This window comes from Prionailurus viverrinus, chromosome D1 (genome assembly GCF_022837055.1).
Source record: "Prionailurus viverrinus isolate Anna chromosome D1, UM_Priviv_1.0, whole genome shotgun sequence".
Taxonomy (NCBI): domain Eukaryota; kingdom Metazoa; phylum Chordata; class Mammalia; order Carnivora; family Felidae; genus Prionailurus; species Prionailurus viverrinus.
Window position 1 is genome coordinate 96957603 of NC_062570.1, and position 141521 is coordinate 97099123.

The 141521-nt window shown below is 53.6% G+C and overlaps 1 protein-coding gene across 1 annotated transcript; it reads right to left on the minus strand.

The window, feature by feature from the left end:
- Nucleotides 1-2886: 2886 nt before the first annotated feature.
- ALX4 (ALX homeobox 4) lies at nt 2887-45149 on the minus strand. Its single transcript, XM_047823549.1, has 4 exons — nt 44693-45149; nt 11460-11770; nt 5568-5696; nt 2887-3230 (listed from the first exon to the last, which is right to left on the minus strand). Exons 1-4 carry the CDS (start codon nt 45147-45149, stop codon nt 2901-2903), a joined length of 1227 nt encoding a protein of 408 aa, XP_047679505.1. The 3' UTR covers nt 2887-2900.
- Nucleotides 45150-141521: the final 96372 nt, after the last annotated feature.

A 141521-nucleotide genomic window follows, 5' to 3' on the forward strand; every position in this document is an offset into this window, starting at 1 on the left:
AAGAGGCTGCCCAGTGGTCTGCATTTGCCACGTCTGCTGAGATCTTAGGCAAGTAACCAAAGGGAATCCTCACCCCTTGCAGCTTATTCGCTTAGCGGTGACCCTCAGAGCAGGCTGGCTCTCCTCTCTGCCCGCCTTCCTGAGACCTTGCTCCCGAGGAAGCCAGCCAGCCCCGGCGCGTCACCCAAGCTTGCTGAGCCCTCGCAGGAGCTGCTGCGGGGACGCTTCCAGCCCTCGGAGGCCTGGGCCCAGCCACCCACTGGGAAGGAGCCAGAGGGTAGGCTCAGGAGAGAGGGAGGACCTCCAGCAGAGAGCGGAGATGCCGTGTGAGGCACCCCCCCACACACACAACATGTGGGCTAAGGCCACTGCTTAGGGCAGTCACTTCACCGTCCCTGCCCCGACCCCCGGGGCTGGGACCTTCTCGTTCTCCATTGTGAAGGGACTGTACTAAGTAGAGGGCCTTTCAGTCCTTCCAGCTCAAGTGTTCTATGATTCTCAGGGTGTTGGGCCGGCCCTGGGGAGCAGGGTGAAGATAGGCCTGGGGCAGGTGGGGCGACCTCCCTGTGGGGAGATGCACAGGCACATTTCACACGGACGTTTGACACATAAATACTTGGCCCTGTTGGTGGGAAGGACAACCAGAGCCACAGAGCCTCTTCCTCTACCAGAGGTTTTTTCTTCTCAAGCTTTTTGGTTGACATTTGTCCGACTGAGGTGTCACCCAGCCGGAAAGCAGTCAGATAGAGGAACTGAGCACCAGGGATCCCTTCCAGAAGGATCCACCTAGAGCCCCCTCTCTCCCTCCCCTCCTCCTCTGGCACTCTCCCGGTTTTCCTCCTCTCTCTGTTGATTCCCTCCTGGGTGAGAACATACCTACGGCAAGGGGTCCTCCCATGTCCTTCCCAGCCACCAGAGCCGTTAAGGAAGACAGAGAACTATTCCCAGCCTTGCGTGCTTCCCTCTTTTCCTTCCTAGATTTGGGGAGCCTGAGTTATTTCAGTGAGCCTCAGAACTGGAAGAGGCATTCCCAGATCCTCAGATATAAGAAACCTTTAAAGCTGAGCCATTGAGAACATCACCTGTACCTTCACTTGTAGAAGAGCAAATGTTAGAGCCACGGTTTGCAAAGAGGTCTGACTCTTAACGAAGGGAGCCGAAGCCAGATCCTTCCCCAGTCCTGTTTCTGGGGCAGATGGGAACACAAGGCAGAGGTGGGGACTGTGATTCCTTCTAAACCTCCAGAGGCTGTCACCCTCCACCGAAGCCAAGAGGCTGTCCTGTGGGCAGGTCCCCGAGCCTGCTGGACTTGGTCCTCCTCCCTGACGGAGAAGGTGGGGGCCTTCTCCCCAGGGGCCGCCCCGCTGGAGGGGCCTCAGAGGACAGGTGCTGTGCACCACGGGCTTAGGTGATGGCTGGGACCTGGTGCCGAAACTCGAGCTGCAAGTCTCCAGTCAGGCAGACGTGGATAGAGATCCCCCACAGAAGGAGGCCCCTTCCGCAGGCAGGGAAACCCACTTCCGGGGGACATCCTGTCTCCCACATCTGGGGCAGAGCAAGTGACCCAGAGAGGCTTGGCCCATGAGCCAAGAGGGGCTCTAGAGGCTGGAGAGAGGGGCTGAGATTTCTGACGCTCTGGGGAAGAAGCACAAGAGAGGCCTCTGTCTTCCCTTTGTCTGGAAGAACTGGGACCCCCCGCCCCCTGCCCCTGCGGAAGGCTCTGGGCAGGTCTGGTGCTGCTCCAGGGACAGGCACCTGAGGCAGCCTGAGGCAGCGTAAGGGCCGAGAGGCCGAGCGCACACATCCATTAGCAAACTCCGCACGCTGCTCTTGACCCCCTGCCAACACGGCTCCAGGCCCTAGCTTGTGTGTTCCGAGGTATAAGTCCTTCCACGCCGGGGCACTCCTCAGCAGCCCTGGCGAGAGACCAGAATGGGTGGGGGAGGGGACAAGCGTCCCCAGGTCCTCCTGGAGGGGCCTGGCTAGCTGGAGAACAGAGCTGCCCAGACCTGCCCACCATAACAGGCACCCTGCTGGCTGCAGGGTGTTGGACCGTCAAGGAGAGCGCAAGTGTGTGCCCGAGCCCCTGTCCCCTCCCGGACCCCTGCCCGCAGCTCTTCCTCTCTCTAGAAGCTTTTCTTCTTCTAGCACTGTGGGTGTCGTGGGTGGTCTGTGTCCGCTCCCCTGCGGTGTTCACCCAGATCCGGGGTCTCCGGGAGCGAGGGAGCCGGGTGAGGCCCCCTCAGGGACTGTCCTAGATGCCAGCATCGCTGGATGACAGCAGGATTCTTCAGCTCCAGCTCCTTTCCTGTTCTGTCCATCCCCCCAGGTGGGTCCGGCACAGGGGACGGCCAGGGTGGGTGAAGGCGAGGTGGTGCCTTGGGCCCAGGAGGTCGGATGCTGTGGGCTTTGGGAGGAGAGGAGATGGGAGGGCAGGAAGCCAACTCTGTAGGGCGGCCTGTTCTTCACTGGCCTGGTGACCAGGGGACCACACAGCAGAGGGAAGGACGGACATGACTGCTCGGTCTGGATGGGAATCTATCCTTGACTCAACCCTCAAACCGGGCAGGGCAGAAGAGCAGGCGTGGGGAGAAAGGGTCTTCAGCTTATAATGGATGCAAAGCTGCAGAACTCGGCCACCTGGCTTCCTCCGATGCTTCTGGCCAGGAGCAAGGGTCTCGGCCTCAGTGCCAGAGAGGGCGGGGCCTGCTGCCCCCTCCCTCCCAGTGGTCCGTGGGGCCTCACACTTGGGGCGGCTGAAAGTGCTGAGGGCCAGGCCCCTGGCCCAGGCCAGGTTCCTAAGAGGAAAGTCGAATGGGAGGCTGGGGGCCTGGAAAGCATGGGCGTGGCCAGTGCCCCGAGGTGGGGGAGGGCATGGGGATGGGCTGCGAGGGGCCCTGTCATGTGGCCCAGGAGATGGCCGCGCTGTGCTCCTTGGCCTTCATGCGGAGGGCCGCGATGCTCGAGGTCTTGCGGTCCGGCTCCCCGTTGAGCTCATAGCCATTGAGGCCCGGGCTGAGCCCTGCTGCTCCAAACAGGCCACCCATGTGTGTCTGGCCCACATGACCGCCGGCCCCAGAGACACTCAGGAAGTCGGTGACGCCACTGGCCCCCGAGCCAGGCGGGTGGGTGTGAGGGGACATGCAGGCAGGCACCGGGTCGCAGGGGACCACGCAGGCTGGCACCGGTGAGGCGGCCCCATTGTTGCCGATCCAGGATGGGTTCTGAATCTGGGGAGAGGGAAGGGAGAGGTGTCACAGGCTTGGCTGGGGCAGGGGTGGGGGTGGCGGGTATGCAAGGGGCTTGCTCCTATCCCCAGATGACCTGTCCCCGCCTAGGGGCCCATCCTTACGAGGAGATCATTCTTGAGTGTTCACCTGAGAGTCTCTCAAAACCTTTATGGCCATCCAGACCTAGGAGGGTTTGGGTTTTATGCTTTGGCTCCTCTGTTCCCAGCAGAGACAAATTCTGTTTTAGGGACTGAACTTCAAACTTCATCAAAGATCCAGTAACAGGGACCTTCCTGGCACAGCTAACCAGCTGAGGGCAGCCCCCGCCTCAGCCAGCTGACGTGCAAATTTTAGATGTAGTTGCAGACTTTGTCTCTCCCTCCATGAGCCCCTTAAGGTCAGTAACAGCGTCTTACTTGCCTGTGGTTCCTCGTCAGGCCTGGGGCATCCCAGGTACCTGAGAAATGGGAGCTGACCCAAACCCAGAGAGCTCTGGCGTTGGGAACATGGGCTCTGGGCGTGCGGGCTGTGGTGTGCAGGGGGCAGGGCCAGGCAGGGGGTGCAAATCTCCCCCATGACCCGTGGTTAAGGGTCCAAGGGCTGTGTCCTTGAGGCTTCAGAATTTAGGATGGACGGGGCCACCTCAGAAGGCTGGGAGTGCACATGAGGGGATGGACGGAGCCAGGCTGGTTGCCCACGTGCCAGGGTGTGTGTGTGTGTGTGTGTGTGTGAGACAGGCGGGGGTGCTCAGGCAGCAGGTGGGGGTAGACTGGAGGCAGACCTGTGGTGTGGAGGGGCAGGGTGAGCAGGACCAGAGGAGATGGTGACCTCCCAGCCATGTGCAGGGGATTCCTGCTGGCCCTCAGGCAGCTTCTGCTGGCCGGCTCCCCTCCCCACCCAGTGTTTGCAGTCCACACGGGGCAGGGATTCCAAAGCCAAGTGAGGGAAGATGGCTGCCCCCGAATCTCCATGGGGCATTGCCATGGCAACAAGAACTGTTGGCAGATGGGCCTGACCGCCTTCCTCCTGGTTGGGGTGACGAGGAATCAGGGGCCTCGCCCCTCCCCTCGGTCAAAAGGCTGATGTGTGATATGCGGTGCTGCAGGTGGGAGGGATGAGGCCGCCCTGGGCTGTCCGCCCCCCATCCCCCCCTCCAGGAGAGAGCTCAGGCAGCAGAGATGCTGGCCCAGGAGCCAGGCTGGAGGCCCAGCCTCCCGGGACAGAGGGAGGGGAAAGATCAAAGTAAGCAGCAGGAACCGAGGACGAGGTGTGTGTGTGAGAAGGAGAGAGAGAGAGAGAGACCCCACATTCCTCAGCCTCACCTAGCCCTGCCCCCTGCCCCCTCACTTAATCCTGGGAGGCCGACGGGCAGAGCTGGTCCAGGAGGGGTGCCCAGGGGCTGTGGGACAGCAGGGCCCTGACGGAGAGTCTTAAAGGAGACAGGAAGGCCTGGCTTACTGCCGGGTGGGGCCAGGCCCGGAGCTGAAGGCAGAGGCCATGCTGCCACCAGCATCAAGAGGCCCGAGGGGAGGGAACGGTCACCTCCACCAGACAGACTGAGGGGTGTGAGGAGTGGACTCAGCCAGAGGGACATCTCAGCTCCGGGTGCCGGCCACTACTCACACTCTTCTCGTCCCTTTGCCTCCCACGGAAGACTCCAGTGTCACTAGAATGGGGGCTGGCTGACGGGACGGGACGGAGGGGAGGATGGGACACAGTCGCCTGGGAGAGCTGAGGGCTGTAGCGTGACCTTTATCGGGCCGTTCATTCCCCCAAGTACTTCTGCGTTGTCTAACCTCTGCCTTTCAACAACCTCACGAAAGACTTGGGGAGGGTCCTTTTATCATGTCGGTTTTTGGGTGAAGGAACCAAGGCTCAGAGAGCTCGTGGCTTGTCTGAACTGAGAAAGGTCTGGGGCCGGAAAACAGCCCATCTCGGGACTCAGACTCCCATGCGCGCTACAGCCTTGTGTCACGCCCGCCAGGTTTCAGGAGCTTGCTTCCCTAGAAAACACTCTGAGTGGCTCCTGATGGCCCGGAGGCCCTGGTCAGCAGCCTGCCCTGGCTCTGACATCCACAGCAAAAACGGCAAAAGTGGCAGAGGGGAAAGCCGTCCTCTCTGTCCCACCCTGCCCCTCCCTCATGTCCAGCCAAGCCTGGGCCAGCACTTAACGTTGGGCAGAAAAGGCCTTGGGCCTCCCACATTCAGGTATGAACACACCTGGACCGGGCCTCATGTGTCCCATCTCAGGGGACCCAAGCCCTCCTCTGAGGTGCCCATTCCCAGAGCCCCAGGAGCCTGGGGGGCTGGAGCCGGCGGCTCGGGGCCGGGGCTTACCTGGGCGTAATTCTCAGCTCGGGTGAGGAGGGGCAGCTCGTAGGCGGTGGAGAAGTGGGTGCGGACCTGCTGCATCTGTCCAAAACGCTCTCTCTTCCTCCACTTGGCCCTTCGGTTCTGGAACCAGACCTACAAGGCAAAGCAATTGCCACAAGGGGTCACACAGTGCAAGCTGGTCCCTCGAGCCCCCACCCATCACAGTGCATGGTCAGGGCCACGGGGCTGCGGGGAAGTGTCTGCCTCAGTCTTTGGCCTTAAGGCTTATAATCTAGAATGATCAGTGCTGAGAGTCAGGAAGGCAGCGTACCCCCAACTAACCACAGTGTGATCTTGGGCCAGACTTCATTTTTCCAAGCTTCAGAATCCAGAGCAGGCAAGTGTCACACACCGGCCACCTTACCAGGTCATCTAACCAACCCCAGCGCCGTGTGGCCGAACCTGCTGCAGGCCACAGACTCCTGTGGGCAACCCGACAAAAGCTGTGACCGCTCCTCTAGAAACTCGTCCCCTGGCCACTCACGCACACAGTCTTGCCATGATTTTCCAAAACGTCCATGGTCCCCTGGGGCCTATTGGCCCAGCATCAGAATTCCTACCTGTCTGAATACCCTCTGAAGCCTTCTTGTTGGAAAACCTCCCCACTCAGGACCTCTGTGCTAAAGCTTCTATGGAGAACAGGGGTTCTGCTGGGTAGCAGAGGCAGTCAGGGGCGGCTTCATGGAGGGAAGGGCTGAGGGGAGGGCCTGAGTGTAGAAACAGCAGGGCATCCTCAACCCCAGGAGGCCATGCTGCCCAGCTGGGGGGCGGTGGGAGAGAAAGAATCGTGGACGCAGAGGTCACATTGTGGAGGACCTCGTTGCTTAATAGAGGGGTTTGCTCTTGGTGTGGTCAGTAAAAGTGGCCACTGCAAGGTCTCGTGCAGAGGGTGGCCCGACTCTGGGGAGGAGCGAGGGCCCACCCGTCACTGGGCAGGGGCGGGTGGGACGTTGGCTTGAGCGGGGACCTGGTGGGGAGGGTGGTCTCTGAGCCAGGCGTGTGAGCTGTGGTCTTTGATGGGCGGGTGGGGGCTGTCGGGTCCTTTTCCTTTGCGGGAACGTCCCTGGCAGGCTGAGACCCTTCCCAAGGTTCACGGACGAGAGCTGGACTTGAGGCCTGCTGCTGCTGCCTGTGACTTGGGATCTGGGGCAGAGACCGGTGGGAAGAGGATGTGAGGAGGCTTCGGGCCAAGTCGTCAAAGGCAGACCTCGGAGATCCCCAGGGAGAGGTTCCTGTCAGCTGGAAGTTCACCTGCCGGTCGATACAGGTGCAGGTGGGCACACATCAACAGCAGGTCACTGGCAGCCGGCACCCTCGAAGAGGGAGGAGCTGGGCCCGAGGGCTCCCAGGGTAGCACGGGGTCTGCTCAGCCTGCTCTGGCTCCTGGTGTAGCTGGGCAACACGGTGCCCATTTGGGCGTTGCCACCGGCCGCAGTTTCTGTATCTGGAAAATGGGGCCAATATCTGAACTGACGTCCTCACAGGGGTTGGGCCTCACAGAGCAACAGGTGAGACAGATGAGAAATGTCCTAGTTTTTAAGATACTTCACACTTGTTTATTGATAGCTCCTGACCTTTCTTGCTGTCTTTTGCTAAAGGAAAGAGGACAAAAAAGCTGGTGTGTGTGTGTGTCTCACGTTAGTGTGAGGAGGGTGGGGGCAGGGAGGGAGTGCGGGGCTACACCTCAGTGTCCCTCCCTAGTCCCAAGGATATGTGTGCGTGCACAAGTGTCTCTCTCTCTCACACACACACACACTGGCTGGCATTGCTTTCAGAGTCCTTCTTCCCTGTCTCGACTCTGGTATAAGAGAAGCACTCAGCCCCTGCCCCACAGCCTCCCGGGGCCCCTTTTCCTCCAGGGGCTCCTGGGGTCCGGGCCCAGGCCGCCCGCCGAGAGCCAAGGGCGGATCGGGTCTCCACTCTGTGCCGCTGAAACGGGATCCCCCTTTATCAGCGGCCTGGAATGGGGGACTGGGGGGCAGGATGAGAGAATGAATCAGAGAAGTTGTTTTCATTTCATGTTTAATTTCCTGCAGGCTTAGCTCAGTCTTTCCGCTCCTTCCTTAGCCTCCCAGGGTTTTCTGTGGGGGAAGCCAGGGGGAGGGGAGAAGCCCACTGCAGGCATCAAGATATATGGCTCCATTCTTTCTTGGGGGGGGGGCAGGGGAGAAGGGGAGGGAAACTGTCTGTGGCTGATGCTGCGGGGTGGGTGAGGGGGGTTTCCCTGGAGCCCCGGGGTTGGAGCGGCAGGTGAAGGTGTCATGCAGGCTCTGGATGGGCTGGGGGGGGGGGGTGCTGCACTGGGAAAGGGGTGGCTGGGTCCAAGAAGTGGGAGGAGGAGCAGAGTTGGGGGCGATGGAATGTGGAGGCTGGAGCTGGGCGTGGAGAGCACGGTGGGGGTGCCGGGGTTATCTGGAAGGACAGCTGAACGGTGGGGGAGAGCGGGGAGCACCACGGAGTCAGCAGAGAGGGCCAGGCCCAGGGATTTACCGGAGGGTTAAAGACTGAGAGGGGAGGCCAGGCTGTGGGGCAGCGGCACTGCCCCACCCCTCCTCCCCGGCCCGCAGCCCTGGGCCCTGCTCCTGAGCAAGGCTGGAGCTCTTCTGCCCAGGCCCGGCTTGAGTCAGCCTCTCGGGTCTGCCGGCTCCTCCGCGCATCAGCTGGGTGGTGGCAGGGCGTCCTCGCGCCCCTTCGGAGCTCGCGTTGGAGGGCCTGGAGATTAGGTTCGTCTGTCCTTCCATTTCTGAGCCCTGGAGCCTGGCGCTCTGAGAACTCCCCACAGATGCTCTGTGCCTCAGGGCTCGGTGGCCCCAGCCTGTCTCCACAGGACAACCCTAAGGGGGAGAGGGGACCACGAGGTCCAGCCTTCCAGTCTGCGTGTCGCACCCCAGGACCACCCCGCTCCCGGCCCACCCCGGCCTGAGCCTGCTCAGCACAGGCCTCTCCCCAAGGAACCAACCGTCTTGGCGGGGGCCTCACTAACCGCAGCCCATCTGGGGCCAGGGTGGGGTGGCCCAGGGCGGGGAGGCCTCTGTCTTATTGTCTTCAGACACCAGCTGCGGAGATCGGAATCCCAGACAGCAGAGAGAGGCCCCTGCAGCCCCCTGGAGCAAGGCCAAACCCTGAGCTTCTTCCCGGGAAAGGTCCATCTCGGAGCCCCCCACCTCCTCCCTGTCCCCACCGCCACTCCACGCCAGGCACCTGGCTTCCCACCAGCTGAGGATGGGCCCCAGAACAAACTGAGCAGAGGCAGGCAGGGGGCTCCCTCACCACTCCCCCCAAACCTCAGGGCACTGCCAGGCTCGATCCAGAGGTCTGACGCACATAACGATCCCACCCACCCTGCTGCCTTTATACAAAGAAAAGTCTCAGAACAATATGGCCCATGTCCTGGCACGGCAAGCTAAACTAAAAGAAACAGTGGGCCGGAGCTCAGGAGTCCTGGATTCTGCCACTGAGTCACTGTTCCTGAGTCATCTGATCACCGGTGGTCCTCCTCTTCCTTATTATCAAATGAGAGGACCAGATGATCCTTCCCGGCACTAACATTCTATATTCCTATGATCATCCTCTTAGATGGTAAGATATGCAACACATCAGGGTTTCCCTTTCTGCCTTGGCTGCCGGGAAGCTCAGGGTTGAAATTTGTGCTCGGTGGCAACTAGGATTCTTAGCCTAGGTGTTTGACATAATTATCTTCCTATTTCATGGACGTTGTTCTTGTTCTAAGATGAAAATGATAAATCATGAATTGTAAGCTGCCTCAACTCCTTTTTAGAAGTAGGCATAAATTGTGTGTGTGTGTGTGTGTGTGTGTGTGTGCACTCGCACACACGTGTACAGAGGGGACGCTCTGTTTTAGCTGTATCGTGGTACCTGAAAAATGTCCTATGTGCCCCAGTGTCATTTCCATGTTTCGTACTATAGGAACCATCCTTCCTCCGATACTGAGTGGATTCTACGCCTGGGCACTCCCAGCCATTTGTCAGGAACACACACATACTACACGGAAGACGAACTGGTCTATCCCTCACTGACACGGTGCCTACAGGAATGCCCCACCACTGGCCTCTCCCTTCTCCACTGGCTCCTTCAGTTCCTTGCAATCCACTGGCAGAGCTGAGGCCAGATTCTGGGGTTCCCGTCCAGACTCTGAGGCATGTGAGGTCACATGGTGGCTTCTCTTGATTCAAATAAGATAGTTGGGGTGTGAAGGTTTCTAGAATCACAGTAAAGCCTCCACTGCCCCGTCTTCCTTCCCCAACCATTCACCAGGCACTGGGCAGGACTAAAAGACCCGGGGAACTTGTGACTCAAAACCTGACTTTTCAGTCCCTTTGGGTACATGCAGTTTCTGGATGGCTACATTATTTATGGTGACTGCCGGTCCTTTTTCATAATATCCATTTCCAATGAAAACGTTTCTGGACTGTGTTAAGGATGCCTCTGCCTGATTAAACAGAACATGATTGAGACCGATGAACCTTTAACTGATGCCTTGGAAATACTCTGGGGAAGGTTCTTTGGGGAACTGATGCAGCAGGGGGCGCCCTTGGGGCCTGCTGATGAGGGAAGGCTCTTTGTCCTGGCACTGAACCCACTTCTGAGCTGAGCCCAGCCCAGCTGAGCCGTCCCGCCTTAAAAAAAAAAAAAAAAAAAAAAGCCAGACTGCTCTTCGCTGTCAGGCCGTTGACTTCCCCAGCCCACTGGAGGGAGAAAAACTGTCTGACAATACCTTATTTGCCATTTCTAACAGGCTCTGGGGTGGAAAAGCTGACCGAGCATGACATTTATTTGTGTGAAGCTGAAGCCTGAGCTTCAGTGCAGGGATTTTGTCGGCCATGTTTTGGGTACTCAGAGGTTTTTGCTTCCTCTCCGGTTCTTTTCTTGCTATAACTTCATGCAAGGAGGGAGGACACACCTCTCTGGACAAAGGAGGTCCACCGATCCACAAATATTTCTTTTTTGCCCTTGCTGCTGTGAGTTCAGCCTTCTCTAATTGGTAGGGGTGCAGGGATGAGCAACCAGACAGTACCTGCCCCCAGGAACCCTCAGTGTAGTGGGAGGAGACAAACAGATAGTTTAAGCCGCTCGTAAATTCTCACAAAACAGGATGATGTGGTAGAAGGTGACCCGGCTTGTGTGGGTTTGGGATGAGTTGGGTTGTGTTGCATCGAGTGTTGGTTTGGGTTATGTGGTGTTAGGTTGCGTTCTGTTGGGTAGTGTTGAGTCGTGTCGGGTTCTGCTGGGCTGGGCTGGGTTGGCTGGGCTGTTTGGGTTCTGCTGGGTGGGGCTGGGTTGGCTTGGGTTGGGGGTTTTGGCGGCTGGATGGTGGTAGAGGGCTACGGCTTTAGCCACGGCCATCAGGAAGACTTCACAGAGAAGGTTACTGAGTTGGGAGCTGAAAGATGGATGAGGAGGCAGCCATCCCCGGCAGAAGGAAGAGCCAGGCTGTTGTCTGCGTCTGCCCATTGGAATGCCGTAGCTGTCTTCAGGTCTACCCTGTTCCCATCCTAAGAGACAGGCCTTCGAGAGCAGACACGGGTCACCTCCTTTGTGAAAAGGCCAGGATGCTCACACCACACGGGGCCCAGAAACACAGCTAACAGGCTTCCTGGCCTCCACTGGGGACTCTCCTTCTGCCCCTGCTCCCGCCAGGGCAAGAGGCCCGGTATTCAGGTGGACAAAAGCAGCCTTGCTCCGGTCGAAGCAGGGGTGTGAGGGGCAGGTTCTCCTTGGACTGAGATAAAGAAAACCCTGGTGTGGTTGAGGGACAGTCAGGTGGCCCCAGCTTGGGCCACCAGCCCAAGGGCGGGCCCTGCTCTCCCACCCTCTCCCCGGGGGGCCCTCACTGACCTGCACGCGGGCCTCGGTGAGGTCTGTCCTCATGGCCAGCTGCTCCCGTGCGTACACGTCGGGGTAGTGGGTCTTCTGGAAGACCTTTTCCAGCTCCTCCAGCTGGTAGCTGGTGAAGGTGGTTCGGTTCCGCCTCTTCTTACCCTTGTTGCTCTCTGAGTCGGCCTTATCCAGCGGGCTGGGGAGGTCGGCACTGGCCCGGTCCTGGGTCCCCTTCACCCCAGCCTCCTTCACACTGAGGTAGCTGCTGTCCATCCCCACGGTGTCAGAGTCAGGCGGTAACTCTGGCTCACCCAGCGAGCTCTCTTTGGCTGGGGGGTGGGGAGGGGAACAAAGTCAGAAACCAATGGCTGAGCCGAGCAAGAGGAGAGGGAGGGACGGGAAGAGCCATCCCCTGCCACCTGCCCCGTCTCAGAGTCACACTGGAGGTGAGGTCAGGAGGCCTGGGTTCTAATCCTGGCTTGCCATCAAAGTGCTGTGTGACCTTGGGCAAGTCCTTTTCCCTCTCTGAGTGAGCCTCTGTGCCGTCATCTCAGAATGGACCCCTTTCGGCACCGATGTAACATGACTCTGGTCAGCCAATCTGATCTCTCAGATCTTTAATCCCCGTCCCCCACTGGCCCTGGGCTCTCCCTTCTAGAAGGATCCCCTTTGCCACAACTCTGCTTTGGGCATCGAGGATGCTGACCCAGTGCCTCAGACTCCCAGGGCAGGGAAATCTCATGCAGCAGCCGTGTCTGGCCCAACGGGGCAGGGGCAGAGAGGAGGGCAGTGTCGAGGCAGACAGGAATGGCCCTCCTCTCCTGGCCTGGTCCTGTTTGGGCTCAACAGGAGCTGTGGAGACCCCTCCCCTCCCACCAAGAATCCAGCCTGGGGGGGGGGGGGGGGTCATACTCTTGCCCTCTGCAGGTTTCACCTATTGTCCTCACAGGGTCCTGCCTGCTCCAGGCAAGTACTGCATGTACTGGGGACACTGGGAGGACACCTGTATCCCCAGGATGCTGCCGTGTGCGCCCCAGTAGATTTAGACGAAGCTCTCCGCCTGGGCCCACAGCCATCGCCATCTGACGGAATGGGGCTCTGCTGGTGGATTCCTAGACGCCCAGAGCTGAAAAGGACCAGTCGACCTATGTAAGTCAAGGATAAGGAGGCGGAGGCCAGAGGGGACAGTGGGGCGGGGAGTAACTTGTCCACGTCCAGATGGCCCAGTTAGCACCCTGGGCGGACACACTCAGAGTCAAGTTTAGAGCAGGGGCTCCGGAGCCAGTGGAAGGAGTGACTCCCACATGTACCTCTCTCCAGCTGTGTGCTTTCGACAGTTCACTTAACGTCTTTGTGCCTCAGTTTCCCCCTCTGTGAAACGGGAATGAACCTATCTGTGGGATCCTCCTCACGGGGTAGTGTGGGGTTAAGGAGGCCGACATGCAGAGCCCTCGGCACAGTCCCAGCTTCTGGAGGTTTCTGCCCGGGTTGTTATTCCCAGTTCCGCTATGGTCTTCTGGGCGGCAGAGGACTCTTAGCCCGGAGAAGCCCTCGCGGCAGGCAGGCCCCCCGCCCCGTGTGTCTGAGTGCAGGAGTGTGTGCAGGCGCTGGCCTGGTGTCTGGAGACCTGTGTGAGCCCACCTCTGAGCCACACTCCCCTGCCTGGGACTCTGGCGGGTGAGATGAGGCACCGGACGCAAGTACAGATTAATAAGGGGGAGCACGTGAGAGGGCCTCCCACGTACCAGCTGACTGGCACACGCACGCCTGGTGGGTGTGGGCACCTCTTTCGGGAACAGGTCCAAGCCGTGGGCGTGACGTCTCGGGACACTGCCTCTAGCTCAGGTCTCCTGACTCCATCCATATCCTGGGGGCTGAGGCGTCAGGGTGGCTCTCCTCCCTGGCTTTCTGTGTGCCCTGAGGACTCTCACCGCTGGGAAGGCGAGAGGGACATTTGCCTGTCGTCCCCACCTCTCTCCCCACAGCTCCGATGAAGGGGGTGGAGGTGAGTGCCCAGAATGGACCTGAAGCAGTGTCGGGAGGCCATTCCTGAGGCCACTGACAGCGCCGAGGCCGCCGTGGGGGGACGGCCCACGGGCATCACGCATGACACCCATGTGAGCCTGGGCACACGCAGACTGCCACGGCTTCGGTGACAATGTTATGCAAACTGCAACGGGCAGCTGGGCCAAGAGCTTTCAGCAAAGATATTTATCTTCCTGGCAGACAAACAAGTTTTATGTTTTGGGTTTTTTTTTTTTTTTTTTTTTAGAGAAGAAATCCCACCCAGCCTCACCAAAAATAAACATCTCCGTTATGCAATTTCCTGGAGCCCAGACTGGGGGCGGGGGGGGGGGCAGACCCTGCCCCTCCCGCCCCAGCACTGATCTCCAGGCTCCATCCCATGACCCCACGGACCCTAAGAGTGCCCTCTGGCATCCAGCCTGGGACTGGGACCACCCCGCACAGCAAGAGGGGCCGGGCTGCACATGTCACAGAAACCGAGGGCTGTAGGGACCAGCCCAAACTCCTAGTTTTAACTGGGGGAGGAGGCTAGTGCAGGGAGAGAGAAAGGGAGGGAGAGAGAGGGCAGGGAATGTGTGTTAATCAGTGAGCCCCTAGCTCATGGGTCAGTCCTCTATTCCTACCCTCCTACCCTGTGGGCTCAGGGCCTCTTCCCAGGGAGAGAGGGGGAGGGCCAGAGGGATCAGGGAGCTGTCATCATCAAGGAGTCCTGCTGGCTCATCCTGGGGGGCAGAAGGACCGGCCTCTGAGGATGAGGAGGGAAAGACGTGGCCTCTGAGAGAAGGCCCTCCGTGTCGACCTAGTTCTAGGCTTAGCCAGTGGGGAGGCAGCAGAGAACAGCCAGTCTTCTATGGCGAGAAGTAAGGATCTAGTTTCTGGTACCTCCAGCCACCCACTGAGCCCGAGCGAGTCGGGGTGAAATGAGACAGCACGGTGTGCACAAAGACCACCGGGCCAAGAGTTGGGAGATCGGGTCTCATTTCCAGCTCTACCACCATCTGCCCCGGACCACAGATGACATCTCTCAGGTCTCAGAGTCTCATCTGCAAAAGGGAGCAGCCGTGCCCCGTCTGGAGTGGGGGGAGGAGGCAGGGGTGTGTCACTGCCTCAGCCCGGTGGAGTATCCCCCCTGCCTCAGTCACCATCGGTGCCCTCTCAGGATCTGAGAAGAGGGGAGAAGGAAGAGGAACCTGTCTGTGTCCAGGAAAACTGTGGCCAACTGGAAAGGCCTAGAGATGGACGGGATTCTGGCAAACGGATGTTCTGGCTTCTCAGAGAAGAGGGAAGCAAGCTGTCTAACCTCAGTCTTCACCGTTGATCATTTTGCTTTACGTTGGAGGCTGGGTCTCTAATTCAGATAACAAAGAATAATTCGCCAAGGTCTGGTGGCCCATCCAGCTGGTCAGAATGACAAGCCAAGGCTCTTTCAGGCACTCAGTCCACAGATCCCAGGCGGGCTATGGTGGCAGGGAGCTCACTACCATCAGGACAGCTGGGCTGTTCATCCCGAGGTCCAGCCAATGTCGGTCTCTTAGACATAGGGCTTATTGGTCCTGGCTCCAACTACCCAGGGCCCTTCCCAGAGACAGCGGCCACACCTCCCAGAGTCTTCTGCCCTCCTGGCTAAACAACTGTGGTTTCCACCACTATTCCTCAGGTGGCCCAAGTTTAACAAGGCTGTTTGAGACAGGTGGGCCCCAGGGAGGGGCTGGGTGATGGTGCTGGACCCTGGGGCAAAGCCAGCAGATTGCTCTCCAACTAGATGATCCTGAGGAGCTAGGTGGCGAGTCAGCTGGGTGGCCCAAGACAAGCTTGCCCTGCAGTGCCCTCGACAAGACAGTCCCTGAAACCAGAGGACCCCGCTGCTCATGCTGAATGAGTCTTGACTAAAGGTTAGCTCCTTGTTCCTCTCCATCGTACCTCCAGCCACCTGCCTGGAATGCCCTTCCTTCCAGCTGACTTCCAAGATCCAGTTAAGCACCAGCTCCTCCAGGAAGTCCTCCCAGACTGCAACAACCATACAGACCCCTTTGTCCTCTGCTCAGCCTCTCCAGTTACTGCTTGTGTTTCTGACTAGTATACAATCAGGCCCCGAGTATCCATTTCCTCTGGTGGAACATCAGTTCCCCAAGGGTTGGAACCTCATGTCATTGACCTTGGGCTTAACCCAGGGTGGGGCAGATGGCAGACATGCAGTGAGAAGTTGCTGAAGGATAAAGAACAAATTCCAATAACCAAATACTACGGAGCTCTCACTCTGTCCAGCTACCTCCATGTGCCTCCTGTGTGCAGCTACGTGCCCTATAGGTACATGCAGAAAGCATTTGTTGAACAAATAAATGGATCGATTCCTCCTGCTAGACAAGGAGGAGAAAGGTGGATAGGATACGTGAAGAAGAGGCTTGCAATCACTAATGTCTCCATGAACAGCTGACAGCTGCAACAATGGGGGGAGACGAGTCGAGGAAGGGGAGAGGGGAGAAGACCAACGCAGACTTTGAAGGGTGTCTCTGTGTGGGGGCAAGAGGGAAACAGGGGGTGCCAGAGAAGCAGAAGGAGAAGCAAAGAGTTGGGATTCATGGAAGGGGCTCTAGGATTTAAACGTCCAGGAAACCCAGTCCAAGATCTTCTGGGAGCCGGCTTCATACCCACCACGTTGCCACACTGGGGAAAGGCCACTGGGAGACTCTCGGCTTGCCCTGCTTCTGGGCCAGCCTTCTTCAGGCCTCAGCACTGGCACTGCATGGGGCTGAGAAGCAACAGAACCCCCGCCCCTTGGTCTAAGCCACCCTCCTGCAGGTCTGGCTTCGCCCCTGCCCTTCCTTCCACACGGACTCGGGACAGGCGCCATGTAGACGCCCCTCCCATAGTGCGGAGGGGCCCTCAAGACGGTTTTGTCCCAGTCTCTGGGGCCCAAGACAGTACAATCCCAAACTGCAGCTTCCCAGTGGAATGTCTTGATCTGGATATAAGCCCCCGGCCACCCAACGGAATCAAGTAATGTGCACACATAAAACATCAACAGCAGTCAGTGCCTGCCCCACCGGGGGGTATGCATGCAATGGCGATGGCGGCCATGATGGCAAGGCATCCCTTCAAACAATCCCAGGTAAATATTTCCAGCAACCACTTCTCATGAAGTAGAAGCATATGGTTCAAGGATATACTCTTTTTTTAAGTTTATTTATTTATTTTGAGAGAGAGAGAGAGAGAGAGAGAGAGGGAGAAAGTGTGCACAAGTGGGAGAGGGGCAGAGAGAAAGAGAGGGAGAGAGCGAGAGAGAACCCCAAGCAAGCTCCGCCCCACCAGAGCCTGATGCAGGGCTTGAACCCACAAACCGCAAGATCATGACCTGAGCTGAAGTCAATGGCTCAACCAACCGAGCCACCCGGGCGCCCCCAAAGGGGGTCTTAATCAGGAGCCACAGAAGGCCCTCCAACCTCTGCCTGAACTCCAAGAAATGCAAGAAATAGAAATTCTCTCTTCACTCCCTCACCCTCTGCTCATTGTCCCCGTTCAACCCAGTGGCGTCACTCTAGCCTAGTCTAACCTTTTTTTGATATGAAAGTCCTTGGGAGATTTCCAAAGGTGACTGTGCTTTTTGCTTTCATGGCTAGGATCACAAGAGAATGCACTTCTGAAGCCACTTGCGGGAGGGTGCGGAGGCCTCTCTGCGTGCATTCTTTCTGCGTGCAGGGACGTGCCCCCTCGGGCCTGTGGCACAAGCCTGCCGCTGGGAATGGGTGTGGGGAACATATGTGTCATTGCCTGCGGACGGGTCTATGGATGGGCAGGCTTGTGGGGTCGCGTGCAGGCCCCCAAGTAGGATGCGTGCTGTGGTGCACGGGGATTTGGGTGAGTGACCGTCACTCGGCAGATACACGTGGGTGGGTATGGACACGGGAGGGGTTTGTGTAGCTGTGCACAGGCCCGTGCATATGGAGCGTATGTCTAAGGGGCCTGAGTAATTTTATCCTCCATGGTTTTGATTACATCTATTTTTCCTCCAAACATCTGCTTCGTGGGGGACACGCCGCTCTCTCTGTTCTCGGGTGAGCTGGCCTCGCACACCCTGTGGCAGAGTGCACAGCGCCGATGTAATCTCCTTAAACAAAACAGGCCAGCGTGAGGCCCTTTCATGCTATTTAAAGGGCACTGACTAAACCTACCGCTGTCCAAACAGTCGTGTGGGGGTAGGGGTGAAGGTTAAAGGTTAGCCATTGATCACATCCCCGGTCCACCTCATCTGCCACTGGGCTCTGTCTTGAGCTCAGCCTGGATGTCCCTTGTCTAGTTCCAGGCTCAATAAATAACGCCGAAGGGGCCGCAGTAACTGGGGTGGCGTTTCAGGGAACGCACAGAGAGCCGATACCTGTGCTCACCCGGGACAGGCAGACGTGTCCAGGAGCTGCCCATCTGCAGAGGACGGGGGGTGGGGATGGAAGTTCAGGTGCCTGGGCCAGCCACCCGCAGGGGACGTGGGCACCCCTGTCCGCCAACACAAGCCCTCCAAATGCTTCTTGAAACAAAGAAAGTTCAAGAAACTAACACAGACCCCAGGAGGCTAAGGAGACCTGAGGACTAAATGTGGTGTCCCGGATAGGGTCCTGGAACCGTAAAAGGACGTTGGGAAAAAAACTTGTGAAATCTGAATAAAGCGCGGGGTTTAGTTGACAGAGATGCAAAAAGAAAAAAAAAAAGTGGACAAAACACCTAAGTACACGCTTCACCCAAGAAGACAGACAGGCAGCAAAAAAGCAGGAGAAAACGCTCTTGACGTGTTACCCACCACGGAAATGAAAATGCAGCCACAATGGGATATCACTACACACCTATTGCAATACGAGTGAAAAACCTGGCGACACCGGGTGATGACGAGGACGTGGAGCAACGGCAAGTGTCCCACGTGACCCGCTGGCGGGAAAACAGGGCAGCAGCTACGTAATCAAACACACACTCCCCACGTGACCCAGCAACTCCACTGCGAGGCACTGACCCGCAAGACATGAGGACTTATTTTCTGGGGGAAAAACACCAAACCTGCAGGCAAATGTTTATAGCAGCTTGGGTCCTAATCACCCCAAACTGGAAACAACCCACATGTCCTTCAACAGGTGACTGGATAAGCAAACTGGAACAGTCACGCAACAGGATGCTACTCAGAGATAAAGGGAATGAACTATTACACAGGCAATTGCAGGCAAAACTCTCAAAAGCAGCACAAGGGTCGGTAAAAGAAGCCAGACTCAAAATTGACATATGTATGACTCCACTTATTTATCATATGACACTCTGGGAAAGACAACGGGGATCAGGATGGAGAACAGATCACCGGTTGCTAGGGGCTGGGGAGGGGGAGGGCTTGACCATAAAGGGCTGGTGTGTGGACTTATCCGGCACCCCAGTCGTCGTGGTGAGTACGTGGATCACGCACAGGAATGTGTTAAAATTCATAAAACTATACATCCCCAAATTTAAATTTTGCAGCATATTTTTTTTTAATTTTCTTTTTTTGAACGTTTATTTATTTTTGAGACAGAGAGAGACAGAGCATGAACGGGGGAGGGGCAGAGAGAGAGGGAGACACAGAATCGGAAACAGGCTCCAGGCTCTGAGCCATCAGCCCAGAGCCTGACGCGGGGCTCGAACTCACAGACCGCGAGATCATGACCTGGCTGAAGTCGGACGCTTAACCGACTGTGCCACCCAGGTGCCCCAGCATATTATTTTTTAAATGAAAGATATGTAAACTATAGGGAAAATACAAAACTGTATTTACATATACTAAAGAAAAACTAATAAAAAGTCTGTATGTCTTTCCCCAGAAATCTCACTCCCCAGGAATTTATCCTAAAGAAATGATTATGGATGGGCACAAAGAATTAGCTAGGGAGAAAGTTCATCATGGCATCATTACACAGAAAAACCAAAATGACCAATTACTGGACAGTAATAGGAGACTGATTGGTTAAATAAAGGATGATATTTCCATAAATAGAAGATCCTCCCTGATAGTCTTTATTCGGCAAACTGTTTCTTTTTTGGCATTTAGCACACATTGTTATGTATCTATTTGGGATTTTTCTCTTTGTTTATTGTCTCTCTCTGCCTTCCGGTAAAACAGGGAGTATATCTGAATAGGTTTCCTTTGTTTACCCTTGTCTAATGCCTACTACTGTGGCTTGAATATAGTAGGTATTCAATAAACATTTGAGGAGCAAATGAATGAAACAGATATTATAAAAGAATAGCATTTTAGTATCCAGAAAGATGTTTGAGTTGTGGTAAGTAAATCTCATCTTTAAAAAAAAGTGGAGGGGGGGGTAGTATCTGTCTTTAGAAAATTCTGGAAGTTTCCAGAGCTGGGAATGCAGGTATATGGGTTGATTTTGTTCATTATTTATTTATTTATTTATTTTTGCTTTGAATAAAAAATTTTAAGCTTATTTATTTATTTTGAGAGAGCACGCGTGCAAGCACGTGCGTGAGAGCGGGGGAGGGGCAGAGAGAGAGGGAGACAGAGTCCCAAGCAGCCTCCACGCTGTCAGCGCAGAGCCCAACTCGGGGCTCAGTCCCACAAACTGAGGACATGACCTGAGCCGAAATCAAGAGTTGGAGGCTTAACCGACAGCCACCCAGGTGCCCCTGAATTGATTTTCTGTTTGTTCTACCATAGACAAGAATTGCTCTTATCATTTTAAAATGCTATTTGAAAGTGGCGATTAGATCTCGAATGATGCCTGCTTTGCTAGGGTGCTGGACTCTACAGTGAGATTTGGGGAGATAAGAGCATTGGGTGTAGGGGTGGGGCGGGGTGGAGGAAGGGTAGGGATGCTTCAGAGAACAGCCCCCTTTGTGGTGGGGATTGGCTCCTATCCTCACAAACGGGGGCCCCTATGACTCTGACATACTGGAGGCTTTCAGGCCACAGGCTTAAGTTCACCTCTTAATGGCTTTCTCTGCCTTCAGGCCCACAACCCTCAAATACAACCAGACAGGCTGTGTAAAACACACACACATCTGATTGTACGTTGACCCTCTCGAAAGGCTTTCACCGGTCCCCAGAGCTCACGCTGGGACTGCCAAGGAAAATAATACAGGGTGCTCAGTTAAATTGAATTTCACAGAAACAACAAACAATTTTTAGTATAAGTATGTCCGAAATATTGCATGGGAAATACTTGTAGTAAAATTGATTCATTGTTTATTCGAAATTCAAATTTAACTGAGCGTCCTGGTTTTATGGTTAGCTTTTTTTGCTAAATTTGCCAGCCCTACAAATCAGGCTTACCGTGGCCTTCAGGATTCCCAGGCGGAACTGACCCCTGCCTGCTTCACAAACTTACATCTTCCCGCCCACCCCCTCCACCTCACCTCCAGCCCCACAGACCCGCTTTCACCCCCACAGGGCGCGTGCACACACACACACACACACACACACACACACGAGCGGCTTCGCGTCTCCGCATTTCTGTCTGCTCCCTTCCTGCTCCCTGGTACGTCCTGCCCCCCCCTACATCAGCCCTCATGCTAGCACCTGCATATCTTTCTCCATAACTTCTGTGGCCTTTTTTCTCATCACACAGAATAATCTGTGTCCCAGATGGAAAAATGTTAAGAATCAATAAGCTAAGTGAAGATAAGCCAAGAGAAGAAAACCACACACACACACACACACACACACACGGACACAATTTTTCATAAACTGTTTTTAACCTAACACCATATTCTGTACATCTTTCCATGCTATCCCATATTCTTTTACCACATCATTTTTTTGAAGTTTATTTATTTTGAGAGAGACAGAGGGAGCATGAGCAGGGGAGGGGCAGAGAGAGAGAGAGAGGGAGAATCCCAAGCAGGCTCTGCGCGCTCAGCACAGAGCCCGATGTGGGGCTCAAACTCATGAAACTGTGAGATCATGAACTGAGCCGAGATCAAGAGTCAGATGCTTAACTGACTGAGCCACCCAGGCCCCGCCTACCACATCATTTTAAAAAAAACAATTTTTTTTTTTTTGAGAGAGACAGAGTGCGAGTGGGAGAGGGGCAGAGAGAGAGGGAGACACAGAATCCAAAGCAGGCTCCAAGTTCTAAGCTGTCAGCACAGAGCCTGCCGTGGGGCTCGAACTCACAAACTGTGGGATCATGATCTGAGCTGAAGTCGGATGGTTAACTGAGCCACTCAGGCGCCCTACCATCATTTTTAATGACTACATATTATCCCATCACAGGGACAAATTCTACTTAGTCAATCTCCTACTGCTGGGCCCCCGGGCTTCTGATGGTTTGAAACTACAACAGGCCTGTGATGAACATCCTTGCTGTTCAATCCTCCCTACATTATGGTGATTATGTTAGAAGCTCTAAGAACTAGAAAAACTGAATTAGATCACATTCACATTTGAAGGTCTCTGATAAACATGGCCAAACATCTTTCCAAAGACACGCCAGGTTCCTCAGCAGCTAGAATGCCTCTTGCTTCAGGGCCAGTGCCAGTCATAGTGTTTTAAAAATCTTTGCCAGTTTTGGGGGCTCCTGGGTAGCTCAGTGAGTTCGAGTCTGGCATCAGGCTCTGAGCACGGAGCCTGCTTGGGATTCTGTCTCTCCTTCTCTCTGCCCCTCCCCTGCTTGTGCGGGCATGCACGCTCGCTCTCTCTCTCTCTCTCTCTCAAAAAAATAAACTCAAAAAAAAATCTTTGCCAGTGTGATAAATGAAAGTGAGATCTGTTTTGAACTGACATTTTCTATTACTAGTGAAGTTAAATCTTTTATTAGTTAGATTCCTTCTTTTGTGAATTGCGTCTACTGGACTTCCAAGATTTGGTGCAAGGGGGACCCCTTCTTCCCCCCCCAACCCCGGGCTGGGCTTACCCCTTGAACACTGAATTCTCTGCTTTCACGTGCTTGTGTGTGGGAGTGTCCCCCCCAGTTGAGTGTGAGTAGTTCAGAGCGGGGCCTCCCTGATGCCCTGCTGGGGTCTGAGCCGGGCATGGGCTCCTTCTGCCTTGGGTGGCTCTGTCTGTCCTCCTAAGGGTGGCCAAGGGCACCTGCAGCAAACACTGCTGTATGGATGGGGTGGCTGTGGCACAGGAGTGGGAGAGGGGGCCCAAAAGTCCACGTAGCCGCAAGGCAGGGCGTGAAGGACCAAAGGTGGCCCTGTTGCTGCTATGACCCTGCACAAACATTCTGGCTTCTGTTTCCTCGGTTCGACAAGTACAGCCCGGATCCCTGCCAGGGACAGGGGAAGGGGTTACCATGGGAAACCACAACTGAGGACTCAACAGAGCCCCGGACACGATGCTCAACCACAGGGTGGGTTCCCTGGCCCCTGCCTGCCCAAAGGTTCTAGAGCCCCACTCCCAGCTGACCAGGATCAAGGCTGCAGTTGCCCATCTTGCCACCAGGAGGCACTGCAGTCACAATTAAGTTCCTCAGGGCGGATGGTGGTCCCCAGGGCCCCAGGCCCTGACGAGGTTTCTAGAAGTTTGTTTGAAGGCCGAGGTCCAACCTGGGAGGGTTTGCAAACAAGCAGTTATTCAGTCCCACTATGTGTCTGCCACTGTCCTAGAACTGCAAGGGACACCGAGATGAGGGAGGTGGGTCTCTGCCCTTCCCCACAGAGCTCGTTCCTCCCCCAGTTCTAGGGGTTTCCACATTCTTGATTGATTTCAACCCCCTCAAAACTCCCACAAGGGTGGCTCTCCTGAACATCCTCACTCTACAGATGTGCAAACTGAGGCTCAGAGAGAAAGAACGCACTGAATGTCACCAGCAACTGAGTGGCAGGCCCGACTTGAGATATTTTTATTCCCCAAAGTTGTGGGGATTCCCTGGGGAATCCCTGGTCCTCCAGCTGCTTGCAAATGAGCCGGACCAACGCCCCCCACGACCTCCGGTATTTTCTCCCAGTTGGCTATGTTGCCAACCCCTCTGTGGGTTCTTCGTGGGGGGAGGGGGCATCAGCAGAGGCAGGGGCTGCGGCCCCTCCACTATCGCCCCCCCCCCTTAGACAGAAGCTCTCTCTGTCCTTCCCACATGGGGTGGGGGTGGTCCTTTTCGGGGCCAGAGGACGGAGGGCGTTTCCCAGAGCCAAGGAAGGAAAAGAAACTAGCAGCACGCTCACTGAAATCCAGCAACTGTGGGCTCTGTGCTTTGCTCAGGACCAGGACGTCCGTCACGCCTCCACGGCTGTGCAATAACTGTGTGAAATACCCCCAGAAAGCGAGGCGGCGGGAGCCAATGACTTGTCTGAGAACGTACAAGAGGTGGGAGGCCTAAGGTTCGAACCCCAGCCTAGGGCATTTTCCATGCACCGTCCTAAGGCAGAGGTCCCGTGAGGGGCTGGGATGGGGCAGCCGGGAGACAGGGTCAAGAGCAAGGAACAAGGCTGGGAGTCTCAGGAAGTGGCCCCTCTCAGACGCCTCTGCAGCGGGCCCCTGGGTGTCCTGCCTTCGGTGCCGGCCCTGACAGAACTCCATCGAACATCCGCAGCGCAGAAGGAAACAACACGTACAGGTGCACCTGCATATAAACCAGTACGTGCATGTACACACGAGAGCCTGCAAGAGACCTTGAGAAGAGCGCAAATACGGCAAAAGGTGAACCGGGGACTCGGGTAATGGAATCTGGGCATTCTTCGTACTCTGCTCGTAACTTGCCTCTAAGTCAGAAACTGTGTCCAAATAAAAAGGTTTTAAAAAGAAGTATGTGAATAGTGCTGTACTGTATATTTGCAAGTCACCCGAGAGTAGATCTCAAAAGTTCTCACCCCAAGAAAAAGACTTTTTGTAACTATGGAAGGTGATGGATGTTAACTAGATTTATTGCAGTGGTCATTTTGCAACATATCCGAACATCAAATCATTACATTGTACGCCTGAAACTAATACGTTATATGTTAATTAGACCTCAACTAAAAAAATCTTTTTAATTTTTGTAATGTTTATTTATTTTTGAGAGAGAGAGACAGAGACAGAGTGCACGCGGGGGAGGGGCAGAGAGAGAGGGAGACACAGGATCCGAAGCAGGCTCCAGGCTCCGAGCTGTCAGCACGGGGCCCGACGTGGGGCTCGAACTCACGAACTGCAAGATCATGACCTGAGCTGAAGTCAGGCATTTAACCGGCTGAGCCACCCAGGCACCCCTCAATTACAATTTTTTTAAATAAATAAAAAAAAAAAAGATTAGGATTTCAAAAAAAGAAGCATGTGGGTGTGAATGGGAAGAAGCCGCTTTATGCAGGAATCCCTGCTCTGAAGCCGGTGTTAGTAGTAATTTGAACAGGGGCCTGTACTGGAGTGTAGTTAGCAGCCACTGCCCTCCACAGCCTTCACAAATGCACCTGCGTGCCGATATCAAAATCACAAGGCGGGGGCGCCTGGGTGGCTCAGTCAGTTGAGTCTCCAACTCTTCATTTTGGCTCAGGTCATGATCCCGCAGTTCGTGAGTTCGAGCCTAGTTCCCCAGGGTCAGGGGATCTAGCCCTGTATGGGGCTCCGGGCTGAGTGTGGCTCCTGCTTAAGATTCTCTCTCTCTTCTGCTTGTGTGTGCTCTCTCTCTCAAATAATAATTTAAAACATCACAAGGCGGATGCCAGCCCTGGGAACGAACCTTGCTTTCCCAGCCTTTTGAAAACCCTCATCAGAAGTGACTGATGACCCAATCGGAGCACATGATGCTTCCAGCAGCATTTCTAAGAGGTACTTTATTTTTTGAGGCCATTATAATGTCAGCTTTCTTACAATTAGTTTGAGTGAGTGAAGTTTCCTATATCAAAAAAAAAAAAAAAAAAAAAGGAATTATAAGAAAGCCACTGACAATAGCCCAGACATGGGAGCAAGTCATTGTCCACGGCAGATGAATGGATGAGCAAACCGTGATCTATCCGTACAACGGAGTATTACTCAGCCTTAAAAAGGAAGGAAATTCTGACCTATGCTACAATATGGGCACGGCTTGAGGACATGCTGACAAAGCCAGTCACAAAAAGGCCCCACTCAGATGAGGTACCTAGAGCGGTCAAGTTCACAGAGACAGAAAGTCGTTGGTGGTTGCCGGGGGCTGGCAGGGGGATGGGAAGTTAGCAGTTAACGGGTATAGAATTTCGGTTTTCCAAGATGAGAAGAGCTCTAGAGATGGATGTGGTGATGGTTGTACAAGCTTTTACTGTATTTAATACCACTGGACTATGCACTGAAAAATAGATGTTCACTGTACTTCAATTAAAAAAAGTGAAGATGGTAAATGTCATGTGATGCGTGCTTTATCGCAATGAAACGAATTGGGAAAAGGAAAGAAAGTGCACAAGCCAGTGTCCCTTGGGGCCCTTGTCCTGGCTTCAGCCCGCTCTCTCCAGGGCTAGGTCCCTTCCACCTCCCAGCCTACACCCCCAAATTCTTTCCCGTGTCCTCTCCTGATGCTGTGTCTGGGTTTGCATCTGCTCACATCCTTGCTCCTTGGTTCACTCGGGTGTCCGTTCATCAAGCACTTCCCTTTGGTCACAGCCTCATGGAGGGGACAGGCAAGTAATAGCGGTCAAATGACCCAGGGCCTGAAGGGCAAGAGCACTGTGTCCCGGGCACAGCGGGGTCCACAATGAGGAGTGGTCAGTTCTGCTTGAAAAAGTCAGGGGAGTCTTCGGTGATGGCATGGGCTTGAACAGAGTTACTGAAAACCAAAGAAGTCTTGGCAAGACTTTATGGCAAAACAGGACGCCTCCAACTCTCCCAACCATGCAGGTCCTCATTACCAAGGAGGAGCCTTAGACAGGGGCCTCCCACCAGGGCTGGTGACAGTAGGGAAAACAGGCACAGAATCCCTTTGAGCAGTGCTGACCCATCCACTATCTCATTTGATTCTCCCAATTCCCAGGAGCTTGGTGTTGTCACTCCCATTTTACAGATAAAGAAACTGAGGTCCTGAGATGTGTAACAACTTGCTCAAGATCACACAGCTGGGGGTGGGGGGGGGGGTAGAGCTGGGACTGGAACCCAGATGGCCCAGCTCCAAGCCCAGTGTCCTGCCTGGTGCCTCTGAAGGCAGTGATGGGTCATCTTTCTTACACACACAGGCTTTTGGAGGGAGTGAAGGCAGGCTTCATCTTGTCACCAAAAGACACAACTAAGCCATAGGAGTAATTCCCACCTCAGAGGACTAATCTAAACCGAGTTTTAGGATCACCCTAAAAAGCCCCACTTATAATGGAACACTTGGACATCACCTCCTGATATTTACTAGGGTGGGCGGGGGTCTTGACTTCTATCAGAACTCACACCCCCCTGTTAGCTGCTTCTCAAGGAGACAGACTGGAAGCTCCCCAGCTCCTACCTTCCAGGCCCAGCCCAGGTCTCATCTCCAAGCTCTGCCTCCCATGGCTGGAGGAGATTCTGACACCTTACAGGGGAAGGGGTGCCGGCTGGGGCCGGGTCTGCTGCCGGAGAAGCAGAAGGAGCCTCCCAAACCCACCCCTCACCCTGGCAAGAAGCCTCAGAACTCAGAGACCGCACTAGACCACCCTCTCCCCTACAGGAAGGATACGGAGGTCCCGAGCGATCACACAGCCTGTCAGTGGGAGACCTCTGTCTCCTGATTTCAAGTGGTTTTTCTGTCCATTGCCCCATTCTGCCTCCACCAAAGCATACAGCCTTGGGCTTGTCCCTAAACACCTCCCACAGAGTCCTCTGAGCCTCTACTCCTCCTCTGTAACAGGGAGAAAGCCCAAATCCCCAGTCTCCCCCACGGAGGCACTATAATAGCACTTTCAGACCCAAGGCAGACAAGACAGAGAAGCTTAAATCCTGCACTAGGTGAAATGGAATGAATGAGAAATCGTTGGAGTAGGACAGACTTGATTTCCAATTCCGCCACTTATTTGATTCGTTCATTCATTCATTCATTCAGCAACATTTCTGGAGCACCAGCTATGCGCAGGCAAAGTTTCAGGTGGTGGAAATACAAAGCCCAACAAAGGCCCCTTTCTTCAAAAGGCCCACCTTCATGAGGGAGGCAGTGGTTGTGGTGCAGATTGCCGGACAGAGCAGGGCCATCTAGGCCAGGCGAAGTGGAGGGTGGTATTTTTAGGGAGCAAATCCAGATGTCTCTGTAGGAGGGGCTCTGAGGCAATAGTCTGATTGGCGGGGTGTGTTGAAGCTGTGCTTAGCTAGCACTTTACCTAAGATGAGGAAATGTCAGTTTTCCCTATCAAAGAAATGGAGAGTCTAAGGAAGATTACTGAGGAGGTTCCCAAGCCACCAGTGGCTCTGTCACTGAAGGGTATGACTTAGCTTCTATGTGCTGTGGTTTCCTCATCTGTAAAGTGGGGCTGAGAACGTCCACATCCCAGAATGTCTGTGAGTTTTGAAGGACACAGTGTGCAAGGATGCATATATCCCACGATCCCAAGCTGAGTGTTCTTTGTGCCTCCATCAGTGGGAGTCCCCCTGGATAAACTAATACGGTTATTATTTGGGGTCAGGCTAGGCCAAGGCAGCTGCAAGAGCAAAGCAAAGTCACTCAACCTGCAAACGCCCCCTTCCAATCCAGTCCCCCCGTTTCCCACATACGTAACACTTGAAACCACTGTAAGAATGAGACGTTACACTTATTTTGTTATATGGTTGCTTAAAACTTTAGTGTGTTTTAAAGAAAAGACCCTTCCATTAAATAGTTTAACTGCTCAAGAATTTCGCAGTGGGAACCTCCAGTGCCTTCCACCCATCATACCGTCTGAAAGGCATCTGGGGTGGGCAGTGGCGAGAGAGGCCATTCCAGAAATGCGCCGCTGCTGCTGTCATAGAGAAACTAACCCCGCTGATTCAGGGCCAGGTGGGGCCCTTTCCACCTCGTGAACCCCAGGTCACCTTCTCAGGCTGGTCTCAGCTCCTGCCTGTGGATTCCCTGCCACACCCTCCTCGGAGCTCCCTTAAGGGCCCCTAGTGATTAAATCGCTCATCACAAAGCCTTGCGAGAGTAGATCAGTAGCCCCGGGCCATTGGACAATCCCCTTACCACAGGCGGGAGGGCGGGGGGGGGGGGGGGGGGGGGGGGGGGGGGGTCCTGCCAAGCTCTGTTACCCAAGCTGCAGCCCAACTGAGTACCTGATGCACTGAATTAATCTTGTTAAATAACTGAATGTCTGAGCCTGCAGAAGGACCACGTGGGCCTGGAGAAAATTTGCTTTCTTTCACCCAAATCAAGCGTTTTCTTTCTCCAAATGTGTTTATTCAAACCTAACGAATCTTTTCTAAGCTGAAAAAGCAAGATTTTTCTCCCCTGGGATGAGAAGAGAAAACTAGTAGCTGAATTTTTTTTAAAAAATTGTTTAAGGTTTATTTATTTTTAAGAGAGAGAGAGAGAGGAGTTCTGTTAGTACCGATCATTCTCTAGTCGTTCAACAAGAGGCTGTGGGAGCAAGCCTCAAGTGTGGCCCCACATTGCAATCAACCTGGCTTTTTAATTCCATCGTCCAGGCTGCCCTCTGACCCAATCCACTATGACCCGGTGGGACACAGGCATCAGTATTAAAAAGAGAGAGAGGGAGAGAGAGAGAGAAAACACAGAATCTGAAGCAGGCTCCAGGCTGTCAGCACAGAGCCTGACGCAGGGCTCGAACTCACAGCAAGATCATGACCGGAGCCAAAGTCAGATGCTTAACCGACTGAACCACCCAGGCGCCCCTAATGGCTGGATTAATTGGAAGGCTACCAGTTACAATTTTTCGAGATTGATAAAGATGAAGAAGACTATTCAATTTTAGCCTTAAAAACATTCCACCTTTATAACTATCAAATGGCTAAATTTCCAAAATTTCTAGACCATACTGGTATCTAAGCTCTTCGTTAGAGTTTCCATCTAAATGGCTGAGATTTAGAGCAGATGGGTTCCAAGTGTTTTGCCCACCCCATGGGTATGTAAGTATAAATAATCCTCAACATTCCAGTATTTACGTGTTGGGGGAAAATGGTGCTTTTGTTGACGTTTGCTCATCTGGAGTAAAAAAAAAAAAAGAAAAAATTCAAATCAGTCTCTGCTTTAAAATGTATAGTGTGTGCCTTCTACCTAGCTGACTTCTGCGGATCTTCTCCAAGAGGCTGAGTCCTGTAAGGCTCATTAGGTAAAGCAAGGGTCAGGAAAACGCCTTTGGGAAGGAAGCCCGGCCCTCACTGACCATTCACCTGCCTTGGCTCAGGAGACTTTCCCCCCTAAAGTTTACTTATTTATTTTTGAGAGAGAGAGAGAGAGAGAGAGAGGCAACATGCACGAGTGCAAGCAGGGATGGCAGGGAGGGAGCAGAGGGGAGGAGGAGAGAGAGAGAGAATCCCAAGTGGAGAATCTCTGTGCTATCAGTGTGGAGCCCGATGCGGGGCTTGAACCCACGAACCCTGAGATCATGACCTGAGCCGAAACCAAGAGTCAGATGCTTAACTGACTAAACCACCCAGGCGCCCCAGGAAACTTTTCTCCTCAACCCTGGTCCAGATGCTGATGCTAAGCAAACGAGGAGGCCGGCCCACGTGTGGTCAGTTATCATGAGTTTGCAGGGGGCGCGGGATTGGTTGGCTCCTCCCTCCTCACCCATGGAGCTGCACCCAACACACGGGGGACCCCGGGCTGGGCTGGCCTGGTTGTCAGGAGGGAAATGAGGCCCGGGCAGTCAGGGAGTGTGGTCATCATCGCAGGGGTGAGGGGAAGATGGTGTGCTGTATCCTGAACCCCCCAGGTGCACCCCACTCCACAATGTACTGAGCTCTCCCACATGCTTGATGGTGTCTCACAGATACACAGCCAAGAGGTCACCAAGCGACAAATATTAGCTTTAAGGGCAGAGGAATGGAGAAGAACAAGGCCCTTTGGCTTCATTCAAGCGGGGCCGCTTAGGCACCTGCCCTCTCTGGGTCTCACCTGCTTCATCCATAAATTAGGAGGATTAATACTTCCTGAGAGGCTTCAGTGAATGATCCCAGCGTGGGTCTGGCCCGTGAGTGACACCCACCATTAATTACTCCCTTGATCGCAGACAAGTGTGCTGGGGCCCAGAGTGGGTGCAGAGCCTCGCTGACATGCCCCGAGCCCGACACTCTCCCTGCCCAGCCCTGTGCTCATGCGGAAGTGAGCACAACGCCCTTGGGGACCTCAGGACCCATGAACTCAGAGAACAGACTTTTGGAAGGGGAAAAGAGAAAGTTATGTCCCAGTTCATGACGCCTGGGTACACGATGCAGCAGCCTGGGGAGACACGGGCTGGAGGTTCTGAGCGACCTGGGGGTGCCCTCCTTGTCCTTCCTTGACCCTCCCTGTCCCACTGCTAAGGCAGATGGGCAGCCTCCACCCCTTTATCACTCATCCATATTGTAAAAGACTGTGTCAACCACCCAGTGTAGATTCAGTAGGAATTTATTCACTTTCCAATTTGATGTATCCAAGTCAACTACAATCGCCCATCAAAGCTTCTGACCAGCCTGACCTAGTCAGGGTTCCAGAAAAATCCTGCCAATAATAACAGCTCATATTGATTGAGTACTTATTCTGCTTCAAGAACTTGTTCTTTACCCATATTATCTTATTTAATTCTCACAGAATTCCCAAAAGGTTGATAGTATTCTTATCCTCACTTTACAGAGAAGGAACGTTGGGGCAAAGAGGCCGATCAATTTGTCCCAGGTCCCTCGGCTGTACAGGGTGACATCTGTTTCCAGGTCTTGATATACCAAGCCTCCCCAAACCAAAGGCATTTAAGCTTCAGGCTGCCTGTGAACCCAGTTGTGGGCTGAACACAGTTTGCACAAGATCCCAGAATACTAGACAGTGTGCCTGTCCCTCGTCTTCAGGCACCCGGTGAGGAGACCAGGCTCAAGCAGGTCTCTGTTTAATCACTGGGGCTGGGGGACTTCAAGGTCGGAGGCACTGGGCTCACCAGGGAGCCCCTCCACCAGCAGTGACCGCCATTGCTTTGCATCTCCCTCCTCTCTGGTCACCTGTAGGGGGCGCAGAATCGCTTCTAGCCCTGGAGCCTCAACCCCGGGCTGTGGTGTTCACCAGACAGGGGGCGGCAAGTCCCTCTCATGGGAATCAAGCAGAAAATATTCAAGACACAGGGCCAACAGCGTGAAGCTGGTTTAGGGTGGATGGGGGCTTCCCCCCTGGAGCTCCCACCTGGTCCACGGGGAGGGGGCTCTGGGATCATCTTCCTGAATGAAGAGGTCCCAGATTTGGGCCTCTCAGGAGTGGCCCCAATGGTGTGTGGACCCTAAGCACACATGGGAATTTTCTCAAAGGCCGTGTCCCCACAGGAGGGTCAGATCACATACTTGGAGCTCCTAAATAGCCAGAGGCCTAGCCAGAGACCAAGGGCACAGTTCTGGCACCCTTGCCAATGGCTCTGCCCCCCGCCCCTTCTTACCAGCTCTGGTTCCTGGAAAACAAATGTGTCCCTGAGCTGGATCTCTTTGGCTGGTTAGTCATCAGCTTGGAGGAAAGGGGATGGAAGGATGATTTTTGAAGTTCCCTGTATTCTGGGATTCTGAACTTCACCTCAGAAAGCCACGCCGGGGACAGACAGACAAACCAATAGGACAGAATAGAGAATCAAGAAATTAACTCTTAAATATACGGCCAATTGATTTTCAACAAAGGCGACAAGACCATTCAACAGAGAAAGGGCGGTCTTTTCAACAAATGGCGCTGGGAAAACTGGATATCTAAGTGCGAGAGAATAGAGCTGGATCCTTCCTCCAAATGCACCTCAACTTAAGAGCAAAAGCAATAAAGCTCTTAGAAGAAAACACAGGGGGAAATTCTTCATGACACGTGAGTTAGCGATGACTTCTTTGGATGTGACATCGGAAGCACAGGCAACAAAAGAAAAAAATGGATAAATTGGATTTCATCCAAATTAAAATCTTCTGTGCGCCAAAAGGACACTATCCAGAGAGTGAGAGACAATCCACAGAATGAGAAAAAATATCTACAAATCATATATCGGATGAGGGATTATTAGCCAGAATATATAAAGAGCTCCTGCAAATCAACAACATACAAACAAGCAACCCAATCCAAAAGATGGGCAACAGACGTGAATACACGATTCTCCAAAGAAGGTGTTCAACTGGCCAGACACAGAAGGACAGATACTGTATGACCTCACTTCCACGAGGTACCCAGAGTAAGAAAATGTACAGAGACAGAAAGTACAACGGAGGTTTCCGGCAATGCGGTGGAGAGGGAGAAGAGGAGTGTTTAATGGAGCAGTTTGGGATGAAGAGTTCTGGAAATAAACGGTGGTGATGGTGACACGCCATGAAGAAGGTACTAATTGTCACTGAATGGTTCACTTAGTTAAAATGGTAAATTTTATGTTCTATTTTTTACCACAATAAGAAATCACCCCTATTTAAAAAAGAGTTTGAATTTTTATTTTTTTAAAATTTTTTAACCTTTATTGATTTTTGAGACACAGAGAGAGAGCATGAATGGGGGAGGTTCAGAGAGAGAGGGAGACACAGAATCTGAATCAGGGTCCAGGCTCTGAGCTGTCAGCACAGAGCCCGACGTGGGGCTCGAACTCACGGACCGTGAGATCATGACCTGAGCCGAAGTCGGACGCTCAACCGACTGAGCCACCCAGGCGCCCCAGAGAGTTTGAATTTTTAAAAAGGCCACCTGAGTAGGCACAAAGAACACTCAGCTTGGGATCATGGCCTCTCACCGCGTTGCTCAGGGTCCAGACCCTTCAGCGGAGCTTGGACATCGTTTTTGGCTTTGCCTCTGCCCTTCCTCAGGCCCCATCTCGCCTGTATCCAGTGTGCCCCTGCACGCCGCACGCTTGCTCTTTTCAAACACTGCCGGTATCTTCCTGACCCAAACCTTTGTGCAACGCTGTTTCCTGAGTCAAGGGGGCCGTTTCTGGCTCCTTCCGCATGAGCTCCTCTTCAGCCTCCAAAGTCCAACCTCGAAAGTCCATACCCACAAAGCCCCAGTCCATTTGCACTTTCCCTGGGGACTCTCACTTCTGCACATCCAGCTCCCTGAGGTTGCGGATCAACTCGCTCACTGCCAAATGCCCTACACCTCCCTGCCACAGGGCACAAACCTGCAGGATTTGTGGGGCCGAGAAGCCTCTGGCAGGGCACTCTTCACAGCGGTGGTTCCGCAGTATTCCCTCTCTCAAGAGGGAGGAGGGAGCCTTTCCGTCAGAGTCCCCTCTGCCTCTCTGTCCACGTCGTCCCCCACAGGGCCCGGCACATGCTGCTGTCCCAGTGCTAACTACATCCCAGGCTCAGGTCTAAATGGTTCATCCTGTCTGAGCTGTGATCTCAGGATGGCATCCTTGCCAGAACAGAGGGCTGCATCCCGTGTGTGTGTGTGTGTGTGTGTGTGTGTGTGTGTGTGTGTGTGGTGTCAGAACCCCAAGAGGCTAAGGCAGAGTAGATGCGGTACCCAGGCAGGAACATTAGTAGCTCTCAGGTGGCCCTGCCAGGCAGGCAGCAGGAAGGAACAAGGGGTCCAGAGTGGAGCGGGCAGGGGTGGGGCTGCAGATAGGAAGGACCTAGCACTCACTGCAGGAAATGGGGAGACCTGGGGAGAAGAGCAGGGTAGGGAGGGAGGTTACCCATTTCGCTAGAGCCAGCCTGGGTGTAGCAGCTGGACCCCGGCTTGTGGCCCTGAGATGAGAGCCGGCGGGGGGGGACAGTGGGGGCAAAAGGGTGTTCTTCCAACTATGGAGTCCGAGAGGGCACGAGGCTCCTACAAAATAGGGCTACCCAAGACCTCTCTGCTCCCACACCCCATACTCCACAGGGATCTCTGTGGGGAATAAACTGTTTTCCACCAGGGTGCAAGAGAACTAGACGTGGGGTTCTCATCCCAGGCCTGGATTCAAAGGAAGGAGGAAAGAAAAGAGAATAGAAAGATTTTTAGAGATCCTAGCATGTTCACATCCTGTTTCATTCAATGATTCATTCATTCATTCATTCATTCATTCATTCACTCATTCATTCATTCACTTGTCTGTCAACATTTATGGAGCACCTACGACATACACCAAGCCCTGATTCAGGCTCTCGGGAAAACAGCGTGCAACAATGTGGACAAACGACGAAAGTATTTCCCCATCGCTGGTCCTACACATGGTCCTCAGCTCCACCCTGTCCTGACCAGACGTTCTGGGGCATGTTCCCCGGGCCTCTGGAAACTCAAGGAGAAATCCCGCATACCATTTTGAGGCACCTGTGTCATGCACGCCGCCCCCCCCCCTTCTCCCCGCAGCTCAGCAGGATGCTTGAATAGGTGAAGGAGCCATGCCCAAGGTCACAGAGTAACCTGTGTTACAACCCCCCTCCCCCACCCCAGTATCCAGGGATCTCCCTGGCCAGGTCTGTAGCCCAACCATCCGTCTGCATGGCTTTGCATCTGCCCCAGGTCTAGAACTCTGTAAGTTCTATAGTAAGGTCTAGAGTAAGGTCTAGAACTCTGACCTGCCAGACACCAAGGCCACCCTGGACCCCCCCCCCCCCACTGGATCCCCAGATGTGGAGAAGGGAAGAGCTCTTTGGAAGCCATGTTTGTAAAGCCCAGTCTTCCAATCTCACAGCATTAGTGTGGCCTCAAGTCTAATTAGGATCATCCTACAAAAGAACACCTTTCAGGTTCTCAGGGCCTTTGCTCATCAAGAACTTACCCTCTGTCTTCCTAGCAATCCCACCTTTGGCCAGCTAGTCAACCTCTGTGAGTCTGTCTTTATCGGTGAAGTAGGGACGGCAGTAGAATCTGGCTCATAGGGCTGCAACCGGGATTCAATGAAATCGCACACAAGATTCGGCACATTGCCCGCTGCATGGGCAGGAGTGCTCAGGAAAAGCGGGCTGTCCCCTGGTATCAGCAGCACAGAGGCTCTGCCCTGCCAACTCAAACCCCCTGTTGCCTCACCCCCCATCAGACTCACCTCATTACTGTCCCTGTCCTGCAGATGGGAAAACTAAGGCAGAGAGTGAGGCCAGGCATGCCGGACCTTCCCCTTCGGTGGGTTGGACTAGCTTTCTGCTCCCAGAGGGGCCTGTCTCAGTACAATGGATCTGGCGGCGTGGCGGGGCCCGGGGGCCTCCTGAGGATCCCGGAGGAGCCATCGCCTCTCTCCCAGCACCTCGATCCCGGGTCTGGAATAGCACAGAACCCCAGGGCTGCAGAAATCACCTGGTGCCATGCAGGGGGGTTACAGACAGGAGACCAAGGCCCAGAATGGGGGACCTGTGCAGGGGACCTGTGTGCATGCTTGTCTTCTCTGCTCCTTCTTGGCAGTGGGGGCGTGGAGTTGTCCCAGCACTGAGCTGGGGCAGATGCAAAGCCACGCAGACGGATGGTTGGGCTACAGACCTGGCCAGGGAGATCCCTGGATACTGGGGTGGGGGAGGGGGGTTGTACATCTGGAGGAACCCCAAAGTCTCCATCCCCGCTTTGAAACCTGATCAGAGCCCCCCCCCCCACCTCCTCACCACCATCTGCAACACCCTAGTGCTCTCAAGGGTGGATAACATGAGGGGGTGGGGCTCTTGGGTAACATGAGGGGGCGGGGCTCTTCGTCCTAGGCAGAGAACTTGGCCATACGGGATGTACCTGCAGCCACTCTATTGCTCTGCACCCTCACAGCCCCCACACTCTCCTCCCTCACAGGCAGAATAGACCCAAAGAGCCCCAATTTACAAGTGAGAAGGTTGAGTAGCACCCTGGAGATAAGGGTACTGTTCCAAAGGCACATTTCCATGGCAAAGCCAAGACTAGAACCCAGGTTCTCTGGAGAAGAGCTGGAGGGAGAGAAGAAGGGAGGGAAGAAGGAGCCTCGGGCTTTTCAGCTTCCAGAGAAGATCCAGGGAGTCTGTGGCAACTTCCGACTTCGCCGTGCTTCTCTGAGCCCTCCCCTTACCAGGTGAGGTTAGGCCCACCTGGGAGTGGGGTTGGGGACTTCTAATGAGCTGCAAACCCCGTGAACAGCCCTTCCTGCCATACACACACCATAGCCTGAGTCGGGGCACCCCCACCCCAGCCCCAGCCCCAGTGAATGAGAATTGCCAAGTTATAGATCTTTCTCCCACTCCAGACCTGAAGGTGGGGCTGTATCCAGCACTTCTCAGAATCCCGCCAAGGCCCGGCACAGTGACAGGCAAAGTTTGGTGAGCAACCAGTAACTGGAATCAGCATCTCCGTCCCCTTGTCTGTGAAAGAGGACATTTGGGCCAGCAGACAGTGGGTGTCTCTTCCAACACCGAGTGGGATGCCCACCCCAGCACCACGAGCCACTGTGCCCAGCAGGGGAGTACCAAAGCTCCTGGACATGACCAATGCCCCGGGCCAGGCAGGTGACTATCCGAGAGAGGAGGAAGTTGGCCATGTGGCCTCAGCTAACCCTCTAATCCACACGGTTTCCCCCGCTTAGGGAAGAAAGCTTGGCTTTGCGAAACTTGCAGAGATCAGGAGTTTCAGCCAGGACACAGGCGGTATGAGATGAGTCCCTGCAGTCCCAAAGGGACCTCCACCAGTGCTCTCCTGTTGCCTTGACTCCCCAGGCTCTCAGGGTGGAGGCCACCTCATTTCTCAGGAGAGTGGGGCTGTAGCATCTGCCCTATTTGCTGCACACAGAGAGTGTGTGTGACTTCTGGAGGAGTCACAGCAGAGGAAGAGAGTGGGTGAGCCCAGCAGGCATTCCCTCAACCCCTGCCTCCCCGGCCCCTAGCAGCACAGCCGCAGGGGAAGGGAGAAAACCCAGCGGTGCATCCTGCCTTCCCACCAACCTGGTTACAGGGCTTCGTTTCTCCCCGGGTCTCTGTTTGCTCATCTGCTAAATGGGATGGGAACGTGCATAAAAATGGCACCCGTGATGGTTTCTCCTCCACGGCGAGCCACCCGGAACACAGAGCATACTCAAGGGTTGGAGGAGGTCTCTTCCTGGTGGACCCTGCCAGGGCCCCAGGAAGACTCTAGGGCTCTGTGTCTCCTGGCCACATGGGGACTCTCCTGCCACCCAGTGAGTCAGCCTTCCTGGGAAGCTGAGAACAGTGGCTGATGCACAGGCGCTTAGAAACTGTCTCCCAGCAAGTGACCCTGGCGGCAGAGGCTATGCCTGACACAAGAGGCCCTAAGGGGTGTCCCTGACTGGCACACGGGCTCCCCCTACCACGCATGCAGCTCCCCTACACGGGGTACAACAGGTGCGAGTGTGGGAGGAAGTATATGCACGTCCCTCACACAGGAGTGCACACAATTAGTCCACAAGGCCACTTCCTGAAACGCATTTGGACAGCAGGACTCAGACCCAGTCGATACAGGGGAACACGCCAGCCTGAGTTCACACTGTGCACGTGCTCATAAACCCCCCAGGCCTCCACTCACACAGGCAAAGATACTGGGATATGCTCACAGGTGGCTTATCCTTGCTTGAGAAACACTCATAATGAGACCTCAGTTCTCTGTTCATCCTCCCAGCCGGTAAACATTTATTATGCCCATAGGTCTACATCTGGAAGGATCTAAGCTATAAGACAGCAGGCAAGCGCTCTGTTCTCTCTTAGGAGAAAGGCTGGCACCTAGTTGGTACTCAGTAAATGTGGAGAGAAGGAGGGTAAGTGGAGACAGAGGACATGAGCAGACTGGAGGAGCTAGGAACCCCTGAGCCTCAGTTTCAGCCTGGCCACTTGTGGATACAAAGACCCTCTGCAGTTAGTTCTTCTCCATATTTAAACACAACCTGGAGTCTAGAACCTGCGTCTGACCGGGCCCTCCAGGACCACCAGCCCACTTATCCTGGGAACTGCTGCTCACTTTGTCCCCTACCTCTTAGCTCACTTCAGGGAACCCTCAAGACCCGTTTGTGCTTCCAGTGAAGTCTTTTGTGTCCACTGTAACCAATTTCTCCTGCACAAAAACATAAGTAAGGGAGGGGAGGGCAGGGAAACGGGGCGAAGGCGGGTCCAGACTGGGACCATCACAGAAACCTCTAGAGGGCTTTTGGAAATTTTCCAAACTCCTGCATTTCAAAAATTCAGACCCAGGAGGGGATGGGTAAGGGTTTTCCCAAAGTCATGCAGGTTGTAGAGCACACAGCAGTGGAGACCTGCCCCGGTATACCCTATCACCCTGCCCAGCATGTGTACCCTTCTGGGCCTTAGTGTCCCCACCCAAACCTCCACAAACCCTCAATCTTCACCGGGGCCCTTGGGGGGCGCAGAGAACCAGCTGTTTTGCCCTGACCCCGGTTGCCAGCAGTCCATCTGCAAGGGCCTTGGGGCTGATGCCCATGCTCTGCAGCCCCCAGTTTGGAAGGAGAATCCGCTTTAAGGCAATCTGCTTTAAGAGTCCAATGAACTGCGTACCGTCTCTCCCTCTTTCTGGAACATGCAGCCACGCCCGCGCCCAGCATCTTTGAGCTGAGCCTGTGTTCTCAAGCAGAGGCACCCGGCAGTGGCAGGGAAAGACAGGTACTTGGCAGGTGGTGGTGCCTCTCTCGTGCACACTCTCTGTTTCAGACAGACAGACAGACAGACAGACACACACACACACACACACACACACATACACACTAGTATTTCCCAGAAACCCTCCTCTCCAAAAAGACACTCTGGGTGCAACGGAGCTCCACGGTGACCCTCTTATCTGCCTCTGGAGCCAAAACCTGAAACTATCCGCTGCCCTGAATGGCCACCCAGATCCCCAGCCTTTTGCTCCTCCAGACCTCCCCTCAATCAAGCCTCAACTCCCTTTCCACCCCTCCCTCTCCTCCTTGGTGCTGGTGGTGGCTTCCGAGTGGGATGGGGGTAGAGAAGAGAGTCTCTGCTAAGGTGACATAATGTGCTGGGCATGGGAGGTGGGTGGGCAGGTCTAGTGTCTGGGGCCCCCAGAACACCTCTCTGGACACACTGGAAGCTCCTAAGAAACCCTTGAGTCAGCCTTTATAGGGAAACCGGCTCTCAGGTAACGGAGGACTTGCTGACCCAGGTTACCTTGACCCCCTGTACCCTAAGGAGAATCTTTTGCAAGGAGGTGGGGGTGTGGCCCATTTGCACATTTGTAGACCACAGAAGAAGGAGGGGGGGGGCTGCACCTCAGGAGGGGAGGTGCCTGGTGGCCACAAATAGCTCTGATCCCGGAGAAGCAGCAGCCGGGGTCTGGGAGGGATTGCTGGCTGCAGAGGGGTGCCTCTTTCTTCCGCAAAAGGGAACTGTTTGGAAGAAGGGTCCCTTCTGTCTAATCCAGCCCGGCGGAAGGCGCATGGTGCCCCGAGTCCCCGAGCAAGGGGAACCCGGTGTCTTAAACTATGAATTCACGGAGCAGTAAGCACATAGCTGTCTTCCTAATCTGGTGACCCGCTTTGTCACTTTAGCGAAGCCTGGGGAACCCCGTAGCTTCAGGAGCACGTGGCCAGATGGCGCCTGGCAGGCGCGTCCCAGACGCAGAACCGAGCTCTCACTGCCCCACCCAAAACAGTGCCTGGGTCTAGAAGGGGGTGGGGGAGGGAAGGGTCATGGCAGCGGGCTTCGGGTACTGGGAGCTCTCTCTAGCCAAGCACTCGGTCACAGCCCGTCTTCCCTTCTCCCGTTTCTGTGCAGCAAAACACTCACCACCAAGCACGGCTTCCCCATTCTGCCACCCAAGCCCCCGGACCCTCCCTCGGCGCTTGGCCAGGTTTCCCCGCATGCTGCTTCAGGCACCCTGGTCCAAGGGCCAGCGGAGAAGCCCGAACCCAGAGGAGCAGCGCCCTCACCCCCATAACTGCAAAGGTCTCCCTATTTCCATTTTCCATTTCATATTTCCATTTGCCATCAAAACGAAGCCACACACAGAGCCGCAGGAAAAAAGCGGCCGAGGCCGAGCTAAAGGTAGGTCCCAGGAAAAGTGTGCCCAGCTGCTCTCCAAAACGAAAGTCCTTAGAGACTTGGGCGAAATTTTATCAATGGTATTTTAACTTGTTTCCCTACCTCGGCTCTGTTTCGCAGCCCGCCGGGGGCCGGGGCTTAGGCGACCCCGGGATAGCCCCGCTGCTGCATTAAGGTTTCTGGTGCAGCCAGTAAGTTTTCCAGTCCGGGTGGTGCAAATGCCCGGGTGTACAAGGTCACCCTACTCAAGAAACACAACCGTCGTGAACGGGGGGGGGGGGGGGGGGGGGGGGGGGATGGGGAGGGGAGCTGCCCAGCTCTCCGAAGTCTCTTCTGAAATTTTCTTAAAACAACTCACACACAAAAGTTTCCCCCCCAAATTTTCGTGTCCATATGCATGTCTCTATCTTGATTCAGATGGTAGTTACACCAGCGTAGACAGACAGAACAATTCTTCGAACTTTCCTCTGCACTGCACATAAATTACCACAAAGAAAACTGTGCACATCAATTGATTTAAACTACTAACCCTTTAATCTAGGTCTTCTGTTTTTCTCTTTAAATTCATGTGTGTTTAGGCCGACTGTTGAGGCACGCTGGTGGCTATAGAAATTAACAATGTAAAACATTAAAAGCATTTTCCTTCTCAACCTCCTCCTCCAAAATTGACGAGGGCGCGGGGGGTCGGCAACGACACAGCTCCCAGGTTGCTGTTTTTTCTCGATCACTCTACAATCACCCAGGGCTCTTAACTGCTTCTTCCATTTCTCGCTGTCTGATTTTGGGCTTCTCTTATACAAAACCGCACGCCGGTCCTTTGACTAACTTCGAATACGATCCGGGCGGAGTTTACACATTTGGTGGTGTGTGGACTGTGTCGGCGCGGGGAAAGAAATGCCCTTAGTATTCAAACGCTGCGTCTAATTCGACAATCCGGAGCAGCGGTTCGGCCGCGCCCCAGGGGTCTCGGGCCTGGCCCGCGTCTCCCGACCTCTGAGCTCCGTGCGCTTCTCTCGGGGGCCGGGGCCAGGGCCGAGGGGATGGCAAGGTAGCGGCTAGCAACGAAAACCTTCGTGCACCGAATCGAAAGCGAAAGAGAAGGAGGGAGCAGGGCTGCTCTCCCGAAGCGTCCCGGGGCGCGTGGCCGAGGCCTGGCGCGCCGGCCGCGGCTCGCGGCTCGGGCTCGCGGCTCGGGGAGGCGGCCCGGGGTTTGGGGGCGAGGCGCCGGGGACCTCACTCTCGCGACGAGGAAGTTCTTTGCGCCGCTGAGAAACGTAGGGTCTCCAACCTGGCGTGTCTGCTGGGGCCCACGGGCCCAAGGACGGGCCAGGGACCAGCAAGGACTTCGAAGGCCGAAGTGCGCACCCGGCGAGGTCGTAATTGCAGCAGGCGCGTTCGTAAAATCGAAATTGTGCCCTGCACCCGGGGGAACTGCGGAGTCATCTTGTTCATCTCAGGCCTGCAGCTTGAGAGGATTCTCACCTCCACTTTCTGCAACTCCGAGAAGACCGGGCGGGCGGAGACTGGAGGCGGCTTCCCCGCCGCCGCGCGCTCTCTCCGCATGGCCCTAGCGCAGTCCCCAAGGCCCGCACCTCACTCGCCCAGGGGCGCTCGGACGCGAGGAGTGGTTCCCGGGGCTGAGGTCCCGGAGGAGGCCTCCCGAGCCTCGCCTCCGGCTAGTTGCAGTTATGCAGATCGAGAACCCGGCTTCCAGCCGCGGGACCAACAGAGCGGGGAGGGAGGTTTCCAAGTCCAAGCTACCCGCGGTCAGCCCGACAGCAACCGCGGTAGAGCCTAGTGCAGGAGGCCTTGACTACTTCCGCCTTTCCCGAGCTCCTGGGAATATCCCCAGGCTTTTTTCTTTGAACCTCATTTACCCCCTTTTGAGTCCACACCCTCCAAGCGTGGGAGAGAACTGTCCCCAAGGTGTGCCTCAGTCTCCCACAGAGCCATCTCCAGAGGCCCTCCTCCTAGCAGCCTCTGTAAAGGGCAGAGCCTCACCTCTGGGTGTCTAGGTTTCCCATCTCGGACTTAATGTGCCTAATCTCCTTTTTATAGGGGCCAGAAACCTCCTGGCCAGGGAAGAATACACAGAGCTGTGTGTTGTTTGTGGCTCTGCCCTCCATCTCAGGCAGCAGGGGCATGGGGGTCCTGTAGCTGATGCTGGCCTGCCTTTCGTCCCAACCTGCAGCCTATGGCTTTGCCCACAGCAGGGGCAAAGACTTGGGTGTTCACAGGTTCCCAACAGCACAGAGGCTGAGGATGGAAACCTGGAGGAGGGTACACTACACTCTTGCTCTCTCCCTTGCTCCGGGGTTGGGGGGCACTTACCACCCAGTGATGTAAGTTATCAACATTCTCTCCCTGTGATGCAGATGAGGAAAAGGGCTTCAGAGGAATTACTTGCTCTACTGGCTAAGGCGAGTAGAGGAAGGGCCAGGCTGGTGTGTGGGGGCCCAGCAGGGCTCGAAGAGGGTGTCCAGAGGGGGCCAGCCCTCCCCCCACCTCCCCCCTGGACCTGAAGGCATCTTCCAAAGAAGAGGCTGGAGACAGCTTGGGACCTCTTCTTATGTAACGCTTCTTCCTCCTCAGAAGCCCCACTGGTGAATTTTTGAAAACATGCAAATCCAGTGCAGTGGGAGAGAAAACACATCAGGCTCCTGGCTTTGCACAGTGAACCTCCACGGGTCTCCCAGGCCGTGATTTGCTCTCGCCTAATAGTCCTCTGCGACAGGGACAGGGACGAGGAGGGGCCTGGGCAAGGCCAGGAGGAGGGAGCCTGAGCCGAGGCGCTGGCAGGCGGGTGCCTGCTGACAAGGGCTGACAGCCCCCGCCTGCCTGAGTACCTGTGTGGAGCTGTGAGTGTCTGTGATCTGAGTGCCTGATCTCATTCCAACAGGAAGGTGGAGAGGAAAGGTGGAGGAAGTGGGGAAAGGCCACCGGAACTTTCTAAATCTGCTCTCAGTCCTGTCCTTGGGGTTTGGGAGTGTGTGACTATGTGTGAGGCCACACGAGTGAGTGTATTTGTGTGTGACCATGTTGGCTCACGAGGAAGAGGTTGTGTGTGTGCGCAGACTCAAGTGTATGATTGTGTAAAAATGTTTGTGTCAATAACCACCTAAAGAACTGGTTCAGAGCCTCTGGGAAAGCTAGTTTGAACGTAGGAAAGTGCGTGCCACGGGCTGTTTTCCTGAGGCTGTTCTAGTCACCGAGGCCTCCACCATGTCCTATGTCTCTCCATCCAACCTTGGTCCCTCCATCCAGCCTGGGCCCGTGCAACCAAAGTCATTGCTCTGTCAGGACCAGCTGATCTCCAGGGCACTGCCTGAAGGCCAAGGTCTCAGGGAGAGTGTGTACCCAGGGTTCCTAGCCCAGGGAAAATTTTTCCCTCCCTTCTGGGTTGTTTTCTCTGCTGGCTTGGGGCTCATCAATCCGGATTCAGTGGGAGGGAAGGCCTATAGGCTCCTGAGCTGCTCTGGTCTCAGGCAGCCCTATCTTCCACCCTCTGGGGGCCCAGGCCTAGGACGTCCTGCCTGTGAGCTCAAGGGGGCTTGGAGGTCATTTAGGCCTCGGGTTCCCTGGGGGCCCAAATCAGGACCCAGAACCTTCCCTCTTCCCCCAGCACCGCCCGGCCTCGGGCTCTGCAGTTCCCTGACTTCTTGCGGGTCGGTCCTAAACCGTTGTTCCCAGGCCAGTCGCCCCCCAGGTTGGCCACAGGAGAAACGCTTGGAGCGTGAGCCGGCCTGTCTCTCCGCGGCGAGCCGCGCTTGCGGGGCGTGTGGGTTTGTGGGGTGGCGAACTGGGGTCTTCGATGACTCCGGGCGCCGGGAGCCCAGCACCCGTGTGGCCCCCTGTGCCAGGGCATCCCGGGCTTCGCCGACTGCGCCCCGGGCTCCCAGAGGGCTCGGCACCTGCGACGCTCCCACCTGCAGCGCCGCCCGAGGAGCCTCCCTCCAGGCCTGCGGGGAGCGAGGCCTCCGCAGCCCCGGAGCCCCGCGCGCGAGCGCTGCACCGGGACTGTTGGCCTCGGCGCGCCCGGAGCCCCTGCGAAGCGTCCGCTTCAGAGGCGGCCCCGAAAGCAGCGCAAAGCGAGTGGTTCGGCGAAGACGGGGAGAAACGAACTCCAGGTCGTCTTTAACAGCCCAAACGCTCCGAGCCCTCGGCTGGAGGATACGAAGGTGGCAGGACGGATCCCATGGTCCCCTCGGAGCAGTCGGTTCCTATTTGCCGACCCAGAGCCACCCCACTGCTCGGCCCCGCGCCTCCCCAGCCCGCCGAGTCCGGCCTCGCGAAAGCCAAGTGGGCTTCAAGGGCTCCGAAGCCTCGGTCCCGGGGTCCCCAGCCCTGAGCGCCCCGCACGTGCACTCACCGTAGCAGGGGACCTGCAAGGCCGCGTTGTGGCCGCCGCTGCCTTCCTGGATTTTGAGGCTGCCGTCCGGGGGCGTCTTGCAAGCGCCGCGCTGCAAGTAGAGATGCGGTTGCTGCGCGGGCGGCTGTGGCTGCGGCTGCGGCTGCGGCTGCGGCTGCTGCGGGGCCGGCGGCTGAGGCTGGGGCTGGAACTTGTTAAAGGAGCCCCGCGCCCCGGCGCCGCTCTCCAGGGGTGCCGCCAGGTCCTGCTGCCCCGCGCCGTAGCGGGCCCGGCTCTTGGCGTCTCCGAATCCCTGTCCTTTGGCGGCGGCCGATAGGAAAGTTGTGCCGAACTTCTCGCCGCCGGGGTATGCCCTAAAAGGCGAGGAGCCCTCCCGGCTCTGCGACACCGGGCTGTAGTAGGCGTCCATGGCAGCAGCCGGCGACTCGCAGTAAGACACACAAGTCTCAGCATTCATGCCTGGCCTGCGCGGGCGACGGGCGGGGGCGCGAGCGAGAGCGCGAGGACGCCACCGCGCGCCTTGGCCGGGAGTTTGGAGAGGCGAGGAGGCGGTGGCCTTGCGCTCCGCGCCGGCCTGCTCGCTCTCCCTCCTCCCCTGCGCTTCTCTCTCTCTCTCTCTCTCTCTCTCTCTCTCTCTCTTTCTCTCTCTCTCTCTTTCTTCCTCTCTCTATGTCTCCCTCTCTCTCCCTCTCTCTCTCCCCCCTCCTCCTCCTCTCTCTTCCTTCTCCCTCCCCACAGCTGGCCCAGGGAAAGAACGGAGGGCTGTAAAAAGATTCAGATGTTTGGGAAAGTTGACCAGATCTCCCAAACTCTCTTAAGGTTTTGAAGGGGGGGGGGGAGAGTGAATTCCACCCCCCAAGACTCTCTCCTTCCTTCTCTCCATCTCCCTCCACCCCTACTCTCCTTCCACTCCCTGCTCCTCCCTTCCTCTTTCTTAAGGAGATGCTACTAACTCGTTCGCTAGGGATTAAACCTGGAGGCACCCGAGGACCTTTCGGATTCTAGGGATTCTAGGCCCGGAGAGGTGACGGGACCCCCAGGACTCCTGAGGCTAGGCAGAGAATTGGTGGGTCCACGGTTTGGCCTAGGGGAGGGGGGCAGGCAAAACTTTAGTGACAGATTAAAAGAAAGAAAGAAAAGAAACAAAAACACCCAACAGGTTTTCACGTGGAGTCTGAAGGGTCTCTAGCCTCCCGATATGGGTGAGTCCTTTGGACACTTGCCTCCAAATTTGTGGGTGCAGCTCTGGGCCTTCCCACTGGTGCCCTTTCCTCTGTTTCCAACCCCTCTTCCCCATTTGCAGTCCCTCCGTGAAATTAACATGCACACCAAGCACTAGTCCCCTGTGGGGCCACTTTCCCGTCTTATTAACTATTTCCCTCCCCTGGAAGGGTGTTGGGTCTGGGTGCAGAGGGGCCTGTGTTCACTCAAGCACCGGAGAGACCCTCGATGGGCCAAGTTGGGGAAGCCTTACGGCTCGGTCCCCTCCCTCCCCTCCTGGGACAGAGCCCTTCTCTCCCCAGCACTGCACCCAACCCAGGGGATTTTCCGGTCTTGGTCTGGGGTTGAGAGCAAGGGGCTGGGAGACCTGCTGGCTGCACCTGGTCTTCACAGTCACCTGCTCGGGGCTTGGGGTAAGGGTGAGGCAGCTTCTTCTCTCTCTACACTCACTGTCTCCGACCTGAGACCGAAGGCTTGGATTTGATGGGTTGTGGTTTCCCTAGGCGATGACGCGGGGCACACTGGGACCAGTCACAGCAAGGGAAAAGAACTTTTAAGGTGCGTCCAGCCCTTTCCCCAGGGTTAGTCATCGATTGTATCTCACAACAACTGTGAGTGGTGGGAAGTTGGGGCCCCCAATTTTCGATGAACAAACCGAGGCTCAGACAGGTGTGGTCACTTGGCTGAGGCCCGCCTTGGACACCATGCCGTGGCTAGTCCCTCCACGGTCCAGGGATGGCATCGGGGACAGCGAAAACGCCAAGCGCAGAGGAGACGGGTCTCCCACTGGGGAATGAGTCAGTTTGAAGGAGACCGCTCAGAGCAGCCTATGACAAACTGCAGGGAAAATCCGCGGATTGAGGACTTCCCTCAAGGGAGGCTGGGGATGGGGTGAGCAGTAAAGGGGCAAAGTAAAACGAGAGAGGGCCTGAGCATCGTGAACCCAGGCACGTGGGTCGGAAATCCATTTTCTGAACCTACCATATCCCAAAGAAAAAAGACCTGGGGGGGGGGGTTGTGCCTCTACTCCCAACCTCATCCGGGCTAATCCTCACCCCCACCCCACTCCCTTGGTATCTCTGCTCCTTGCTCTGCCTCCGGCCGCCGACTGCTCAATCCCACATCTGGTTTCCATCGCGGCTTACCTTGAAGTGCTCGTTAATAAAGATATTCCGAAAACCTAGGCCAGGGGTGCGCGGGTCCGAACCCCTCCCCCCGCCCATGGGGACCTGAGCGGCTCTGGCCCGCAGACGTAAGCCATGCAGATATAAGTCATCTTATATTTATTAAGCACCTATTGTGCCAGAAGCCATCCACAGGTCGTGCCCCAACCCCCACCCCCACCCCCAAACAGTGTGTGGCAATGCTCACCTTGTCCTACCCATTTTGCAGATGAGGAGACTGAAATTCAGAGAAACCATCTGATTTTCCAGCCTCAGATAGTAAAAAGTGGATGAGCTTCCCATTGTCCCAAATGTTCCTGTCCAATTTCTTTCAGTTCTTAGAAACTGCCAAGTTCTGCCTGCGCACAGCAGTTTAGGGGTTTCCTCTGCCTAGAACTCCCCAATCTGGAGCCTGTGCTTTTGTCTCATTAATGATCTGGGGTCCAGCTAGAGTCCCTTCCTCCAGAAAGCCTTCCCACGCCACCCAATGGGATTTGGTTCTCCCACGTGCTGAGTCTCTTTCTTGGACCTTGTTGTCTAGTTTGATCAGGTCAGTGTGAATCTTTTTTAAAAAAATTTTAAACATGTTTATTTATTTTTGACACACACACACACACACACACACGCACGGAATGTGAGTGGGGGAGGGACAGAGAAAGAGGGAGACACAGAATCCAAAGCAGGCTCCAGGCTCTGTCAGCACGAGTCCGATGTGGGGCTCGAACCCACGAACCCAAAGCCGTGAGATCATGACCTGAGCCGAAGTCGGATGCTCCACAGACTGAACCACACAGGCCCCCTGGGTCAGTGTGAATCTTGACCTCACCGGTCAGAGGCTCCTAGAGGACAGCCTCGGCCACGCCTGGTGCCGCACAGATATTTGTGAAATAAAATACTGAAGCCCGAGCTGTGGACCCAGGGTTCCATCCACTGCCCGTTTTTGCCATACTAGCTCCTGCTAGTTCAAGGGTCTTTGGTTTCCTTTAGCCAAAAGCAATCAGTTGCTCTCCCTCCCCCTCCTCAGGAATGAAGCGACAGAATTAAGAGCCTGCCTCTCTGAGGCTGCACGAAAATAGTGAGCTCACTTAGAACAGGGGCCCGTCCTGTTTTGTTTGCTACGGGTCTTGACACATCGTGGGTCCTCATAAAATGCGTGTTGAATGGACCATCGAAAACGGCATGCGGTCCAGCAGCGTCCTGGCGAATCTTTGCCAAGGAGTGCCCGAGGAGCAGGCTGCCCTCGTCCAGGAGCCGCCTGGACACCTACAGGGTGGTGGCAACCTCTTCCACTTCTCCCCCAAGATTCCAGGCCCAGGCAAGAAGAGAAGAGCACGAGCATCGAAATGCATGGGTGCAAGGCAGGCACAGGTGTAACCGCGACATTCTCCGGTAACCTCTGCCCCACGGCATGCTCTCAGTGCCAGAAAACCCGAGTCCCGGGAAGCTTTCTGTGGGCGCTCAGCCCTTTCCTCGGCTACCTGGGAAATTGCAAACCCTGAGCACTCGGGACACAGCATTTGGTGCCCTCAGCTGGAGCCCCTTCTAGGCACGGAGCTCCTTCTTGGAACCAGCACGACTGCCTTCTACCTTTCTACATTGTATCGTATGCATGGACTCAGAAAGAGTGAGCACTTGGCTGGGAGCGAGGAAGCCAGTGCCTGTGTGTGGGTTTGCCTGGGATCTGGTGACAATAGGCGGGGCATGGTTTCCCTCATGAAAACCATCACCGACCCCCTCTCCCAAGTCCCTACAAACACACCTTTCAGGAGAGAACACTAATAAGAGTAGCTGGTTGTTTCTGTCTGTGCGCATTCAATCATTTGTGCGTCCACCAGCCCGCCCATCTGCCCATCGTCCGTCCATCCATCCATCCACCCATCCTTCCTTTGCTAAAAGCCAAGCCACTCAGTTCCCCCACTAGGCTTGCCAGCCATCTGAAGCCAGGTTTTGGCCCAGCCTCTGCTCTCCCGGTGAGTTTTTTCTCCTGCAGCCAACACTCCCCCTGGCTTGCTGTTTGTCTTGAAGTTGCCCCAGCTGCCCTTGACACCCTGGCTTGGCCATATCTCTGTACTTCCCGTTACCTCACCGCATACCGGGAATGATGGGGGTCAGCAGGGCCCTCTGCTTTAAGTCCTGCACCCCCACCCCTGGCAGGCACATCCCCCGCCGCCCGTCCCCTTTCCCTCCCTTTTGCAACTCCCGCTCAGCCCTCCTGGAAGCAGTTCCCCTCTTTTGAGGGCTCTGCACACAACTGGGGGAAGGGAAATGCTGAAGAAAAGCCTTTCTTTGTCAAGGCTGAGTGTCCAGTGCCCCCTCCTCTGGGAGACCTTCCTTCACCACCCCAGCTACTGCTCGGTCACATTTGCCTGTTTACTTCTTCCATAGTATCTATCCCGGGCTGATATTATCCCCACATTCGTTGATCTACTTGGTTTATTGTTTGTCTTCCTACTGGAACGTGAGTTCATGGCTACTGTCTCCCACAGTTGGGAGTACCGTGCCTCGCACATAGCACCGCTCAGTCATATCTTTTGAATGAATGGCTGAAGGAGTGAATAAACCAATGGATGGATGCATGAAGGAATGAATAGCAGGAGAGTGTGCTTCGGGACTGGAGGGTAGCTGCCCAGTCCCGCTGGTTCAAGGTTGGAACTCTTGAGATCAGGCATGTAGGAATGAGTTGGTTAGAAGGTCCCGGACTGGGGGGGGAAGAAGGCACAGCAGACACGCCTTTCTTTCGGAGGGAAGGGTGGATTTGGAGCCATTCCTTTGGTCAGAGCTCTCCCCCACACACAAACCGTGGAGCTCAGGGCCTGGGCACTTTAGCCCTGGCTGGCAGACTGGCTTATCTTCTACGTGACTTCTGACTGCCCCAAGCCTCAACGTCCAGTGTGAGCAAAATGGGGACCATACCCACCTCAGCGAGTGCGTACTCTACTTGGCTGGAAGTTGCCCCTCCTCCGTAAGTGGCAGGAGGCAACAAACACTGGAAGTTTGGGGCGGACGAGAGGACGTTTTGGGCACCTGCGGAATGGGCAGGAAGAGTCAAGCTATAAACTGGGGAGGACAGGACTCTTATAAATCTTGCACAGGAGCCCTCCCTGCCCTGCAGACCCCTGTGCACAAACCTCACGCTCTGGAAATACCAATATTAGCAACAATGTGGTGCACAACTGTTACAAGTAAGTTCTTGCACACTGAGATCTTTGCAGTCCTCCCAATAGCCCCATGGTGGTACTATTATTCTTATTTTACAGTCATTACACCACCGAAGCACAGAGAAGTGAAGCAATTGGTTCCTGTCATCAGCAAGGCAGAGGACTTGGGATTCTAACTCAGGGATCTCACCTCAGCACCCGTGCTTCAGATCGCTTTGCATTGTCAGAGATCTCTGTAACCCAGTCTGGTTCTCAGAGATCTCTGGGGACGGGCGGGTCCACTGGTTCCCGAGCCCCTGGCCTGCAGGGTGCACCGAGCGGCTCTCACTTCTCCGCTGCCGAAGGTGCCGGGCGTGACAGAAGTGAGCCGGGCCGGGTCTCGGCGCGATCGCCAGCCCCAGCCACACGCGCGGACCCACCGACATCCAGCCTCCCAGACCCCGCCCCAGTCTCCCCGAATGCGGACACCGAGGCACCTGCGCGTTCCGCTCCCGAGGCGGCTCTGCCCTCGGGCCAGCCGCGCCCCCTATCGGGCGGAGGCAGGGAGGGTGGCACTGTCCCTCCGAGGTTCTCCAGAACCTCCGAGGCCGCGGCGAAGGGGGGCGCAGGACTCGGCAGGCGGGGGCCAAAGTGCGCCCAGCTGCCCTGCGGAAGGCGCGGGGTCTCTTAGGAGCGTTGAACCCGCGGGAGGATCCAGCCAGAGGGCGCGAGACCAGGTCCCCGCCTGCCCTTCCTGCTTGGCAGGACTTGTTACCCCGTTTCAGTGCTTAGCCTTTCCCGATGTCCCGGACCCCCATCGCTCCCAGGCTGCGAACGCTCGGGAATTCGGAATTCGGCGCGGGGAGGTGCCTTCGAGGGCAACCACCTCCCTGTCACCTCCTGCACTATTTTTAATAAGGCCCGGGAGCCAGGGGGTCGAAAGGAAGCCTGCGTCCAGGGGCATAGCTTTCTGCATTAATCCGAGAGTGGCGCGGACGGAGAAGCCAGTCGTTCTAGAGTGCTTGTCACACACAATTCGGCCTGGGGCGTCGAAGAAGTACAAAGCGGGAGGGACGGAGGTTTTTACAAAGGACCAACCCCGCCGCCTGCGCCCCGCCGGGCCGCACACCTTTGCCCATCCAGACGCGCTTCCAGGGTCTGTCCCCCGCGCGTTCGGGCCGCCGGGCGTCTCCACTTCCCCGCGCGGGGCTGCGGGTCCGTCCGAAGGCGCAGGCCCCGCCACGCAGCCGGGTTCCCTGCCCTCCCCTCGCGAGCGCCAGGCGGGGAGAGAGCTCTGAGGGCCAGCGCAGGTGGCATCTGGGGAGCCCCGTGGGAAAAAGCTCACGAGAGGGGGTCTGCACTCTGCCGGGGGCGATTGCCTTCGCTCCCCGAGCCGGAGAGGACCTTGTTAGAACCGGAAGTCTTCAGCCGAATTCTGATCCAGGGCACCCCCTGAATATTGGTTACAGCCCAGGAGGACACGGATAATTTAAATCTACAGATAATCTCAAACGCTGAAGCCCCAGCCAGGTGTTTGGACTGAAGCTCCCTGTGCATTTTTTCTCCCCGTCCTTTCTCTCCTGAAAGGCAGTCCTTAAGGTTTCAAAAAGTGGCTGGGAAAGACCGGCCATGGGAAGACGGAGGCCCAAGCACACCGCCTCATATACACAGGGGTCCCCAGGCATCTCAAGGGCAGAAATGAGGTCTCAGTTTCTTGAGATGCTTGCTGGGAGGAGAGGATCTGCCCTTGCTCGGCCAACCCAGGGAAGCTCTAGGAACTTTGTGCCCATTACTCTGATCAGAAGACAGAGGAATCGGCAAGAGATGGAGAAGTGTTGACAGCTAGGGGGATTGGAGACCTCCCTCACATCGCGGTCTGCCTGTCCTTGGCAATGGGGAGGGGGCTGGAAAAGGCGGGGTGGGTGGGGAGGGAGGAGGGGGCAAGGTGCCCTGACAGCAATTCCGTTAGTGGTCCGGAGACCAGCTTTAGATGCAAGTTTGAATCCCAGCTCTGCCACTTTGGGGCTGTGTAGTGTGGGCTAAGTGACAGCTTTCATGAGCTTCAGTTTGCTCTTCTGCAAAATGGGGATAAACAATAGCACCTGCTTCATGGAATAGCTGTAAGGATGAAGTGAGATCATACTCACACAGGCTTAAGCATTTTCCGGTAACAACAGTGATCACCTCCTTTCCATTTTGGAGACCCTGTGATTTTAAACATCATAGCCCAGCCTTAGAGAACCGGAAATGACCATGTGGGGTTTCTGTCCTTCCACCTTTGGGGAAATGGGTCATATTCATCCTCCTCTCTGACCATAGCTCTTCCGTGGATCAGTCAGGTTCCTGTCAAAGCACCAGGAGTGAAAAGGCGGAAGGAATTCGTAGCTCCCAGGGTCCTGCCCTTCCTGCAGCGGGTGCCAGTGGTTGGTGAAGGGTGTGTGCTGTGTGTGTGTGTGGGGGGGGGGGGAGGAGTGTGGGGGGAGTCTTGAGGGGAGGAGGGGAGCGCTGCCCTCCGCGTCCCAGCTCCACCCCACCTGGCACTTCACCTCCCTCCATTCTCTCTGTGAGCTCACTGTGCTGTGAGGTGGGGTGTGAATCCCCGTCTATAGCCTGGGAAATGGAAGCCCAGAGAGGTGACCCCCCCCTTGCCCGGAGTCACATTGCCCACAGAGGTCAAGTTGACTCTCATACTGGGAGCTTTGGGCTCCCTCCCAAGCCTGGTATTTTTGGCTCGGCAGCCATAGCAGGCTGGGGCCTCACCGTGGGGGTGGGGGAGGGGGTCTGGCATTTACATCCCTGGCCTGCACCCCACCCCCCACCCTGACAGTCTCAGGCCAGCCTCCGGAGGGAGGGATCCTGGCCCTAGCACCTGTCATAGGCGGCAGCCAGAGCGCACATTCTGATCCCATAATCCGGAGGCTTGTGATTGGCAGGGAGGAGGCGGAGGAGGGGAAGGAAGGTGGGAGGGAGAATGCCGGAGAGAAAAATTTGAGCAACCCTAGAAACCGGAGGCAGAAGCAGAGATAGCTACAGAGCTTGGCACAGTGCCTGGCACATAGTAGGTGCTTAGTAAGTGGTGGTGGTGGTTCTATTTCTCTTGCCTCCTGCTCTCACCAGCTGCCTCCCAACCTCCTTACCCTCTCCATCCCGCAGGGTTGTATCTGAGGACCGGGGTCTGACCTGGACCCTCTCTCTCTCTCCTATGCTGCCTGCTGTTCTTCCTTCCCTGGGACCTGTGGGCGCACAGCACAGCTGGCCTCCCCGCACTCCCCTGGCAGGGGCCGGAGCCGGCCCAGAGCGCACATCTGTGGGCAAACTGGGATTACACCTCCTCCAGTCAACCTCTCCTCCCAGAGCTGAAGGGGTGGGGGGGGGGGGAAGGGAAGAAGGGGCCTTGACTGCCGAGGTAAGGGCGGAATTGCTCCAGCTAGGTGGTTCCCGAACACCCAGCCCTAGGGGGAGCCTATGGCAGCGAGGGCTCCCGGTTGCCCCGGGCCTGGAGTGTGTCGACTTGGAAAACTCCAAGGCAGTTGAGATAAAAGACACAACACATCTAGAGTCTCCCGCCGGGTTTGGGCCACCACCAGGGGACACAGGCGAGGCCCCGAGGTGGCGGCACTTTCTCTCAGTTTCTTGGGTACCTGTTCAGGTCCCGCACTCCTCTGTGCATCCGAGCAACACACTCTCGGAGGGCTGGAGGCTGAACAGCCCCAAGGGCTGGAGACTGAACAAGGCAGAGCAAGGCCAGGGTGAGGAGCCACCCGCCCGAAATACACGGGAAATAAAACCCCGCAGAGTGGGCCCTGGGACAGGCTTTGGCCCCTCGGTCCTCGAAGCGGCTGCGCAGTGAGTGACGCGCTGTGGGGCCTCGGACGCAAGCTTCCTCTCAGCCTGTTTCCCCAGCTGCTCTGCCGTCCTCAGGAGCGCTCCCGCTTCTAGCTACTTTGTCTAAATTGCATTCGTTTCCAGGTCGGAGTCGAGTTTGTCCGAGGGGGTAGTTGAAAATGCGCGCGCTCTCTGGAGCCGGGCGGAACTGGTTGCTAATCCCCGATCTGGGTGCGGATGTGCAGTCGTGGGCAAGTCAGTTCTCTCTGTGCCTCAGTGTCCTCATCTGTGAAATGGCGGTGGTTACTGCCGGTTCCTAGGGAAGAGATCACGTGGGCAGGCGATTCCTTGACCCCAGTTCTCATTTGCATCCGGACGGTGGCAGGATTTGCGGGGCTTGGAGGAACACACAGCTCTCGCACTCGTCAGGACCTAGTGTGCCACATTCAGGTTACCTGGTCGCTGGGTTCCTGGAGTTCTTCATTCTGCCCTGCTCTTGGGGCCACAGGACTCGCCCTTCAATGGCTCTTCTGGTCCCTAAGTGTGGCCAGTCAAATCCTTCCAACATTTGTCTCCTTTAAAATAATTCACCGGGCTCACCCTTTCCCTTTCTGAGCTAACTGACATGGTTTCAGTTTCTGGGGGATAAAATAAAATAAAATAAAAATAAAAATAAAATAAAATAAAATAAAATAAATAAATAAATTTAAATAAATAAATAAATAAATTTAAATAAATAAATAAATAATATAAATAAATAAATAAAATAAAATAAAAATTTGCTAATTATTGCACCCACAGTAGAATTGATGCCTATTTTCCTTTTTTTTTAAGGTGAAATTCACATAACATAAAATTAGCCTTTATAAAGGGAACCATTCAGCAGCATTTAGTACATTCGAAATGTCTTACAACCACCACCTCTGTCTTGTTCCAAAACATTTTCATCACCTCAAGAGGACCGATTTTCCTTTTTCAGCTCTGTCCCCAGGATGGAGTTGTGTGTAGGCAGACAAGCCAGATGCCAGGACTCCGTGCGTTTACAACTGCCCTTTTCAAAGCCTTTAAAAGGAGCTCAGTTTCTCAAATGATTTGCATGGTTGATCTCAGAGGACTCCGGGGCCACGACTAGGTGCTTTTTCAGAACCTGGGGAACCAATGTGTGTGTGTGTGTGTGTGTGTGTGTGTGTGTGTGTGTAGGGGAGGGATTATGGGACAGGGCACTGGAGCCAGGGCACTCAGTAGAAGGTGTTTGATGGTCCCGCTCATCCAAAGTATAAGTACAATTCTCATCCTGCAGGAGGAGGATGCTGCATATATAGTTTCACACAGACATTTCACATCAGTGACTTTTCACCATCTTGGGGGAGCCGTGTCTTTGGTAATCAGATGAAAGCAAAGGACCCTCTTTCTAGAAAGATGCAGGTAGATGTTACATTAGTTTTTCCAGGGCTGCCGTAACAAGTGACCACATACTCGGTGCCTTATAAGAAGAGAAATGTATTCTCTCACAGCTCTGGACACCAGAAGTCTGAAGTCAGCGAGTCATGAGGGCCGTGTTCCGGGAGAGGCTCCTTCCTTGCCTTTTCCAGCTCCTGGTGACTCCAAGCTCCCTGTGGCTTCCTTACTCCCACCTCTGCCTCTGTCTTCACATGACCTTCTTCTCTGCGTCTTCTCCTCTTCTGTGTCTTCTAAGGACATTTGTCGTTGGATTAGGGTCCACCTGGAGAATCCAGGATTGTCTCAAATGTCCTCCCCCCCCATATGGTCACACTTCCAGGTGCCAGGGGTTAGGACTTGGAGAGATCTTCTGTGGGGCTGTCATTTAGCCCAGCACAGGTGCCTACATCCAATTTTACACCCAACTTCAGGGATGTTCAGCATAAATGGTTCAGGCTAGGAGTCTCTGATTCAATGTGACAAAGGAATCCTTTGATGTCACTGTTAGAAAGGTAAAGAGCAAAGACACCACGCCGTGTCCACAGTTTTCCTTAAGGAAAGGAGCACCCACATATGGTTAAAAGGAAGAAACAGACCCACCATTCTGTCCCCGTGATATCATCTACCCTTTTGAGGGACGACATTCCAGAACAGAAGGCTAGAGACAGAAATCGGTTGCCTTTTTACAAAGAAGCCCTTGAAAAATGCAGCATCAGCCAGAATCTAAATTTGTGAAAATGGACCAACAGGAAATTTTGCCCTGTCAGACAAACTTCATAAAGACCCTGTAGGGGCTCTCCTGCTCAGAGAGGCCCTTTAAGAAAATTGCAGTTTTTAGTCAGACCCTGAGGGAAGTCTCACAAAGATCCTCACACTCCATCTCCTGGGGTGGTGACGGAAGAAACAAGCTTTTTCTCCACCCCCCCCTCCCCCCCAGGGAAGGGGAGCAGTGTGGAGAGGAATCAAGGCTGGGGAGAGGCTGTTCCCAGAGCTAGGGAACAGGACGGCCTCAAAGATAGAAGTGACAGCTCCCTCAGCTGAGTCCCCGGGTCGCCACCTGTGTCCTTCCTGCAGATCGGATTTATAGAGTGTAACATTTTAATAAAAAACACACACACCTTCCCATTTTAGTGCATTAAGAGATTTCTAACAAAACACTGTAATGTTGCTATAAATTTTTCTCCCGGCACCCTCAAAAGCTATAACTCAGCTCTAGCATTTCGTATTTAATGTTTATTTTGATGGCAACATTCCAGCCAGAGTAGGGGCTCAGGGTGGGGAGAGAGAAGGCAGGAAGGCCTCCTCTTTTCTAGCCACTAACTGTGTGATTTTAATGAAACCCCCACAAATTGGGGAGCTGACACTTGGAAAGGAAGGAGGGAAATCATGACATCTTATCTGGAAGTACCAGTGGCCTCAGCTCTAGGAAGAGCAGGGGTGGGGGGTGGGGGGGGGCAGGGGAGGCCCTGGCTGGGTCTTGCCCATTTGGGTCCCCAGAGGGTTTTCTGGAATGTCTCCTTCGCCCATGCCATGTGTTCTGTCTGAAATGCTCGTCTCTCCTCTCCCTAGCACAGAAGCCTCTTCTTCTGGAATTTTCTCCCACACCCTTTCTCTCCTGGAGTTATGGGCCTCTCCCCTGAAGAGTATTCATTCAATCCACTTATCACCTGTAACATAATCTCCGGCTGGAATGGACTCAGGCAAAAATGCTGAATGAACGGATGAGCAAGTGAAGTAAGACTGGTTGGAGAATTCCGTTTCACTACATCTGAGCTACCTCCCTGAAAGCAGCTGTTTTGGGGGCGGTTAATGCGTTTCCGCTTTAAAAGGGGATCTGAATAGTTTGACCTCATATGGAAGCCAGTTCATGGCCCCCTTTTCATTCCGAGTTGCTGTATTCCAAACATCTTACACTCAGGACACAGGTCAGAAGAGAGGTCAGTTAGGCCTCCTGGTTCCTTCCTTCGCCTCCAGGTAGAAACGAAAGGTGAGGTGCTATTCCAGACTCTCAAGGACGTGGCGGCCGCTTCCTGGAGGTTAAGGCTAAAGGGTCCGATTAAGGCTTAGCCTCCTCGCGCCTTGGCTGTGGGGCCTCCCCGGGACTCTCCTGCCACCAGCCTCTCCTTCTCGGAACCTCCCAGCCCCACCTGCCTGTCTTCCTTGGGGCCACTGGTCAGAGTCTGGGTTTGGGGGGAGGGGTGCCGCATCCCTGAAGCTTGTTCAAATGGCCAGTGGAGGTAATGAACGGAAAACATGCTTGTGAGCTGCAGAGGACTGCAGGCCCAGAGGATGGCACTTAACACAGTGAGTGTTCCAGCGGTGGAGAGGCACGTGGGTAGTGAGTGGGTCAGACACTGGAGTCAGAGTGGTTGGGGCTGTGTCACTCACTGACATGAGACCTCAGTTTTCTCATCTGTAAAATGGCAATAATTTTAGTAAGTGGGTCCTGGGGAGGGGGAGAGAAGATTATCCGAGAAAGTTCCTGGGCAGCGATTGGCATAGGTAAGCTCTCTACCCTCATTGTTTGGGATGGGAAGGGACCCGGCTGTATACCTGCCGCTCCCGGATCTCTGAGCATGGTCAGCTGGTCCGGCAGGGGTCCTGTTCCTCCTCCCCTACCTCTACCTCACACCCCTCCCCAGAAGGGAGAGTCGGCTTCTTGCAAGCTGCCTTACTTCTCCTTCTCTGTGGAGGAAAAGAACCAGTTTTTCACCAAGGGTTTGAATCCTGCCTCTGCCACTTATTCACTGGTCAACCTCAGGTGAGTTACTTAACCTCTCTGGGCCTCTGTTTTCCTATCTGATAACATGAGGATGGTAATGCTGGCCTTGATGCCTTGCTGTGAGGACCGAAGGTGATGACAGAAGGTGTGATATATAATGGGCACTTGATAAACGTTTTTTCTTTCCTCCCTTTCCCCAAGTAGATGGCAAGCAGACAGCGTGCCCGCTGCTCTGGACTGGACCTCCTGCTCTCCCAGGGCCCGCACACAGATGGTGCCTATTAGCTGCCGGGGATGGATGGACTAGTGAGAGCTGCATCGCCCATCCTGGGGAGCTCTCAGGGGGACACCTCGCTCATCCTGGCTTCGTTTTTCCTTTTGACGAACCCTCAGCCTGGCCCACGGCATTTAAAAGCTGAGATAAACAGTTCCAGGGCAAAGCCAGGGATCAGGGCTTTTTCCAAAGTGCTGGAAACCTTTGGCTCTTTCCAAAGTGTTTCTGAGCCTTTTAGGCCCCCAGCCTGCAAGCCCTCTAGCTTTAATGGGTGCTGAGCACTTTACACCCTGTGAAACCAGCGGCAAATGGTCCTGGCCTCTGATGTGCCATCCAGGCTGGCAGCAAGGCCCTGGCGCTCAGCCTCTGCCTGAGGAAATGAAAGCCTGATGGTGGCTGGGGGAGGAGATGGCACAGAAGCTTCCAGAAACAGCATAGCAGCTGGAACAAGTCAGGCCTTTGCCCAGTTGGGCCGCTCCTCGGACATCTCTCCCTTGCCAAATGGGGCAGCAAGACCTGCTTTTTTGGGTGAATTTCTGTCAACTCCCAGAAGCCCTTCCTGATCAGGCCGGTGAATCTGACCGATAGTGCTAATAATCAATTTCTTGAGCACCTATTATGAGTCAGACCCTAATCTCAGCTTGTTCCAGATTTGTGTCTGCTGGGGCACCTGGTGCGGGTTAACTCTCCCCAGGGACTCACTGTCCCTCACCTTCTTTAATTCTTCACAGCACTCATCACTGGCTGTCATTATCTGGCCTATTTCTCTGTTTACCTGTCTACGGTCTGTCTCCCCCATTATGACGGCAGGAACCTTATATATTTGTCCATACCCCGGGTCCTGGAGAAGTGCTTGGCACAGAGCAGGTGCTCAGTAAATATTTTATTATTTTATTTTTCATCTCAATGACTGGATGATCCTCAGAGCAATCAGAGGAAGGTATGATGATTGTCTCCATTTTACAGATAAGACAAATGAGGCAGGGAATTGGTCTGGAGCCTGGACAAAGGACATACAGTCAGGAAGGGCAGAGCTGAGATCGCAAACCTGGAATATGTGATGGAAATCTGTACTGTCCTTCCACCCTCCCTAGACCACCTTAACTTGCCCACCCGGCTTCCCTTCAGGTGAACATTCTGTTGGGAACAGAAGGCCTTGTCAAAAATGGAAACTTGATTCCCTTGCGTTCGAAGAAACATTTCCCAAATATTTGTATTCACGATCCTACGATATCTTGTTTTCTTCAGTTTTCACAGAAACCATTCAGGTTGTTACCATTACGCACCGTTTTATAATGAAGAAATCAAAGCTCAGAGAGGTTGGCCGCTTGCTAAAAGACACACAGTGAGGAAGTGGCGGAACTGGCATTCAAGTCTGGATCTGGCCGGAAAGGCTGTGCACATCTTGCCTTTTAGGCACATGCGCCCCCCCCCCCCCGCCCCCCCCCCCCCCGGGGAATCTGAGTGATTCCAGGCTCACACAGCCAGCAAAGGGCAAAGCAGAAATCACGCCAGGGGTTGGGATGGCACATTTGGTCCTCCTGCCACAAATCGGTATTGCAGCCTAGAAGCCAGGTGGGCAGAAGGAAGGCACCAGGGCCCTGAGTGCATGGTGTGGATGCCTGGAGGGTCAGGAATTGGCAAAGGGTGATGGGCTCTCCATCAAGGAGACTCACAAGACTGCGTGTGTGTGTGTGTGTGTGTGTGTGTGTGTGTGTGTGTAAAATACTAATGCCTGAATATTCATAGTCTCTTGATCCCCACCGTGGATCAGAGGAATTGTGGAGCAAGGAAGAGGGACAGAGAAGCCAGAAAAAATGGCTGCATTTACACGGGAAAGGCTGCAGGGACGTGGGAAGTAGGAACAGTACAGACGGGCGAGGGTTGAAAGAGTGGGGTTGAGGATCTGCAGTCAGGAGAGAGGGGAGACGAGGAGGGAAGCCGCCAGGTCCAGGAGCCCTGGGAGCTGAGGGGGGAGCAAGAGACGTTCAGATGGTTTTGGTGTTATGTATTATGAATATAATTTCCCCGTTCTTGTGAGTCTGCAGTAAACATTTTAACGGAATTTCAAGTTGGTTTTGGATGCTGGCCGATGCTTCTCTGATTGAGGTTCTGTGTCTAGACGAGCCATGAGCCTGGCTTTCGAGAGCTAAGGTGTCTGTGCGGCTGTGTTCTCTACATGTGTGCACATGTTTGCACATGCGTGTATTCACATGCATGTAGGACGTAACTGGAGGTGTATGCGTGCGCGTGTGTGTGCTGGGGGTGCACTGCTCAGCCCCAAACTGCGAACACATCCTGTACTCAGGAGTGGAGTCAGAAGCTGGGAGCATCTGGAAGGTTTGAATCAGGAGAAGCCCCCCACCTCCCCTTTTGGAGAATCGGCATTTGCTATGGGATATGGAGCAGGACGTGGGGGAGACCAGCTCAGAAAACACAAAATGACCTCTAAGGGGACTTAGCTGAGAGAGGAACAGAGAGCAGAGAAGGAAGGAACCAGGTGACAGGACGGGGAGAGTGGGAGGTTCTAGAGGTTGGTGAGGTGCACCCAGTGAGGCTGTCCTTGCCTTTCCCCTGTCTCCCCACGCTCAGTCCCTCCACCCCCCGCCTCCCGGTCCCAGCCCGAGAGAGTAGTCTTGGGGTCCTCCTCAAACAACAGCAACCGTGGGGGTCTCTGCAACTAAAGTGCTGGGCACAAGGAGAAAGTCTTGAACTTGGAGCCAAGAAATGCGGTTCTCATCATGCCTCTGTGCATACTGACAGGCTGTGCAACCTTAGGCAAGTCACTTGGCCTCTCTGAGCCCAGGTTTTGCACAGTGAAAAGCAGGGGAGCTGGGAAGACTGCACTGGCTGGTGTGTGGAAAGTGCTCTGTGAGCGCCGGGGGGCAGGGCATGTGGGGGGGGTCTGGGTTTCTTACTATAACCACCAGCTGTCACCCTGCCTTGGCTCCCAGGGAATTCTGGCTCTGCTGCTCACGGCGGTGGGGTTGCAAAAACCCTCCCAGTCTTCAATCATCGTATTTCATCTTCTTGAATTTGACAATGTCAGTCTGACTCCTTTAGAAGGCCAGTCTGGGCGCCGGCTCAAGGGTCCAGGCTGGGAGCTTGTGCAGCTCCCCTGTGATGGCCCTTCAGCGCCAGGGACTGATGAATGGCTAAGCCAGCTCCTCGTCACTCTTTCTGCCATTATGGCTAAAAAACTGCCCTTGGTGTCCCCTGAGACCCAACACTTGCGTCCCACTTGTCCAGGTCAGGTGCCAGGTTATCCGCTGAACGCACAGAAGCGCCCTTGGCAGTGGGCGTCACGGCGGCCACTTCCGGGGGGGGGGGGCGGGGAACCGAGAGTCCTAAGTCTCAGTGAGCGACAGAGCGAGCAGGTCCCGTCTTGGCCCCAGACTCTAATACTACGTCGATGAAGTTAGTTGTCAACTGCCTTATTCTCTGCAAACATAAGTCACTCCCCAGTTTATGTCACCGAATGCACTTGTTAAACTTTGTTTCTCCGGCCGTGCTGATGGATGCACATTGCTCTGAATCCCGCCACGTGAAGGTCACTTACAAAACAAGCCTCCGGAGCCTCTGAGCCGGCAGCTTCCATCACCACTGCCTTGCAGGGGTGTGTGTGATGGTACCTTGCTCTTGACCCCTTCCTGCCTTTTTTTCTGTACCTTTTCCTGCCCCCCTCTTTTATTACAGGGCGCCTCGGACCCTCCTTCTCCTCCAGCGCCCTCCCCACCTTACCCTTTCAAACCAGCCTGCCCCCTTCCCCCTGCAGGCTGGGCCCCTGGAGCCGAAGCCTTGGTCTGGATGAAAGCCATTGGCCAGGCCCATAAATCAGCCGGCCTGTGCCCCTTAACCTTCCCCATTAACCTCTCACACTGGCGGGCATTAGGTGTTACACTTGGCTGCCATAAATTACTCGCCAATGAATTTATGAGCGCTCACCCCTTACAGGCCTGCTTCCTCGTCCTCCCCCCACTTTCCCTCAGGGCCTTGCAGGGATCAAGCCCCAGGCTTGCCGGTGATGTCTGGTCCGGGCCCGAAACTCCCCATTTGGTGCTCTGCCCCTGACCCCCTACTATAGGCAGAGCAGACTGGAGGGCACAAGGGGCTGAGGGCAAGGTGGGTGTGTGTGGCAATGACCCCTTAACGCTCATAGCCAGAACTCCCCTCCCCGGAGGCCATGACCTGGAGCTTCCCCACCGTTACCTCGGAAGGTGAACTGATCCTAAATAATAATACCCGCCCTCAGTCATGGTTTCTCCTGTGTGCCAGGCACTCACGTGCTCACTGTCTCTGATTCCTCCGACCAGCCCGTGGGGGATGAATTATTACCCCGTTTCACACACGAGGAAATGGACACGCAGGCAAGTGACATGAAGCGAGGAGGCTCCCCGGCCGACGGTGACAGACAGCAGCAGCGGCCGCATTCGCCTTCCTTCCACACCGCAGTCTGCGAAGGGAGGAGGCCACTATACAGATGAGAAAACCGAGGCCCGCAGAGGTCAGCTGACTTGCCCAAGTCCCGCAGCTCATAGGGGCAGGGCGGGGAGCAGAGGTGTTGAGAGTAAGTGAATCACATAAAAAACCCGATTCTGCAAAAGCAATTCCGCTTGGGCAGACCATGGTGACCGTGAACCAGAATATCTGTCTCGTTTGCCTGTCACGGCCCCAGCCGGTTTACGGTAATAACGGCCATTGTGTGACAGTAATGGCCATCATGATGATGGTGGCTGCCATAAGGGGTGTTACATATCAGGAAGGAGCTTCATTTTCACCACCGTATGGGGTAGATACTATTGTTCGGCCCGTTCTTCTCAGAAGAAGAAACCCAGGCAAAGCGAGGTCAACTAACTTGTGGAAAGTCACCCAGCTGGTAAGTGCCAGGCCCAGGAGTCGGCCCCCAGAGCACCCACTCCCCATGGCTGGTGTCCACACTAGCCACAAATGTGATGACACCACAGATCATCAGAGCAGTGGCTGAGTGGGCACCTCCAGTGGCCCCTGGCTGTCAGCCTGCTGGTCCCTACGGTAGAGGCAGGGAAATCCTCCGCGCTACCCAGGAAATGAGGCCTGCCTGGTTTTCGCCCTGCTGCCTGTCCTAGGTGGCCGCGGCGGCCAGAGCTACGAGCTTTCCCTAGATGAGCCCAGGTCCACGGGTGCCCGTCCTTGGCTGTTGCTCCTGGTCTGACCCCCTGATCCCTGCAACCAAGGGGCCCTCGCTGCAGCTCGCTGAATGTGGTGCTCAGGAGACAGGAGTGGGCGTCTGGGATGGCGGGGAGCAGCTGGAAGGGGACAGGAGGGGTGGGTGGAGAGGAAGCCATTTTCATGGGACCCACAGGGATGGCCGACTGAGGCCACACAGGGAGGCAGAAGTCTCGGAGGCCGCTGCCACCAAGGGCCATACGCTCACTCCTCCCCGGCCTCCCCTCTCCCCCCCCGCGGAGCTTGGACACGTGCAAATGCCCCCCCTGTGCAACTGGACCGCACTTTCCAGGAAAGCTAATTCCTTGTGCTCCTTTTGCTTGTGTAGAGCCCCGACTTAGAGGGAAAAGGGAGGGTCGGCCAGAGGGTGCCGCTGCTACCCTCCCCCTGGCAAATGGAAGACTTCGGCCCAGTTATACTAGAAAGGGCACGGGTGCCAGTCCTACAGACTTGGTTCGAATCCCAGGCAAGCCGGGTTAAACGGTGTCTCCTTCAAATTCATGTCCGCTCAGAACTTGCGAATGCAAACTTATTTGGAAAGAGGGTCTTTGCAGATGCAATTAGTGAAGATGAGGTCGGGCGGGATTAGGGTGGGCTCTCACCCCACCAACTGGCATCCTTATAAGAGGAGGGAAGTTTGGACACAGACACGCGGGGGAGAAGGCTCCGTGAAGTGGGAGGCAGAGACTGGAGTGATGTGTGCACAAACCAAGGAATAGCAGGGATCACTGGCAACCGCCAGAAGCTGGGGCAAGCAAAGGAGGCTTCTTTCCTTAGAGTCTTTGGAGAGAGAATGGCTCTCCTGACACCTTGGTGCTGGACTCCTGGCCTCGAGAGCCGCAGGAGAAGAAATTTCTGTTGTTTCCAGCCACCCAGGTTGTGGTACCTTCGGGGACTAATGAACCAGCTGCATCACCCACGAGTGGGGTGACCTCGCGTAGGTCACTAGCCTCTCCGAGCCTTGGTGAGCGCCCTTCCAGGGAGGATAATGCCCAGTTCATAGGGTGTTACGAGGATTAAATGGAGTAATGTATACAAGCCTGAAGCGGTTCAGTAAACAGCGGTGGAATTCGACTCCAATGTGTTTAAATACAGTAATCCTTCAGACCCCGGCTCCCCAGTCGCTTCGGGAGGGCCTGACAGCCCCATGTTATGTTTTCATGGTTAATTTTGGAAATTCCAAGTTAACAATTAGGTTAAAACTTGATATTTCTGTAAGCTCTGTTGAAAATATCACAAGTTGTATATTCAACATTTGGAAGAAAAAATAAAAAAGAAAAACAAAAAACACCCCGTCGTATTTTTCACTCTCTGCACACACAGATTACACACTTGCCCCAAATGAACGAACAGCTAGTTTATACCAGATGCCAGCCAAGTGCCCGATGCCAACGGGAAATAAAGTTATGGATGTGTATACACTCATATAAACTGATCTCTAACCTTGTATATAAAACCATATGTGCCTATCTCTTCATACATAGTGGATGCGTATATATACTCATAACAGATGGTTACATATATATGTCCTTAACAGTTCCATACAGCAAATATTTATTCAGTGTTCGCTCAATGCAGGGTGTGTGCGTGTTTATGTGTGTGTGCAGATACAGAGGAATATGTGTTTGCACATAAATAATGCATACACATAGCTGATTATACCAGAAGCCAAGCAAATTCTCAATGCAGGAAGTGGGAGCCTGGCCGCTGGAAAACAGTATATTCCAAACTCTCTGGCCGAGGGACGTGCTGAACTTGGAGGTGAACCTCAGCACCCTAGTGAGAGGGGAGGTGGCCCTGGGCAGATGGCTGGCTGGTGAGGGAGGAAGGTCTCTGGTCCCCTCTCAGGGGAGCGGAATCAAGCTTGGGGCCATCGGCCCCTTCAGGTCGGTCATCGCCAGGCTGTCACTCTCTCTGTCTAGTTGGGGACATGGAAAGAAACACTCTTTGAGAAGCATCGGGGGGTGAATGGCCACCTGTTTCTGCCTCTCACACTGAGGGTCTGCTCCTGGATACAGGCACTCCCCAGCACCAGCCTCCCCTTCGGAGGCCTCTCACGTGTCCACAAGCCTCCTTTTCCAGGACATCTTTCTCTGGGACAGGGCCAGGCCAGGTAAGGCTGAGTCAGCTCACTGGGGATGGGGAGTAGGGGGAGGCAGCAGGAAGGGCTGTGCTCTCTCCTTCCTCTCATAAATGAAGTGATTCATCCACCCCCTGCCTTCCCTGATGGACTCCAAAGGGGGCTCTTGGGTCCCGTGGGTGCTCTGCCCCCAGAGCCCAGCACAGGGCCCCTCCCAGGGGAGGCCCGTCCCAGGGGAGGAGGCCCTTAATGAAATGCTGGGAGCACAAAGGCTTAGAGAGGTAAAGGGGCTTGTCCGGGCCGCACAGTGGGGTCTGCAGGCACACACCGGGCTCAGAGACCCCCTGCTCTAGAAATGCAGCTGCACGGGGGGCACCTGGGTGGCTCAGTCCCTTCTGGTGTCTGTCTTCGGCAAGGTCATGATCTCACGGTTTGTGAGTTCGAGCACAGCGGCGGGCTTTACGCTGGCAGCACAGAGCCTGCTTGGGATCCTCCGACTCCCTCTGTCTACTCCTCCCCCTGCTTGCACTCTCCCCCTTCCTCCCCCTCTCTCAAAAAGAATAAAGAGAAAAAAGAGAGGCAGCGCTCACTGCCTGCCTGGATCCTTCCCACCCCACTCGGCTGCTGCTGGCCTCGTCTGGCCCCGCCCACCACAGCGTGGGCAGACCCCCCTCTGGCTGGATCCCACCCGAATCCCAGTAACCAGCGCACCAACCGGAGCGTGGTAGGTGCTCAGCAGGTGTTTGCTGAACAAGTGAACGGCTCAGGGGCCTGGGCACAGAGGGCACAGGAGGAACGGTGTTTTCGCCCCGGTGAACAGAGGACTCTCTAGCCAGGGCAGCAAAGCCACTGCAGTATCTTGGGAGAGAGGGAGGGGGGTGAATGTTGGGCAAAGGGCAGAAGTCGGCAGTGGGGTTCACTGAAAATGAGTGGGATTTGCTTGCGCCAAAGGGGCTCCAAGTCAAGGACCCTTCCTATAATAACTAACATTTCTAAAGGGCCTAGAGCTGAAACAGTCATTGATTTTAGATACAGGAGGGCGGTTCCGGATGGAGATTATTTCCCGGCGAGGTTGGGGAAAGGAGACGAAATTCTTTCTTTAAGGCCCGGTGAAGACTGACCACTAGGGACAGAACACACTTTATATCAGTAGCTGGAATGATTTCTATTTAACAGATGAGGTTCAGAGAGGTAAAGCAACTTACTCAAGGTCACCCAGCCAGGATGTGGCAATGGTGGTCTGACTCAACTCCCATGCTGGGCCTTAGGGAAAATCGCTGCTGTTCTTGCTACTGATTCCAGGCTGTGGTTACTGCCTGCTTGACCTCCTCTTTTTTTTCCTTCTTCTGTGAGGATTTAGTATTTTTCAGAGGAAAAAAGGATACGTTTGGGGCATTCAAACTTTTGGGATTTTTTTTGCCCCTCTGGGATGCCATCGGGAAGAATGCTGGTTCTGGTCTCTTCCAAGGGCTGCATCAGACTTCTGGCAATGTGCCCCCTCCCCAGTAAGCCCACCTTTCCTTGTCCTCTCAAGAGAGCTCCCTGGATGTGAATGAGAGGGATGGTTTGTAGGGTGGACTCCAGTCCCTGCCAGCTGGCACAAAAGGACATTGTTTGCAAATTTAGGTGCTGGATAAATGAATAAAGGAACTTAAAGTGGCTCCCTCATCACTAGTGACCCAATCAGCATATACTTAGGGACTGAGTCAGGCGCCATTGGTTGGGGTGCGAATGTGCCCGGGTTGGGGGGGCGCGGGGGGGGGGGGAGTGGTCCCTGGAATTCACTCTGGTGTGCCTCCCGCTTCTTCCAATTCCAGCTCAGTGGCCAAGAGTCTAGGCAAACAGCCTGGTCAAGGACACTTCCTGTAATGACCGAACCAAGCTCTTTGCCTAGATTCTGGCCACTAAGCTGGGGTTGTGGGGTGGGGGGACCTTTGTCACAACCAGATCTGGCTAAGCTTTGTAGCTTAGTGACCTCGTGTGTAGGTTGCTGGGTGCCCCTGGGCAAGTGACTTCAGCTCTCTCTTCCTCAGTTTCCTCACCTGTTAAATGGGGATAATATTACCCACCTCCTATATCTGCTGTAAACTTCCCAGTAGAGCACCTGGGAAGCTCTGAAGACATGTTAGCCGTTAGGACAACAATTAGCCTCACCAACAAAGCAACAGGGGCTGGTGAACCGAGGTGTGTGTGTGTGTGTGTGTGTGTGTGAGGGTGTGAGGGGTGCCTGTCGTCTAAGCCTGGCCTCTGGGAATTCTGAGGCAGAGGGCAGACAATGGAGGTGCGGACACAGCCTTCTGCCTCGCTCAGCCCTCCAGCAAGGAGCCCTTTCTTCCCGCACAGGCTGCCTCCTGCAGGCTGCCTCTGTCCTTTGGGCTGGCCGCCTGTCCCTACCCTGGCAAGGGCAAAGAGGAAGCCCAGCCAGGGGGCCCTGGCCCTGGGCGGCTCACCCAAAGCCGGCCAAGGACTCTTTGTCCCGGGAGGGGACCTGTCCCCGGTTGCAGCTGCTCCTCTTGGGAGGGGCGGGAGGGGCTCCTCTCGTCTCTCAGCCCAGGGGTCAGCACGCAGAGGGGGCACAGCCCTCAAGACCCTCCCGGTCCCCTCAGAGCTGCTCCCTGCTCTTGTCTGTCCCCGAAACCTGGGGAAATGAGCCGGGTCCTGGGGAAAGGGGGCTCCGGCTGGGGGCCCGGTCCCCTCGCCCCCGGGTGACTTCTGCTTGGGGATGGGGCGAGTGGTTGTCTGTGCTCTTGAAGATCCTCTCCTCAGGCCACCCTCCCACTCAGGCCGTGGCCGGTTTTCCAGATTTCTTCTTTTCCCACACCCTTTCCTCATGCTCCCTCACACACCCAGTTCTTAAAGGGGCTCTAAGAAGAACCAATTTTCTATGAACAGAACAATGCCCTATTAATCGTCCGGGGGATTTGAACTTGGCAACATTTCAGCCTTTGATTGAAATATCATTTTGGTAATGGGGGAATAAAAAGAAGGCTAACTCTTGGACGGCACTGAGTTTCCAATACCTTCTGAGCATGAGACGATCTCAAATATAAAATTAAATCCAACTCCCTCCTCTCTCCCTCCCTCCCTCCCTCCCTCTTGCTTTCACTCACACAAAAGCTCACTTCCCACATACTTCATGGGGATATTTCAAGTTAAAGTTTTGTTTACCTTATAGAAAAGTTAATTAGTTCCTTTTGATCTCACAGGGAAAACCACACAGGAAATTTTTCTTCAGAAAGCGTACACACGAAGGCATGCTTTTCCCTCATAACCAGAGATATTCATTAAAACAATTCGTTTCGATTTTTAATTTAAAGAAAACATTTTACATTTTCCCTATTTATTATTAAGAAAGTCATTGTCCCTAGGGCAGAACATAAAGGGGGTCGGCTATGGTGTTTTTGCTGTGTAAGCAGCCAGCGTTGGGCAGTTTATAATTTGCCCCTAGTTTGTTTTTCTACTTTGGATAACAAGAGACTTCTGCAGAGAGGCAAACCTTCGAGCATGCCAGATTTCAGTCGCCAAAATATTAAAAAATCTGGGGTTTTGGAGATTGAGACTGTACGGCTTAAATAAAGATATTTAAGTTCTGAAATATAAATATTCGAGATCCTGAAAAAACAGATCGCTGCATTAAAATCTGAAACAGTCAGTGGGTGAATCGAGGGGAGAAAATGTTTACTTTTTTGAGGTTTATCTAATGAAATATAATAAATAGTACATCATGCTCCTTTTTTTTTTTTTTAACCCCTAGAGATATTTAAGCAATACCCTGGATTTGTACAATAAGCTGCTTAGCAAAAGTCGAGAAAGAGAAACGCTCAGATTTTCAAAATGCGATTTTCAATCTTAAGCGCATTTTCCACATCTTGTATTGTTACGGGATAAGGGATACCGAGGACTCTACAAATTATGGAATTCATTTCCAGCACAGACCAAGCGAAAAAGAAATGGCATGGCTTCCCCGAGGTTGAAAGAACAAATTAAAAGATATTGTTGCTGGAAAGCCAGAGGCTGTGGGCCCCATTACTGCAAGGAAAAAAAAAAAAAATCTCCTATATAGATATGGTATGGACCAAAAGCCCGCGGAAGAGATATTTTTGCGAAAGAAAAACCACAAAAACATAACAGCTCTGAAGAGTGGTGTTGACATCAGTATATAATTTTGAGGATATTTCTGGGTGCGTATCCCTTTCCTGCCCCTGACACAAATATTTGGAGATTGGGACTGTCATTGTTGATAAAAATTGAATTGCTGCTGCATACAAAAGATATATAAAAACCATGTTAACATATGGGGCGACTTTGATGATGTTCTGTACAGCGAAAGTATAAGAATCCGATGACATTTTATTGTCACCAATTTGCATTTTAATCTAATCTGCAACCAACCACTGCCTTTAAAACCAGAGCTCCTAATACAGATTTCTCTATCAAAGGTTTTCACCTGAAGGTAAATTTTCTGGTTTAAATATACCCCATTCTTCTACTTTTTTTTTTTTTTTTTTTGTAAATGGTGAAGGTGTGTGGCAATCTATTTGGAAAGTTAGAAAATTGTGCATATATTTCGAAGAGGGGTTTCAAAAACGCTGCTGGAGGAGCAGATTCCTGCAAACGAACAGCCCCAGGGAAGCCAGTTATTAAAGCAAGTTTCCAAAGTCTCTCTGCTCAAATGCAGAGTCCGAAAACCTTTTAAAACTCGCCCTTCTAGAACACAATTATTTTCATTTCCTCCCTGAGATACCTTTGATATTTTCTTCCAAGGAAATATTTATGCTTTTTTAGAGTTGGAAGTTTTCTCTTCTTTTTTTCTTTTGCTTTCTTCCTTGAGGAAAACGGTTTAATGTAAAGTTCAAGGGGAAGGGAGACTCATTTAACAAATGGGATGGAAAACAGAAGCTTCAAATGAATACCCAATTCCCTCTTTGGATTTGCCAAATAACAACTAAAAATCAAATACTTCCCAGAAGACCATTGATGGGATTCCTCCCAAATAAATATGCATCGATTCCTATTTTCGTCAAAACAAATACTTTTCTCTACGGCTAGGAGTTTTGGAGACTGGGGCCCCCCACTTCTCCACTCCTCTCCATTGGGAACCTTGAGATTTCATTTCATATATATATATATAAATTTTACTTCCCTTGAATTTCCAGAAAATTGGCGTACTTTCTCTAGGGGAACATGGGCTGGGAGATACAGTCGGGGCCCTGGGTCTACACTTCATTGGCCTGAATGCAAGAGGGAAAAGGGTGAAGAGAGCCGAGAGAAAAAACACGATCCTTACAGGAGAAAACGTTAGCAGAGTGATAAAAAGAACAAGACAAGTAAATATTTTTCTAGCGCCCTTCCAAGTTAAAACCAGCGAAGCTCCCCAGCTTAAAGAAAGGGAAAACAAAATTCGTCCCTACCTTTGTCAGATGCAAGGTAATGGGGGGCTTGTTTCCAGAGTGGTTATGACCTACACAGAACTTCTTACCTTAAATCTATACATTTTGAGCAAAAACAGCTTGGAGCAATTCTCTCCAAACAGCCCCAAATGTTAACCATTCCATTCAAGATCAGGTTTCTCCTTCAGCCTAGACGGTGATATCAGTTGGATTTTCTTTTCTTTTCTTTCTTTCTTTCTTTCTTTTTTTTTTTTTTTTAAATATGTATTCTTATGTTTCCAATCCTCAAACATACTTTTTTCATCTTTGTTAACGCTCCTCTGGCCGCTGGATGGGCTGGGAGTCCTCAGGAGTCCTTCTCTTTGGGACAATTAGCCTCCTACTTGATCATTTTAAGGCTGAATGATTTGTTGTGGTCACTGAGTGGGGGCTTTCTGTCTCTCTCCTGTAATATTGTCGTAGATACGTAAAGTTTACTGCGTGCTGTAAATATGTCAGCTTTTGCCGGGGAGTTTGCTAATAAAGAACTTCGAGGTATTATTGATGGAAAAGATAATGTTTTCAATAAGACTTGCCGGGGCTGAAGTTCGAGACATTCCACACCCGGCGAAGCACGGGCGTTTGAAATGCCGACCGCGGGCGCTGCGCTGGGCCTGCCGGCCACAGGCCAGCCAGCCGCCCCCTTCCTGGCGGCCACCGGGACTCCGGTTCTCAGCACGGTTTTGAACACCCGGCTGGCTTTAAGAGCTCTGTCCTATTTTAAATGGCCCTCCTGACCGTCAGTAATAACTGAGCTTATCCCAGAGAATCACAAGAGACCACTTTCCCACTCTGATCCCTTTTGGCTTCTCACCCCTGTTGATAGCAGAGAAAAAGAAATCCAAACTTTGACATTTGAATCCCACCCTTTCATTTTGAACGGCAACTTCTGAGCGCAAATTGGATCCGTTTTTTTCCCTTTTTCCTTCGTTCATTTGTAGATGATTCCTCTGCCTCCCCCCCCCCGCCCGCCCCCCCCCCCCAAAGAAAAGCAAAGAAATTGCAGAAAATTTCGTCTCTGTCCACCACGCGGTCTCTCGATCGAAGTGGCTCCCCTCTTGTTTTTTTGTCACATCACCCCACATGACAGTTTCATCTGGTGCTAATGTGGCCGTCACATGGGTTGGCCCTCAGAATTCCATGCTCATTTACCATTAATCAAATGCATCATTATGAATTGTGTATGCATTTTAGAGCAGACCCAAACCCCGGCTCGATACGAAAGTGCGTTTTTTTCTTCATTCGTGTTCAGCAACAAAACTCACATCTGCTGTGAAGATTAATGGCGAGGCCAAAGCGACATTCTTTGTGTTTGCCTAGCCCAGAAATCAACAGCCCTAAATTACAGGTCGGTAAGCTCTGTCCAGGTAGCGTTAGTTTTTTCCAGATAATCATGGTTATTGCTTATGGGCCACCATAATCACCCCCAGCAAACTGAAGCTGGTAAGAGAGAGGCCAGACAAAGCTGTCAGAGAGCACAGTTTCGGCTTCCAAGGGGCCTGGGGTGGGGGTGGGTGCCGCCTTGAGACTGGGGGTGGGGGGATTTAGTCTTAAATTGCACTTTAGTCAAAATGGGGACTGGCCATTCTAATTTGGAGGAATTCGAAGTATTTGCAGGCTGAACTCCGATGGGTGGGGGTGGGGGCTCGGGACCGCTGGACGCCTTCAGGAAGCATGGACTGTGCTTCCCTGGGCTCATTCACCAGTTAGGGCTCTGTGGGAGCATTCTGACTTTTCTGGAACTTTCCTTGGAAGCCCTGTTACCTATGCGTTGATGGGGACGAGGAGACTCCTGGGTGAATAAAGGGTTTTCACTGGGAGTTCCCAGTGATCAAAGTCTCTCCTGAGGGTGGGGACCATGTTTTAGGTAAAAATCCCTTCCTGAGCTGTCATAATACTTCCAGGAGATGGGGACTTGGTGCCTGAAAGCAGACCCCAGCCCTGACCCCTCTCTCCCTGCTAGGCTGGGGAGCCTGATCTGACTCGAGGTCAGCTCACATTTTGATGTCTAATTGCCAGGAATCCCCAGCACAGATCAGGAACATACAGACAGGTTGGTCTCCGGGAGCGGGCGAGGTGGGGTGCAGGGGGTGCGGTGCTGGTTTAGTTTATGGCACTGTTTTTTTTTTTCTTCCAAGCAGACAGCTGGGTCTGGACTTTGACTCAGTTGCCCCTCCCAGGGACGTAGGGACACTCTTGCCTTCCAGGGAAAGGTCTCTGTTGTGAGGCCTTCCCGGGCTGTGCTGGTGCTCACGGTATTAGTGAAGCCTATTAAAAACAAACACCTTTTCAGAACATGCCGCTCGTGGTCTGCCTTAGCCCCTGGCTGGGGAGGCTCCAGGAGAGGCTGAGAGTAGTCATGAACTGATCAGTGGGCTCCACGCCAGGGTACTGGGCTCTCTCATGGGGCCTCCTGGGTGTGTTTCTGGAACCGTCCGACCTCAGAAGTCCCTGTTCCTACCTGGAAGGTTGGGGCCACTTCCCCGTGGGGGACTTCAGAGGCACGAGAGCACAGACTGTCAACCCCTCTTCCTTCCTTCTTCTGGTCGGGGATGGGAGCGGTGGTGCAGATCGCTGGGGCAGAAGCAGCGATCGATGAGCACAAGCTGAGCTGGATGGCGGCTGACAGTGGAGGGTCCAGTGGTAGGAGCTGGTCCTTCTGAACATGCACGGGGGAGTGTGTGTATGGGGGTAGCGGGCAACCCATGGTCCCCAGGCCAAGCCCCAGGCTCCACTTTTGTCACGCTGGGCCTTCTTTCCCAGTGGGGAAGCGCCCCCAGTGCTGACGTCAGCTAGGCCAAGCCGGCAATCGGGAATGGGCAGCTGGAGGCTGGCAGGTGTGACCTCGGAGGGAAGGACAGCTGGAGGTGGCAGGTGCTGTTCTCTCTCCCATTCCCATGACCTTTAGGGCCTAGAAGAGACAGCGGCGTCCGGGCTCTGGGCCCAGGCTTCCAAAGGGCTTAGAAGAGGCCTGTGGGACAGGGCTTTGGGGGTGCCTTCAGCTCTTCTAGCCGGGTCTATGGCTTAGTCTCAGCCATAGGGGCAGGGTCCACTCCGTGGCCACCACTTCTTGGGGACCCTCCTCTTAGGACTGTTCAATCCCACGACAGCCCTAGGAAGTAGGACTCTGGTGCTGAGAATGGTTTATAACCCGTTTAAGGTCACTCAGAACCCTTCCCAAGTCTCAACCTGAAGCCTGACCTGTGCGAATGACGTTCCGCAATGTCATTAAGAGTCGCAAATGCAAATGCAAGGTCTTGAGGTTCTGACATAGATCTTCTCCAAGATGTAAGGAACAGTCTAATTGAACTATTCACGAAAATGCAGAGGTCTGGCCCCATTTTGAGCAGTTCTCTCCTGTGCTTTCAGGGAAATAGCTCTGGTTCTACTGACATCTGGTTTAAAAAAAAAATTAGCATTTCGGTCACTTTGGTTTGAGGCTCAGTAAGTCACCGTGGCTTGTCTGGCTTTTTGTCTAATACCTGGTTTGGTTCAAGGACAGAGAAGGGTTTCTGTTCACAAAACATGTGCAGCCGTGCCTGCCTGCTGGTGGTGGTATCATTTCTCTCTGCTTCTGTTCCTTTTCAAGGAAGCTGGTAAGTCCGGTCTTCTCCATTCCAGGCTGGTCATTAAAATAGCACTGGCCCAGGAGACTGCCCAGAAAAATGCAGCCAGCAAGTAGAGGTGACACAGAAATGGATATTATCTGATGGATATTCTTTGATGTGGAGAGACCGCTTGTTAATTCACTAAGTGCAAGAATTTAAACTCGGTTTTAATTATAAAGTAACACATACACCTGATAAGAAACTGAAACTCTATAGAAGTTTTTAAAAATTTTTTTTTAATGTTTATTTTATTTTTGAGAGAGACAGAGCGTGCGCAGGGGAGGGGCAGAGAGAGAGGGAGACACAGAATCCGAGGCGGGCTCCAGGCTCCGAGCTGTCGGCACAGAGCCCGACGCGGGGCTCGAACCCACAAACTGTTGGAGATCATGACCTGAGCCAAAGTCAGACGCTCAGCCGACTGAGACACCCAGGTGCCCCTATAGGAGTATTTTTAAAGTACGTGAAGTGGATTAATTAATATTTGCACAGTACTTAGAAGAACAGTGCCTGCCACAAAATAAATACTTTGGAAGTGCTTATTAAATAAAAATATGTGGAATTCAGAGGAGCCTTTTCTTCCATTCTCCATCTGCGGTCTCCCTCTCTGGAAGCAACCAAGCAAATGGCTTCTTGCGTATTCTCTCACAAACGTTGTGTGCCTGGGTAAGTGTGTGGGCACACACGATCATGTTACACTGCGAAGTGAAAAGAATAGGTTACAAGGCAGCTTCAAACAGTACGATCCGATTTTTGAAACAAACAAACAAGCAAACAAACAAACAAACGTGCAAAGACAATAATCTGGAATCATGTATGTCAAAGTGGTGACAGTGGTTGTCTGTAAAAGGCAGGACCATGGGTGGGTTTTATTTTTTTCTTTTGGTCTCTGTTGGCTCATGCTGCGTATAATTCTAAAAACAAATGAAAGAGGAGCGTGCATGAGTTAAGTGAGTGAATGTGTACGTGGACCCTGGTCCTCTCGTATGAATGTGTTCTAAGGGGGCTGATGTACCGGCTGGGGGCCCGGGACTCCCATCACGGGGTTTACATAGACCACCTCCCGTTGGCTCCCCGGGACCTGCCACTCTGTTGCTGATCTGCATTTGGCTATGCCAGACGGCTCCAGGAATCCCTGCGGGCCCCCTGGACGGGAGATCCAACCAGGATAAAGTTTCCAGGGCTGTCCTACACACACTTATCAGCTTTCGCTATTGTCTCTTTTGCTCCCTCCATAGCCGGCCTGGGCCTGGGGCGGCGGTGGGGCGGGGGGGGGGGGGCTGACCTCCCCAGCAGGGAATGAGGGTAAGCCCCATTTGAAGTGAACCTGCTTCCGTGCCCATTCTGAGAGCCCAGGTCCCGTGGCCTGGGCTTAGGACCTGTCTTTGGCACCCTCTGAGGGTGCCTGTGAGACGTAGGGCGTCAGTCAAGCCCGGCTCTCCAGCTTTCTGGTCTGACCCTACCCAAAGCCCCCTCCGATTCCCTTAGTGGCCAGGGAAGCAGGTGTCCTGGGGGAGGGTCCTGAGTGGGCACAGCTGACTGTTTCTGACTCTGAATACAGTTCTGGAGTCAACTAGACCTAGGCCGTGAACCAGGTTCTGTTGCTTACCTGCCGTGGGACCTGGGGCAGGCCGGGGTGTCTTCCTGAACCCCAGTTTCCTCATCTCTAACTTGGGGGCAATGATGGTGCCTTCCTTACAGTGGTAGCATATCTTCACTCTGAACTCACGCCTTTCATACAGATCTTTCCGAGGTCCCCCTGGGTGCCAAGTTCTTTACTGGACCCAGTGAGGGTCCTCTACCTAGGACATCAGGTAGAACAAAAGACACGCCTGCCAGAGGTAAGAGCATGGGGAAATCAGGGGAGGCTTCTCAAAGGGTGGATGGGAGCCGTGACACGATGGGGCTGGCAGTTGGGAAGGAAAGCTTAGCTTAGGAGTGTTCACAGCCCTTCCACAGACAGGGCTTCACATGTTTCTCTAGGACATAAGTCTCAGCATCGGAGCTTTGCCGAGGAGACGTTAGACGAAACTTTTTTCAGCCAGGTTGAGTTGGATCGGAAGTAGAGGGGAATGTGCTGGACAAGAGGGAACAACTCTCAGAGTCCGATCTTTCCTGCCCGCCCGGCTCTCGTCCTGGGGGAGCGGGTTGCCCGTTTAGCTGCGAGGCAGGGAGAGCTTGAAAGCCACCCAGAAACAGCTTTCCCCAGGAGACGTCCCTTCCCTTCTTCCACTGCTGCTGTCCACGGGGCCGGAAAGGACAAGATCTTTGCACAGACCAGTCTCCCGCCCTGACTCTGCCACGTGCGTGCTGGAGATCTTGGGCAAGCCTCAGTTTCCTCATCGGAAAAATGGGCATGATGGCAATCATTCCAGATGGTGCAACGCACCCACATAATGCCTAGCACATGCCAGGATGTCTGAGGCAGGGCTGGGTCTTCTGCCAGTGGGGCCCAGTGTCTGGACTCAAGACATTCTTCTCCTTATTACAAAGCCACACACCAGGACCTAGCTCATCTGGGGCCCACGTGAACCCTGGGGCTCTGAGATATTTCATCCCTCTATTTGGCTTTCGTCTTCCTGACCCTGGCTGAATGTCCCCACCCACCTGCCACCCTGCCAGACCCCCAACGAGCAGAGGAACCCAGGGACCTGACAGAGCAGCGGGAGAAGGAAGCTGCAAGGTAGAGGCCAGCAGAAGGCACGGACCCCAGATGCTGCGACGGGAACTTCCGGGTGACAGGGCCAACCGCAAACCCTGCCCCGATGCTCTCCTTCCCCCAACACTTCCCAAATCAAGAAGGCAAAGACGGGTTTGGCTTTATTTTCCTCCCTCCTCTCATCTGTAAAATTGAGACATTACAGTTCCAAAATGGGCTTTGAGCCTGTAGAAATTAATCCGGTCTGGCAGGAGGTCGGCAAATAAACATATTGTTTCGATTGGTGTTGACATTTGGATTGTGAGAAGGTTTGAAAATGTAACTGGAGTTGGGATTTTCCAGCCCATCCAAGTTTTTCCGTGGAGGGGCTCCACAAGCATAAACCGGTGACTGGGCGAATGCCCTCTTTAAACCCACCGCCGGGCGCGGAGGCAGGAAGCGTCGGAGCTCTGAGCCCGTGCCCCAGGAGACGACCTGTGCTCTTTCGAGGGAGGGGCAGGCATTTCAGGATGCAAAGGCCCTGTGGCAGCGGGGACAAGCAGCCACTCCAGGAGTGACCTAAAAGAGTTAGAGCACCCACCGCGCGCTGGCACCTCATACACGCCACCTCACTGAGTCCTCCCTCCACTGCAGACTGGGGTTCTGAGGAAGTGAGGGCCTCAGGAACTTGCCCAAACCACACAGGAGCCAAGGGAAGGTTTGAGCCCAGCCTCTTGGGACCCCCCTGCGGCTTGCCTTAGGTTATCTCACCGGTAGAGTGGCTCTTTATCTTGGGGAAAGGGCTGAGCCTGGACCGAGGTGACCTAAGTTGGCAGAGTGGTTGTCAGGACTGCTAGTCCCATCCCATTCGTGGACCCCTGTGGGTTTAAGCCCCTCCTTACCCTCCGGTCATCGTGGACGTGGGTTCCCCCTGCCCTCGCTGCACTGGAGCTCATCCTTCGGTGGCCTCTGAGCCCCCGTGACTCCCCTCCCGCCCAGCTCCAGCCTCCCCACTCAGGCCCAGCGGGGAAGCAGCCTGGTTCCCCATGCAAGGGGACAGCCCTGGGAAAGCCCCCTACTCAGGCCACAGGGGCGCCCTGCTTTCAGCCATGAACTCAGGCTGCTGGCCAGATGTAGGCGAGCATTCGGTGGAAAGGCTGGGTGATTTCTGCGCCTCGGAACTCCCGCCTCCCAGCTTCTGCAGCTCCGAGACCCGTCTGCCGCGGCTTTGGTCACAGGGCTCACTGCTTCTGTCTCCTGCCACTCTCTGTGCCTGTCCCTGCCCAGCTGGACACGGCCGGGAAGGCTCACCATCGGGAGCCTCCCGTGGGCCCATAGTGCTGACTGGCCAGCCACCGCCATTTCTTAAGTCTATGCCCTCGCCTGCCTCCCTGAGGGTTATTCCCCCGGGGTATCAACGTTAGCCCAGATATGGCGAGAGTCCTCACGGGTGGGGCCTCGAAGGCTCCGTGTACCCACAACTCCACCTCCCCCTCCTTTGCTGCCTGGGATGGCAGAGGGTGCTGACCCCTCAGCACCCTCCTTCTCACATTCAAAGGCTCGAAACCGTGACCAGAAGTTTGGGGGCGTTGGGCCTGGCCTGACACCGTTCTGGGAGATCATGTTTGGGCTTGGCTCTGTCTGGATGCTTTCTGTTTGTCGGCTGGCTTTGCCTTCGGGAGGTGTGAACCTCCGACCGGGTTTGAGTTTCTGGAAACCAGGAAGGTTTGTGTTCATTTCAAGGTTCAGAAAATCGCTGTGGTTTTGGGTCACGGTTGGGCTTGATTTGCGTGCTTGATGGTGGCGGTGGCCGGGGGGGCTCTGAACTAGGCCCGTGCGGGTCCCCGTGGGGTCTGAGTGAGAGACACTCTGTGTGTCCTCTGGGAGGGGCTGGTCCTGGGCCAAGCCGACAGGGCCGGTGGCCGGGGCTGAAGGGAGGGTTCTGGAGAAGTGGAGACAGAGAATTTGCTTTCCCTTCAAACTTATCACAGAGCACAGGCCTGGATGTGATTTTCGTGGACACATGAGAGGTGATTTGGGGGGAAAGCATGAAGGGAGAGCCAGACGGCCCCAGATGCTGTGGTGTGAGTGAGCAGCCGGGTGGCTGCTCGGAGGCCTGTGTCTACACACACCCGCTGGGTGACTTGGGGCAGGTATCCCGCTTCTCTGAACTCGAGTTTCCTTGTGCCTCTTCTGAAGGTGGTTCTGAGATTGAAGAGGATAGTGTTTTGTGGAAACTCACAGAGGAGGTCAGAGCGTGTCAGTCCTCGTGAGCTCTACCCAGACAGGGCTATGCCTCATTAATCCAGCTCTTCCCAAGTTAGCAGAGTGCTTGGCCCTCATGCTCGTTCAGTGAGCCCTTCTCGAAGCCACATGAGAATTGGCCTCTTGGTTGTTACCGTCAGTTTCAACGGCAAGTCTGTTTCCCTGACTGGAGGTCTGAGCTGGAGTCCCGAACTGCCCTGACTTGCTCTGGAAGGACCCCTTCTCTCTGGGCACAGTGGTCTTCCTGCAGTGGACCCTAGGCTTTGGTCACCTCCCAGGGGGTTTCCCCATTCACGCCAAGGCCTGTCACCTCCTGCCTCTGAACTGACTCAGTCCGTTTCCATCTTCCAACGGCTGGAAGAGTCTTTCTTTACTAGTCACAAGGGGGTCCCACAGTGTTTGGGTTTTCCATTTTGGGATCAGTGTGCTGAAGGTTGAGGGCCCCTTGGTAGAGCGCCCATATGTCCTGGGTTTCCTGCTATGGTTTAAAACCTTCAGGGTCATTGTCCCTCCGAGTGTCAGCCTAATAGCCTTGACGTTTGGTCTTTAAACGATACTACTGGCTTCACTCCTCACCGTTGCCCCGGGAGGTGGCATTATGGCACTGTCCCCAGCTGATAGATGATGAAACGGAGGCTCAGAGAGGCCAAGTAACATGCCCAAGTTCACACAGCTCGTTGTGGCAGAGCTGGGACACAAAGCCAGGTCTCTGGCCCCAGGGTAAACCAGCTTTTCTGCCCCAAACATAGTGCACAGATTGGAATGAAGGAAAGCTGGGGTCCAGAGACCCCTCAGCCTCTGACTTGGCCTGTGAACCCAAACCTCTGGGGAACCCTGCCCATCTGGAAGGGGGGTGGGGTGAGGACCGCAGCCTCCAAGCCAGCACCCCGTCTCCAGCCTTGGAAGACATAAATGGCTGGCTCCTTCACCAGGCCGGATCGTCACAGCCTGTTTAGAAGGTGCGACCCGTCATGAAAGGTGAACTGTTCCGGGCGGAACCGCCCGGGGCTGTGTTCGAGGCTGCCTTCCCGACCCCCTTCACTGATTAACTCACCGTGGCCCCCGCTCGATCCGCCACTCTGTTCTGCCACCGAAAACCACAAGCCTCAGGACGACAGCCACACGCCCTCCTCCCAGCCACCCCTCACCTTCCTCCTCCTTCCCTGGCAGGGGAGAAACCCAGGCCGCGGTCAATGCGCCAGTGTTCCACCGGGGTCACCCACGTCAAGGTTACTTGGACTTCAAATAGGATCTGCTGCTACCCCCATGGGGGCTTTACGGGCCTCGGGGTTCGCTGGGGTACAGGCACAGAAGGCCTTTTGTGGCTGATTTGCAAAGGCCCTGCCATCGTCGAAGATGATAAACAACGTTTGACGAGAGAGTCACGTTGGCCTACGGAAGGACACGATTTAACTTGTCAAAAAACATTTTGGTTTCCTTTCACCGAGTTGGGTGGGAGTAAGTGTTGCAGGGAGATCTCTGTCCGCCTTCTCCAGGCTCTCCTAGGGTTTCTTCTCCAGCTTCCTTTCTCCCGGCCAGCCACCCACTTAGCAGCGGTGAGATGTGTCCCTGAGTCTGCCGTCAGGCAGCTCTTGAAATGGGCCTGTGTCTCTCTGTTCCCGGCTCCCCGTTGGCATTTCTCATGAAATGAGCCTGGCGCCCGGTCTCTGGGTTTCTGCTCCTGCCCACCTTGGATCCTCACAGGATGACCTTGAACAACACCAATCCGATCCCACTGGCCTGGGTTACCTCACAGACTGTCTCCCCCTCCGCCCTTCGATTTTCTGCCCCAGCCATGCTGGCCTCCTCCGGGCAGGTTTCCGGCTCAGCGCCTTTGCAAGCACTGTTCCTTCTGCCTGGAATGTTCTTCCCTCAAATACCCATGAGGATCCTTCATCTCCTCTGGGTTTCCAGAGATCACCTTCTCAACGAGACCTGGTCTGTCTACCTCATTTCAAATAGCAACGCCCCGCCCGCCCCCGGCCGCCGCCATTCCCCCAACTTTCCCAGTTCCCTCTGCCTCCAGGCCTTGATTATTCTCCACCATATCGATCTGACCAGAGGTGGATTTTCCATGAAGCTGATGATGCTTATACTTTAGGGTCCCGCACTAGCAGTTTCTAAAGCCCCGCACCCAAATTGGTGTTTATGATTCTTAAAATATTTTTTAATGTTTATTTACTTTTGAGAGACCAAGAGAGACAGAGCATGAGCGAGGGAGGGGCAGAAAGAGAGGGAGACACAGAATCCCAAGCAGGCTCCAGGCTCTGAGCTGTCAGCACAGAGCCCGACACGGGGCTCGAACTCACGGACCGCGAAATCATAACCTGAGCCGAAGTCGGACGCTCAACCGACTGAGCCACCCAGGCGCTCTGGTATTTATAATTCTTCATTCTTTTTTCTTAAGTTGTCCACCCTTCTCTCCAAATTCTACAAGATTTGGGCCCCACAAAAGCCTGGATCTGCCAGCTTCTTACCTCTTTTAATATTTTTTTTTATTATGTCTCTCCCTCTGCTATTAAAACATAAACTTCATGAGGGCAGAAGTTTCGGTTTTTAAAAAATTTTTAACTGTTTTATCTCCAGGATCCAGAACAGTGGCTGCACACAGGAGGAGTGTGTGTGTCACATACACGGTTTATAGGAGCTCCATAAACCGTGGTGTGTGTGTGTGTGTGTGTGAGCCCCGGGTGCGTACTTCTTTCAGGGCTGCACGTTTCTTTTAGGATAAAGACCAGCCTCTTAACAGACTGTCAAAGCTTTGCCCTCTGACTGCTCCTGGATGCACTAAGATTCAGACTCAGGGCCTTTGCACACACCGCTTCCTCTCCTTGATGTTCTCCTTCTCCTCTTGGCCTCCTGTTCATCCTTCCGGTCTCTCCTAGACTGCCTTTTCTGTGCCCCACCCCCACCTGCCCAGCTCGGCTCAAGAGTCACGTGCTCTCTAGCACCCTAGAGTTTCTCTTGATAGTACTGTTGCCGTGGTTACGCACCATCGGTGCCATTGCTGGCTTAGGGTTTATTTCCCTTTGAGGACCGTAAGCTCCATGAGGGCAGGCCCACGCTTGTCTTGGGGGCTGCGGTCTCCCCAGTGTCATGTCTAGCATATGGTCCTTTTCACCGACTCAGTAAAGAGCCGCTGAGAGATTGAGCAAAACCAAAAACAGGTGGGGAAAGACAGGAATCAGGATATTTGTTAAGATCAAAATACACAAAATCCCAGAAACCATGGCATATCAGAGGTGAAAGAGAGGATCCAGTCCATAGCTTGTAGACTATGTGCCCCAGCGCCCTGGGGGGTTCTGTAGAGCTGTGCGTACATGTGTGAGCGTGTGCGTATGTGCACGTGTATTTGCAGGTGTGCATGTGCACCTGTGTGCAAGTGTATGCACAGGTATGTGTGTGTGTGTGTGTGTGTGCGTGTAAGTGGGAGGGGTGGGGGGACAGGACGGTTGAAAGACTGACAACTAGACCGATGTCAGACCCCCATTCCCACATCACAGACTAGTTCCGCTTTTAGCTGTTTATATATTGAACTTGGGCTTCTGATTTTGTTTGAAAAATGATCAGCTTTCTGGGGTGCCTGGCTGGCTCAGCCAGTAGAGCATGCAGCTCTTGATCTCGGAGTGGTGAGTTCAAGCCCCACGTAGAGCTTACTAAAAAAAAAAAAAAAAATTGATTACACAACTAAAAAATAAATAATTTTTAAAAAATGAAAGAAAGAAGGTTTCCAGCCAAAATCAAATTTGGAAAGTGCTAGTCTGATTAAACCCCTCCTTCCCATTTTACAGATAGGTAAACTGAGGCCCAGAGAAGTAGAAGCACTTGCCCAAGATCACAGAATGAAGGAACAACAAGACGGGGACTATTCCCTGACGCTCAGCCCAGTCTTCTTGGTTTGGGCAGACCGTGGCGTCATTTCCTCTGTGACCAGGTGGCCGAGCACCTGGGTGGCCTGGAGCTCACGGAAAATCCCCAGGGAACATCAAACTTTAATCCCATCATGCAAAGCAGGAATCATTTTATTTGCAGAAGACATGACTCCCCAGATGCACGTAGTAAAAATCACAATGCTGAGTATAAGTAAAAATCCTGACACAGAAAACGAACTTTCCTTTGAATTTTTCAGTTAACATTCATTAGCTATTTGCTCATTTATATTATGGTCTGGAGGGGCTTCTAGCAAACATATCGCAATAGGCATCGAAGGTTTAGAAAAATTTGTGGGAGCAAAACTTAAAAGGGAAATAATTCTGTCCATTAGTTTCATGGTGTCTGTTTATGTGTGGGAACATGAGAAAAGTTAAAAAGATTATTTCTCATATGCTTTGATGCTGGAATAAATACCTCTGGCCACGAGATCTCTGTTGGGGAAGAAGAACCATTAATTTTCATTTTATTCGTTTCGTTATTTTCATTCATTTATTTAGAAATAAATCTTAAACTTTTTTAATGTTTTTATTTATTTTTGAGAGAGAGAGAGAGAGAGAGAGAGAGTGCAAGTGGGGGAGGGGCAGAGGGTGAGGGAGACACAGAATCCGAAGCAGGCTCCAAGCTCTGAGCTGTCAGCACAGAGCCTGATGCAGGGTTCGAACTCGTGAACCATGAGATCAGGACCTGAGTGGAAGTTGGACACTTAACCGACTGAGCCACCCAGGCGCCCCTAAAACTCAATCTTCAATTTGTTCTCCGATTACAAAAATCATAGGTCCATCTGGAGAAGTAGAACATTACAGAAATATGCAACTTGTATAGTGAAAGTGTTTCAATATTGTTCTTCCTCCAACCAGAACCACAGTTAATACTGATTTGTTTTCAGAGGCATCTGGGTGGCTCAGTCCGTTAAGTGTTAGGCTCAGCTCACGACCTCATAGTTCGTGGGTTTGAGCCCTGTGTTGGGCTCTGTTCTGATAGTGCGGGGTCTACTTGGCATTCTCTCTTGGTCCCTCTCTCTCTGCCCCCGCCGCCCCTCTCACGTGCTCTCTGTCTCAAAATAAATAAATAAACTTAAAAAAAAATACTGATTTGTTTTCAGACCTACTAAGTGTCAGGCACCAGGGGGACAACTGTGAACAAACACAGATGTCATTTGTGACCTCACAAAACTCATAGTTGAGTGGGGCAGAGATATGAAATCATCACACGATTGTAAAAATCCAGTTGTGTTTTGCATTAGAAAGGAGAGATATGAAGGCACAAGCCTGAGGAAAGGGACACTGATGAGAAGGCCTGGGAAAGCTTTGTTGAGGGAGTCAAGGTGGAGTTGGGATCTGTTAAGTATGTGAAGATGAGAGGAAAGAGTGGTCAAGGAAGAAGAAACGTCTATGCAAAGGCCCTGTGGTGGGAGGGAGAAAAATCAGTGCTGGTAGGAGTGACTGGTTCATGGTGACACAGCAGAGGCATCCTGGGGGAGGAGGGGTGTCTGTGAAGATCATGGTAAGACTTTGTCCTAAACCAAAGGGAGCCATAAACTTTTAAATACAATTGAACGTGATTAAATTTGCCCTTGATATCTATTCTTTCTGATTTTTCTTGGTGCACATGTGCATCAATTAATGCTTTAGCAGGATGGACTTCGCAAAAAAATGGCTTCCGTGGCTACAGTTTGATCTAGGGTCTCAAACAATGTCCCCAGTTTCTCTCCATCTCTCAGTCTGTCTTCTGTCCTGCTGACCATTGCCTGACTCCTACAGCAACAGGTCCCCACACACTCTCTGTCTACCTGCACCACAGTGAAAAAGAGTGCCAGCCAGCGGCTGGCTAGTCAGTTTCAGCCCAGCTTGAGCCAGTACCAACCCCTGAACCAATCACTGTGCTTAGAGGAATGCGGTGCTTTGATTGGTCAGGTCCGAACCGCGTGCCCTATAGCGGGGCGTGAAATCAACTCGGCTGTGGAGCACATAGCCTGGAAAGAGCCAAGTGCACGTGATGAAAGTCGGAAGAGTGGTCACCTCTGCAACTGGGGGGGGGGGGGGTGGGATTGACCAAGAGGGCACAGGGCGTCTTCGGTGAGAGTTGGAAATGTTCGATATCCCGATTTGGGGGTAGCCACACGAGTATATAGGCACACAAAAACGTGTTGAGTTGACACAAGACGTACACGCTTCACTGTATGCGTGCTATACCAAGATTTTAAAAGTACCTGGCTGGGGGTGCCTGGGTGGCTCAGTTGGTTGTGCGGTGGGACTTTGGCTCAGGTCATGATCTCCCCGTTTGTGAGTTCGAGCCCTCCATCGGGCTGTCTGCTGTCAGCTCAGAGCCTGCTTGGGATTCTCTCTCCCTCTCTCTCTGAACCTCCCTTGTTCGTGCTCTCTTGCTCAAAAATAAACATTAAAAATAAAGTACTTGACTAGAGTATGCCGAAGAGGGTGTTCCCAGAGAAAACTCAGGATCCTGTCACCAAAAGAAGGGTGAATGAGTGCCCCCCATAATATATCAATATGTATGTATGTACATATAACACATAGATGATTTTTAGCATAGTGCATCGTGTGGACATCACAGTGTACCCTCCTGTGGCGTATTTTTTTGTTTTTGCTTGATAAATCTTGGACCTTTTCCCACGATGACCACTGCTTTATGCCATAGATTTAATTTCAGAAGAACCTAATTAGGCAACTGAGGTTGTCTCCCCCAGCACTGCTTGGAAGAAGAGGCACTCTAGAATCATGCTGGGGGACTAGCCCCCCTGAAACGAACCATTGCCTGCAGAGGGTTGGCACTTGTGTGGTCAAGGACCTCCGGCCTAGCTATGCAGTTGCCACCCCCCCCCCCCCCCACAACTGGGTCCCTTTCCTCTGCCAGTGCTTGTCTCTCCCTTTGGACTGTCAGCGCTCTCTTATTTTCCCTCTCTCAAATGTGTCCTCCCAAAGGGACTACATTCCCCCTGGGGGCGGGGGGGTAATGACTGGTAGCTTCTAGAGTGCCTCTTCCTCCAGCAAGACACTTTATTTTTTCTTTACAGCTCCAAACAATGGTACTTGTAAGAGTCTCTCCCCAGATGCGAGGGAATGGTTGAGAATGGGGCTCTGGCTCCAGATACGAGACTGAAGTCTCATCTCACTGTTGGCCACCTGTGGTCCTTGCGCATTTTAGGACCTCTCTGTGCCTTACTTCCTCCACATAGGGGAGGAGTCATAGCAGGAAAGAGGATTAGAATGCCCAGCACACAGTAGGAGCTTTAAATGTGTTGATTGCTACCGAGTGGCTCTGCTGGCAGGCTTTGGGAGTGCAGGAGAAGAGGAAAGGGGTGTTCCCGTCTGGGGACAGAGGGTTCCTCTCTCTCCTGGTTCTGGCCCGCCTCTGTCCTCTTTATTTTATTTTATTTTATTTTATTTTATTTTATTTTATTAAAAAAAAATTTTTTTTTCAACGTTTATTTATTTTTGGGACAGAGAGAGACAGAGCATGAACGGGGGAGGGGCAGAGAGAGAGGGAGACACAGAATCGGAAACAGGCTCCAGGCTCCGAGCCATCAGCCCAGAGCCTGACGCAGGGCTCGAACTCACGGACCGCGAGATCGTGACCTGGTTGAAGTCGGACGCTTAACCGACTGCGCCACCCAGGCGCCCCTTTATTTTATTTTTTTTTAATGTTTATTTATTTTTGAGAGACAGAGAGAGAGACAGAGTGCAAGCCAGGGATGGGCAGAAAGGGAGACAGAATCTAAAGCAGGCTCCAGGCTCCGAGCTGTCAGTGCAGAGCCCGATGTGGGGCTCGAACTCACGAGCAGCGAGATCATGACCTGAGCCGAAGTCAGACGCTCAACCAACTGAGCCACCCAGGCGCCCCGCTGTCCTCTTCTTTAATCCCCTTTGTCTGGTTTCCTCTCCTTTTATTTTTCCCAGGGCAGCTTTTCTTTGCAAGGAAGGGACCCGCTCTGGGCTGTTCTCTGGGAGGCTGCGGCGGGCTGCCCTACCATAATGCCCTGAGCTCACGGATACCTGAGGATAGATGTCCCAAGAGTCCCCTCTTCCACCCTGTCGTCCGCCAGCTCCCCAACCTCCGTTTGTGTTCCTCTGACTCAGGACGCCCTTCACCTCTTAGCATAATTGGTGGAAAGGACTCAGGCTTTGAAATCAGAGAGATGTGAGTTCAAACATGGCTGGAAGGTGCTTCCCTCCCGAGGGGCTCGGTTTCCTTAGCCGCACGGCGTGGCCCATGCTGCGCCTGGCCGGGCTGGGGACATGAAACGAGGTCGTATATCTGTGGCTGGCACACAGTAGGCCTTCACCTTCCACGTGCTTGAGCTCTTCCTTTTCTGCCTGAGTGAGGGGATTTACGTGGCAGCCTTGTTTGGGGTGTGTGGTCCAACTTAGTGGGAGACCGAACGGGGGCTGTATCAGTTTGCTTGGACGGTCAAACAAGGTGCCACTTCAACACCAGAAATCATGGGGCGCCTGGGTGGCTCAGTCGGTTGAGTGTCTGACTTCGGCTCAGGTCATGATCTCACGGTCCGTGAGTTCGAGCCCCGTGTCGGGCTCTGTGCTGACAGCTCGGAGCCTGGAGCCTGCTTCGGATTCTGTGTCTCCCTCTCTCTCTCTGCCCCTCCCCCGTTCATGCTCTGTCTCTCTTTGTCTCAAAAATAAATAAACATTAAAAAAAAAATTAAAAAATAAATAAATAAACACCAGAAGTCAGTTTTCTCACAATTCTGGAAGCTAGAGGGCGTTGGCAGGATTGGTTTCTTCCTCCCTCTCCCTGGTTTGCTGACGGCCGTGTCTTCACGTGGTCTTCCTCTGCGTCCTGCCTGCCTCTTTTAAGGCCTATCCAACATGGCCTCCTGTTACCTTGACTGCCTCTTTAAAGGCAGGCCCTGTCTCCAAATACAGTTGCATTTGGAGGCACAGGGGCTGGGACGTCAGCAGCTGAATGTTGCAGAGACACGGTTCTGCCCATTACAGAGGCCTTGAACCGCAGCAACTCCCCTGCCCATCGCTCATCATTGCAATTTCCTTGCTTTAGGCCTTGAGGGTGTGTGTGAGCTTCAAGAGTTCCCTCTCTCGGGCTCGCTTCGGCAGCACGCACGCTAAACTTGGAAGGACCCGGGGAAGACTAGGGGGGCTCCGCACGAGGATGACACACAACTCATGCAGCTTTCCACGTTGAGAGAACAATTTCCCTCTCCAAACCGGCTTGTCCCTAGGGCGGAGCATCCTCGCACTGGCTAACCTCATAAGAGCAGAGGTCAGCCAAGCCCCTGGGATGGGCACCAGGGAGGACAGAGACCCAGGAAGGAAGCTCCCCGGCTGGGGCAGATGGCTGGCCACGGCAGAGTGCCGCACGTGTTCCCGGGGTGGTAATAGCACCCGGGCAGGTCCCGGGATGATCCCGGGCCCAGTCGTTTCCTGCAGGGTCTCCGAAAGCCCGCCTTTGCCACGTTGCAGCCTCGTAGATGCCGCTCCATTCTCCACTCGCGAGGCTGCCAGGCCTGGGTGTGGGGCATCGGGAAGAAGACGGGCAGACTGTTTTAGTGAGATGGGCAGACTGGCAGACGTCCCCATGGAGCAGGGGGGATGGCAGGAGTTTGAAGCTAATCTCATTAGCAGCCACATCCTGAATCTCCTGAGGCTCTTCTCCGCCCCCGTGGCCCACAGCGCAGTGCCCACTCCCGGGCAGAAGGCGGACTAAGCATGGGCAAGGCCCCGGGTTGGCACAGATCTCTGGCCCTCAGAGACGCCGCTGCAGGCATTCTTGCTGTCTAAGACGGGTCCTGCAGCTGACTCACTCCGTGCGGAGGGCAAGAAATCTGAGTCTCTGCGAAACCATTTCCTCTGGATGTGAAGCGGGCGATGCTACAGGATCCCATGACCGAAACGGTCTGCCGGGTTCTACGGTGATTTCTGTGCTAGGAACACATGCGTGCCAGGTTATGATTCGGCCTGTTTCATGAGACGGGGGCCTGGGGGCGAGGGTCGGGGCCAGGTGGAAACGCTTCAGAGATTATTGGAATACTCTGGAACACGAGGACTGCCAAATACTCTTGGCCGCAGAAGATAGGGGAGACAAAGCCACCTACCTGTGCGATTTGCACCTCTCGGTTGGGTGTAGGAGCTGAGAAACTAAGGCCTTTACCCAGACAGAGGTTTCATCATGGACTTTGAATCTACACGGATGCACAGCCACATCAAGGTTTCCTTTCTGACGAGGTCTTGTATATGAGAAAGCCCACGTGCTCATCCGATCATCCAACAGTAAGAACAGGGCCGTCTGTCATGTTTCCCTTTGTACCTTGGCCACCGGGAAGCTGCGGGTGAGATCTAGGGTTCAGTTGCTGCGCCTTTTGGATCTCTGGTTTCTGACACACTCCCCTCTCCCTTTCTCTTAGTTAATATTTGTCACTTGGATTGTGTACGGGCATCGAGATCAAGGGAGATATTATGCACGTATGACTCACTTGGTGTGGAATCCGGCTTATAGTAAGTACTGAGGTGCGTTCGTGTCTGAAGGCAGCGATACTTCTGACATTTCCGCGCAGGGACACAGAATGCCAGCTTCCATGACTCGTCATCCGATGTTATTCAACAGCCCTTACTATGTACCGAGTGCGGTTGAGGTGCTTTACAAATACTGATTCATTTAATCTTCGTAACGACTCCGGGAGGTACGTGCTAGGGTCGTGCCCGTTTCGCAGACGGGGAAGCTGAAGCGGATGGAAATGAAGGAACCGGCCCAGAGGCACCTGGCTGTCACAGGGCGAGCCAAGACCTGAATCCAGAGCCCAGGCTGTAGATCGGTGCTTTGGGCCTTTTCTGTGCTGAGGGTGGAGCCACCAGCCACCGGAAGCTCCTGAGCACTTGGCGTGTGCCTCGAATGGCTGAGGAAGTGGATTTTAAATGTGATTTAATTTTAAGACTAAAACTGGCTGTTGACTATTGCATCAGACGGTGCCGCTCTCGAGTACCGCACTTCGCTGCCCCTCTCTCATTCCTGATGTTGGTGGGAAAGCAATCTGGGGCAACACGGTGTAGCTGATTATAATTTGCCGTAAGAATCAAGAGCCTTAAAAAGTTCCTCCCCTTCCTCTTCCTTCTGCCTCGTCACCGTAGCTAACATTTTCCGGACACTTGTTCTCACTTAATTCTCCCTCAAATCCTTGGATGTACTTTTTCTAGTATACTTATTTAGCAGGAAAGATAACCAGCACTCAAAGAAGGTAAATGCCTTGTGCAGAATCGTGCAGCCAGTAAGCGGCCGAGCCAGAATTTGAACCAAAGTCTAAAATAACTCTAAAGCCAAGTTATGTTTCTCTGGTTCTTTTCCTTCCTTCTTTCTTTCTTTCCTCCTTCCTTCCTTCTTTCCTTCCCTTTCCTTCTTTCTTCCCACCTCCCTCCCTCCCTCCTTTCTTCTTGTCTTTCTTTCTTTCTCCCTTTCTCTCTCCCTTTCTTTCTTCCCTTCTCTTTCTCTCTTTCCCTCCCTCCCCCTTCCTGCCTTTCTTCTCACTGTCTTTTTCTTTCTTTCCCTCTCTCTTTACCCCCTTTTTTTAAAAAGTAAAATGTGCTCCCCTTCTGACTCCATAGGCCACAGGCCTATCAGTATCCTCCAAAGTAGAGTTTTTGTTATCGACTTAATGTCAGCATTTCTGAAGGAAGGAGAGAGGAAGACAGAGGTGGTGAGCAGAGGCGGGCCAAGTGCTGGGTCAGCACAGGCTCAGGACAGCTGGCGAGGAGAACATGCCTCAGGGGGGAGGGCTTTGCAGGGCTCAAGAGACGGCCAGACAACCAGGGTGGTGCCCAGGGAACCTGGGGCCAGCGCCACCACCGAGAGAGGTCTGCACGCCGAAAGTAGAGTCGGAACAGGACGCCTTAGTTTCCTCATCTGTCAAATGGGGACAATGGTGATTAGACAGGATAGTATCTGAGAACACGCCTGGCAGAGAGAACAGTGCTTTGCACCTCCTGCCTCAGAGCGGGTCTCTGGAGAAGAAGCTCCTGGGAGAGCTCGCAGGGGAGAAGCACAGAGCCGGCCCCGCTGTGGGCGAAGGGAAGGAAAACAGCTTGTTAGCTGAGGGGTCGGGGTGGGCGGCGGGGGGCTGTGGCGCATGGCTGTCAGCTGAGATCACTGCCTCCTCTCTTCCAGCTGCCTGGGGATATTATGAAGTCGCAGAGGCAGGCAGAGGAAGCTCAAGCTTGGGGGCCTCTTTGGGGGGCTAGGGAGGGGAGCAGAGAAGGAGGACGTTAATGAAAAAAACATTCCTCGTTCAAGGTGACTGAAAGGTTTGGAGGCTGGTTGGGTCAGGGTCTGGCTATGGCTAAAAAACAAGCCCCCCAGATGTGAAGGAGGCAGGCGTGGGACAGCTGCCGAGGGAGGCCGAGCGCGGGCCCAGCTGACTGACCCTCTTAGGGGCCGCCGACCCCCAAAGACCCCTGACTCTGGAGAGACACCTGAGACGGGGCAGCTGTGAGGTCCTGGGACCAGAACATCCGGATGGACTGGGGTCGTCTCTCCTGCTCTTCCCACCCTTCCTTACCGCCTGTCTCTAGACTACATGTGGGCGCAGGGAGGTGGGGGCCTGCTGGAAGATTCCAGCCTGGCCCAGAAGACGACACATGCTGGGCCCAGCCTGAGACAGGGAAGAACCTACCAAGCCAGGAAGGCCGACGCGGGTCGCTTGGGGGCAACTCCTGACTCAACTCCTCCCTTTGCCACTAGATCAATTCATACTTGGCACATAGTGTACAATATCTGACAAGGGTCCGAGTAAGGGCCCCCTCCCCTTGGAGAAAGCCAGCTTTCAAAGACAGAGCTCGACCTTGAAAATGACCCACCGGTAGGCATTGTCGTTGCACAGCTGGAAGTTCAGGAAGGTGACGGCCTTAAACTACCCAGCTGGGCCAGGAGCAGAGCCGAGACCAGATTTCTGATCCCAGGGTAAGGAGCCCTTCGCAAGTTGTGCCATCCCTCCCCTCTTTCTTCCAGATGCCAGGAAAACTTCTGAAGGCCCAGAGACCTCGAGAGACAGAGAGCCCCAGCCTGCCTGGAGGGACAAAGCAAAGGGGTGAGAGACGCGTGTGATTTGTCCTCAGGCCATTTTGACAAAAGGCAAAGGTCCTATTTCTTAGAACTAAGTCCCAGGGGAGAGCAAAGAAACAGATCAAAGCCACATGGAACCAAGAATAGGCCCCGAATCATGCTGGGACTTCCCTTGTCTCTTCCAAGCCCGATTTCATCATGACTGGCCTTCATCCCTCCCGAGGGCAAAGGGGCCCCTGCAAGTGTGTTTTAGGATCACACAGGGCACACTTCGTTCCCTTGAAAAATGGTCTTCTTTGGGAGCGAAGCTGTGTAGACCAATGTATCTTTCACCCCTGTAAGCCCCACTAGGGTGGGGACCCAGCCACCGCTTTCCGGACTATGTCCGGGTTTCTTGGAGCCCAGCTGCTTCAGAAAGTTGTAGAAGATGCTGAGGGCTGTGATCTGGCTCCAGTGGAGATGCCCGGCCTCTGGAAGTCACCCTCTTGGGCACCTGAAAGTCTTTACAGGCCAGACTGGTGAGCCATCGTCTCTGCAAGAGACCCCTGGGATCACCTCATTCAACTCCTTTATGTCACAGGTGGGTGACTGAGGCCCAGGGTGGGAAAGGCACTGCCCAAGGGAGGACTGGAGTGGGCTTGCTCCCTGACCCTGGCTGGAGGACCTCCCAGTAGCCCACTGATTTTCTGGAGAAGGGCCAGTGTGGAGGGAGCAGGAAGCAGATAGGCAGGGGCCTGCTGGCAGGTTCTGAAAGGAACCAGCCTCCCCTGGAATATTCAGATTATGGATGGTGACATGACTTGCCCAGGTCACAGGGCCGGGAAATGGAAAGGGACAGGCCAGGCTGTAAACTCAAGTCTGTCCTTGTCCCTACACCTCCTGCTTCTCTTGAAACTACTTATCCAAGTGGCCCTTAAAAAAAAAAGTCCTAACTGCCTGTTTGCATTCATTTTTGCCCGCTTCAGACACTCTGTATCATCCCTTCCTTTTTTCTGTTTTAAATTGAAGTTGTAAATCCCTAGCACCCTAAAAAAATAGAAACAAAACCCAAAACAAGCCTCCCAGTCCAGAGAGATATGATGGGCTGGGACACCAGCCTCTCGGCATTTTCCAAAGTACAGGACTCCCGTATTTCTGTTCAGAAGCAGAACGGCTTTTTTTTTTTTTTTTTTTTGTCTTAGACAATATGGTTCTAATATATATCAACAGAGCCAAAGAAAAGGCTTTTTTTTTTTTTTTTTAAAGAAGTTAACTTCATTTCAAGAACTTGTGTGTTTCTCATTAGTAACGCTGTCTTTTGAAATCCAGCCCAGGGAGGCGATGCTAGTCGAAATCAAAACTGATACGCGAGGGTTTGACTCAAATGCAGCTCTGTCCCTTGCTCGCTGCCTTGCTGGGACTGATTGCTTCAGGGACGGGACAGGCAGGGCCAGCGGCCAGCTGTCTGCTCCCCAGCCCATGGTCCCGGGGCCACAGGGGCTGGCTGTCGGGGGGTCTGTGGAGCCCGCTAAGCAGGGGGTCTTTCAACCTGGTGTGCTCCTCACCTGAGGAGGGGTGAGACCTCGAGGCCTCGAGGGAGGGACAGCAAGCCCCCGGGCCTGGTGGCCTGGACGCCGGGCGCTTACAGAGGGCAGAGGGTTCTGGCCACGAGCTGAGTAACGGTTACGGGATTGGGCATGATCCACTAGTCCCCAGAGGAGCCACACTGCTCTCCAAGTTCTAGGTTTTTCAAGTTGTTCTAAGTGGAAAACTCCCACTTCTTACTTTCTGGGGCCAGTTTTGACATTTCTTCTCTCTGAGACTGGGCCTTCTGGAGGACATTAGGAAAACAATCTTTCCATGGCCCGCCAAGGCGCTGCTCACCCTTCCTGTTGGTGGAGGCCACTTTCTCCAGACATGTCCTTTTCTGGGCGGATGAGGAAGGCAAAGGGCATTCTCTTCCTGCCCTTCTCTGCTCTTCTGTCCACTGACCCCAAGTTGGGCTTTTTTCTTTAATAAAAATCCATTTTATTCTGAGGAGAACAAATGTGGCTTGCTATCCACAGCCAAGGGATTTCTTTCTTTCTTTCTTTCTTTCTTTCTTTCTTTTTTAAATTTATTTTATTTATTTATTTATTTATTTATTTATTTATTTTTGGGACAGAGAGAGACAGAGCATGAACCGGGGAGGGGCAGAGAGAGAGGGAGACACAGAATCGGAAACAGGCTCCAGGCTCTGAGCCATCAGCGCAGAGCCTGACGCGGGGCTTGAACTCACGGACCGGGAGATCGTGACCTGGCTGAAGTCGGACGCTTAACCGACTGCGCCACCCAGGCGGCCCGTGGGATTTGTTTCAAGGATGATAGAAACCAACAGGATGGTTCCCTGCACACAGCCCCTCATCAAATTTCCCCCCTCCTTCAAAACCTAGCAATGTCCTTCCTTCCATGGGAAACCTTTCTCTCCCCGCTGCTCCTGGGTGAGAACCCCAGCCTCAGGGCTCAGCCTGAATCACTCCCTCGATAATCAATGGGGTGACTTTTTCTTGTGTTGTCAAACTGTCCCTTCTTGCTTATATTATTTAACTTTCCAGACATTTAGACATTTCTGTCTTGCCCCCCTAGTTAGGGGGTGTGACTTTCTTGAGGACCGTGCCTTTTCCACGATGTAGCCCCAGCTCTTTAGCACAGAGTTTGCAAATAATAGCAGTGATCGTTAAAATGACTATGAAACCTTTTTTTTTTTTTCACATTAGCCTATGTTCTTATCTGTCCCCTTAATGGCAACTCCCTTAGAAAAATAAAAATGTTTCCAAGAGACGAAAAGAATAAGTATTAAGTCACTTTCTCTTTAAGGCCCCTTCTGGTCCTAAGTGTGGTGATGCTCTGATCCATCTGCCGGGCGGCCACCGTGCACTTGGCCTGTGCTGGAAACTTTGTCACGCGTTGCCTTGTTTGGAGACTTTGTGGCTTTGTTGACCAACCTCTTCAGGTCTCCCCGAACGAGACTGAGGCACCGTGGTTTCCCCACACCCCTGTTCCTAAATTAGGTTTGGGGAAACAGGATGCAATGTGTTGAGGAAGAGAGCTGGGCAGACCTGCCTGGGCTCGCCTCCCACACCCGCAAGGGACCCTCTGATCCTCAGTTTCCTCATCTGTATAATGGGGATCATTATGGTGCCTTCCCTGCATGGTTTGGGTCTAGATGAAGCGAAGCCAAGGTAACATTGCCCTAGCTACCATTTGTTGAACTTGGCTGGGCCAGGCGCCGTGCAGAGCGCTTGGCCCGGAAGTAAATATGAGACGCTCAAACATCACCTAGTCCGCCTGTTCTATGGTTGTTCCATCGGCCCTACCTCCCCCTTGGGGCTCCCTCTGCGATGCACTCGGTGTTTCCCCTTTGCAGCCACTGCCCCAATTGTATCTCCCACGTGTCGTGTGCACGGTCGACATCACTTTTCCCTACTAGAAGCTTCCGGAGAGCCAAGGCCTTGTCTGTTTTCGCTCCCACTACTGACCAGGGGGTACCTAAGTACTTAATAAACATTAGTTTCCATCTCCCTTGGGTCCCTTTTCTGAGTGAGACCGGAGCTTCCCTTGTTTTTCTGAAAGCCCCGTATCACAGACTATCAACAGAGGCCACTGGCTGGGGGCTTATGTCCATTTTATGGTTTGAGCCATGCAGGGATGTTCTCTCCTGGTGCAAACCTGCAAGATCCCTGCTCCTGCTGAGGAGATGGCATTTGATGGCCACCCCATATCTCCATCTGATCGGTCCTAGTCCCTCCCTTAGGGATGCGTTCCAAAGCCACCTCATCTAAGAAGCCTTTTTTAACTCTATTCCAGACCTGAAGACCTGCAAATGGCACAGGCAACGTCTTATTCTCTGGGCCGTGGCCCCTCAGGGGGCTCACTGCCATTGTGACTGCCCAGTGCCCAGTACAGAGACCGTGACCCATAAGTGCTGATTGACCGAATCCTGTCAAAGCAAAACCAGACCCAGTCACTCCCACACCGTCCAGAAAAGGTTAGGACACACGCTTGTGATTTAAACAGCTGATTTCTTTCTTAACTCGCTCAGAAAAACATTTGTGGAGCACCCAGTGGGGTGCTAGGTCCCACGCTGGGTGCCAGGGAGGCAGCGGTAAATCGGGCAGGTGGTTCCTGGCCACCTCGGAGCTTCCTGTCTGGGCCAGTGGATTCATGGGCAAGGCCAAAATAAGACCAGGGAGTTGGAGGGAAAATCACCCGCCCCAAAGTGACCTCACATCTGCGAAGCGAGGGATGAATGGGCCTCCGTCCACCGAGGCGCATGGCTCCAGCTTCCTCCTTTGGTTGCAACACCTGAGGGCTCAGGGGAGCAGACGGGCAGGGCCGGGACCGTCCTGCTCCTCAGGCAGGGCTGACCCTCTGAACTCAGGGCAGAGGGGACTGTGTCCACCCAGAACCAGCTGGGGCCGCCCACCGCTGAAAGGTCCTAATTAGCTCATTTCCCCAGCCCCGTGGGCTGCGAGCAAGCTCCCTTCACCTTTTGCCCTGCCCCATCTCACTCAATTTAGCAGTTCAAGGTTCACTGTGGTGTCAGGGTGGGGACAGGGAAAATGTCCCCCACTCCCATGCCACTAAATAAAACCATCCCTTTGTGGCCGGCTCCACCCTGAAGACTTTGGAATCCTTCCCTCCCCAGCCTGGTTCTGATGAGGGGAGAGGCTATGGGTCCAGAGCCCTAGCTTCAAACTCTGTCTCTGCCGTTCGACGAGCAGCTGTGTGATCCTGAGCCAGTGGCTCACCCTCTCTGACCCTCCGTTTCTTCACCGATGAGGACACTAACCCTCACTTCACCTGGTGGTTGTGAGGACAGTGGGATGAGGCCCCGTTGAGGCCAGAGGCACAGGGCTCAAGCCTGACCTTCGGTTCTGGCCCCTGCACTCTGCCCAGGTTTCCCAGACGGTAAGCCCCATTAGGGCAGGCACCGTGTCTGCCCCACCCACCACTGTGTTTCCAGCATGTTACAGAGGTTGTGGCCAGAACGGGAGAGTCCTTGGGCCTTTCTTTAGTCAGCAAGTATTTCTTGAAGGCCTCCCATGTGCCAGGCCCCGAGCCCAGGAAGCAGCTGTTGAATGAATGAATGAATGAATGTTACACTGGATGGAGAATGGGACGTGGGGTCAGGACCCCAGGAAAGAGACGGAGCACTGCGTCCTGGCAGCCCGCCTCTCCTAGGAAATGGGGCTTCCTTCTTCCTTCCCTGGCCCCACCCCACCCATGCCCGTTACTCCCAACTCCAGGGGCTCCCAACCCAGCCCTGTGGCTGGATGAAGTCTGGATGTTCAGCTCCCTCAGGAGAGGGAGTGGGAATAAATGTCCTTCTGCCCCGGTCGGGATGAAAACTCCCTGGCTGCCACCCCAGACCCGCTGAAGCCAAAGCTGCATTTTATTTTTATTTATTTATTAATTATTTTATTAATTATTATTTTTTAAATGTTTACTTATATTTTTGAGAGGGGGTGGAGGGGCAGAGAGAGAGGGAGACACAGACTCCGAAGCAGGCTCCAAGCTCTGAGCCGTCAGCACAGAGCCGGACGCGGGGTTCGAACCCGTGAACCGCGAGATCATGACCTGAGCCCAAGTCGGACCCTTAACTGACTGAGCCACCCAGGCGCCCCCAAAGCTGCATTTTAACAAGATCCCCGCGCGTTCGTGCGCCCACCCAAGTCTGAGAAGCGCTGCCCTATGGCATAGCCTTGAGTTAGTCACACCTCCTCTGTGCCTTCTTCAACTGTAAGTGGAGGCGATATTAATAACAACTGTCCAGACTTGGCATAAACCAAACGGAGCACGGACATCCAGTATGGATAAAAAAGATGGGATGGCATGTTCCAGAGCCACGTTGAAATGAATGGAATGGTCTACTCGTCTCCGGGCCACGGCTCGGCTGGTCGCTGGAAGCAGATGGAACCCGAGAGTAGGGCAGGGGACAGGCGTTGGGGTCATCTGCCATCCTGTGTCGGGTTTAAAAATAGAGCTAAGGGAGCATTACGCATCTGGATGGGGAAAATACCTTCTCCTGCTTCTCTTTATTATGGGTCTGTGCAGGGGAGGTCAGGAATCACGCCCCATCCTGGGTTTACAGGACCTGTCCCTAATAAAGCTGAGGGCCGGGAGGCTGCGCATTCCAGGGGCCGTAATTAAAACCACCGAGGGTTATTTGGAATAACAGACCCGTTTAGTCGTTTAGTCGTTTAGTCGGAAGCACTTGCCATGCTAATTCAAACAAGGTGATTACAGGCGATTAGCGAACCTAATGCCTTCAGTTTAAAACCAGTCGGGGGAGGGATGAGTCAAGGGCCTCTGCTACTTCCTGTGGGTGGTGAGGGGACCGAGCTGGGACTGAAATTTCATAAGGTCAGTGCCAAGTGGGGCACCTGGGCCCCCGCCTGGGTAAGATGCTCTCCCAGAGCAAACTCCTTCTCTGGAGTGGATGAGGCAGACCTCTCCCGGGAAGAGTCCAAACTGAACCCCTTCAGGTCTCCTGGGGACACTCTGGACACACTGCCCAAGAGCTGGCCCTGTCTACCTCTTCAGCCACAAATCCCGTGGCCTCTTGAGGGCAGGGGCTGGGTCTTGTGGTCCCTGTATCCTCCAAAGGAAATGCTTATGGGTGCACCTATGCACACATAATGATATTTTACTTAGCACTTACTACGCGCTAAGCAGTTGATACACATCGCCTCATTTCATTCAGTTACTTCTGCACCGCTCTTGTTCCCATTTGACTGATGCGAAGTGTGAGGCACAGAGGGAGATCCGAGCCACACTGCTGGAAAGCGGTCGGGAGGGGCTTTGCCCCAAATCCGCGTGACTCTCAGGTCCCCCGTGACCCCTCCGAATGCTTACCGTAAGTCCACAAGGTGCGAGCTGCTGTTACTGTCCCTCCGTCTTGCAGCTGAGGGGACAGAAGCTCAGAGAACCTAGTAACTGGCACAGGATGATGAGCTGGTGAGTGGCTGAGCTGGGCTCTGACCCTGATGTTGTTGCCTGCAACCCCCCTTGCCTTGAGTCCCTTCACTGTAGCTTCTGGAAAGGGCACGGAATGGCGGAAGGGGAGGAGGCCACCAGGGAGACTCATTAGGGAAGGGCATCCAAGACCGAGGGAACTGAACAGACACGTGAAATAAGGAGGTTTCAGCCTCCAGTGTCGGAAACCCCCGCATCAAGTGGCTTAAACCCACTTAATAAGAAATATTTACAGTCACCAGCAACACGTACTGAGGACTGGTTAATTTCGAGGCTCCACAGCACGGTCAAGAACACTGGCCCCCTTCCTTCCCTTTTCCCTTCCTCCCTTCCATCCCTCAGTACTGGACACTGTCTGTATGCCAGGCACCGTCCTGAGCCCTGGGGTGACGGTGGGGAAAAAACAAAGTCCTTGCCTCCTTCGAGCTTATGGTCCTGTGTGAAAGACTGAGGGTAAACACCAGCCCCCCCACCACACGATGTACATATTATTTTGTGTATATAATGTGTTTATATAAAATTACATACACATATTAGCTATAACTACCTATATAATAATACATAGTGTATATGCATTATACACCCAACACAGTGTGTATATTATATGTACCCATGCACATATACAAATAACATGATGCCAAGTAAGAGCTATTAAAAAAACGAACAAGAAAATAGAGTAATAGAGGGGAGAGTAGTCAGGGAAGTCCTTTTTTTATTTTTAAAAGCTTATTTATTTTGAGAGGGAGAGGCAGAGAGACAGAGACAGAGAGAGAGAGGGGGAGAGAAAAAATCCCAAGCAGGCTCCATGCTGTCAGCACAGAGCCCGACTCGGGGCTCAATCTCAAGAACTGTGAGATCATGACATGCGCTGAAATCAAGAGTCGGACACTTAACCAACAGAGCCATCCAGGTGCCCCATGTCAGGGGAGTCCTTCTAAGGAGCTGGCATTTGAGCAGACCCCCGAGCGAGTTGGAGGAATGACAGCAATGAGATCTGGGGGAAGTGGTCTTGGTAGAGGGAACGGTGTGTGCAAATGCCCTGGGGTCGTATAGTGCTTGGAGTGGAGTGAGTGAAGCCTCCCTGTTACGCGTCCTGCAGGTGAGTCTCCTCGTGGTGGTCAAAGTGGCTGTAGCAATTTCAGGCACCAGACGTGGACACGACACCGGTCAACGAATAAGAGAGATGTCTCTCCCCCGTTTGTCACTGTTTTGTCAATCTTTGAAGAAATCCTTCCTGGACGGGACGTCCCCCGTGGGTTTTTCCTCAATCTTGTTGGCCAGAGCCACAGGCCCGTGTCTAATCCCATCCCAGACAGGGGACTGGAACTCCAGGGGCTGGCTTAGAGCAGTGAGAGTACGCCCTCGGAACCGGAGATGAGGCGTGCCTCTCTGAGTTGTGGGAAGGAGACAGGAGGTCCTTCTAATAAAATGAGGTCCTGCCGGGAAGAAGGAAGGGGGACGTAAGTAGAAAGGATGTGGACAACGATGAGCCATGACTTTAAAAAGCAGGGCATGTCCTCGTCCTCACTGGTGGGCTGGCTGGTAGGGAATCCGTCTTGACCGTGAAGACAAGGGCCCCCGGCTTGGGATAGTAGAGCAACAAGACAGGAGACTGGGAGCCATCAGATCAGCCCGGGGTGCTTGCAGTTAGATGAAATAGGCGGGGACAGGAAGTCCGATGCCGCCCCCAGCCCTGCTTCAACGACTGAGTCTTCATTACCCATCGGGGCTCACGTCAGGCTTCACCACAGCAAAGGAAGGCTTCGCTGCTTGAGAAACTTTGCCTGGTGTTGTTCAAGCTCCTCACTTGACAAACTGGAAACGGAGATCCAGCAAGGGGAAGTGACTTGCCCAGGACCACACAGCCAGCAGGTGTCGGAGCCGGGACTAATCTCAGGTCCTGCCCGACAGGAGTGGGTTCCGAATTCCTAGATCTTTCCAATCAGGCACCCTCCCTTTTGGGATCTTGAAACCGTGCTATAGAGAGAGCTGGGTCGATTCCACGCCTGAAGGGAAGACAGGCTCATGGTTCCTAGGCATTATATTCTCATGTGCTCACTCCGGGTTTTATCTCCATCTTCCAGCCAGGGTGTAGACCCAGGCAGGGAGATGGCTGATCCAGGCTTTTCTTAGCAGGTCTCAAAATATTCTAAGAATCGGGGGGGGGAGGGGGGGGGCGGGGGGGGGCACTGATTATAACGCAGATTCCTGGGTCCTGTCCTGAAAGATTCTGATTCACTAGGTTTGAGGCGGGGCCCAGGAATCTGCCTCAAAGTTAAAACCTCCCTGGGTAGTTATGCTTTAAGTTGTCCCCAGGCCACCCCCTGAGAAACACTGGCCCAAAGGATTCCAGAGGAAAGTTCTCTTTATCTGAAAAACACAATCCCACGTCCAAATCTGAGGCTTCGCATCGCTTTCCCCTGCCTGTGTGGACCCTTTTCCTGCAGCTGAAGATCAGATTTGCTACCTGGGGGAGGAGGGGGTCGGGGTTGATCTGTTTGCACTCAAACTGTGAAAATAATTGGGATCCACTCTTTTCTGAGAGAAGGTTTTGAAGGGAGCGTCAGGGGGCACTGGTCACCCAGGAGTCACGAGTAAAGGGCACAGCTTCTGCCAGGGGGATGTGTTTCGTGCATCCCGCTCCCTGCTGGCCTGCCTGCTTCAGGCCCCGGGGGACTGCACCCCTTTCTTCCTGGGGTAGTTCTCTTCTTCCTCTCCAGACCTCATGCCCCTATCTACCTCCGTGTCGGACTTTCAAAATAGCTCCGTGCTCTCTGTAGTGTAGCTGCACGAAACAGTCAACAAAAACCCCATCTTTTGACAAAATTCCTACTTGGAGAAGCAAAAAAAAAAATATTTTGGCATCTTGAAAGTTAAGACTTCATAGTTCTGTTTAATAGAGCATTTTCTGGGGTGCCTGGATGGCTCCATCGGTTAAGCGTCCGACTTCGGCTCCGGGCATGATCTCACAGTTCGTGGGTTCGAGCCCCGCGTCGGGCTCTGTGCTGACAGCTCGGAGCCTGGAGCCTCTGCTTCGGGTTCGGTGTGTCCCTCTTTCTCTGCCCCTCCCCCGCTCGTGTGCTGTCTCTCTCTCTCTCTCTCTCTCTCTCAAAAAAAATGAATAAATGTTAAAAAAAATGAAAATAAATAAAAGAGCATTTCCCTACAGGCGCCTGGGTGGCTCAGTCGGTTAAGCGTCCGACTTTGGCTCAGGTCACGATCTCCCAGTCTGTGAGTTCGAGCCCCACATTGGGCTCTGTGCTAACGGCTCAGAGCTGTTATGCTCAGCGTTTCCCCTCTTGGATAAAAAGGTTGAGGAGGCGACAATTTCCCACAGGCTGCCTCGTGACTAGCACCCACGCTGGACAGCCAAGATGCAGCAGGCTGGGAAAACCCAGGCACTTGTGGACAAGTCTACAATGGGCAATATGATGGCCAAAAAGCACCTGGAGATCAATCCTGACCACCCCATTGCGGAGACGCTACGGCAGAAGGTGGAGGCAGAGAAGAAGGGCCAGGCTGTCAAGGTGCTGCTGTTTGAAACGGCGTTGCCTTCTTCTGGCTTCTCACCTGAGGATCCCCGGACCCACTCCAACCGCATTTACTGCACGATCAAGCCAGGCCTGGGGGCAGAAGACGATGAAGTGACAGCAAAGGAACCCAGTGCTGCTGTTCCTGACAAGATCTGCTTCCTTGAGGGTGATGAAGATGCCTCTTGCATTGAAGAAGTAAATTAGTTTCTACCTGTAGACCTTGTGCCCTCTGTATGGTGTCCCCATGGCTCCCCAGCAACCTTCAGTGACCCCGGTTTACCCGGTTTCCTCTGCTGATGTCTAGTGGTTTTTTATCTCCTGTCTTTGAGGCAGCATATAAGGGCCTCAAGCTGTATCCTTGCCCATATTTGACAAGGGTTTGGATGTGTACTGTGGGTTTAAAAAAAATTCTACTCTGAAATTAAAATATGTAAAATAAAGAAGATACAGTTTTGTACAAAATAATAATAATAAAGGAACATTTCCCCTAAAACAGCCAGGTCCTGATACTCCTTGCCTTTGGCTTAGATTTCCTAAGGTCTAGGTTTCAGAAGCTCACATAGCCACTGCCCTGCTTACCTGTAATCGGGAACTCCAGGGGTCACTGGATTCAGGCATGGCTGAATCCAGGGGCTCTGTGTCTATTTCTCTTCACCTCATGACTCTGCTTTCCTCTCAGGCAGGCTTTCTCCCTGTGTAAAGATACCTTCTGGAAGCCTGAGGCACGCATGGTGCTGACAGCTTGGGACCCTAAGGAGGTCCCTATGTGAATCTCTTCCAACGTCCATACACCAAATCTTACAAAGGGACCCTGATTTGCCTTGCCTATCCCCAATTCTCAGACCAGTCACTGTGGGCTAGAGGGTGGGATTCCATGGTCTGTAGGTGTAGATCCTGTGCCCATCACTGTCATCTGGGAGCACATAGGACACTGAGATGATCTCTCATGAGCTGTGGAATGGGGTGAGGACACCCGAAGAGAGGGCTCCTGCAGATTAATAAGGGCTGCCCACCCAGGAAGCAACTGGCCTGGTGTCCCTCTAGTGTTAAAAAGCAAAGTGTAATTCAACCTAGGGTCAACCCATGGTCCAGTGCTCTTCTCATCGTGTCACTGGACCGTAGGGGACGTTGGGAGGCTCTTCTTGCAGCTCAGGTGTCTATGGATGAGGAATATAACGGGGTTAGGGTGAAAGTGGTCAAGGTCTTGACCAAGATCTCCAGTAGCCATGATGTAATGGGCAGACCACTGCACTCAGCATCAGTGATGGAATTCTGCATTTATTCTGTATTTGGACGTTGCCACTTACTCTGTCATTGTGAAGTGTAGTTAACCTCTCTGACCCTGTTTCCTCATCTGTAAAGGGGGATACATTGCTCAGCAAAGCCTGGTTTGGCACGGGGGCTGAGGGACGGAGGTCACAGACACGCCCTGGCCCTTGGAATGGACCTAGCAGGAGATGGACAGTGTGGGGCCCCCATCGCGGACCATACCTGTGGGGCCAGGGAGGGTTTGTGAGATTCAGCAAATAAAAATATAGGCTGCCCAGTTAAATTTGCATTTCATACCATTAATAATCCTTTGAGAGAGAGAGAGAGAGAGAGAGAGAGAGAGTGAGAGAAAGAGGAGCGGGGCAGAGGAAGAGAGAGAATCTAAAACAGGATGCATGCTCAGTGCAGTGTCCCATGTAGGGCTCAATCCCATGATCCTGAGATCATGGCCTGAACTGAAATCAAGAGTCAGACACTCAACCAACTGAGCTATCCAGGCAGCCCAACAAATACTTTTTTTTTAGTGTATATCTCATACAATATCTGGGATATTCTTATACTAAAGTTATTTATTTGTCTGAAATTCAAGTTTCCTATATTTTATCTGGCAACAGTAGGTCAGGGGCAGGTTTACGTCTGAGGATCCCATTGGTTCAGGCTGATGAACCTGATCCCAGGGGTGCAGCTTACCCAGAGCTCTAATTATACCAAAAAGGATTCGTCTTTTCTCTGTCTCCTGGCTCTGCTTTCTTCTGTTTTGCTTCATTCCCAAGTGGTGGGAAGGTGGCCACCAGATCTCCAAGCTCTCTTTCCCACAGTTTAGCAAACCCAATGGGAAAAGCCTGCCGCCTTCCCATATTTCCAGCAGAAGTTTCAGGCCTGACTCTCATTGGTCCAAATTGAGTCACATGCCCTTCCCTGAACCAATCACTGTGGCCTGGGAAGATGAAGTCTCCTGATTGGCCAGGCCTGGGTCATGTGCCCACGCTGTTCTGCTTACTCCACATGGATTGAAAGTTGAGAAGTTCCCTTAAGGAGAACTGGGGTACCATCCCCACAAGAGGAAATAGGATGGGCTGCTGAAAACAGCAGGTGCCCTCAACGGGGCATCCACATTCTCCTGACTGAAGCCCTGCCTCAAGGGGCAGAGTCGGCTGAGCCCATGCAGCCAGCCTTCTTGCTGCTTACGGAGAGGTCTGGGGATTACAGACAACACAGGACTGGGATGAATCCCAGCTCTGGGTGACCTTGGGGCCGTTCTTTTACGGCTCTGTGACTCAGTTTCCTCATTTATAAGTCAAGAAGAAACAGCTACAAGCTAATCGTGTCCTCAAGCAAGCAGCGTGCCTAGCACTGGGGCCGGCAGGTGGCCAGCACTCAATATATGACAGGTCTTACCTTTCTGGGGGTTCTTGCCCCAGGTGAGAACCTTTTAAGGGAGAAATGGCAAAGCTTTGGCCTCTGGATGGTCAGAGAGCACCCCCTTTCCGTATTTGGGTGGGTAAAATGTTTGAATGGCTCTAGCCCACCTGCTGTACCTACCATTGAGGCAATTTAGCAGGGGTGGGGTGAGCAGGTCGCTCAGAGGGCTTGAACATGTGTACCCCAGCCCCAGTGGCAAGTCACACGTCAAAGTCATGCCGAGAGGCACATGGACCAGAATGGCGCAGGAGGGGACCTACGAAGGGGACCCGTGCTGGGTTTTTAAGCAGGCCAAATAAGCCCTGAGGTTATCTGTCTGCAGTCTACACATGCTTGAAATGCCTTACCATGCCTATGTGCCTTAAGTTTTAGACTTTCATCCTTTTCAAGATAAAAGTATTTGTGGGAGGGGTTCAACTTTATGCAGTTAATAACTGTTGACACCTCTTTGCGACTGAGGGAGCCGAGAACAAGATTTATAAGGGAAGTGAAAGACAGAGAGAGAAGGGGGTACTGGGTAGGAAAGGAGGTGGATTCAGACCCTACCGGTGGGAAGAATCATTAGCAAGGGGAGGCTGTGCCTGCCTCCTCCATCCAGCACTGGCCCAAGGGGCTAGCCACTCACACGGCCCTGCTGTTCCCTGTTTCCTAGGATTGGGTCAATGTGGGCAGCGAGTATGATGGAAAGAAGGCAGGCTTTGGAAACATCCAGAACAAGGTGAGAATCCTGACTTTGTCCCTTAAACACAGTGTTTGGCCTCGGCAAGTGACTTAACCTCTCAGAACCTCAGTTTCCTCATCCATTAAATGGAGATTCTCTGCCTCCTCGATAGGGTTAGTATGAGAATTCGTGAATTATATTTCAAGACCCTTTGGCCTATCAGCTTAGAATTTCCAAAGAGCAGTTGCATTGTTCTAGATATTTCCATGTTCTCATGCAACCCCACCCGAGGGATTCCCCCACCATCCCTGAGCCCCAGCCCGGACTTCAGAGACAGAACCAGGAGGCGCATCAGACTCTTGAGGACAGGCTTCTGGGGTCGGGCCCTGGCCTGGACTTCACCACGGGGTCCCCCAACTCAGGAGGCATCTTTACCTCCAGTACCCCCACCCCAAGCACCGCCATTTGCCTGTCAAGGAACTTGGGTCCATGTAGAGCTCAGACAATAGCAGCTTTGTTCTTCATTAAAGAATCTTAATTGACTGAAGAAGAAAAAAAAAATCTGAGCTCTTCCTTAAGAAGCTCATAATTTAATAGGTGAAATGTCAGAGAAAATCAATGCCAGGCCGTTTCCTGGCGGGCCTCATTATGCCGTCCATTAAACAACTTTTATGTTTTGTTTATAGTTGCTCGTTCCCTGCCCCCCCCCTCTTATTCCACCCCCCGCCTTCTAAAAAAATTTATAATGTTAAAAAGGGACATGGGCTGAGAAACCAAGTTACAAGAAACCTACTGGCTGTCCCTGGCAGGGCTGGGACAATCCGGCCACCACAGAAAAGGCGATGTTCCCAGGAGCAGACGCCGCTGAGGGCTGGGCCCAGCCGGGTGGGCGCAGGGTCAGCACATTCTGAGCATTTTGCAGATTCGGAAGTGTTTTCTGAGGTGGAAAGGTCCTCATTTATTGGGTGATGGTTAGGAAGGTCCTGGAAGGGACGGAAGAGCAAGTGGAACTTGCAAATCTCCCTTTTCCCTTGAGAAGAGAAACTCCAGGCCCCACCAGGACCTGGTGGGTCAAGAGAGGAGCTCGCCGGATGTGGTGCTGTTTATGGTCCTGTAAAGGGGCGGCTGTGCACGCAAAGGAAAGTCTTAAGACGTGAGGTCACCGGTGCGATCAGCTGGGTCCGGCTTGTTCCCAGCCATGCTCTGGCCACGAGCGTGACCCCTCGGGGGGGACATCCCCCTGTGAGAAATGACCCAAGTTGAAGATGAGGCTGTCCCCAACTTGGCAGTCTTGGACCTCGGTCAAGGCAGTAGGCAGAGGTCAGTCTTCCTAGATGATATGTTTGTGCTCGTCACCCCCCACTTCACCTCGGGACTCTGGCAACCCATCAGGGTCTGGACCAGCTCCTGCCAGCCTATCAGGAGAGAAAAAGTCTCCTTTCCAGAGAGGGAGGAAGGTCTCCGAGTCTTAGTATAGGTTCCCCGGTAGCTGACACTCAGACAAGAACCCAGTGCCAGTAGTCGGTGGAAGCTGATCCCAGGAAGCACCAGCAGAGGAGTGGGGATCAAGAGAGGAAAAGGAAGGGTTTCAGTAAAGGGCGCAGTAGCCAGCTGATGATCACCACTACGGCGACTGGGGCTTAATTATGGAAACTGTGTAGAACATATGCCCCAGGGAAGGATGCAGTTTCTGGAGTCAAAGAATGCCCTCCCTCTCTACTCCAGGCACAAAGATGCAGGGATGGAGGGTGGAGGGCACGTGGTAGGAGATGGCCCCCGTGAGCGCAGAGGGCTGGAGGTCCCCTCACTGTGTTCCTGAACCCGGAGCTCAGCCCTCGAACCCTTAGCCTCCTCGATTTGTAAAGTGGATCTCATCATTCCTACCTGTGGCCCGTGCCGTGGCCGTAATGGTGGTCTGGCCTTGTGGTGAGCTCCTTGTATGGACCGAAGCGTTTCTCCCCCGCTCCCCAAATTCATTAGTTGAAGCCCTGACCCCCGATGTGACTGAATTTGGAGACAGGGCCTTAAGGTTAAATGAGGTTATAAGGGTTGGGCACTCAAGCAGCAGGATTGGTGCCCTTAGGAGAAAAGGAGAAGACATTAGAGGTCTCTGTCTCTCCCTGTCTTTCTGTATCTCTGTCTCTGTCTCTCTCTTCCCTCTCTTCCCCCACACAGAGGAAAGGCCGTGTGCTGGCGGAGTGAGAAGGTGGGCAAGCCAAGGCAAGACGCCTCCCTGAAACCCACCTCGACGGCACCTTGATCTCAGTCTTTCCAGCCCCCGTAACCGTGAGAAAATGAATTTCTGTTGTTTAAGCCCGCCAGCCAGCCTGTCACCTTCTATGACAGCAGCCTGAGCTAAGACACTCCTGGACCTGGCAAGCAGTCAGCGGGGATGCGCATCCTACCGCTGTGTACACGTGAAGCTGTAGGACCTTGGAAAGTTTTTTACTTTCCTCAGTTTCCTTCTCTGTAAAATAGGAGAATAACGACACCCGCTTCACTGGTAAGCTGTCCCGCCACGACTCTCGTCTCGGCGGCAGGTGTCACAGTCAGCGACGGCCGAGGGGGCGACTCTGCGGATCCTGGCTGGGTCCTCCCGCCCCCGGTGGTCAGCTGACTGTGAGCCGGTGGTTGGGTCACAGCCGTCATCACACGCCTCACTACAGGCACCCCACGCGCGCAGAGAGGTGCGTCCCACCCTCCAGCGGGCCGGCCCGGGCTTCTGTGCCCAGCGGTGGCCGAGTTCCTTGGGAGCAAGGGGAAACTGCCGGGCCTCCCGAGGCCTAGGCCTGGACTGGCACGGAGTCGCTTCTATCACATTCTGTTGGCCAAAGTGAGAGTCCCCAGGCCAGCCCGGATTCGAGGGGAGATAGGATTGACCCCACCTCTGCATGGGGGTTGCTGCAAAGCCATTGCAAAGGGCAGAGATTCGGGAGGCCATCAGCCGGGGACCTCAAATGCGATCGCTGCACTCAGACGGTGTTTGGGGGATGAAATACTGGTGCCCGGAAGGGCGATGGCTGAAAGGGTGCTCCCTGCCGTCTTCACGAACGAACCCGGAATCCTCAAGATAAGACCGGATGCCCTTGGGTCAGGAGCCAGAACCCACTTATTTCAAAGCCACAGCTTTTGCTGACTGAAGCCTTCCCCTAAGCGGGTGAGCCCAGGAATACATCTCTCTCCCTCTTACACACACACACACACACACACACACACGTGCACGCACACACGCACTTGACACGTTCGTATGCAGACACGCACGGACGAGCTGCTCGTACACACCGACATCCACAGGCACACGTGCCCATGGAGCACAGACACACCTCACTTACACGCGGGTGCAGATACAAGTGTGTCCCACCGGGCCCAGCCGCCCTTGCCTCAGCTTCTAACCTTCGCACAGCTGTATGCCCTCTGGGCTTTTGGGAGGACCTCTTGGAAGGGGCGAGAGGAGGAGAGGGCAGGGGGGTGGGTGGCAGGCACGATCAATATTCTTGTCTGGCCCCAGTGCCTGCCAGGGCCTGAGGAACAGCAGACCCAGGTTGGCGTTCGTGCCCATGGGGCAGGTCACAGGGTGCCTTAAAGATGTAAGGCGGGGGGGGGGGGCGTGGGAGGAGTCCCAGCGGGACAGGGGGCCCTTGCCAGCTCGGGGCCCAGGCCCTGAGGGCCAAATGCTCCCTTCAGCAGCTCCCCAACAGGGGAGGCTGATTGCAGCTCCCTAGACCGTGCTCGTTAGCGGGCAGTTTGAGGTGACAGTCGTGGTGAGAGCCTCCACCACTTTTTACGTCACTTAGACCGTATTGCAGCTTCTTGGCCGCAGGCCCCAAGCTGCTGAGGCCCAGGGTAGAACCGAGGAAGGCGGCAGGCTTCTGAGGCTCAGTCTTCCACCTCTGAGATGCCCGGCAAGCAGCCGCAGACCTCGCTGGGTCGTGACGACGGCTTTTGAAGGGTTTCGTGTTTTCTGGGCTTCTGCCTCCTTGGGGTGCAGTCCCTTGGGGTTTGAGATGTGCTGGGGGCAGAGCTTGAGGTGCTCCAGAGGCGGAGAGAGTCGTCTGTGACCTGAGGACCCAGGCCTCAGCAGAGAGACTCAGATTTGCATGTCTGCACCCAGGGACCGGTCTACACACCTCCAAGAAGGAAACCTTTGGGTCCACGGGGAGCAAGGAGGGGGGTGGTGGGCAGCTGTGACTATCTCCGGTGGGCAAGTCCGCGAGATGACCTGGAATTACCTTTGTGTTCCTGTTCTTGTCCTTGGTGGTGGGGGGTGGGTGATGGTGTGTGGGCAGACTTTCCTCAGGGATCAGCAAAGTATGGCCCAGAGGCCAAATCGCACCTGCCGCCTGTTTTTGTCAATAAAGTCTTACTGGAACGCAGTCATGTCCACTCTATACGTGTTACCTACTTTCACACTATAACCGAAGAGAGTAGTTGGGACAAAGCCCCGATGGCCTACAAGGCTGAGAACTATGAGCTATTCGGTCCTTTATAGAAAAAGTTTGCCGATCCCTAAGAAGAACAACCCGGGTTCCAGAATGAGAAAGCCCCGGGATGGAACCCCCCCACTTCCTAGCTCTGTGACCTTGGGTAGGTCACTTAACTTCTCTGAGCCTCAGTTTCCCCACACGTAACCTCATAGGGTTGTGCAGGGGATTGTAGCACTCGGCCCGGTGCCGGGCACGTAGGTGGGCAGGTGGTGTTTCTCGGTAAATGGCAGTGTGTGTTCAGCGTCTTGCCGGAGCCTCTTGCAAGTCAGGGTTTCGCAGGTGCCCTGGCAGGGGAACTTGATAAAAATGCAGTCCTGAGCCTCCCCACAAGCCTGCTGAGCCAGCTCTGCAGAGCTGGTGGGCTCCCTGGGTAATACAGCCAAAGGGGGGCAGGACCAGCGTGGAGGCGGGTGTTGCTTAGGGCCAACAACTCATCCCTGTTTGCTTGGGACTAACCAGGAAAGTCCCACGCAAACCTGGATGAGGTGGTCTGGTCGCTGGAAGTGGCTCATGATACTCGATATCCAGTGAGGTGGCCTGGCGGGCAGGGGCTTGGGCCCCCTCACCCCCAGCCCTGCTCAATCCAAGAGGCTTGCCCCAGGTCCCACAGCCACCAGGGTCAGCTCTTCGGATGCAGAGGGAACAGCATCACAACATTTACGGCGCCCCCCCTCCTCCCCGCCCCGCTCTCCTCATCTCCTTGTTAAGCGTTTTCCCACCATTTTGGGGTCTCAGGCCTCCCACGCGCCCACGGAGACTGACTCTCCGGAAGGGATGAGCAGTCAGTTACTGACACCTTAAAAGAATTCTAGCAAGTAGCCACCTTTCCGAGGAGCTTGAAGCTTGAAGCTTGAAGCTTGAAGCTTGAATCTTCGTGGTTAAGAATGAAAGGGGTGATTTGATTTTGGTGGGGAGACATTTATGCAGTTAGGTGGCGGGAGCTGGAAGGAGATGTCTGGATTCACACGGAGCAGTAACACCTATTCTTACAAAGCCCTCCCCCCGCCGGGAACCCTGGGAGAAAGTCAGGGGGTGTCCTCTCACCCCCCAAGGGAGCCCCGGGGGCCCTGAGCTGCCCTGGCCAGCCTTTGTCTTGACTCCCCCGGGAATGGTGAAATCTTAGCTTTTGAGCCAGGAATATTGTTTTGAAAAAATGAAACGCCCAAAGAGTCCCTACAGTCCCCAAACCTCATTTTAAAGGGATTATAGCAGCTGGCTTGTAAATCCTGTTTCTTAGGTGGGGGGCTTAGAGCGGGGCTCAGGCAAGGACCGGGGTGGGGAAAGAAAGGAAGGTCATTTCATTTCCTGGAGAGGAAAAGCCCCGGTTTTCCCCGCTGCCTGGGACCCGGCTCGCGGTCTCCGCTGGGGAAAAGGGAAGGGGCAGGAAGGGTCCCGAACTTGGAGTCAGGCAAGGAGGGCTCTAGTCTTCCTTTCGCCTTCGATTCACGGCCGACCTTGGAGTTGCCCTCTGGAGCTTGGTCTTCTGAGCGACGAGGATTTGAAATTAAAGCAGAGTTTTACCATCCTCCTTTCTTTTCTTATGCTCCAGGAAGGGGTCCCCTTCCTCTGGGCTCCCCACAAGGGCAGGTGGATAAAAGGAGAACCGGTCAAAATGCTTTGTCCGGGGAAGGTGGGGAGCTCTCTGGGGGCAGCTGCGTGGCTGAGAGTCTTCAAAAGCTTTAATTTAAAAAAAAAAAAAAAAGGCTTGGGGGGATGCCTAGATGGCTCAGTTGGTTGAGTGTTTGACTCCTGATTTTGGCTCAGGTCATGATCTCATGGTTCATGGGATAGAACCCCATGTCAGGCTCCTCGCTGAGCGTGGGGCCTGCTTAAGATTCTCTATCTCTCTCCCTCTGCCCCCTCTCCCACTCACGGTCTCTCTCTAAAATTAAAAAAAAAAAAGTTTTGTTTTTTTGGAGGGGGGGGGAGGTGGAATCGGGCTAGTGATTTGACACCTGCCAGGAAGAGGGCCCAGGGGAAGGACAGGTAGAGAAAGGATTTTAGGTAACTTTCGCTGCAGTCCTGTGCAATGTAATTCCCCTCCACTGGGCCCCCTGCAGAAAAACTTCAGTTAATGCAGACCAACCATCACAGAGTGTTAAGGTCAGAGTAGCAGTTCGTTTGGGCGAGTGCTTCTGCAGAGGCAGTCCTCGTGGAAAGAACGGGAAGACCCATTTCTATCTGCCTGGTATTTCTAGACTACCAAGAATGGTCCAGACCAGTGCTGCCCTGAGTGTGGGGGTCGAACCACTAGTGATTCGTGAGATGATTTTGGGTGGCACCCCCGCGATCTTGAGAAAATTGCTATTTATTCATTTAAACGGGTCGCGGGAGAAAATAACCCATGTGTCACACCTGCCAATTTGAGGATTTTATTGCTTAGGACACGGTCGAAAGAGGCACATATGTGAATACACTGTGAGGTGACTCAAAGGGACTGTTAAATGGTGCTCTGACCACGGAAAAGGTCCAGAGAAGCCCTTAGTGGGACAGGACCTTGGGAGGCATCAGCTGGCCCACCCCCAGAGGACCTGGCTCTGTGTCCACCCCTACCTACCGTGAGGTTATAAGCCTCTTCCCCAAACATCCAGCCACATCTTCGGGGCAGTAGGGAGAGCTGGGGAGGAATCAGAAAGAGTGAGTAAAGAGAAGGCATCGATCCAATGAACGGTTAAGACAGTTGGATTGGGACGTTTTAAACCAGACCGAACAAAAGTCAGCTTCCTTCTCTCCCTCTCCCCCTTTCTCACCCCCTCCTTCCTTTCCTCCCTGCTTTCCTTGTACCCACTGGGTGCAGGCTCATAAGGGAGTTTAGAGTAATTTTAGAGAAATAAACTACACACGCTTGGCATCCTTGCCCCACCCAGAGGAGTAGAGCTACTGGGTGATCCTCACACACAAAGATAATATTAACCAAATTAAATACATTTTTGGTCAATAACTTCCTATGGCCCTTTCTTGGATAGTCCCCTTACACGTGCAAATGTGAGATCCAGAGAAGTCCTGCTCTTCAAAAGAATACACTTGACTATGAGCATTTCTCAAGTGCATCTGACTCTGGTATGCTACTTCTGTGCAGCACACGTTCATATCCAGCATAATTCATTCTCAAAGACCCCATTTTGGGAAATGCTGGACTGGAAGCTGGTGAAGGTGTCTTCCTTCTTGGCAATGTAGGCGCTGGTGATCGAGAAGCCCCTGGAGACAGCTGCCTCCCGGGCCAGCCTCTCCTGGGTGGGCGAGAGGGTTGGTTATGCCGCAGGGGCTTCCGGCCAAGATCTGGCCCCCACTCCATCCCTGTCTCCAGCAGAGAGAAGTCAGAGTGACCTGCCAGTCGTGGGGTGGGGTTTTTAGAGCTCCCAACGAGTTTCCAAAAAATGCCTTCCCTCTGCCCAGGCTTCCTCTTGCCTCTGTTATTAGGATTAGAAAGAGAACAACAGCAATAAAAATACAAAACACCAAACAACAAAAACCCTGAACTGAACAATACCCCAAGCCACATCAGAGGAGCAGTTTCCCTGCTGGCCCCCCGCCTGCACAGTCTGGTTGTCTGGGTACAGCTCCGAGCTCCGCCCCATGGTCAAGAACAGCATATTCTCTAGGGGCCTTGGTTTCCTCAACTCTTTCCTCCTTCTGGGCCACCCTCCTTGGGTGGTGTGAATGAGTTGGAGGGTAAGGCAGGCTCCATGGTGAAATCCCAGCCTTAAGGTGGTTGGACGTTCTTTATTTAAATGTTCAAAATGATGAACAACCTGAATGCCGTATTCATCACAATTAGTAAATTAACATCTGTTCAGCATTTGACAGTTTACAAAGCAGTTATATGGTCATTCCTAAGAAAAGCCCGTGAAATTAATGGTGCTTCTCCACTCCATCAATGAGGAAACAGACACAGAGGAGGATAAATAGCTTGCCCAAGGTCACAAAGTGGTGTGAGACATAGCCGGGACTTGAACTTAAGTCTCCTACTTTTAAACTGGGCATTATTATAGAGCAGAAGATATGATCCCCACCATTGAGAAATTTCTGTCCTGCTGAGAAAATGAGGCTGGTTTCATACTATTTTTTGTTGTCTGTTTTTTGGATGTGTGTGAATAAATCATTCTATGAATATTGGAGACACTGTCTCACTCAAGAGACCTGCATTCAGAGGAAAAAAGAAAACCTCATGGGATGATGTGGTTAAGAGAGGCTTTCTAGAGGAGGTAGACCCAGGGCCTTAAAGAATAAACTAAACACAAGAAAAGTGTCTGACAAATCAGTCATTCACACCATAGTGTAAAATCCATTTGGTATCCCATTTCTAACTGTAGGACGAAAACAAAGCTCTCTTATTCGTTCATTTACGACGACATTTTGAGCCATTACTGTGTGGCAACCCCAGGCGAGGTACTGATACCAGCTTGTCCCAGGGAATAGGCTCTTCAAGATCAAATGTGAAGAGGAAGGAGGCACAGCTCCCCAAACCAGAGAGTGATGGAGCAGGAGCTACACCCGGCTCTCAGCTTATGTTCTCAACCCACTTCTTTCTATCAAAATGGCTGATCTGGCCTGGGAAGCAGTGTCCAGAGCTCAGAATTGGCTGAGGACTCAGATGCTGGGCCTAGGGTTTAGGTGGGAGGGGCATGAAATCCCGAGAACCCAGGATTTGAGCCTCAGGAGGTGGAAGTCTGCCGTTGGAGCAAGAGGGAACAGGCGTCTAAGTGCCTGGGGCACTGAGAAGGTGGACGGAGAGTTCTAGAGTACAGATTAACAAAACCACAGAAGGTCAAAAGGTGGACAAGTGGAGCAGGATCCATGGAAGACTGAGGCCTGGGGAGCAGAGCTGATGAGGCCCTTGGCCAGGTTGGACAATTAGCAAATGAATTGTGTTTCTAATTGTATTTCTGGTCTCAACTTGCTCATCTAGTAAGTGAAATGATAGTATATGGGATATTGCTTTTAAAAAGCAAAATGAACTTGCAATTGAAAGTGATTTATGAAACCTCCTTAGGGGCTGTTAGTGAGCCTTTGCACATGCTGTTCCCTCTGCCTGAAACGCTTTCCCCACACCTCATGTGGCTACCCCTTTTCAAGTAGGGCTAGGTTCAAAGATCACCAACTCAAAGAGTCAGTTGACGGCCACCCCATCTCAGGAAACATCCCCACCTACACCAGTCTCTCCCCTCAGCCACTGTATTTTCTTTATGGTCTTTGACAATGTGAAATTGTCTTCCTTCTTTCTTACTTTTTTGAGTTGTAATGTCTATTTTATTAAAGACGTATGTGGCTTTAAAAGTCAAAGTTTGTATCAAAACCCAGCAATCTCCTGCTGCCCCCCTTTCTGCTTCTCAGAAGCAAGCATTTTTACTTCTTTTGGCAGCTAATCTACTTGTATATTTGTACATAATTTGCTTGTATTAAAAGTTCTTGATTTTTGTGTTTTATTCATAATCCATAGTCCCTCTACTGACGGTTTAACTTTTATGCACACATATAAATGTGCATGCACACACAAAGCATCCTTTCCCTCCTTCCTCCTTGGGTAATTTATCACAGTTGTTGGTAATGTTCATTATTCAACCCTTTATGATCATAATGATGTAAGGATTGCTCATGGATAAGCCATGTGAAATAATATAACTGTTTGTGTGGTGTTATTGCAGAGGGACCCAAGTGTTTATTGGGAATTCCTCAAATCAGTATCTCTGGGTCTTTCTGCGCATCTCTTTCAACATGTTTCACTCATCTATACCCCTTGTGTTTATGGAGCATCTACTATGAGCTTGGCATTGTGGAAGACCTTGGAAAGACAGTGACAGACAAGGCAGATAGAGCCCCTGTCTTCAAGGAGCTACATCTAAAGGGTGAGCTGTTACAGTCAGGTAGGGTGAACATTTAGAGAGAAAAACAGACACTACTCTCTGGGGGACTGAAAGAGTAGTGATTACAGTGCCATCTGATGGCCAGTGGAGATTAAACTATCTTACTGAGGATAAGCCTGGCTGGAGAGTGGAGTGTCTTGGGTAGAGGAGAAATCATGTGCAAAGTCTGGTGTATTAGTTAGCTATTGCTGCATAACAAATACTCCCTTTCAGTTAGTGGTTTAAAACAACATCTGTTGTCTGAGGGTCAGGAATCTGATCATGGTGAGGCTGGTCCTCTGCTCAGGGCCTCTCCTAGGTTCCTATCAGGCTATCAGCTGGGGCTGAGATTATCTGAGGGCTCATCTGGGCACGGATCTGTTTCCAAGCTCACTCAATTGGATTTTTGCAGGATTCGCCTCCTCCTGGGATGTTGGACCAAGGGTCTCAGTTCTTCCCAAGTGGTTGGCCCTATTGGCTCCTTGCCACATAGACATCTTCACAGGACAGCTCACAACATGGCAGGTGGCTTCATCAGAGTGCACAGGTAAGGGCAGAAGACAAAAGCTACTGTCTTCATTACCTGATTTTGGAAGTGGCACCCACCACTTTTGCTGGCCAGAGGGTCAGAAGGGGTCCTGGGTCCAACCCATCGTCAAGGGGTGTGGACTCCACAGAGCATGAGTCCCAGGTGGTGACCTCTGATCACTGGGAGCCTCTTTAGAAGGACCTTCCATAACTGGGATGAGAGCCTGGGGTGTTTGGCTGGGGCACACATACCCACAGAGCTGGGACCAAGAATGTGCAGGGGAAAGTGGTGGGTGGGGGTCTAGAGAGCCAGACAGTGGCACTGAAGCTTTCTTAGCAGGTAGTTTGAGCGCAGGCTATCATAACAGAACGCCGTTGACTGGGGGCTTAGACAATAGACAGCCATTTCTCACAGTTCTGGAGGCTGTGGAGTCCAAGATCAAGGTGCTGGCAGATTCAGTTCCCTGGTGAGGAGCCTCTTCTTGGTTGGCAGATGGCCACCTTCTCTCTGTGACCTCATGTGGTGGAGACACAGAAGGAAAGGCAGCAAGCTCTTGGTATCTCATAAAGGGACCAATCCCACCATGAAGGACCCAACTCATGACCTCATCAAAACCTAATTACCTCCCAAAGACCCCACCTCCCAAACCATCACTTGGGGGGTAGGGCTTCACGCGTGAAGTTTAGGGGAACACAATTCAGCCCACAGCAGTAGGTCAGGTTCACTATCAGACGCACAGTTTTTGGAAGACAAGCTGGACTGCTTTAAGAGGTTTAGAGGCATCAGACTACAGGATAGGGATGAATTTGGATGAAAGGAAGTGGGAAGCACAGATTGAGGAGGGGTAGCCAGCGAGGCTTGGGAGGGAACCGGGGGCCGGGTGGTAGTGTGACATCTAAGGAGAGGAAGCATTTCCAGGAGGGCACAGGTCTGGCCCACCGGTCTGACCACTCTAGGTCCAACCTCCTTGTAAGTTGTCTCCTGGTAAAGATATCCATGGCTCAAAATCCCTGAAAAGCAACCACATGACTCCAACCCCCTCATTTGTAGCTGAGGAAACCGAGCCCCAGAGCAGTGATTTCTGTGGGGAACAGGACCGTCTGGGGTTGACAGGCTGAAGGCCACATTTTAGTGCCATGGTTTCCAGGTCCAGTCAAGCGAGAAAATTTGGGTTCTGCCCGTTCTTAGCACATGACGCAAAGCTCCTGATTCTGCATGTGGGAGAGGCCAGGAGAGAGACGGGCAGGAATGGAGAGAAATGTCTCTTTCTGAGCCTTCCGGAACATGAGCTGATGGGGGCTCCAGGGGAAACGGGGCCTGAGCGAAGGACCGGCTTTGGTGATGTTAATTGTTCTCCTTTTGGGGTTCCTGGCCACAAGTCCCCATGCCCAGCCCAGATTAAAGCTTCATGTTGTTGCAATCCGGGCCTCCAGTGAAGCGACTTCTAACAATGCAAAACCACGAATGAGGCAATCCTGATGGAAGGCGCGAGTCCCCCGCCCTGGACCCCTCTCTTGGGTCTTGGCTTTGAAATCCCATCCGGGCGGGCGGGGAGGGGCGGGTGGTGCCATGGCCCTGACTGGCTGAAAGCCCCCTCTCCACGGTGCTGGTGTTCCAGGACCAACCATGGGTGGGGAGCACTCCCTGGATGGAGCACGGCGCCTCCCCGACCTCCTGCTTTTGCCCAGGCTGCACTGCAAAGCTCACTTTCTTGGCAAGGGGGTTCGTCCTTTCCAAGAGTCAGATCCCACCCTGGGAACCTCGCTGGCTGGGGCCGCCTTGCCAAGTTGCACAAGCGTTTACCACACGCAGGCAGGCCGGGAGCAGCAGGGACACCGGGCTTCCTGCTCCCCAGAGGAGCAGGGGCAGGAGCCGCTGTCATTCTGTGGCACCCGGGCCTGGCGGGAGGCCAGGGCGACACCTCAGGGACCCCCTCCCGCACCCCACCCGGCCCACCCAGCCTTGCCTTAAAGCTGCTGGGCTGCTGGGCATTATGAGCTGGAGGAAAGCGGGGCCCTGTGCCAACGCCCCACCTCCGAGCTGGGAAGGAGGAAGGGGACGCGTCTATACAGAGCCTCTCAGCACTGACACGGGTTGTGCCCTGACCCTGTGCCCCAGGCCAGCTGCCCTCTCACTGCCTGGGAGCCTGGAGCAGCACAGGGACGCAAACCAACCCAGGTGGGGTTGAGGAGGCCTGGTGACCCTGATGTTGAGTATAGGAGGGAAACTGAGACCCGTGACAAGGGGTCGCTTTGCAGACCCTCGGGGAACTCATGTCTGATTCACAGCAAGAGGCCTTTCAGCTGAGGGACCAGCGAAGGAACCTGTCCCCAAGTAGTTTGCCTGGCAAAGGGCCATGGAAGCTTCTAAACCTTCTGAAAGATGCTCCGAATATTCTCATGTGATTCGGGGCAGGGAAATGAAAATACATTCAATATGCATGAAACACATTGCAGTCAAGATACATTTAACTTTTCAAGGACTCCGTGCAATAGGCAATACTCTCGTCCCCTTCTTACAGTTGAGGACGCTGAAGCATAGAGAAGCTAAAGGATATTTTTAAGGTCACGCTGACAGTAAGGACAGAGCCGGACTCCAGCCCAGGGCTGTCTGCTGGCACATTGTTCGTCGCCCCTCTCCTGCTTCTCCTCAGCCACCAGCTCCCCCAATGGCCACGGGCCCCAGAGCAGATGCCCCAGGAGTTCCAGATCCTTCCCATCTTCCTGGGCTCCCGCCCCCGGGCCACATAGAGGAGGGGTTCGTTGGCAAGAAAGAGGCAGAGGGTCTCCTTCCCCGTTCTGCCAGTTCTGTTTGGTGCCCTGAGTCACAAGCCACGGCAGGCGTGCTGAGGCACCTGACCGAGGCTTCCTGAAGCCAGACCTCTGGTTTGGACCCAGCGTCTCTCAAGGTGCCTCTCCCCCTCCCAGAGTAGCTGCTGGCACAGTCCAGAAAGATCTCTGGGTTTCAGAAGCTACAGAATCCCAAGATGCAGCCTCCACACCTAAGTTTCTCTTTGTTGATTAACCACCCCTGCAGCACGCGTCTCACACAAACACACACACACACACCCTGCACATCTTTTTTATGCTCCTTGTTAGGTTCACAATCTTGGGCGAGTGACTTCATCTCTCTTAACCTCAGTTTCCTTATCTGTAAAATGATAATCTCAGTACCCAATTCTCAGGGCTGTCACGAGGGCTAAATGCAATGATGTGCCATTTTCATTTTTTTAAAAAAAAATTTTAATGTTTATTTATTTCTGAGATAGAGAGAGACAGAGCACGAGCGGGGAAGGGGCAGAGAGAGCCGGAGACTCAGAATCCGAAGCAGGCTCCAGACTCTGAGCTGTCAGCACAGAGCCCAACGTGGGGCCCGAACCCACGAACCGTGAGATCATGATCCCAGCCAAAGTTGGATGCCTAACCGACTGAGCCACCCGGGCACCACATTCTTTTCTTTCCTCTTTGCCCCAAATCGAGCCCGTTGCCGGCATTCTCCACACACTGTCATCCTTTGGGGATTGTTTTAAGCCGCTATGTCTTAAGGGGTAGTTTGTTACGCAGCAGTAGACAGCTACAAGTACAGACCCTCTACTTTCCCCGGACACCCCCAAGGCCAGAGAGAGAAAAAAACTGCCCAAGGTCCTATGGCCAGTGGTCGATTGGCAGACCAGGGGCTCTAACACAGCCTCTTGTCTTCTGGTGCTGTGCGCTGTCCATCACACTTGGGGAAAGATGTGGAAGCAACCCCTCTCCGTGCTTCTCATCCACACCAGGATCGTCACCATGCGTTCTCCGCCTCAGTTTCTTCATCTTTAAAATGGAGTGAATAAAAATAACCAAGTGGAAGGACTGTAAATACCACATGTAAAACACCTAATGCCTGGCACATAGTGGGTGCTTAATATAGAGAAGTCTTGCTAGAAGAAAAGCCTCACCCAGCACCATCTGTCCTCAGCCTCTTAGGAAATCGGAGCTGCTGGTCAAAGGGGGAGAGTCCTAAAACCATAAAGGGGCTCCCATGTAGGGGGCACATAAACAGGTGTGGCAGCCACAGAAGTGCCTCCTGGAAAAGCTGAGACTCAGTGGTGGGGCAGAAGTTCACGGGCAAGTTAGCCACAGCTGTTCCCCTCCAACGTGCCCCCCCTTGTCACCCAGATGTTTTACAAGAGCAGAGAGAACCCTGGCTCATCCCGGGAACCGGGAGAGTGGAAGTCTGTTAAAGGGAAGCTGCCGTGTTAATCACTCCCCAGCAAGGCAGACCTGGGGCCTCGCCTCCACTTTCCGGCTGAGACACTGTGATATTTGCCCAAAGTTCACGCAGGTTAGTCGTCATCATCACAGAACTAGCCCTGCATCCATTTTTATTTGAGCAGCTTTTATCTTTTTTTATTTTTATGTTTTTTTAGGTTTATTTATTTTTGAGAGAGAGAGGGAGAGAGAGAGAGAGAGAGAGGGAGGGAGGGCCAGAGAGAGAGGGAGACACATATTCCGAACCAGGGGCTCCGGGCTCTGAGCTATCAGCACAGAGCCCGCTGCAGGGCTCGAACTCCGGAAGAGTGAGATCATGACCTGAGCCAAAGTCAGATTCTTAACCAACTGAGCCACCCAGGTGCCCCTGAAAGAATTTTAGACTTCCAGAAATGTTGCAAAAATGTACAGAGTTCCCACCAGCTTCCCCGGATGATAACATCTTACATAACCATAGGAAATGATCAAAACCAAGAAATTAACATTGGTACAAAATAGTAACTAAACTACAACATTGATTTGGATTTCTCCAGATTTTCCATGGATTAGCATCAAAGGATTAGCATCCTTTGAAGCTAATCCTAGAAGCTAATCTAAGAACCCCATACTGCATTTGCCTGTCAAATCCCCTTAGCCTCCTCCAATCTATGACACCTTCTCTCTGGCTCCCTCCTTTTGAAAACTGTGTAATATTCGACTCTCTGAATCGCCACATTGATCCATCCATCGGTGAGCGCTGGGTTGTTTTTTGGGTTTTGCTCTCGTGACCAGTGCTGCTTTGAAGCCATTCATCTGTGTGCCCTGTCGTACAAGCCACAGGATTTTCTCTTGGGTGGGAACCAGGAGTTGAACCTCTGGGCTCACGGGCTTCAATGGTCCACTTTCAGAGGTAATGCCAGACTTTTTCAGAGTGCTTGCTCCCATACAAGTCTACTGTCATCGTGAGTGGTCCGTGACCTTCTCCCTATGTGATAGGGTCATACTTACTAACGTTTGCCAGTGGAGTAAGTGGCTGTGGGCTTGGTTGTTCTCAGTTCTTTGAATGTTCATTTATTTATTTTGAGAGAGAGGGAGAGAGAGAATCCTAAGCAGGTTCCACACTGTCAGTGCAGAGCCTGACCTGGAGCTCGATCCCACAAACCATGAGATCATGGCCTGAGCTGAAACCAAGAGTTGGATGCTTAACTGACTGAGTCCCCCACGCGCTCTGCTCTCGGACCGTCGAACACATGCTGTGTTTCCGCCACTGGGGGCAAAGCTATCTCCCAGTGGGCGTGCCCTCTTTTCCACCTGGCTGCTACCTCCTGCTCCCAGGGGGGCCTTCCCCCCCCCACCCTCTCCGTGCCCCCCATTCCATCTAGCACCTTGTTTTTACTCTGCCCATGGCGGCAGCTCTACAAGGACCGTGATCGTATCACTCTTCCCTGTCCGGTTCCCCAGCAGGCACAGCGACTGGGTGGGACCACCACGCGTTATGTCAGTGAGTGGATGGGGCTCGCCGTACAGGATGCTTCCTATTGGGAATCACCCTGGCCCCACAGCCAGTAAAAGTAAAAGCTTCATCTGGTTTCCAAACCCCAGCCTCCTGTTTTCACCAGCAATAATTTGCTGCAAACCCTGCCAGCAAAGGGCAGACCATTTGGGATGCATAAAGCAAAATGGAATCACGTGTGAGATCTTTGGGATGGGCTGTGCTGCTCATCCCGTGTCCGGGGGGCCTTGGGGGCATGAGGAGAGGCCGGAGGAGGAGCTGGGTTGGTAAGAGAGAGAAGGTAAGGGAGAACATTCGTCTCCTTGCTTGTCTCCTTTCTCTCCATTTAAGAAATGTGGGGCGGGGGCGGGGGGGGGGCAGGGCTCCTGGGCGGCTCAGTCAGTTGAGCATCTGACTCTTGATTTCAGCTCAGGTCATGATCTCGCGGTTCCTGACATTGAACCCTGAGGGCTGACGGCGTGGAGCCTGCTTGGAATTCTCTTTCTCCTCTCTCTGCCCCTTCCCTGCTTGCTCTCTCTCTCTCTCTCTCTCTCTTTATTTATAGATAAACATTAAAAAAAAGAAATGTGGGGCGGGGTAGACAGTGAGGGGGTTCAGGCCATGCAGACGGTCTTAGGGCTCCCCCTTTCCAGTGATGATGGGGATCTCTTGGGCAGCCCCACTGGTGGGGTGGGCTTGGACACCGAATTCTCGTGCCTAGGGGGCTGTTGGGGGTTCTCGGAGAATCTTTGGGGTTCCATCAGGGCTGCTTGCTAATACTTTATAAAAAGTACTCACTATCATACCGTTGGTTTTCTCTGACTGTAAATAAAATACATGCACATTGTAGAAAAGAAAACGATACGATCATTAAGCCCCCACCCATCACCTGAAGCTGTCACGGGTACCATGCTGCTGTATTTCCTTCCGGTCTTTCCCCCACCTCCTCCCTGTTCACTTAAGAGAGGCTGGGGAGGAGACTGGCTAAGACTGTGGATTTTGCAGACTGACAGCCATAATTAAAATCCTGCCTCTGCCTCTTGCCAGCTGCATGACTTAATGCAAAGTCCTTGACTCCTCTGTTTTCCAGTCCGTAAAATGGGGCAGTAGCCTACCCACAGTGCCTGCCTCTGAGAATGTTGCAAGGATGTCCTGACATAAGGCACACAAAGCACGTGGTGCATGGTTAACACTGAGTAAATAAATGTTAGCCCTGCAGTGCCAAACTCATTCGATCATTCAACATTTATTGAGCACTTACTGTGTGCCAAGCACTATTCGAGGAGGCGGGTATACAGAGCGAAAGAAGCATGTTTCCTGGCCTGGGAGCTGGTTACAGGGTCTCTGGGGGTGAAGGAGGGGGCATGCTCGGTGCACATAATATGCCGATGAATTCATACTGATGTGTCGTGACAAGCGTCACAAGCATAAAGAACAGGGCGCTCTGAGAAAGTTCGGTGCCAGCACAGGGCTGCAGGACGCTTAGGTGCGGTGTGGGGCAGGGCTTTCGGCAGAAAATGAGAGGACTCTGCTAGAAAGGGGTCTGGGTGTGTTGAGTGGCTGACCGCCGGCCTTTGTGGCTGATGCGGCTGAGCCAGGGGACAGACGAGCCATGTGAGCAGAGCTGGACGGGCAGCCCGGTCAGGTTATATAGGGCCTTGGCGGTGTCCTTGAAGATATTTAACGCAATTCACATGCAAACGAAATGTAAATTGTAGGCAAACGTGTCTGAAAAGAGATCTTATGCGTCCACCGTTGCCTGCCCTGCTGGCTCTCACTTGACATGGAGGCTGACTTCTGTAAAACATCATTTTATTTCTATGTTTTTAACAATTTTATTTATTTTTGAGCGTTAGCAGGGGAGGGGCAGAGAGAGAGAGGGAGACACAGACTCGGAAGCAGGCTCCAGGCTCCGAGCTGTCAGCACAGAGCCCGACGCGGGGCTGGATCTCACGAACCGTGAGATCGTGACCTGAGCCGAAGGCGGACGCTTAACCGACTGAGCCACCCAGGCGCCCCTCTAAAACATCATTTTAAATTCCTGTGTCATACTCCATTGTGTGGATGAATGTGTAACAATTTATTTAGGCACGTTCTCCCCCCATTGTTGGAGGTTTGGGCTCTTTCCATGGTGGGGGAAGTCGGTGGCTCTTCTTAACGCTCCTGGTGGCTTGCCATGGGACACACCCCCAGGGCCATCCCGTCGTGGGGCACAGGGGCCCCCAGTGGACCAGAGGGAAGCAGGGTGTGGAGCGACCTCCCTCCCTGCCCCAACGGACTCGGGCCAGGCCGGACCCTGATGTCATGGAAAGTTGGCCGGCGGCTGCTGGCTCTCACCGGAGCTGGCTGTACCAGGCAGGGGTCCGCCCCTTGACCGCCGCTTGGAACCCAGACCCTCCACCGGGACATCAAGGGCCCGGCAGAGCCTTCTGGGGCCTCATTACTCCACCTTCCGCCTCCTCATCTCATCTCTTTGTTCTGTCCCCGAGGCCCCTGCTTCTCCCCCCCAGTCCTAGCTCCCATGGGACGGAGGCACTGGGGAGGGGTCTCTGGCCACTTGCGAGCAGGCGGGTCAGGATAGATACCAGTTCTCCTTCTGCTCCGCTGCTCCTCCTGCAGAGAGCCCATCGCGGGGGCGGGGGCCAGGGTTGGGGTGTGAGGGGAGGGTTTCCCTGGAGGGACAGGTCTTTAGCGGGGAGTCCCAGAAGAAAGGATTGACGTGGGACCTGGGGGTGCAGGCCGGTGGGAGGGCCCCTCACCAGAAGGAATGCAGGGGCGCCCTGTTCATGTCGTTGTCCCACTTGGAGGGCCATCTTGGGAATGTGGGAACCAGAGGGGCCCTGTGGGCCTGACACGAACTGTTGGATGAAAGTTTGCATGAAGGAAGGGGCGGAACTGCCCTTGGACTCGGAATCACAGAAGCACAAAGACCCTTAGAGATCCGTCCGTTCCATTGCTCTTAACTTCTCTTGCACCGGGCACTTCTTTTTTACAAATTTTTTTTTTTAACGTTTATTTATTTTTGAGACAGAGAGAGAGCATGAACGGGGGAGGGGCAGAGAGAGAGGGAGACACAGAATCGGAAGCAGGCCCCAGGCTCTGAGCCGTCAGCCCAGAGCCCGACGCGGGGCTCGAACTCACGGACCGCGAGATCGTGACCTGAGCTGAAGTCGGACGCTTAACCGACGGAGCCACCCAGGCGCCCCATGCACTGGGCACTTCTAGGAGAATCTGATAAAGATTACGGTCCGTTTCTCAGAAGCTTAGTCCTCCCCCCCCCCCAACACGCTCAAAGCTTTCAGCATGGTTTGGAGGAACCCCAACCCCTGGTATCTTTCCACAGGCTCTCTGACTGTCCAGCGCTCCCATTTTATAGACCGTAAAACGGATGCTCATAGTGGTCCAGGAACCCGCCTGGGTCCCCAGCAAGGGGTGGCCAAGGTCTCTCATTCTCCACTTCACCCCATCACATGCTGTGATCCGGATCGGCCATTCACCGGCCGCGGGATCCTGTCAAGATACCTGAGCTCTCTGCACCCCAGCTTCCTCTGTACCTGGGGACAAACTGGACTCACGCGCCCGGGTCTGTGTTCGTACAGAGCAGGCGTGACTGTTGAGTCCCCCGCCGAACAGCAGAAGCTGACCCTGCTTGCTGGGTCTGGCGCCTCCCCCCTGCACCAAAGGAGGTTGCAGCCTCCAGGAAGACAAGTGTTTTTCTCAAGGTCCCCACATGAGGTGAGAATGGAGAGCCTGCCTTTGAGCCAAATGTGATGGGTGTGAACCGTGGCACCAGAGACTCCAGTGAGGGGAAGCCCCGCTGTGATAAAGGAGTGACCAGGGAAAGTGGTGGAGCTTCCTAAGGGAGAATGAAAAGTCTAGAACACCAGGCCTTCGTGCCCTTCGACGCCTTAACTCCTGTCTTCTTATAAATGATCTCTTCTGTCCCAACTACAAGCTCTGTGGGGGCAGGAGCTGAACCTGACTTGCCCTTTGGGCCCTGCACGCAGCCTGGGACATAGTAGGTGCTCAGTAAATATGTGTCGAATTAACAAACCAAGCCCCCGGCCTCGTTAAACAGCGGGATGGCGGTGGCCCCGAGCACTGGCGGTACCCGGGGACATCTGGACAGCCAGCAGTCAGCTCCTGAGCCCCCGTGATAGGCGGCTGCCATTTGGCATCCACGGGGCCACTGAGCGCTCTCCCATGCACGAGGCCCCACGGAGGCCCCAGGGAGTCGGGCATTGTCCTGCCCAGAAGCTTCCACTTGGGTCATTAATAATAGTGCATTTTATTAAAGGAAAGCAGGCTTCAAAGAGCTGTGGGTTTATGGGAAGAGACTTGGATGGAAGTCATTATTCTTGCTGCCCCATCTCGCCCCTCATTCTGTCTCCTCTGTCTTCCATTCAGCCCACGTTTGATCTCCTGCCTGTGCTTTCTTCTCCTGGCTCGGGGTCCGGGGGGAATGGGCTATTGTGTCCATGGTGGGAGGGTGGGAAAACCCTTTGAACTGGCCTCTGGTCGGGGAGAGGCAGCGGGCATGGTGGGGCGGGGTGAGGGGACCTCTGAGAGTTGTCCGGGTGTGTGACTTGAAGAGCAGGGTGGCAGTGAGGACTCAGTGGAAAGTTTTCTGTCAGATCAGGTGAAGAAAGCAGGAGGCTCTGGAGTGCAAAAAACCTGCCTGAGAAAGAGCCAGAACCTCTCTGCTCCACAATCCCTAACAGATGCAGTAGTGATCACGATGGTTAATGTAGCTCATGCTTACTGACTCGTATTCACTATGTAGCAAGTCTGGGCTGGGCAGAGGCGTGGATCCATTTCATCTCCACGACAGCTACTCCCATTTTACAGATGATGAAACAGAGGCCCCCACAGCCTGGCACGTCTCCACAGCCACACAGCTGGAGTTCTGTTTCCTCAGCCCACACAGATGTACCCAGTACTCTTGTATCAGGAGCACAGCTCTCAGGTCCTTGGGGAAATAACGGCAGAGAATTCTCCAGAAGGTGCCTCTCTCCAACAGCAGGTGAGATCGCATGCTGGTAAAGCCGTGACTCGAGGAGGAGTTCTAGTCCTCACTTGCCATCAGTGGAATGTGGATATTGAAGACGACCACCTCTTGCGGGAAGGTGGGGTCTCACAGGAAAGCCAGAGACTGGGGACGACAGAAAAGGAGGGAGACAGAGACATAGGAGAGAACATGAGAGAGAGAGAGAGAGAGAGAGAGAGAGAGAGATGTGAAAAGAAAGATGGAGAAAGATGGTCACACGGAGAGATGGTGAGGTAATAAGTGATGAGAAACAGAGGCAGGGAGAAAGAGAGAGAGAGAGATCAGAGAAAGCCAGAAGCAGGATAAGAGAGGAAGAGAAAGGAAGTTGGAGGAGAGGAAAAGCTACAGGAATGGGGAGAACATAAAGGCAGTAGGAATAGGGCCACCCAAGGAGGCCCTGCCCGGCACTGGGCTTTACCCTCCTGTAACTGCAGGCCCGAAGATGGGAGCGGAGAAGCGAAACCCAGCACAGCCCGGAGAGCTGCCCAGGGTGAGGGCCTGGAAGGTGATCCAGAGATGTGAGGCCTTGGATGGTGTTTGATGGGGAGAGAGAAATCTGTGGTTCTTTTGGCTAAGCCAAAATTATGATTGTCCAGCTCAATTTCAGGAGCAAGCAAGATCCTCCAGAGTAGGGCTTGTGTTCTTTCCATGTTTTATGGGAGCTGGAACACTGTGGGTGTTAAACAAACACGCTCTCTCAAGTTCAATCACGGAGGGAAGCTGGATGGGAAGCTATTAAGCAGAGCAACTCTTGCAGCTGGAAAAAATATATCTGTGGGCGGAGGCATCACCCCTTGGCATGAGCTGGGCTCCTAATCCAAAATGGCGGAGGGAGCCCTTCTGTTGTAGGGAGCCTTGGGGTGGCCAATGAACCAAGGTCTCCACTTAAAATCTCAGATTCTCCTTCATCTGCATCATGAATGCATTCAAAACCAAGGATGCAAGGATCTTTCTTCTTGCAAACCTGGCTCTTATCAGAGGAAGAAAAACTTTCCCCAAAGATACCAGCATACTTCCCTTTATCTATCTATCTATCTATCTATCTATCTAATCCATCTTATTATCTATCTATCTATCTATCTATCATCTATCTCTTATCTATCATCTATCTAAATATCTATCTATCTATCCATCTTCTATTATCTATCTACCTATCACCAATTTATGTATCTATCCTCTATCTATTTAAATTAAATCAAAGTAGGGGCGCCTGGGTGGCTCAGTCGGTTAAGCGGCCGACTTCAGCTCAGGTCACGATCTCACGGTCCGTGAGTTCGAGCCCCGCGTCGGGCTCTGGGCTGATGGCTCAGAGCCTGGAGCCTGCTTCCGGTTCTGTGTCTCCCTCTCTCTCTGCCCCTCCCCCGTTCATGCTCTGTCTCTCTCTGTCTCAAAAATAAATAAAACATTAAAAAAATTTAAAAAAAATAAATTAAATCAAAGTTGCCTAGATGTAAAATCTGAATTTTTAATTTTTGACATGGACATTTATAGGTAAAAATCCAGTGGGATTTTTGCCCCATAGTGGAATGAGTACTCGTGGAATTGTGTATAGGCTACAATACTGGGGAGGTGTGGGAACGGAAGGGCAATGTGTGGGGTTGCCTTCCTTAGACACCTTTTAAAGAAGAACTCTATTGGTTTTCTATTGCTGCATAACAAATGACCACACACTTAAAACAACACACGCATTTATCACCTCAGTTTCTGTTAGTCAGGAGTCTGAGCACAACTTAGCCAAATCCTCTACTCAGGCTTCAATCCAGGTGTTGGCGGGGGCTGCAGTCTTATCAGAAGCTCGACCGGGGAAAGATCCACTTGCAGGTGCACTCGGGATGTTGGCAGAATTCACCTTCTTGTGGTTTTAGGACTGAAGTCCCCATATTCTGGTTGGCTGGAGGCTGGCAGCTGCTGGCAGCTTCTAGAGGCCACCCATAGTTCCCTCCTCATGGTCTTTGCTCAACAACAACATGGCAGTTTACATCTTCACAGCTTGCAAGGGAGTCTCTTTCTAGTCTGGGGTCTTTTATAATGAAACATAACCATGAAAATGGCATCCCGTCACCATTGCCATATTGTATTGGTTAGAAGCGAGTCACAGGTTCTATCCTACGCTCAAGGGGAGGGGATTACAAAAGACAGAACTTGGTATGGGCAAGGTAGGAGCAGTCATCTTAGGGTGTGTCTACCACAAGAATTATTCCTTAAGTGCTCCTTAGTGGAGTTTTGCACATAGGCAGAGGGACAGCTCTGATGACCTTCAATGTATCCATGCATGTCAATGGTCCAACCTGAATACCACTCAGGGCCTCACAGAGCTGAGTTTTAACAGCTATTTGAATAAGGCACTTTAACACCCCACATGGATTCCTAGATACTGAGTCTGGTTTGCAAACCTCTGATTGGCTGGCATCCTCTGCTCTCTCCCTGGAAGATGTTCTCTGCCGTTCTAGTGTTTGGCTGAGACCGAGAGTGTGGCCACAAGCGTCTGGGCCTGGGCGCTCCCCAGAAGGGGGTGGCCCAGAGGTTTTTTTTGCATCTCCAGCCTTTTAATCTCCTACCACCACCTGCCCACCAGTCACCTGCCTGGCTGAGGAGAGGAAGGCATTGCCCAGAGGCATTGGATAGATTCTGCCCCCCACGTTCTGTTGGCTGCAATTCTGCTGGCTTCTACAGCTCTGCCCTCTTGTCCCACACACTGTCCCCACTCTTGTTTGTCCCACACACTGTCTCCTAGCCTCTCCCTGCATCCTCCATGAACTCGGTCTTGTTTGACCACCTGCTTCTGAGTCTGCTCATTCACTCACTGATTCATTCATTGCATATTTGCTAAACACTCACAAGACAGCGAATATTTGGCAGTGCACAAAATGGAAAAACAAAGTCCCTGTCTTCTTGGAGTATAGACCTATGGATAAATATGAGCAAATAAGTATATAATAAATTGTCAGGTGCTGAGAAGTGCTATGAAGAAGATAAAGCAGGATTTAAGGGTGTCGAGAGAAAGGCTGCTGCTTTATACACATGGTCTGGGGAGGCCTTTGATAAACATAGCAGCTGATTATACCCCTGTGGGTGTCTGGGCGAGCGTTCCTGGGAGAAAGAACAGCAGGTGCAAAGGCCCTGAGACAGAAGTGTGCTTGGTGCATTTGAGGAAGAGCAAGGAGGCACTGTGGCTGGAGCAGAGTGAGAAGGAGAGAGTGGTGAGCAAAGAGAGGGGAGAGGCTGCCAGAGCCTTCGAGGCCACTGGAAGGACTTCAGACTGTGTTCTTGGTGCTGGTAGAGTCCAGCTCACCCTACTTGAAATGCCACCCCGTTCTCTCCGGAGAACAAACCACCAGCAGAGGATGTCATCTAGTAGATCTACTACTTATTAGCCATGTGACCTTGGGCCAGGGGCCTGAGTTCTTTGAGCCTCAGTTCTTTTTATAATCTGAGAAATGGGAATGATGGTAATAGCATTTATATCAAAGAGATGACGCTCACACAATCAACAAGCAAGTGTTGAGCTCCTCCGGGAGCCAGGCCCGGGGCCACGAGCAAGACAGCTCACTGGAGCTTATGTTCCAGTTGGGGAAAGGTCACAAGGGCACAAGGAAACTCATAACAGCACAGCAGATTGTGACACAGACCAAGTGAGAAACGAACAGGGTGCTGCTGGAGGGCTGACAAGCGGAACTTAGTTCGGCTCCGTTAGGTAGCATCTCTGGGAAGGGGACAGTTAAGCCAAGGCTCAAAAAGACAAGCAGTCAAGGGGTGCCTGGGTGGCTCAGTCAGTTAAGCGTCCGACTCTTGATTTCGGCTCAGGTCGTGATCTCACGGTTCGTGAAAGCGAACCCTGAGTCAGGCTCTGAGCTGACAGCGCAGAGCCTGCTTGGGATTCTCTCTCTCCCTCTCTCTCTCTGCCCCCGACTCAAACTAAATAAATACGCTTTAAAAAAAGAAAAACGAAAAGAAAAGCAGTTACTCAAGGTTGAGGAAGGAGGAGAGTTTAAATGAGATAGGTTTGGAAAACATCTTGCCTGGCACATAAAAAGTCGGGGCGCCTGGGTGGCGCAGTCGGTTAAGCGTCCGACTTCAGCCAGGTCACGATCTTGCAGTCCGTGAGTTCGAGCCCCGCGTCGGGCTCTGGGCTGATGGCTCAGAGCCTGGAGCCTGTTTCCGATTCTGTGTCTCCCTCTCTCTCTGCCCTTCCCCCGTTCATGCTCTGTCTCTCTCTGTCCCAAAAAAAATAAACGTTGAAAAAAAAATTAAAAAAAAAAAAAAAGTCAACGGTGGCTGTGGTTTTATTGGCTTTGAGGTCAAGGGAGGTGGTGAGTAGGAAGGCTCAAGGCCAATGGCGGCTGATCACCACAGGCCTTAAGAGCTCGAGTTAAGAAAATGGAGCTTTAGCTGGACAGTAGTCGAAGTCTGTGATGATTTCGGTGACTGAATCGTTGCCTGCGCTGCTGTTGAAAGAGGGCTGGGAGCCCCAGGGAGGAGAGCAGGGATTTTGGTGGCCATGGTCGGATGGTCCCCGATCACCTTTCTGTCCCTCTCATTCTCCCTCAGTCCTCTCTGTCACTCCCTGAAGCCTTGGGAGTCCAGGAGGAGATAGAATAATGGTGGTTATCTTGATACGCTCCCCCCCCCCCACGGAAGCCGCACTTTACAGTTTGTAGGGTCCCCTGGCCTCTTTTGTCCCACCTGATCAGAACTCCTTTCTGAGTGAAGGGAGGGGAGTCATGTACTCTCTCTGTTTCATAGCTGAGAAACTGAGTCCCAGAGAAGTCAGGGGGTTTGCTAAGTGCTCACATGTCAGGAGGGTTTGCCCTCACCGCCAAAGAGCCTGAGGAGCCTCGAACCCTTCCCAGTGTGTGTGGGGGGAGGAGGCATGGACGAGGGAGACTGATCCGAAGGGGAGACACCCTCGTGGTTAACCAAGACACGTCAGGCTCGTCCCCGTGCCAGCCCACTTGCCCGCCACAACGGCAGCCACACGCCCCCACGTTATGACAAGGACATTCTCCTCCCTGGGTTTCGCCGGCCTCAAGACAAAGAGGAAACCAAGTAGGTTTACGAGCTGACGCGACAAGAGACACAGGCTCATAAACCCGCTCCTCCTGGGCCCCTGGAAGACTGTGTTCTCTCGAGGTCACTCTTCTTGCATCCCCCCCACACCCCACTCACCTCTCGGCCATTAATCTGCTGGCTTTGCCAAGGCTCTCAAACCCCCTGGGACCTCCTGCCCCTCCCAGGAGCTCCACGGGGACAGGGAACGCCTCCGCTCTCTCATTTCTTTTTTCCTTCTTGTAGCCATCCGTCCATCCATCCGTCTGTCCTCCCGTCCACCCATCATCAAAGTCATTACTGTGTTCTGGGGGGTTATAAGGATGGAAAAGGGTGGCCCTGGTTGTTATCCTAGGTCAGGCAGCACGGAGGGGAGACGGGCGGGGGGAGGTGGTGAGAACCATGATGTGACGCTTGGGACACCGCACTTTGGGCTCCGTCTCCCCCAGAAGGCACCGGAATTTAGGAGCTTGCTTCACATGGTCGAGAGGAGATGTCTGAGGGCCTTCTGGATCTGCTGTGATGCCACGGGCTTCTCCCTGGGCTGGCTACCTTCCCTCTCAGGGAGAGGAGTTCCGGAAGTCCTAATGCCTCGGGAAACAGTTATGCCTTCCAACAGCCTTCTGTCTCAACAGTCTCCCCCCCACCCCCACCCCACCTCATCCATCCTCGGAGTGGTCTGACCAAGACCCGCCCCTGCTCAACCACTTTCTGTGGCTCCCCTGTGCCTTTGGGGTCAAGTTCAAGCTTCTTTGCTTTGCCTCTCGATGGTCTTTTCAGCCTCCTCCTCCGTTGTATTCTGTCTCCAGAGCTCTGTGCTCCAGCTTATTACCACAGGTACTCATGCCTTGGCTATGGCTTTTTTTTTTTTTCCTAAGTAAGCTCCAGGCCCAACGTGGGGCTTAAACTCATGACCCTGAGATCAAGAGTCGCACGCTCCCCGGACTCAGCCAGCCAGGCGCCCCCACGGGCCTTCTCCTCTGCAAGCGGCCTGTTGCCCAGCCGGCTCTCTGGAATAAATAAAATTTTTAAAAAAGCCCTGATTTGTAACACTGACAATTCCTGTGGGGCAAATATAGTCACCGTGGCCGACTTGAAGCTACCCACGTGACATGGTTGGAAGCAGAGTTGGGGAGAAACGCACGGGATGAGTTCCCGCCGGTCCCCTTTCCTGCATCTGAGGCAGCACGGGGGTCTCAGCTAAGAGTGCAGCGCTCCTGGTTTCAAAGCCGCCTCCTCCACGGAGACTTCCGTGATCTCGTCACCGAACGAAGCGACCGCTCATATGTACGCCAAAGCACATTGCACACATCTCGCTTTACCACCGAAGTCTTTTTACCCTGGAACCCAGTCACTGGATCTTTAGCCCCACTGGATGGCCTGTGTCCGATTCCTCGCCGGGTCCCCAGCGTCCTGCAGGGCTGGCATCCAGTAGGTGCTCGGATCCCTGTGCAAGGAGGCTCGGTGAGCATGTGCACGAAGCAGGTGCGTGTGTGCTGGAGGGAGCGGCGGGGGGCGGGGAATTGGAAGGAAGCGTGTACCACGGGGACAAGGTGGCGGGAAGGGGGTGGGGCGCATGCCGACCGCTGCTACTGTGTGTCCCCGACGAGCGAGGACCTCTGGCCAGCTGTGCCCACGTCACGGCCAGGTGGCCCTCATTCCTTGCAGCTGCGAAGGCCCAGCCGTCCCAGCGTGGGGAAAGGAGCCGGCTCCCAGGGACGGGCCTGTCTGGTGGCGGGCCGGCGGGCGGGTTATTAGACAGAAGCCAGCACAGAGCCGCGACCCAATGGAAAAATAAATCCACGTCGTGCCAGACAAGCCTGGTTCCAGGCTGGGTGAGTTAATCAAGTGGCTCTGAGGTGGTTTGGAACCACCGTGGAGGGGCCGGGGAGGAATTTTCTCATTTCTCGTAAAACCTTAATCAGTGTTAGTCACTTCGAGTGATGATGATGGCTTAAAATAGCCACAACAGTGAGCCTTTCGGGGACCCATGTGAGGCGCTTTGGGGTTGTTTGTCTAGGGAGCAGCGCTGGGCCCATGAGGGACACACGTCGCCCGCCTCACTGGACCACGGGCTACCCTGAGCTCCTTGAGGGCAGAGACAGGTCCGGCTGGTCGGGTGCCCCCACATCTGGCACAGCGCCTGGGACCCCAGAGGCCCCACCAGCCACGGTAGCTGCCACTGACTGACTGAGGGGGCCTGTCGGCTTGACTCTGATCCTCGGTTCGCTACTCTGTCTTCGCACCTCTTTCCTGTTTGTTTGTTTCTTAGGTCCGCACCCCTCCCCCCCTTAGAATATCAGTGTTCTGTTCGATGCTGTGGTCCTGGCACCCTGAACAGGGCTGGCATGGGGCAGGAGCCGGATGGAGGGATGGGTGACACGGGAAACCGTCTTCTAAAGGTGCCACCAGAATCTTGGGAGGATTCATATCACTCCCACCCAGAAGCCTGCCCCCCAGAACCAGCTCTCAGAGAGGCCTGAGACCTGTTTCCAACCAATGCGTTTGTTCCAAATTCTGCCCTCCCACACCCCAGGCACCGTCATGCTTCCCTTTTCCCCCCTCATAACACCTGATAAAACTTCCTCTGGGGGAAGGATTCCAGGGCAGTCATCGACACTATAGTATGAATTTCAGGAAGTACGTCACCTCTCTGGGTTATTTGTGGAAGTCTCCATTGTCACCAGGGGTGAGTAGGCTTCACTGCTTCTGTAAATTCATCCTGGGCATGAGAGGGAAAAGAGGAGGGTTTAGTCCCAGCTCTCTCTGAGGGAGCTTAGTATGTAAGGATTAAGAAAACAGGTTTTGGAATCAGGCTGCCGGAGTTCATATCCTAGCTCTGCTCCTTGCTAGTTTTCTGAACTGGGTGTTCTCGTGTTAAGAAGGGGCCCGTCAATAGGGGGCGCCTGGGTGGCGCCGTCGGTTAAGCGTCCGACTTCAGCCAGGTCACGATCTCGCGGTCCGTGAGTTCGAGCCCCGCGGCGGTCTCTGGGCTGATGGCTCAGAGCCTGGAGCCTGTTTCCGATTCTGTGTCTCCCTCTCTCTCTGCCCCTCCCCCGTTCACGCTCTGTCTCTCTCGGTCCCAAAAATAAATAAACGTTGAAAAAAAAATTAAAAAAAAAAAAAAAGAAGCGGCCCGTCAATAGGCTTTATCTCCCTGGGGGGCTGTGAAGCACAGAGGATGGGCGGGAGTACGTAGTGAGCACCCGGTAAAGGGTAGCCGTTGCCATTACTTTTCTTCTCTGGGCCCCCGCCTCACCCCAGAGTCGCGTGCTGCGGTGGTTGAGAGCTCAGGCCACGGAGTCCCGCGGGCCTGAGTTCATTTCCCGCCGCTGCCACTGTCGGCTGTGTGAACGTGGGCAAACACCCTTCTTCTCTCATTCCTGTTTTGTCACCCATATAATGGGGAAAGAACGTCCCCGTCACTCCTTACACAACACAGGTCAAGTCTCGGTGCCTGGTGCCCGGTCTGTGACAGTCACGTTGACCACTTCCCTACCTCTGAGTGGAGAGGGCGACCTGGCTCGCCTCCTGGACCCTCCCCTGCACCACCTCAGTCATGGTCATTTCGGGCCAAGTCTAAACAAGGAGCAAAGCCTTTGGCCACCAAAACGCCCGTCCTTGCTTGTCACCTGCCCAGCATTCCCGTTCTCTATCACGTGCTCCTTCTCCCCAAGGCCAGCTGGATCTTGGCGGATCAGACTCTGTGTGGCTTCGTGTTGGGGGCGGAGGGGGGGCAGGAGAAGTTCAGGGAGGTCGCTGCCTGCAGATATGGGGAGGAGAGAGCCCACCAACAGCACATTCAGCAGCTGGGGCAGGAAGCTTTCGCGGGCCTCTTTCTCGCACCTACGGTCATGGCCAAAGCTTTACCGGTGAGGACGCCCTCCTCCCCATGCTCACCATGCTTTTGCCACACTGGCTTTTTAGGTTTGTCTTTTGATCGTGTTCCTTCCTGCTTCGTGACCTTGGCACACACAGTTCCCTCTGCCTGGAACACCCTTCCTTCTGTCGACACGGTCAATGTCCGCTCACCCTTCAGGTCCCCTCTTAAATGTCACTTCCTCAGGGAGGACATCCTTGGCTACTCCCAGGTACATTAGGGCCCCTATGCTGGACATGGCGACCCTGCCCTCTATGACATTGTCAAAGCCTCTGTCATGAATACCCTCCGTCCCAGTCAGTCGATCGATAGTGTGCGTTAACGGATCAGGGAGTTCATCAGTTGTGTAACGGCCACCTCCACTAGCGTCCGAGCTCCGTACAAGCAGGGACTGGGTTTGTCTTGTTCACCTAGTAAGTATCTGAGAAGTATTCGCTGAATACATACAGGGGCTGCCCAAGTTACAATCTACTGCTTTTATTACTAGGCGAGGCAGTTTGAAAAGAACACGTTACGTGTATTCGTTCAGCAAATACTTTGTTAAGCACCTACTGTGTATCAGGCATGTGACATTCTCGTTCCTTGCCCTCAGGGGGCTGAGAGTCCACGAATCCAGACTGACACAAAGAGAGACAACCGGCAAAGCCGTGCACTGGAGGAATGTTCTGGGTGTTACGGGATCAGAATGGAAGGGGTTCTATCACACGGTATGGGTTTGGGAGGAGGGGCGGGGAATGAAGCGAAGGCTGGGAAGGCTGCAGGCAAACCACAATTGCATGGGAGCCCGAAGGGCATTCCAGGCATGGGGACAGCATAGGCAAAGGCACCGAGGCACCCCAGAGCAAGGGGCGTTCGGGTGCGTGACTATGTGGTTTGATTGGAGCGTGGGTATGTTGAGTGGATAGATGGGACACAAGGCAGCAGCGTGAGCGGCACCAGTGTCTGGGCTTGTCCCGTAGGCCAGTGGTTCTCAGGCGGGGGCAATGTTGCCCGGCTGGCCGGCGGCAAGTGCTCTGGGGGTGTTCATTCCTCCCCCCCTCGTCCTGGGGTGTGCAGGGTCCCTGGGGAAGCCTCGGCCCTCTGGGTGAGCGGACTGCCTCCCACCCCCCCCCCACCCCCCCCCCCCCCACCCCCCGCCTGGATTTCTGGTAACCGCCTTAGGTCAGGGCAGGGCCTGGAGCTTTCCATTTCTGCAACTCCCCCATCCCTCCCCCGGCCCATCCCACCCCTGTTAGCTTCCCGGATGCCCCAGCTCTTCCTCTTCCCCTTTGAAATCCCTGCTGCTGTCCGGGGTCCCCCCCCATTGCACAAAGGCCTCTTGAATTCCAGCCCCAGCCCCAGAGGCCAGCTCAGTAATTCAATTACAGCGGGGAGGCTTTCTCCTTTCTTTCCCCCCTCTTCCTCTCCCTTCTTTTCTTCCTTCCTTTCTTTTTCTTTTTTTCTTCTTTAGATCAAAAACGAAAAGACAGACGTTGTGACCCTCAGAAGACGCTGTGACTGAAAATTCGCTTCTTGGCTGCAGCCCCTACTAATGAAATACCAAGAATTTTCTCCCCTCGGAACACGTGTGCGCAGCATTTGATGTGTGTTCTTTGTTTGGGGCTTTTTTCTTGTGCCTCCCGTCTGAGGCTGGGGACCCGGGTAAGTTTCCTACCAGGGGCACGACGGCTGTCCCTTCATCCGCCCAGCCTAGCCCTGGGCGACCTAGGCTGTCTCCAGTCAGGCCTTGCTCCACTTCTGAGCTTGACATTTATTCTTTGCAGACCTCACGCGTGAGAAACGTGTAGACGGGGGTCCCTGCCTGGGGTAAAGTAGGCCGGAGAGATGGTGACAGAGCAGTGGTCCGGGGGCTGAGCCCAGGGCCCGTCCTCCTTGTGGCTCTCCCGAGCTGTGTGACGGAGGCCGGCCGCTGGCCCCTGCTGGGTCTCACTTGCCCGGAGAACACAGTTCTCTCCGCAGTTCAGCAGATCTGTGCTCAGCGTCCGCCAGGGTCCCAGCTCCACCAGGGCCGGTGGACGGAAATGAAAAACCTGTGTCCTAGACCCCCAGGATTTTGGAGAAGACAGTCTCGGGAGCCCTTTCTGTTGCTGCCATGCTAAAAGCAGCTGAGATAAGCTGAAAAAAGACCACAGGTTGACTTAAAAAAAAAAAAAAAAAAGACCACAGGGGCCAACAGGAAACCAGGTGGCAGGCATCGATTTTCTGTTGCCTTTTTTTAGTGATTCTTCCAGAATCTTAAAGGCAAAACTGGCCGCCCCGATTCCTCTCCAGTGTGCAAAGTCCCTCAAAAACCCTCCTGAATGCCCTTCTTACCTTAGGGGAGGGGAGACAGCCACCCCCAGAGGGCAGCACAGAGCGCGGTGAGAGAGCAGGGCCTCAGAAGCCCCTTCAGGCATCCTACCTCTGCCCCCCGGGGCCTCACGGGGAGAGCCTAATCTCTGCTCCCCCAGGCAGGTACAGGAAGCGGGTGATCGTGTTTCCACAAGCCCTCCTTTTCTAGGCCTTTCTTCCTGAACCCGTCCCCAGTCCTGAGTCCTGCATTCAGGGGTCCCAGGAGGGGAAAATGACAGGCAAGACAGGGTAGAGTGACATCAGTGAGCAGGGATGGATCCATGAGATAACTTAAAGATCCAAGAGAACGTTGGCGGCCCATGTCAACAGAAGCCCTTGGCCAATATGGAGAGACGGCAGGGAAGGAAGGGAGGCTTCTGTTTACAGGTGGGAGGGGGGTCCAGAGGCTAAGGGTGCTCTCCCTTTCCCCACCTCTGTTCCCACTTCAGTTCTCCCTTTCCCCTTAGAAGGCCTGCTCTGAAGATGTGTACGCTCGCCCCTTGCCCGTCGGTCAGTGCCCAGCTTGAAAGGCACCTCCTCCGTGAAGCCTTCCCAGATCTCCCAGTGGGGGTGGGGGTGGGGGTGCTTTGTCCCTCCTTCACACTCTGATTGCATTTTCCCTGCATTGCTCTAGACATTTAAGACTCTCCTGCTCCGTGTTCTAGGTGTGCTTCTACAGGAACACCGGGTCGTAAAGTCCCGGGATGGTTCTGATTGTGTCTTACTCATTTCCAAAGTCTCCACAGCACTGAACGCAAGGGCTTCACTGATGTTTGTGGGGTGAACCGGAGAGAGAAACAACAGCCAGCCCCCCCCCCCCCCCGATAGATGCTCTATGTGCATCATCATCCCATGTCAGCCCTACACACCTTAAAAGCTGCAGATTGCTGTTCAGTCACTTTGCAGATGAGGAAACCAAAGCCCGGGGAGGTTCTCCAGTTTTTCCAAGGCTGCAAAACTCATTTATTACAGGGCTTCTTCTGTTCTTTCCCCCCAGAGCAGTCTGCTCTTCACATGTGGCCCAAGCGGTGTTTATTATTTTTAAATTTTTTTTAACATTCATTTATTTTGGAGAGAAAGACAGCGCAAGGAGGGGAGGGGAAGAGAGAGAGAGAGGGAGACCCAGAATTCAAAGCAGGCTCCAGGCTCTGAGCTGTCAGCACAGAGCTCGACACGGGGCTTGAACCCATGAGCTGTGAGATCATGACCTGAGCCGAAGTCGGACGCTCAACCCACTGAGCCAACCAGGCGCCCCTGAGCAGTGGTTTGTTGGTTTTTTGTTTTTTTTTTTTAATGCTTGGTTCCCACTCCACTGGGGATGATTTAAAAAATTTTAATCCTTATTTACTTCAACGTTTAGTCAAAAAATGTAATCCACACAGTGAGCCTATTATTTCAGAAATGTTACTGCATAAAATGAGGCCAAAGGAGGTACATGAGTTGAAAAAAAAAAATCAGAAGCTTCATGGGGGATGAATTCAAATTAAATTCTAATTAGAGAGTATGCATGGTGAAACTGTCAATGTGGTTACATGACTGGAGTTTGTGAAACACTGGTGAAAGGGAATCCAAAACTTCCAGAAGTGTTAAAAAAAATTTTTTTTTAAGTAGGTCCCGCACTGGGTGTCTGATGCAGGGTCCGAACTCATGACCCTGAGCTCAAGAGTTGGATGCTTAACCCACGAGCCACCCAGCCCTCCCCCACCTCCACCGCCCCCAATTGTCTTTTTTATTTTTTATTCATTTATTTATTTTTTTTAACATTTATTTATTTTTGAGACACAGAGAGACAGAGCATGAACAGGGGAGGGTCAGAGAGAGGGAGACACAGAATCTGAAACAGGCTCCAGGCTCTGAGCTGTCAGCACAAAGCCCGACGCGGGGCTCGAACTCACAGCCCTTACGGACCGCGAGATCATGACCTGAGCTGAAGTCGGCTGCTTAACCGACTGAGCCACCCAGGCGCCCCCAATTGTCTTTTTTAAATGATGAGGAATAGTGCTGCGTATTAACCGGAGAAAAACTGGGCAATTGAGGTAAGCCAGAAAAGAAAAGCTGAAGTTCTCCCCCACCCCACGGGGAGGGGCTTGT

Excerpts from the sequence above, each read along its gene's own strand:
- ALX4 (XM_047823549.1), bottom strand. The coding sequence starts at position 45,149 with ATGAATGCTGAGACTTGTGTGTCTTACTGCGAGTCGCCGGCTGCTGCC. Across the intron at positions 11,771-44,692 it reads CTTGCAGGTCCCCTGCTACG|CCAAAGAGAGCTCGCTGGGT; the intron begins GTGAGTGCACGT and ends CCCACCCCCCAG. Across the intron at positions 3,231-5,567 it reads GAGCTGAGAATTACGCCCAG|ATTCAGAACCCATCCTGGAT; the intron begins GTAAGCCCCGGC and ends CCCTCTCCCCAG.